Genomic DNA, 144,179 nt, shown 5'->3' on the forward strand with positions numbered 1-144,179 from the left:
ACCACTTTACCACTAGAGGATTTTGCTGTCTTACGTCTGGGCCACTTTTTGCGATTTTGGTAAAAAAAAAAAATCACAATAAGCATATTTTGATTGGTTTGCACAAAAGTTATTGTGCTTACTAACAAAGGGAAAGATTTCTGTAATTTTTGGTGATTTTTTTTAACGCGTAATGGCGGCGATCTGTGATTTTTTTTGCGGGACTGAGACATTGCGGCGGACAGATCGGACCCTTGACTGACATTTTTGGGGGTACCAGTGACATTACTGCAGTAATCAGTGCTATATATATGCACTGTTACTGTAAAAATGACACTGGCAGGGAAGGGGTTAATTTTATTGGAGAGGGAGGGGTTAATGTATGCCTGGTGCTTACTAACGTGTGTGGGGGGAGGTGACTGTGTGACACAAGAGCAGATCGAGGGTTCAACTATGCTGAACACTGCAATCTGACCCTGCCTGTCACTTAGGAGATCCGCCCGCCTGTGTTTACACAGGCGGGCGGATCTCCACACTCGATTCCCCGACGATCGGTGAAGAGCGGCGGCGATCGCCGATGCTCCTTCCCTGGCCCGACTCCCGCTGTGACTGAACACAGCGGGAGCGAGCCTCCGGCGGCGCGCGCGCGCCGCCGAGAAAGGGGAGTGTCTGGCGACGTAAGTTTACGTTGCCAGACGATAACGAACCACTTTGCCGCAGTAGGCTCAACGTGAGCAGACGGCAAGTGGTTAAAGCTTACCAGATGGCGTTTCTCCCCCTCCCCATTTTCACCTGGTCATCCTGCCAGTAACAGAATTCCTTTGTCTTCATGTTTACAATACGGAGGGAGCCATAATTGTTGCACAGGTTGAACTTCAAACATGCCTTCCTTTCTTACTTGGAGGATTGATGAGACTAGCAGTTTACACAATACAGAGAAGGTTCTTTGTGCTTCTGCACTGCACTTCTGACAAGTATCAACAGGTATATTCTGCTACTTGTAACTGATGAAAAGTGACAACTAATGCAGCCATCACAACCAAGGACTGATCAACTGCAGGATGAGGTAGACGTCATTCGGGCCTAGGCTGAAATGGTGGCAGTGGCAAAGCTTAACCACTTAAGCCCCGGAAGATTTTACCCCCTTCCTGACCAGGGGTTTTTTTGCAATTATTTACTGCGTGACTTTAACAGACAATTGCGCGGTCGTGCGACGCTGTACCTAAATGAATTTCACGTCCTTTTTTTCCCACAAACAGAGCTTTCTTTTGGTGGTATTTGATCACCTGTGCGATTTTTTGATCACGCGCTATAAACAAAAAAAAAAAGAGCGTAATTTTTGCAAAAATAATATTTTTCACTTTTTTTTTATATGAAATTCCCCCAAAAAAAATGTAAAAATCAAAATTTTTTAACATTTTCGGCCAATTTGTTTTACGCTACCTATGTTTGGTATAAAAAAAAAAAAAAAAAAAATCGCAAAAAGCGTATTTTGATTGGTTTGCGCAAAAGTTATCGCGTTTGCTAACAAAGGGAAAGATTTTTGTCATTTTTTGTGTTTTTTTTTTTTAACGAGTAATGGCGGCGATTTTTTTGCGGTACTGCGACATCGCAGCGGACAGATTGGACCCTTGACTGACATTTCTGGGGGTACCAGTGACATTACTGCAGTAATCAGTGCTATATATATATGCACTGTTACTGCAAAAATGACACTGGCAGGGAAGGGGTTAACAGTATTGGACAGGGAGGGGTTAAGTGTGTCCTAGGGGCGTGCTTCTAACTGTAGTGGGACATGGCTATTGGTGTAAAAACAAAGATCAACAGTTCTACATAGTAGAACTGTCTGATCTTCACTTTTACACAGGAGAACTGACAGGCGGCTTGTTTACATAAGCCGCTCTATCTTTCTCCCGCTGTACCGGCGATCGTAGTGTGACCGGCGGACATTGGGTCCGCCAGTCACACTCCCGTACTCCTCCGTGAACGAGCCGAGGTGGGCGCGCGGTCGCCCGCTATTGGCTCTAGAAGGAGTGACAGGCGAGCGACGTAGACATACGTCACTCTGCCTGGCCGGGGCTGACTGCCGCAGTAAATATACTGTGAGCAGTCGGCAAGCGGTTAAAAAAAAAAATACTGTAATTCTGCACGAGGTGGTGGAAGTGAGGGTGCAAAAGCAGAACCCCAACTCCCTTTTGGGTTACAGTGATTCTAAAGTCTAATGATCTACCTTAAAGCAGAATTTATCAGCTAGGGTCCCTCCAGAGGTTGCAAGGTGTTCCTTTAGCAATAGGTAGTTTCTGCCTCTCAGAGAAGTTCTCACTGACACCATTGATCTTTTTAGCCATCTTTAATGGGGTAATTCTTCCCAAAGACCACAAGTGTAAGGAGCATTCTTCCCACTGACCATCACACTAACGTATCATGGGATGTAGATAGGGAACCCCTTCTAAAAGTTACTATGAGCCCAGAAAGTTATTTCAAAGGTTGAGAAAGACTGCCTTCCTGCATTATGGTAACAAAAAAAATAAAGTTTAGGTAGCAGTATGCCCCCCCCCCACCTCACCCCCTCTTACTCACCTCACTTGATCTCTTCTCTCACCTTCCTGGCCTCACAGGTTTTGCTTAGGCAGTGGGATCCATGGTCAGTCAAATCTTGTAATAAGGAGCACGGCTATGCCATGCTGTCTGTGTCTATAGAGGCAGGCAGTTCAGCTCAGGATTGAGCATGCAGGTGTGCACCTATAGTAAGAGGCTTGCTATGACGGCACACTCAGAAGTGGAGAAGCCAAGAGCACTAGTCGGGGGCCTCAGAAGAGAAGGTTTTGGGCCACTTTTGCTAAATTACTCAACCACTCCCAGTCGCCGATTTATACAACAGGAAGGCAAATTATTTTGCAGTCAATGATAAGAAGCAGGAGGCAAATTAGACTCCTTGAGATACACAGAACGAGGCAGAAGAGAAATCTAAATTTCCAATATGTTTTTTTTTTTTCTTTGCACTTTTTTAACCACTTAAGCCCCGGAAGATTTTACCCCCTTCCTGACCAGGGGGTATTTTGCGATTCGGCACTGCGTGACTTTAACGGACAATTGCGCGGTCGTGCGACGCTGTACCTAAACGAATTTGACGTCCTTTTTTTCCCACAAACAGAGCTTTCTTTTGGTGGTATTTGATCACCTGTGCGATTTTTTGATCACGCGCTATAAACAAAAAAAGAGCGTCAAGTTTGCAAAAATAACAATATTTTTCACATTTTTTTATATGAAATTCCCCCCCAAAAAAAAGTAAAAATCAAAATTTTTTAAAATTTTCGGGCAATTTGTTTTATGCTACATATGTTTGGTAAAAAAAAAAAAATCGCAAAAAGCGTATTTTGATTGGTTTGCGCAAAAGTTATCGCGTTTACTAACAAAGGGAAAGATTTTTGTCATTTTTGTTGTTTTTTTTTTAACGCGTAATGGCGGCGATCTGCGATTTTTTTTGCGGTACTGCGACATTGGGGCGGACAGATCGGACCCTTGACTGACATTTGTGACACTTTTGGGGTTACCAGTGACATATCTACAGTAATCAGTGCTATACATATGCACTGTTACTGTAAAAATACACTGGTTGTGAAGGGGTTAACTTTATTTGGAAGGGAGGGGCTGTGTGTATCCCTAGGGGTGTGCTTTCTACTGTGATTGGCTGTGGCTTGAGCTGTAAGGACACTGATCAACGGATCTACATACTAGATCCGTTTTATCAGTGTCTTTACAGCGAGGAGAATGACAGGCAGCTTGTTTACACAAGCTGCCTGACATTCTCCCTCTCCACCGCCGATCGCCGAGTGACCGGCGGACATCGGGTCCGCTGGTCACACGCGCGCGGGGGGGGGGGGGGGTCTGTGACCACGCGGGAGCGGGAGCGCGCCTCCGGGGGCGCGCGCTCGCTCCCTAGACCCTCACAAGCTAGTGACGTAGCCCTACGTCACTTTGCCTGTGAGGGGCTGACTGCCGACGTAGATCGGCGTTAGGCAGTCGGCAAGTGGTTAAATGGATAACGAAACACATTAAAATTTGTATATTCAAACAAACAAATAAAAAGTGACCAAATAAGAAAAAAAAAAAATAAAATCATGGTTAGAGTTGACATACACTTTATGTTTCAGGCCTGTGCAAAACTGTCTCAGCTGGCTGAACGGAATTATAGGGTTAGGGGGTTCAACTTCAAACATCCAAAAAGAAAGTTTTGCAAACGGCGGGGGATCCTGATTTGCTGCTAAATTCCTTGATCCATGTTCACTAGAAGCGAATCCTGGTTTTCCCTTCTCATTTTTTCCTTCCCCATCTTGTTTTGGAGAACCGAGCCACTACGGGAGCCGCATCCAGAGGCATCACAGATAAACTGCAGTCCCTGGACCAGCTGGTCCGCCAGCTCAGCAAAGACAGGGGGGGGGGGGGGGAGCTACTCCTCCTCCAGGTCATGGCGTAAAAGCCTAGCCCACTCGGTCAGAGTCTGCCACAATCAGGCAATGGTGAAAATCAGCCTCAGTGCCGAACCAGCCAGGGTGTACAAATTGCAGGCAACACCCTCTGCCTCCCTGTCAGCCTGGTCCTTAAAGGCTGGAGACTTCAATCGGAATCATGGCTGCCTTTGTTTATTCTGGAAATCCGTGGGTCCACCACCAGTGGAACAGTCCACTTCTTAAGTAGAGATTCCTCATAGGGGTTTCACCTAGCAACTTGCTTAGGGACCCCAAGGCGATGCTTTGTTCGTCTCCAGTCTTCAGTGACAATTCTGTAAAAATAGGAGGGCAAAAGGGAACTCCTTTGCCACTCTGGATGGCTTGCAAGTGCCAAAAGGGAACCTGCGCCTCCGTCACAGCCGCGTCCTCCGACTTTAAATCTCAAGCACAGCTACATACAATCAGTGCGTCCACCAGCACCTTTTCATGCGCAGTTGCAGAAGCATCATCCTCATTATCTGAGAAATCGGGGCGCGTACTTGCAGACCAAGCAGGGTAATCCACGTCCGCAGTGGTCGAATCAGATTCAGGATCTGAGGAGACCGAGATGAGGCAGTCGAAGGCGGGGGGGGGGGGGGGGGGAGGGGGGGCTTTATTCCAGCCCACCACCCCCACCCGGGGAACAAGTGATTTCAGAACCGCTGTCAGTGCATCGATGGATGGATGAGACCCGGAGGGCCCCTCAGCCCCAGAGAGGGGATCAGGCGGGGAGATGTGCTCCAAAGACTCCATGAGTCACCAAGGGGACCCCACAAAAAACACTGCTATAGGGACAACCCCCACCGCTCTGGCAGCACCACCCGGTTGCCAGTCACAGAGCACCAATTGATACTCGGCAGAGAGGGAGAGGGCTCCACCAGACTCACCACTCCGCAGAAACCAGGCACCACAGCCACCAGGAGAATCTCCACTGCACGAGCGGCGATCAGGAAATAAAAGGATTCAGGAGTCAGCACCAGGGGATGAGGAGGGCTCCCACCACTGAAATCGCCACCCCGAGGACTCCAGGAGGGATACCAGGCCTCAGGTACAGGCCCAGGCAGAATAGGGTGCCCTGGCAGAACCGCCCCAGCACAGCCAATAGTCTGGTTGCCGGCAGCGCACCCCCCGGCATAGTGCCCTGCCACCACCCCAGAAGGTGTACAAGACCACTGACACAGCCCCAACATAAGTGGAGGGGTGGGTAGGATGGGGGACAGATAAAGGGGGGAGCCTGGCGGGAAGGAGGGGAACTATGGGGGTCTAACTGTCCATGTCCACCCCAAAACCCTCCCGGAGGAGAGGGGGGACAGCTACTCACCATACCAGGAACCAGGCAGGCACCGTTCCAGACAGAACCCCTCGGCTTTAAAATGGGGGGCTGTCAGCCAGAAGGAACACTGCGACTCAGGCCGAGACCCCGGTCGTAAGAGATCTCGCAAGGCGTTGAGCTCGCAGGCCAGCCTCCATCCATAGTGGCCGACCTAGCGGAGCTGAGGTATGCGCACGCCCGCTGGCCAGACTTGGGTGACCACTGGATCTAGATTATCCAGCCCGTCGCCCAGTCTGACAGTTGATTGTAGATCTCACAGGAAAAATCCAGGAGAAAAATTCTATCTAAAGAAAAAATTGCCAGGACCAGATATCCCAGCAAGGAACTAGGTCCTTACTCCTGACTAGGCAGAAAAAAAAAAAAAAAAACTAAGTACCTATAGCAGAGAGAGGGAGTATACCCCCTGGGACTGCCCATAGGCGTAGTGAGACTTTTTTTGCCTAGTGTCCTACTCATGTAGGGGGCAGTATAACCCAATGGTTAAGAAGATCAGGAGCTGTGTCTGTCAATGAAAGAGAAATACAATTTTAAGTTAGTTCCAAGAACCCCAGAATTTTGACATTTCTTTCATACATGTTCATTTTTTTTTTTGCTAGAAAATTACTTGGAATCCCCAAATATTATTAATTCTCTGAAAGCAGGTGCCCTGGAGAATTAAATTACAATTGTTGAAATGTTTTATCTCGCACAATATTAGCAAAGCTGTTGATCAAACACAAACGTTTGTAAAAAAGTACACTTAAATGCATTTTAATGCACACACAGCATAATACCTTTCTTTTTTGTGTAAAATATGATGTTGCGTCAAGTAAGTAGATACCAAACATGTCAAAGATTTAAAATTTTGCACACCTCTGAAATGGTAAACTACGGTACCTAGAAAACTCCATAGGCGACGCTTTAAAAGCCTATACAGGTAGGTTACCGGTTTGTAGTTAAATGTGAGCTTTGGCACTAGAATGCTTGCTCTCTCCCTCTGAAGGTTGCGGCCATACCTCACATGTGGTGCAATCACTGTTTACATAGTGGAAGTGTGCAGGACCTGTGTGCGTTTGCATTTGTGCATGAGCACGGGGGTGCTTTATTTATTTTTAAATCAACCTTGTTATCACAAGGGATAAACTACATACTTTGTGATAGCTCAGGCACTGACAGGTACTCTTCATTGAAAGATCTATTAACCCCCCCCCCCTTATCCAGGCAGCTGAAAAAAAAAAAAAAAAAAGGTTGGTTTGAGCGTCTGTTTACCTGGCTGTTACTGGCTGGGGAATCAAAGAGCCGAGACCAGTATGACAAAATCTTCATCATTCCCTGCTTCATTTGTCACAGAGGAGTCCTCTGTGCTCAGCAAACCTGACTGCCTGCAGTGGTCCCAGGCTCCCCGTTGGGACAGGAGAGGCTTATGGCCCGAATACACGATAAGAAAATCGGCCGAAAATTTTCGTTCAGCGAGCGATCGGCCAATATTCTACTCGTTAATGCCCAGCCATCAATGAGCGACATCGATATTGTGAACGAAAAATACCGTTTGAAAAACCCGAAAAATTCTGTCGTCTCGTTTGCGAATGAACGATATTCTATACGTTGATGTTGAGGTCGTTCATTTGAAATCTGTATAACCTCATCATTCATGCCCAGAAATATTTTTCGATTCGACTGTTTCGATGGTCGGCGGGCAACGGTCAGCCGATATTCGGACTGTGTATGTTGGCAACGTTTTCGAACAACAAATACTTTTTCAAAAGTCGGTGGTCAAATGATCGGGCGATATTCTAATCGTGTATTCAGGCCATTAGAACGGCAGCAGGGTGTGGGAGGGGGGCTCAGGGCCATCTTTATTGATAGGACCCTGGGCAAACATTTTCTTGGGCCCTCACGAATCCACTTAACTATTTGCGGGCAGTGCAGGCTCAAGGGCGAAGCTGCCTTGGGCCCCCGAACAATGACTGGGCCCCGGGCAGCTGCTCCTTTTGCCCTCTGGTAAAGACGGCCCTGGGGGGGGCTGCTTGGATCACTTTAATCTGAAAGCCAGTCGCTGGCTGAAAAATGGTACTAGGATCTTGGCTTCAGCTGGTATACCCACGTTTCCTCCAGGACATGAAAAAAAATGTTTATATATGTATCCTGGATAGGAAGTCGTAAAACAACCCTGTGTGAAAAAGGGATGTACTATCAGGTTTCTCTTTCTAGCTTCCATTCTTACACAGATCTAAAGGTTAGCCTATTCTTTTCCACAGAATGCCATAGCTGAGTGGATATAAACCAGGACAAGGAAACCGCTCCCATAATGCAATAGTACTATCTGTGCAATTAATCAGCATAATGCAAAGCTAATACAGCCGGTAATTTTATTTAGTGATCATAAGAACTTCTCACATCCGATTTTTAGCTAGACTGGATTTTTACTTTAATAAGTCAATACACTTTGTGCTCTCTGATTGGTGGAGGCTGGGAGAAAAGTCCCTGGTGTACCGAGAGCCAGCTCAGTGACAGCTGCAGGATTCCAGGCCTGAGCTTACAAGCTCTTAGTGGAAGGACTTGGCGTCCTAGGGACTCCCGAGTGACACCCCAGCTGTGTAAGCGCCAGGATAGAAGGGGGAGGGGGGGAGCTGTGTCTAATTTTGGTCTCTGCTAAATATTGTCAATGCAGGACCCATTCCCTAACCTGTTCACTGCCCCCAGCGTGGCTTCAAACAGGCTGCTGCGTGTTCAGTACAGGTGGGAGGAGTTTAGCGAGCTGCGCTGACGACACTTCATAATTATGTGCGAACACATCAGACTCATCTTCTACTTAGTCACTATTAAGCATTCTGATGTTGTGATAAAGGCCACAACCTGAGCCTATTTATAAACTCCCACATCCCAGACCATGTCAGCTTTCTAAATGATATTCAGGGTCCCTGTAGTTAGTTAATTGGACAGGTGGTAGGAATAACACAAAGGGGTTGATTTACTAAAGGTAAAAAGGTTTATCTTTTTGCAAGGGAAGTTGCACTTTGCAAGTGACTTTGCCCCAGAGTTTAGTGAATGTGGTCAAAATTTCACATACCCAATCATGTGCAAGGAAAATAAAAACAAAACTTGCATTTGTGCTTGCATATGATTGGATGATGGAAAATCAGCAGAATTCCCCCTAATTTATTAACCACTTAAGGACCAGAAGGTTTTACCCCCTTAATGACCAGGCTATCTCTTGCCTTAATGACCAGGCTATCTCTTGCGATACGGCACTGCGTTACTTTAACTGACAACTGGTCGTGCCAACGCTGTACCCAAGTAAAATTGTTGTCCTTTTTTTCCCCCACAAATAGAGCTTTCTTTTGGTGGTATTTGATCACCTCTGCAAATTTTTTTTTTGATCTATTAACAAAAAAAAGGAGCAACAATTTCTGCTACAAACATTTACAATAAAAAAAATTAAAAAAATCAATTTTTTTTCACTATTTTATGCCAATATATGTTCCGTTACTTTTTTTGGTTAAAAAAAAAAATATCCCAGTAAGTGTACATTGATTGGTTTGCACACAAGTTATCGCATCTACAAAATTAGGGGAAATATTTATGTCATTTTTATTTTTTATTTAGTAGTAGTGGCGGCGATTTTTAGCGGGACTGTGACATTGCGGCCGACAGATTGGACACCTAACTGACATTTGTGATAAATTCAGTTTCTCTTTAACCACTTAAGCCCCGGAAGATTTTACCCCCTTCCTGACCAGGGCCTATTTTGCGATTCGGCACTGCGTGACTTTAACGGAAAATTGCGCGGTCGTGCGACGCTGTACCTAAAACGAATTTGACGTCCTTTTTTCCCCACAGAGCTTTCTTTTGGTGGTATTTGATCACCTGTGCGATTTTTATTTTTTGCGCTATAAACAAAAAAAGAGCGTCAATTTTGCAAAAATAACAATATTTTTCACATTTTTTTATATGAAATTCCCCCCCAAAAAAATGTAAAAATCAAAATTTAACATTTTAGGCCAATTTGTTTTATGCTACATATGTTTGTTAAAAAAAAAAAAGCATATTTTGATTGGTTTGAGCAAAAGTTATTGTGTTTACTAACAAAGGGATTACCAGTGACATTACTACAGTAATCAGTGCTATATATATGCACTGTTACAGCAAAATGACACTGGCAGGGAAGGGGTTAACTTTATTGGGGAAGGAGGGGTTAAGTGTGTCCCTAGGGGCATACTTCTAACTGTGATTGGACATGGCTACTGGTGTAGGAACAGTGATCAACGGTCCTACATAGTAGAACCGTATGATCACCATTCCTACACAGGGGAGAATGACAGGCGGCTTGTTTACATTAGCCGCCTGCCTTTCTCCCTTCACGGTGGACGATCCCGAGTGACCGGCGGACATCGGGTCCGCCGGTCACATGCACGGACTTCCCAGGGAACGAGCCGGGGCGGGCGCCTGCGCGCGCTCGCCTGCTATTGACTCACAAGTGACAGGCGAGTGATGTACCCATACGTCACTTTGCCTGGCCGGGGCTGACCGCAGCAGTATATGTACTTGCGGCGGTCGGCAACCGGTTAATTCATTGACGGACGCGCTGGCTTAGCCCACTCGGTCAGAGTTTGTGACACTAGGGCAATGGTAAATACCAGCCTCATTTCCGAACCAGCTAAGGTATACATAAAGCCGTCCACAGCCTCTGCCTTCCAGTCAGCCAGATCCTTAAAGGCCGGGGACGCTTCCACGGGAATCATGGTTACTTAATCTGGAAATCGGAGGGTCCACCACTGGTGGCACAGTCCACTTCCGAAGGAGGGACTCCTTATAGGGGTAATGCCTAGTAAAACGCTTATGAACCCCATGGGGACGCTTTGGTCGCCCCCACTCTTTTGCGACAATTCTGTCAAAATAGCCGTAGAAAGGAAACGCATTTGCTTCTCTAGGTGGCTTGTGAGTGCCAAAGGGTACCCGCGCCTCCATCGCAGCTCCAGCTGCGTCCTCCATCTTTAGGGGTTTGACGCAGATACAATCAGTGCATCTACCAGCGCCTTTTCGTATGCGGTTTGCAGACGTGAAGGAATCATTCTATCAGAGGATTCCAGGCGCGTGGTCGCAGACCCAGCAGGGTGACCCATGTCCGCGGCAGCGCAATCATATTCAGGATCTGATGAGACAGATGAAGCGGGGGGGGGGGGGGGGGGGGCGGTGCGCTTTTTGAAAGCCCGTCGCCCGCAAGCTGCCTCCACCTGGGACTCCAGGACCACCGTCCGTGCATGGATGGGTGGTCAGGACCCGGAGGTCATCGCAGCCTCAGAGAGGGGACCTGGTGGGGAAACGTGCTCCAAAGACTCCACGAGTCACCAGGGGGTCCCCACAAAAAGTGTAACATTGCTAAGGGACAACCCCCACTGCGCTGGCAGCACCCACCAGGTCACCAAGCACAAGGCATAGAGCGATCCTCAGGGAGAGGACCCCACCAGACTCACCACCTGCGGATACAGGCTCCTGCAATCACCAAAATCTGCACACACGTGTGGTGATCAGGAAGCTAAATGATCCAGGAGTCAGCACCAGGGGATAAGGAGAAGCTCCCACCGCCGAAATCGCCGCCCACGAAAATGGCGGCTCCGTGCTTTCAGCTCATCTGCATTGTTGGGTCTGGTGTCCTTCACCTTCCTCTTGACAATACCCCACAAATTCTTTATGGGGTTTAGGTCAGACGAGTTTGCTGGCCAATCAAGCACAGTGATACCATGATCATTAACCAGGCATTGGTACTTTTGTCAGTGTGGGCGGTGCCAAGTCCTGCTGGAAAATGAATTCAGCATCTTCATAAAGCTGGTCCGCAGAGGGAAGCACGAAGCATGAAGGATGCACAGCACATATAGCCTAACCGAGGATAAATTGTGTTTTTTTAGTCCAGGTAAAGCTGGAGAAAAGGCAGTGCTGGTATATTTTTCTTCTGAAGCCATTTACCTAGAGTTCAAATATAAAATCCAAATCGGGAACAACCTTACATTATTCTTTTCCTTACATGTTCAGGTAGAGATCCGATTGCTGCCATCCTAATTCGATGCACTTACCTGAAAGAAGCATGCCTGCCAAGAAAGTCTGAACTAATGTCCTGCATGTGGGTTTCTGGCCAGAGTCAGAAGGTAAAGACTTTGGGGAATAGGATGCCCATCAAATGCATGCAATATTTGAAAGAAGAATTTTTACTTGCCCCAACATCTACCATGCCTTTCCTTCCCGGGCAACATCAGAGAATCCCCCTTCTTTGGTATTTTAAGAATGTAAAGGAACAAGGAATGAATATTACAAACATTTTATTATTAATATATATTATTTTGGCAAAAAAAAAATTGTCACTCATAACAGCAGAATAGACAAACAGCCGCATTCTAGTGAGATACCCCGTACTAAGGCTCCCTGAAGTCATCTTGTGCATATGATTAAAGTGTATCTATAGTTTTGGATAGAGTAGGTAAGGGCCAGAGAGCCTCAGTTTTTTTTTTTTTTAATTTAGATTGTCCACGTCATTTTGGGGAGTTGTCTTCACACTTCCTGTTCCAGGAACACAACAGGAAGTGAAACGACATTGCCCCAAAGTGAGAGAAGTCTCTACTGGAAAATTTCCTCCACTCCTGTTCCTGTGGCGATTGAAAAATAAATGTAGATTTTGCATTACCCTGACAAGTCACCAGTCAAACAGAAAGGTAAAATTTTTCACAGCAGAGCCACGAACAGTAACAAACACCAGAATTCTAACCCTTTGCTGCTTCATTCATAACCAAGAAAACAAAAGGGCTACACTATAAGGATTCTCTGTCACAGAAAAAACAAAACTGCTTCAAACCCTTCTGTCACAGCCATATGCCATGTTCTCGCAAAGCTCCTACACTCATCGGTAGGGTCCGGCCCCACATATTCCTATTGGCTCTTAATTGCATTGGGCAGCCTAAATGGCCAAAAGGAATGTACAGTAGACCAAAAGCACCATTACAAAGTGGCAAAGCTCTGTCTGTCAGTGTGACTTGGCATTCAGCGATGACAGAAGGGTTTGGGAGGTACATATGCCCCTCTCTAGGTGTCTATTTTAAAACCACAGTGGTCTTTCAAACCCTTGTCACAGCCAAATACCAGGCGTCCTGACAGGCAAAACTCTAACACTTCCAGGTAGTGTCAAAGCTTAACACTAAGCCCTAACATTGATATTCGGCCAATAATTTTGAGGCCAATGGGAAAAAGTATTTGGTAGGAAAGGGCAAGCAAGCTTCAGTCCTATAGGGGTTGGGTTGAAGGGCTTTGGGTGTGTGTCACTGGCATCAGTCTGAAGTGCTTCTGAGATCACTCAAAATGAATTGACAGGTGCATTTGACCTGCTGCAAGCAGGCTCTGCATATCTGTAGACTTTCATAGGAATGAAAATCCCACTTGAATCCAACTAAAGCCCACAGACCCTTAGGAAGAGACAAGGCTTTGACTGTTTGAACAGCCAAGCATTCGGATGTGACAAAAGGACTTTGGAATTAGGGGGCTACTGCAGGTTTCTGTGCCTCTAGAACCCTACACACGTACCTGCAGCAGTTTTATTTATTTTACCCCATTAAAGAATCTCTTTAAGGTCCCTGCAGGTTGTGGAGGAGAACACCATGTAGGGGCGCACGTAACTCACTTCTGGGGTATTCAGTGCAATTACACAGGAGCAGAATTATTCAGGACTCTTCCTTTACATTGAGGTTCCAGGCACTTTTATTCTAAGCATGGAACAGTGTAGAAAAATATCTGTGTAATATTGGAGGGGTGCAGTTTCCTTCTCGCAGTATTGCATTTCTGTGTGGAGACACAGCGGTAAACCAGAACTTGATCCTGCTCCTCTTTTTTGAACCCAAGATCCACTGAGGTAGACTGTGTAGGTCAGAGGAGACGGGGCTGATGGCAGAGACCCTCATCACATGACCAAGGTGGACTCTGGCAAATTAGATAATGATTGGCATAACCGTGTTCTCTCTGGGAGCTCTGGCTGATGATGGTAAGATGAGGTCTTTAAGGGTACTGGCCTTTCCTCTGGAGAGATGTGTAATGAACTGCAATAAGGGAACAAAAAATGTATAAAAATTATACTCCTAAAGGAAATCTGTATATCCAATATACAACTGCACATTTAAAATAGGTTAGTAAAAGGCAATTTATTTATTTAAATAGGAAACATATTATACTTACCTGCACTGTGTAACAGTTTTGCACAGAATAGCCTCAATACTCCTCTTTTCGGGTATCCTGCCGGCGCTCTGGGCCCTCCCCCCTTCCTTCATAGCAAGCTGCTTGCTATGGGGGCACTTGTGCATGCTTGCTCCCGAGCCCCGCTCTGTGTCCATAAGACATAGAGGGTGGCTAATCTTCACCCCCTCCTCACTTGCTGTGACTGACAGCAACGGGAGCCAATGGCTCCTGCATCTCAGCCAATAACAAGGGAGAGACCCAGGAGAGCTGCTGCTCTCGTGCACATCATTGGATTGAGATATCGGGATTAGGTAAGCATTTGGGTGACTGAGGGAAATGCATACTGAAGATTTTTTTAATGCATGAAGGTAAAAAATCATTAGCCGGGGCGTGTCCTGGACATGGCGGAGTGAGGTCGCACTTCTTTAGAGCTCCCGCCGTTTCTCCCTGTCCACCACGTTTAGACTGCCAGATATTACCCCGGAATGAGCACAAGCCGTAGGAGAGGACCCAGGAAGCCTCTCCGTACATCACCCGGCGCGGAGCTACACAGATACTTCCCGGGGACCCGATCCTCGGCAGCCCGCACGGGACAGGCCCGGACGCGTGGGGCCTCCCCGGGACGCATGGCGTCGGCTCCGGCTTCCCCGGCTACTCCCCGGCTGGACTTGGGGTCTCCGCGCCTGCCGCCCGCTGCTCCCCCCTTGACTGCTGCCTTGCCGCTGGGAGATGCAGGTGACTTACGGGCACTGATCCAGGCCTTACCTACAAAAAGGGACTTTGAGGCCCTGGCCCTGAGACTTGAAGAGGCCCACGCCAGGGACATCCAGGAGGTTCGCTCGGAGGTCCGGGATCTTACTGACCGGGTGATCGAGGGGGAATCTTCGGTCCAATCGTTGGAGGCGAGGGTGGCCCTGCTGGAGACCGCTCGAGAGGTGCAGGCGCAACATGTCACCGACTTGCAGCTGCGCTTGGAGGAGATGGAGGACCGCAGCCGCAGAAACAACTTGCGGCTGCGTGGGTTGCCTGAGGCCACGGAGCGAGATTCGCTGCAGTCCACGGTCCACGCCATCTGTCACCGCCTGGTTCCGGACATCCCTCCCGCATCGTTGGAGTTTGACCGCGTACACCGAGCCCTGGGGCCCCGGTCCTCCGATGCCGATCGGCCGCGCGATGTTATCTGCCGGCTGCACCGCTACACGCACAAGGATGCCATCATCAGACAAGCCTGGGAGGCGGGTGAGGTCGACTTCGATGGAGCCAAGGTGAAGATCCTGCCGGACCTGTCGCGGGCCACCCTGCAGCGTAGAGCCCTGCTGAGGCCCCTTCTGGATCGTATTCGGCAGCTGGGCTGCACGTACCGCTGGGGCTTCCCCTTCGCCTTGACGATCCGTAAGGGCCAGACGTCGATGACACTACGCCACCCAGATGATCTGCAGGCGCTCTTTGCCTTCCTGGAGGTCCCCCCGTTTGAGATTCCCAATTGGCTGCAGCATCTCCCGGCCCCGGGACGCAGAGCGCCTTTTACACCCGGGCGGGAAAGAGGTCTTCCATCACGTACTCCGCGGGGTCGCCGCAGATTGATCCCTGAGCCGGCGACAGCGGTGAGGGAGGACTGATGCGTGCTGTTCCTGGACTGTTGAGCCTTCCCCTGAGGTGAGCCTTTATTCCTTTTTACCGGAGCCCCTGGGCTGGACCCCCTCACTTCCCCCTGCCCGACAGTTTTAACGCCCTGCATAGGTCGGATGGACTTTGGTGACTTTGCAGATGCCTTGTGGACATGAGCCCGCCTGTGCCCTCATTGCCCCTTGCTTATATCTCCACCGCTGGGGTCTCCCTCCGCTCCCTCACCGGCCCCCCTACATATTGTGACCGGGTCCCTTCCCTGGGGACTGTCTTTCATGAGGCTACGCTGTTCATGGACTGCCCCGCTGTTATCGGACTGCCCCGCTGTCTGCCCCCCCCGTCCTCCCGGACTTCTTGGACACGGTGGTCACCCCGCTTGCTGTTACCGATGCTGGTGTGGACCGTTGCTGTGAGGGCCTTGGTCCTTAGTCTGCTGCTTCTGAGCTTTGTGCTGCCCCGTGTTCGCCTGGCCCCCCCTAGTTGATCCTATCCCCAGTGACTTTGTGCTGTCCCGAGATCGCCTGGCCCCCCCTAGTTGACCCTATCCCCAGTGACTTTATGCGGTCCCGATATCTGATGGCTCCCCCTCGCCGGCCCTGCCCCCAGTGTCTTTACCATACGTGCTTTGCTCGGAGGGGGGCACGGGTTCTTTGGCTACCTCCGTGGGACTTGGATCTATTGCAGATACATGGTGGCGGGGTTTGGGGGAGGGGGGTTTTTGAAACGGGTCTGGACTTCACGTGCTCTCGGGCTGGGCGAGGTTACTTTTGCTGTGGTTGGGGGTGGGTGGGGGGCCGGGAGGTGGGGCTGGAGGGGGGGGGTTGGTGGGTGGGTGGTCCTGCCCTTCCGGATCTCGTTCCCTAAGCTGGATGGCGGGTTCTGCGGGGGGAGGGGGGCGGGGGGGGTCTCGGGGGGGTGTGCTGTGGGCGGAGGGTGGAGCTCTGATCTGATCTGATTTTGAAGGGGGGGGGGATTGGGATTGCGGGGGGTATGGCTCATGTATCTCTGGGTTGTTGTTGTTTGGCTTATATCTTGGGGGGGGCATATGATCAGCAGCCCCGCACCTCCGAGCCCACTATAATGGAGACGCCGGCCCTCTTTTGGGGGCAGGGCTTTTTTAGGGTTTGACCGGCGGGGGCCTTCCCCTCTGGCTCCGGTGGCTTGGAGAGTGTGGTTCTGTGCGATTGGCCCCCGGGCCCATTCGATGGCAGCTGTCCTTGCCCTTTCCTGGGGGTTTTTTCAGGGCGGAGGGTGGCTGTCGTGGGCTGTGCTCATTGCACTACAGTTCTGTTTAGAGTGTTTTACCTTTCTACTGTTTTTTGTGATTTTGCACTTTACTACTTGGCAGTCTTTTTCTTTTTTGTGTTGGGGCGGCGGGCGGAGGGGAGGGTTTACGTCCCCCTCTCCCGTGTGTCCCCTTTTCTGGTACGTATCAATGGATGGGGAGAGTTCTGGCTCATGGGCTCGTCTCTCCCGCTTCCGTTTTTAGTTCTCAGGTCTTCGTCCCCAATAGGCCTGCGTCCCTAGGTGTGACTCCGCCCTCTTAGAGGAGGGGTCTCGGGACGTCTTACAGTTTGTATCTTATCCACTACCACTTCTACGTATCCTCTCCTGTTCTCTGTCTTTTTCTTCTCCCCACTGTTCCCCCTGCCTTGCCCTACCGGCTCTTGTCCTTCTTCCACTTCTACCTGCTTCCCTCCTTCTTTCCCCCTTATCCCCCCTCCACCCCCCTTCTACCACAAGTCTCTGCTCGGGTCACCTACCCTATCTCTCTTATCCCCTGGTCCTCCCCCTTCTCTACTCCTGGGTCTCTTGTCCTTCCGTCTGGCCTCATGGATCCCGTGCGGGTGACCACGCTCAATGCCAGGGGGCTTAACGTGCCCGAGAAGCGGCGTGTCCTGTTGGGAGAGCTTAAGCGACTACGTGCAGACGTTGCTTTCATACAGGAGACGCACTTTAGGGAGGGTGCGTTCCCCCTCCTGCAGAACAGGTTCTACCCATGCGTATATCATGCCCCTAATGCCGAGGCCAAGTCTCGAGGGGTTTCCATTATGATTTCTAACCGGCTCCCTTGGACCTTGCGGGCCCGTAAGGTGGACCCTCGGGGCAGGTTTCTGTTCCTGAAGGGACTCCTGGGCGAGGTCAAGGTCACACTTGCCACGATTTACGCCCCTAATGTTCATCAGGAGGTTTTCCTCCGCAGGTCGCTGAAGTCCTTATTGGATTTCGCGGAGGGCAAACTCATCCTGGGCGGAGATTGCAATATCCCGCTGGATCCTCGCTTAGACACCTCAACGGGCCTCTCGTCGGTCCCTAGGGGTACGCGCAGACAGATCCATACCCTGCTGCACGACCTTCAACTAGTTGACGTGTGGCGGATTCTTCACGCTGGTGAGAGAGATTACTCGTATTTCTCCGCGCCACACCAGGTTTACTCACGCATTGACCTATTCCTCCTTCCGCACAGACTGCTTCAGTCGGTCGTGGGGGTGGAGCTGGGCACTATTACCTGGTCGGACCATGCCCCGGTGACCCTGACGGTCAACCTCAGTGGCACGAACAGGGTTGCAGACTGGCACTGGAGACTGAACGAGAGCCTTCTGCAAGTGCCGGAGGTGCTTGCTGACGTCACTCAAACTCTGCGAATGTATTCTCAGACGAATGTGGAACCGGACAGCGACCCAAGTGTGCTGTGGGAAGCGCATAAGGCGGTGATCCGGGGGGTCCTCATCCGCCATGGGGCGCGCCTCAAGAGGGAGAGGGAAGCTACACTGACAGACCTATTGGCGAAGGTGGCGAGTCTGGAGGCTCGTCACAAGAGGGATCTTGACCCTGTGCTGGGAACGGAACTGACGCGCCTCAGGGATCAGATTGCTGACCTTCTGCGCTATCGGGCCAAGGCGGCGATCCAGCGCGGTGGAAAGATTAGCTATGAATCTGGGGACAAGTGCGGCAAGGTGCTGGCTCGGTCCCTCCGAGAGCGACAGGCTGTGTCGTACGTCCCCCATCTGATCGATGCTACTGGCTCTAGGGTGCACCTGCCTGCGGACATAGCACAGTGCTTCGGGACTTTCTACGCTACTCTTTATGGCTTACCTCAGCAGCCGTCCCGCCTGCTCCCGCTCTCCTCTTATTTGGATGAGATTTCCCTGCCGCAACTCTCCTCTTCGGACAGAGAGGCACTGGACTCCCCTTTCACTCAAGAAGAATTGGTGGCGGTCATATCCTCGGCGAAAAAGGGCAAGGCGCCTGGACCGGACGGCTTTACAGTCGCCTACTACCAGACACTTCATCCCTTGTTGGCGCCCCACCTGTTACGGCTTTTTAACGCGGTGGGACGCACCTGTGAGTTCCGTGAGGAAACGTTGAGTGCTCACATCTCGGTCATTCCCAAAGAAGGGAAGGACCCCTCGGCGTGCGGCAGCTACCGCCCGATCTCGCTGCTCAATGCGGACTTGAAGTTTTTCACAAAACTTCTTGCCCTCCGCCTCCAGTCCTTTTTGCCGAGCCTGATTCACTGGGACCAAGTGGGCTTTGTTCCCACCCGTGAGGCGAGGGACAACACGACCAAAGTCATTGACCTGATCCATCGGGCCCGTGTTAGCCACACGCCTTCTATTTTTCTAAGTACCGACGCCGAGAAGGCATTCGATAGGGTTAGTTGGCCCTACATGTTCGAGGTCCTGCGCCGTTTCGGCATTGGTCAGCAGATGATGGCCTGGATTCGGGGGGTCTATACCAATCCGGGGGCGAGGGTAAAGGCAAACGGGATCCTTTCGGATCCGATCCGCATCTTCAACGGTACCCGTCAGGGTTGTCCCCTTTCACCCTTGCTATTTGCCCTCTCCCTTGAGCCCTTCCTGGCCCGGGTGCGCGCAAACCCGAACATCTCCGGGATACGGGTTGGAACCTCCACTTGCAAGGTATCCGCCTACGCGGATGACCTCCTCTTCTCACTCGCCCAACCCTTGATTTCGTTGCCCTGTCTCCTGAAGGAATTTGAGACGTACGGGGCCTTGTCCAACTTGAAAATCAATTTTTCCAAGTCAGAGATCATGGGGGTGGCCCTGCCACCGGATCTACGGGATTTGTTAGCCAAAGACTTTCCATTCCGCTGGGCCTCGGAGGGACTCCGGTACTTGGGCACCTGGCTCTCCCCGGATCCGGCGGATTTGTTCAGATTGAACTTCCCGCCTCTCCTTTCGATGATTCGCTCTCTGCTCGACACATGGTCTAAGGGTCTCCACTCGTGGTTTGGCCGGTGCAACATCTTGAAAATGTCAGTCCTACCGAAACTCCTCTACTTATTTCAGACACTCCCGGTTCACATCCCGGCGTCCTTCTTCGGCAAGGTCGACTCCGCCTTCACGCGTTTTGTCTGGGCCGGTAAGAGGCCCCGATTGGCCCGCAGACTCCTGGTCCTTCCCAAGAGGCACGGCGGTGTTGCCCTCCCCGATGTCCGCCGCTATTATCAGGCGGCACATCTGGCACGGTGGGTGGACTGGGCAAGACACGCCGACCTGAAACAGTGGGTGAGTCTGGAGGCCTCCTTGTTTCCATTATGTCTGTCCAGGGCTCCCCTGATTCTGAAGGACCTCCCGGCCGAAGTTAGACGACATCCCACCTTGGGCCCGACTCTTCGGTCGTGTGCCGTGGTGGTGGCCTCCAGGGGTCTGGTGAACAGTCACTCCCAGCTGTTCCCGGTGTTGGGAAACCCGCGGTTCCCCCCGGGCTGCGCAGGGGATAGATTTGCTACACTACTGGCGGAGGGAGTCTTCCAGGTCTCCCACTTCAGGGAGGGCCACGAGTGGATGTCTCTCTCCCAGCTGACGTCGATGACGGGACGCTATCGCTTGACTCGGTGGCAGGCGTTACAACTTCTGCACTTTCTGCGGGAACTGGGGCCCCCGACGCGGTTCGGGGGGGACCTTACCTCGTTGGAACATCTACTGGTAACTGCGGGAGCTCTGCCCCATGCCCTCTCCCAGATGTATGAACTTCTCTCCGTGCCGCCGGAGGGCTTTGTCCTCCCGGGCATTTCCAAATGGGAAAGAGAGCTTCAGAAGACATTTACTGAATCGGAGAGGCGCAACATTATCAGGTTTTCTCTCAAGTCATCAATCTGCACCCGCATCCAGGAATGCAACTACAAAGTTCTCATGCACTGGTACTATACTCCAGACAAACTGTGCCGCATCTTCCCAGAGGCGACGGATAGGTGTTGGCGTTGTCTACAGGACAGGGGCACCCTATACCACGTTTTCTGGAACTGCCCCTTGGTACGGGGTTTCTGGTCGGAGGTCCGTAGGATCTCCCAGCTGATGACGGAACGCACCATCCCAGATGATCCGGCCTTTTTCCTGCTGCACTGCACTGGCATTGCCCCTAAGCGCTATAAGCGCTCAGTACTTCGCCACCTGGCGGATGCGGCTAAATCCTGTGTAGCCCTCTGCTGGAGGAGCACGTCCCCTCCTACGATCCCTCTCTGGCTGCGTAGAGTCAAATGGCTTAATGAATTAGAGGATCTGGTCCTTACGGCTCAGGGCAGGAGGGAGCAATACTCCAAAACCTGGGCTTGCTGGAATTCTTTTATCATGTCTGCGGAGGGCTTGGCCCTGGGCGGGGATGCAGGTCCGCCCGCGGACTGACCGGTGCGGTGGTCACCCGCGCGGGACGTCTCTACCCGTTTCCTACAGGCCGCGCTTCCTCCTCCTCCTCCTTTACCACCACCCTCTACTACATCTGTTTACTACTCCATTCTCTCCTCTGCTCCTCTGTCCCCTCCCACCCCTTCGTGAGCCCCCTCCCTCCTGTCTCCCCCCCCCTTGTCCCACCCGCCTCCCCTATCTGACCTGGGTTTTACTTAAGCGTCTCTGTCTGGTACTTATGAAGTGGTTACCCCTATTGCATAAGTGTGCATTACTCCTTTTTTCTTTTTATGTGTCACTTACCTTGTGGTCGGCCATCATGGGACTTATAGTTATACCAGTTTACACCAAGTCATTGTTGTGGAGCTCTACTTATGTATGTGTGTTTTGATGATGTGATTGTTGATGTTAACCTCTGATCCTTCATGTAACCTACATATTGGACTTGTGTTCTAATGCATACTTTGTATGATGGTTATATTACATTTGATCAATAAAAGAAATTTGAAAAAAAAAAAAAAAAAAAATCATTAGCCTTTAGAACCACTTTAACATTTTTTTTTTTTTTGATTTGCATTTTGTTTGATATTTCGTATACATATTTGCAACCAATAGTATGAGCTCCACTTTATATATCAAACAGTGAAGCTAGCAGCCTCAGTACTTTAAGGTTATCTAGTAGACACGACATAAGAAAGAGTATGCTTAACCAGAGCTGGACCGATAGGATTAATGACCAGGCCATTTTTTGCGATTCGGCACTGCGGTATTTTAATGGACAACTACGTGGTCGCGCTACGCTGTACCCAAATAAAATAGATGTCCTTTTTTTTCCACAAATAGAGCTTTCTTTTGGTGGTATTTGATCACCTCTGATTTTTATTTTTTGCGCTATAAAAAAAAAAAAAAAAAAAAAAAAAAAAAAAAAAAAAGAGCGACAATTCTGAAAAAAAAAAAAAATTATATATATATATATATATATATATATATATATATATATATATATATATATATATATATATATATATATATATATATATATATATATATATATATATATATATATATATATACACACACACACACACACACACACACTTCACATTCTGCTATAGAACATTCCCAATTTTTTTTTTTTAAATCTATTTTTTCATCATTTTAGGCCAATTTGTTTTCTGCTACAAATTTTTGGTGCAAAAAAAAAAAACATATTTTGATTGGTTTGCGCAACTGTTATCACGTCTACAAACTAGGGGAAAGATTTAGGTCATTTTTATTAGTAATGGCGGTGATGTGCGATAACCCAAGCATGAACCTTGGGTTATGCTGCTCTCCATAGGAGTAGGACTAGGCAGAAACAAATTTGACTCCGCCCCTAGGGCAGTCCTAGGGGGGTATACTTCCCACTTCCTGCTATAGGACTTCAGTTTTAACAAGCAGTGTCAAAAGAATACATAACCCAAATCAGAAGGGTGGGTGCTGTGTCCATCAATGAACATCAAAGAAAAGGATTTTACGGTAAGGGTCCTTTCACACGGTCCGCATTCGCAGACGGACTCGTAAAATGGCAATAGCACGAGCAGCCGTTCCTTCAGAGCGCATGCGCCAGTGACGTCACTGGCTGCATGCAAAGTAAATATCTCCTAAACGGTGCAAGTTTAGGAGATATTTACAGTACCTATAGGTAAGCCTTATCATAGGCTTACCTATAGGTAGAACTTGCAGAGGAGGGTTTACTTCCTCTTTAAGCTTTTGAGAATAAAACCTGGAAGCAGAATGGTTACTATGTAGAGCTGCACTAGTTTAAGTAAATCCCCACCACTAACGTATATTTTGCATTGGGTAGTTGTTTCTTTGTTAACTTGTAACTTAGGCATACAGATATTGAGCTGATTTTTATGCACTCATACCAAACGGAGCATGTCCTTTCACTATGCTTGCCTCCTGGCAGAGGCAAATGATCATTAGTCTGTAGAGCACTGAGTGCCGGTTCACATATGTGCAGCTGCGGAGATCGCATGTAATTCGGAACGCACTGCTCCTTCATTAAATGCGATCGGAGGTGCGGATGCGAATTCAGCCATACACTTTGTATGGCTGAAATACGCACTGCACCCTCACAAAAGACGCACAGGACCCTTTTTTCCAGCCGCATCAGGATCGGATCGCACAGTGGTTCACACTTGTGCGATCCGATCCTGTGCGAACTGTCAGATCGCACTGCGATATGCGATCAAACTGGGGGTGTCGTTAACATTTAATTGACACCCCCTGCGTATCGCATATGGCAGTGTGAACTGCCAGAGGTGCGTTTGCGATGCGGGAACAGGCTGCAAATTCGCAGCCTTCCCGCATCGCACAAGTGTGAACCGGGACTGATGGTTTTAATGTTGTACAATATGAATGAGAAACCACTATATTTTTCTTTGTACTGGAGATGTTTTTCCACTAATGTGTGGATCCAACAGCATCGACCATGTTAAATGCTACGTTCACATCTAGGCGTTGCTATTTTACAGGCATTTTTGGAGCATTTTTTTGTGCAGGCATTTTTAGGTTGACAAGTGACCAATGAAAAAAAAAAAAAAAACGCCTATAACCTGCCAAAGAAGAAGCTCATGTACTTTGAGAGATGGGAGTTTTGCTTAAGGCGACAGAGTGCTCAGATGTGAACAAGGGCCATTGAAAGGAATGGGATTTGTCCTGCTGGGCATTTTTAGCTGAGGCTTCGAGCAGAAAATCCCCCCAAAAATGCCTAGAAGTGAACAGAGCCATACTGTTCAGAAAGGGTTGCGTTTGTAACAAAAAGGTACCATTTTAAAAAGAAATACTTTTTGATCAGGGAAAAAAAAAGGAACCTGTACTTTGCCTATTAAGAGCACACAGGCATTTCACTACAGAACTCCTAGAGAGTTAGAGATGGACTCACCTGGGTGCCAAAATGTCCCCTCTGTGAAAGCCATTCAGATGGACCACGCTGTGACCAGATTTCTGTAATGACATATAAACAATTGACCACATGACCATAGAGTCACACATATGGGTGGTGTATACACAGTGGTAAATTACACTCCCCTCCCACCTCCTCCAATTCCTAAACAAAATGGGGGTGGGATATAATATGTGAATTGATTACATTCACTAAGAAACTCACAAAAATGCTTAGTTTTAAAATAAATCAGTTTTAAATATATCTAATGTGATTGCTAATACATGTAAAGTAAAAAAAGAGCTCTGGATGCAGATGCCATCTGAACAAAATGAAAGCTAGTGGTAATCATCTCTGACTTCTAGAACTCTCCCCCTACACTATATAAAAAAAGTACACATTAGATTTTCAATAAAGATTTATTGGGAACTGGAAAACAGTTACAGTAAAACCTTGGATTGCGAGCATAATTCGTTCCGGAACCATGCTTGTAATCCAAAGCACTCTGCTATGAAAGCGAATTTCCCCATAAGAAATAATGTAAAGTCACATTAGTTCCACAACCATTTACAGGTGGTCCCCAGGTTACAAACATCTGACTTACAAACGACTCCTACTTACAAATGGAGGGAGACAACAGGAAGTGAGGAGAAATCTACCCCTAGGAAGGGAAATTCACTCCCATAAAAGTTCTCATGGGAAAAAGGTGTCTCCACTGAAGCTTTATCACTAATCCTTGTTTCCACAAGAACCCAAAATTTTCAAAATAGTTGTCAAAGGGACAGAAAGTGAGGTGAAATCTTCTGAACAGGGGCACAGACAGCAAGACAAATGGTACAGGGGTGTTAACCCTTCCCTATGCTATCAAAAAAATAAAAAAAAATTGAAAATTATTCTTTTGGCAGGAGCTAAACTTAAAAAATGTACCTGTTTCGACATGCAAACAATTCAACTTAAGGACAATCCTACAGACCTTAACCTGTTTTTAACCCGGGGACCGCCTGTATTTAGAAGTCCTTCAGTTTATAGTCCATATAAAAAGATTATAGCAATGTGATAGGCTGTGTAATCCTAAATTGCCCATCCACAAATGGCGCCTCCAGAAAGGGATTAGAAGCAAAATCCAGCAGGAGCTCCAGAGTATAAAAGAGAAGAGAGGCGCCTCTAAGTGTAGCAATATGGTTACATTAATGAAGGTTCAACATTTAGCAACTCACATGGTTGACGATAAAAGAAGCACATCTAAGAAAGTAGGCATCTGAGGTAAAGCTGTCCACATTGACCGTTCTCCTCACCACTGGGAGTCTGCAGTAGTGACCGGAAAGACTACCCTGTAGTAGAGCGATCTGAAAGCGAGGCTTGAATCGCTTGTGGAGCGCAGTGTAGAAGGGATGACGTTGATGGCGGTGCAGAGGACAGTCCATGTGGACAGCTTTCCCCCACCGGATGCCTGCATACATAGATGTGCCCGTTTCAACCATCAACCATGTGAGTTGCTAAATGTTGTACCTTCAATAAACATAACCATATTTCTACACTTAGAGTCCATTCACACTGCTCCGACTTGGACCGCGACTTGTCAGCCTGACAAGTCGCGGTCCGTCCCACTCCCATTGTGCGGTACAGGACCGGTTCTAATAGGGGCGTCACAAGTCGCTCCGACTTAGAAAAAGGGTCCTGTACTACTTTGGGGCGACCTCGGAGCGACTTGCATAGACATTCATTTTATGAAGTCCGTGCAATTCGCGCCGAAGTCGCGGTGTACGAGACCTCATAGGTCGCCCCCGAAGTCGGATCGCCATAGTGTGAACCGACGCTTAGAGGTGCACTCTTCTTTCATAATCAGTTGTGACGTGACGCTACTTGTGTATCAAGTCAAAAGTGCTCTCAGACCAAGTTACCCCCAACCCAAGGTTTTACTTTATTTGATATTTATAATCTAATTTGAATTGCTCTTCTGAAACTTTTTTTTTAGTGATGTGATCGGCACAGCAAAAATACCTGCAAACTTTTATGAATGCATAACATAACTAGCAAAAGTTTATATTACGCTGCGGTAAAGTGAAGAAAAGTCAGAAAATGAATTCCTGCTAGATCACTTCAGGCTCACCCCTTTTGCAGATATAGCTTTGTAAAACATTAACAATAAAAACGTCTATACACTGTTTAAAATCCAGTAATACACTGTCTCACCCTGTTCTGCACATGCTCAGTTGCTCTCATTTTTTTTTAGGCACTACTGAATCTGTAGAGCTTAATCTGCAAAATTAAACCCACCTACACTTTACAGCCAAGGAAGCTGCTTCCGTTTGATCTGCAACTGCCATAGTGCTGCACATGTGATCAGTTAGAACACCAGCCATTTGATGGTTTGACAGTTTGGTTGAGGACACAAGCTAATGTGACAGTTCGCATTCCCAGTATTCCAGGAACTAATGTTTTTTTTTTTTTTAAACCATTAAATCAATGGGTTTAGTTCCGGTTTATGATTTACTGCTGTTCAGGAGCTCTGGGCTTCAGCAAAATGGCAGCTTCCAGCAACAAGAAACAGAAGCGACGTTGGAGGCAATTTACAGCACACACTCATGTTAGTGGCATAATTATTAAAAGTGTTATTAAACCCAGGAGCCTGCATTCACTATATCTGCTCTCCCAACGTACACAAAAGATGGAATAGCAAATATTTTAGTAAATATAAACTGCTAAACACGTTTTCCCATCAGCAGTGTATAGCAGTCTTGTGACTTCTATCTGTGTCTGGTTAAAGCTTGTAGGAGGAGTTTTCATTCTGCTCTGACTGTCCTATGAAGCTGTTGGACCCCTGACCCTCTGTCTGGACATTGCTGATTGGCCCTGTACTGATTACATGCACCCTTCAAGAAAAAAAAAATGCTCTAGCAATACCCACCAAACTGAGCATGTGCAGAGTGACTCCAAAAGCTCTGTCTTATCAGGAGATTGATTGGGGACAGTGGAAGGAGAAGAGGGGGGGGGGGGGATCAGAGAAGACTGAACCAAACATTTTTTACACAATGCAATCCTTGGGTTCCACAGTGAGTATAACAAGCATGCTTTACTGCATATACACACTGATTTTACTGTTGTGGGTTTAGTAACATTTTAATGTGGAATGTATGTTCTTTGCTTTTTTTTATCAAGTTGTTATGGATAAAGATCTGCTTTAAGAACAGTCTCAAAGCGCTAACGATTCATTTAAACTTCCCAGTTATAACATAGTCTGTGTTTCCATACATCGGCTCCCGTTGCAAGAACAGATCTGTGCATGGTTGGTGCCGTTTTAAACTGGAGTCATTTCTCCAACCACCCAATTCAATCTTCCTGGCCAGTTCTGAGCCTGACTGGGGATGGAGCATCATTCTTAGTACTTACAATTCGATACATCAGGCCTAAAATGAAATCCAGTACCCACAATACGGGACTCACCAATGGGGAGTGAGGAAGTAGAGCAGTCCCCGTGTGAAAATTCATCATGCAAAGACTTCTCAGCAGGTCACGTCCTGGGTAAGAATAAAGTAATGTTACCAACCATGAGAATATTAAAGGCCCAACAAAGTCTCTCCTCAATGTCTCCCTATGGAGAAATGGCTCCTGGTCACATTTCCTCCTCTGTTTAGTACACAGAAATTGAGAGGTGACGTGCTTACGTCACGCTTACTTTTATGGGTAGCTATGATTGTACAGCATCCAGTTGCAACCCACCCCCCAGCAACGGATTTGTAGCTAAGCCTATGGGTGCTCTACGTAGCACACCACGGTGCACCACATGCCCAACATGTCTGCCTTCCCATAAAGTCATAGGAATAGTAGTTTGTATTCCCTCAAGGAAACGTGTTTGATGTCAATGCGACACTTGCCTAGAAGCTCACCTGGGGCCCGGACATAGTAAACGTTACTCAACGAGCAGATGATATGAAAACCTGAATTATTGAAAATGGCCAGAATTGTAAAAACTTTGTGCATAGGGAAAAGGGGTACTAAGAGTCCAAAGTGGACAGGATCCTGGAGTTCAGCTTTAAAAAAAGAGTCCACTTTTGCTGAGAAACAAAACATTTGGAAGTATCTCACCAAAAAAGGAGATTTTTGTTGCAGTGGATGCCCAAAATCTGACATGTATCTTAGTGCAGACTTCTGGAAAAATCAGTGAGCCAATCACAAAAGCAGGAAATGACATTTCTGGGGGGTGTACAGAAGGACTCCAGGTTGCCATAATGCACTTTACAAAAAATGACAGCACTGCAGATTGAAAAGGAAAGGTTACGTTTAATAACATTCAATTACAATAGAACTAAATTATATATTATATATGCTAAATTGTTTTTGCTATTTTTTCCCCAGAAAAGTGGAGTTACCATTTAACTACAGGTTTATTTAGAAAAGGTTTATTGCAATACTGTGTACTTCACAATGGAAACATGCCTAAACCAGTCTGCTTCTGTTTAGTACAAACGCATATACTGGTGTTTGCCAGTTTGCACACACCTTCATAGAAACAGACTAGTGATCGACCGATATCGTTTTTTCTTTGCCAATACCGATATTTTGGCCAATGCATATCAGTCGAGATTTTTGTACATTTAAGGCTACGTTCACATGTTCGCGTAGTGGACCACGGGCAGAATCGCGGTGATTCTGCCCGCGGTCCACTACGCTAACATGTGAACGTAGCCTTAAATGTACAAAAATATCGACCGATACGGAAATCATTGTAAATCGCGGGACGCATGTGCGTTGCCGTTGATTTGCAATGGCACCCCAAACACTGTGCGAAGTTGCCACGATTTCCGCCTGCCGAATCGCGGTAACATCGCGCAAACAAAATTGCGGGTCGTATGACGTCCCAAAGAAGCTTTTGTACCTTCTTTGGGGCGTCATGCGACCCGCGATTTTGTTTGCGTGATGTTACCGTGATTTAGCAGGCGGAAATCGCGGCAACATCGCACAGAGTTTGGGGTGCCATTGCAAATCAACGGCAACGCACATGCGTCCCACGATTTGCAATGATTTCCGGATCGCGGGCAGAATTGCGGTGTTCTGCCGGCGATCCGCTACGCCAACATGTGAACGTAGCCTAAAAACTTTTTTTTTTTTTGATAGGTACTTTTGTGGAGGCCCCAAACCCCTCCTCTGCACTTAAAAGCATTCAAAACGCCAAGTTTGGCTGTTTTGAATAGTGTCATTTTTTTTAATCCGGCACCAGACAGTACCCAGAACATCCCCTCCCGCTCCTTGTAATGACAGCCGAGCGACTTCTCAGCCGCATCGGTTGTCATTACAAGACAGTCGACCGTCGGATATGGGCGCCGGTACCGGAGTGATGCCTCTAGCTGCAGGCATCACTTCGGTACACGCACTTTCCCGAAATATCCACAATATCGGTAACCTCCGGGGCCGATTCCGGGGCCCTCGATACATCGGCTTTGCCGATAATCGGTCGATCACTACTACAGACTGCTTTGACCAAAGTGCTGCAACAAGCTTTATCGTCCCAACATTCACAATTTATACAAGACACCCCATTGCTGCAATTAATGAGCAGCCACTCACCCCTCTCTCGGTCGTTGTAGAACTTTTGCTCCCACTGGTTTGTGAGGATATTGAAATAACGCTGTTGTTCGAAAAAGCGCAAATACCGCGAAGAGATGGGGGAGGGGAAGACACGTTCAAACTGACCACAACGAGAAAGCTCATCCTCTGTCTCTGCCAGAATCCGCACATCCTCTGGGGTCAGCTGGTCCAGTACCGTGGCATACAGATCCTACAAGATATGCACAAGCGGTTTATAACCATGTGTAATACTTTAAAAAAAAAAAAAAAAAAAAAAAAAAAAACAACATCAAGCAATAAAAGGAGTTAAACAAAATAAAATGCAGCAATATTTTTATCCACCAGTGTAATATGTAAAAGGTTTAATACATTTCTAGAGGGAAGCAATCACCAAACTAGGCTGAAAAATGGGATTTTTGACTTATCGTAAAATCCATTTCTCTGCTGTTCATTGACAGACACCGCTCCTGATTCTTCTTAACAATTGGGTTATACTGCCCCCTACAGGAGTAGGACACCAAGCAGGAAAAAGCTGGACTACGCCTATGAGCAGTCCCAGGGGGTATACACCCACACCCAGCTATAGGCACTCAGTTTGGTTACAAGCAGTGTCAAAACAAAGCCAACTCCACAGAGCGGTGGGTGCTGTGTCCATCAATGAACATCAGTAAAATGGAGTCCAGGTACCCCATACAGCCATCCTGTGCTAAAGCAACAATGCTAGCACCGAGGCCAACACTTTGTGAGGAGCGGAAGACCAAAAGGTAAAATGCCACAAACTGATAATTCTCTTCACCCACGGAAAAGTAGAGAAAGCGCTGGTGACCGGCACATATTGGAATGTGAAGGTAGGCGTCCTTGATGTCGACAGAAGCAAGAAAATCCCCCAGATGTAGGGACGCCACTACAATGCGAATTGACTCCATTCTAAACTTTTGTACCCGCACAAAGCAGTTTAGCGCCTTGAGTTCCAGAATTGGATGTACCTTGCCTTCCTTCCTGGGAACTGTAAACAGGTTTGAGTAAAACCCCTGAAAACATCCTGAAGCTGGAACCGGGACAATCACCCCATGAGGTAACAAGTCTTGCACTGCTCTAAAGTGACCTCGTAAGCAATCTGAGGACAAGTGCAGGTTGGAAGGAAAAAACCTTTCTGCAGGAAAAGACCGAAACTGGATCTTGTAGCCGGAACAAATGACTTAGTGGACCCACTTGACCTGTACCAGAGCAGTCCACAGATCTGAAAATCAGCGAAGATGTTCCCCCACCCTAGATACTGGTGAGGGTGTCCCTTCATGCAGGAGAAGCCTTGTGAGCAGGTCTAAAATAGCCCCTCGTGGCTTGCCAGATCAGGTCCTCTTGGAACCTCCTGCGGAAGAAGAGTACTCTTCCCCCTGTGAGACCCTTAATGTCATCCAAGGAAGTTCCAAACAGGCGATCCCCCAAAGGGGAGAGGAGATAAGGCCTTAGAAGTCTGGTCCACAGACCAGCATTGTCAGCCAGATTAGACACTGAAGGACCACTGGTAAATACCGGCATAAGTCAAACCAGCCATAGTGAAACATATGTCGGGCCAGAGCTCTCCAATCAACCAGATCTTAAGGGCCAAGGACTCCTCAACCGGAATTAAGGTAGCTTCATTTATCCTGGAAACTGGCGAGTCCACTACAGATGGCACCGTCCACTTTTTAAGCAGGGAATCCTTATAAGGATACCGCATAGAAAAACGCTTAGGGACCACAAGAGTGCGTTTTGGACAACCCCACTGTTATGCGACAATGTTGTCAAAGTAAGCGGGAAAGGGGAACAGCCCCGCCAGTGGAGGACCTGTGGTGCCAAAAGGGACCGGTGCCTCCGACGCAGCATCTCCGCCACGTTTACAATTTCACGCTCTGACACAATCAGTGCATCCACCAGCGCCTTTTCATGCATGGCTAGAGGAGCAGATGAAAACATCCTCACTGTTTGGGCACTCTGGGTGCGTGGACGCAGACCCAGTTTGGTGACTCGCGTCCGCTGTGGCCGAAACGGTTACAGGGTCTGGAGGACAGGTGAGGGCGGTGGACGCTATATACAAAGGTCACCTGGAAAAACAGAACAATCAGGGAGGGACGCTGACCCAGGGTCCACAAATGAAACACCTACTGGACCCCGCAAAAAACAAGGGGGTCGCCCCAAGAGCCCCTCCACAGAGGCCCGCACAATAGGAAATAGCCCCCTTAAACCGCCGTAACGTGGATGCAAAGGCAGGGTATCCTGATCGTCCCGCAGCGCTAAAAGGGGTAGGTGCCCTCCACAATAATGGCGGCACGGTTGCCATCAAAAATTTAACGCCCCCACCGGGCCACCCCTTCTAAAGGGAGGTGCCAAACTGGCCCCATGGCCTAGCAGGCCGCAAGCTGCGGCCTCAATTTATGTGGAGGCACAGCCGCAAGTGCACTCATCCCAGCCAGGCTCATTGAAGTCTATGGGACAAGTCGGATCACAAGTCGCCTCAAAGTAGTACAGGACCCTTTTCAGAAGTCGGAGCGACTTCAGTCGTGCCAATTAAGACGGCACTCATTGATTAACATTGCTTTTTCTATGTCAAGCGACTTGGGGCGACTTGAGGGCACACAAGTGGCGCCAGTGTGAATGGGCTCTCAACCTCCAGATTTGTCCTGTTTAGCGTTATTATTATCGAAAGTGAAAGTAAAAGTAAAATAAAATCCCACATTTTGGGTTGACACTAGAACAGGAATAGAGCAAGAATTTCCGGTAACCTTAGCGACATACCAAGATTCCCATACTTTAGAGGGACTTCTCACTTCCTGTTTGGCTATGGAACAGGAAGTGAAGGGAAATATCACAACCAGAGCACAGATAGGAATAAAAAAAAAAAAAAAATTTTAATGATTTTGTTATAAGTGCAAATATGTTATCCATGCCTCAGCCAGCCCTGGGTCAGGCATTCCCTGAATCGACTTCGGCCCCTTTTCCTATACTGGACTGCTCGTGGATCTAGGACACTGCTTCAGGTAGTGTTCATTCCATTATATTTCCCATTTTAGTTCATGATTTTATATTAGTATATTATTATAACCCATATTCTCATTTTTAGACATACAATTTACATTCAAGCTCCTGATGAATGGACGGAGGTCCATTAAAAAGTGTTGAGCCTACAAATACTCAGATGTTTCATATTGAATTGTGATATATTTAAAGATTGTGTGCATACAGAGATCTGATGTCTTATTGTAATTCATTATATTCTTGAGTGATCCAGGTTTGGTCCTAGAAATATTGTATTTATTTTGGATTCAATATGTATCATTGTGTGACGGTGTTCACCGTCACTGGAATTTAAGGACAGATGGGTGATGGTTTGGATTGCTTTTTATTTGTCAGCCAGGTCTCCATGTAGAAATATTGAGATTTGTTCCCATTTGCCATGAGGTCTCTGACCAGGGAGTACAACTCCTAATATGGTCATTCCAGGAAGTTCAATGAGGAGACTGACTGTCTAACAATTTTGCTTTTGTCTGAGGTGGCTTTCCATTCACCTATTGTCAGGTGTGCTAATGAACTCACCTGTTGTCTGCTAAGGGATGTATTGACACTCAGAGTAATGTGTATTGGGGGCTCGTTATGGAACCATTGTTCTGTGTATGGCTATTGTGTACATTGATGGTCCCCTGGGGGGCTTCTGTCTCATTACACATAACAGTCCTTCTACTCAAGCTATCTGACCAATCCCTGCTGACTCATTTTCGAGTCCTCATTTGCATGGCTAAGGAGGACCTGAAGGAGAACGGCATGTACTGTGCAATTGACCAATGGGAAAGCGGTTGTTGGGGGCAGGATGTTCCAAATTCTGTATAAAAGTGTGCTTCCAATAAATGGTCTTCCTGTTTGAACTTACATACAGCCTGCTTGGTGTTTGATCTAATGGATTCCGAACGGCACATAGCTGTAGTTCGGATCCCGGAGCCTTGGTTGACCGAACCATCAGACGTTGCGATCTGCAAGCTGACTGACTAGAAACAGAGGAGTGTCGGGAGAGCGGAAGCGAGCGAGCAAGGGTCTCGTTACATGTTGTATCTACTGTGTACTTTATCTCTGGATGTGCCTATGTAACATTGTTCTTATATTACATGTATTTAATAAATTCTCATGTCCAGTTGACCTCAATTAAAGTCCCATACTCCTTTTGTGGTTTTTATATATGCAAATAAACCCTGTTGATCTTGTCATGTCAAAAATTCAAAGCTGTCCTGTTCACATTTCCTGTGTTGTTATCTTAAAGTATCTATTCAGCCCACCCAGTTCTTATCTGGGGACTACAAGTCAATTAGTTCCCATGCTTAGAAGATGAAGACAGGGATAGACTGAGTAGTACAAATTTTTCTTTTTTTAAATGTGCCCTGACATAAGCTTTAATGATAGCAAACTCCAAACAACCAGTTTGACAGCAAAAGTTAAAAATCAAAAGCTGACCCCCACCTTGTCTGGCAACTTCTGGCTAAGGTAATGTGCCCGCTTCATCTTTTCTTCATTCAGAATCTCCACGGAGCACCCGCGGTCCTTCCCACTGGAGCACACACTGACAAGACAAAGGAAGACTTCATTTTTCTACTAAAAAAACATGGCTATTAGCTGAGCTGGCCTGTGCTTCCATCCATCCATACAGAGGGGAATTTTACTATAATCAAGACTGGAGCAGTTTTGCATGGCAACCAATCATCCGATCCGTTGCAGGGGAGGCAGGAGAGGTGAAGACAGCCCTGGGTCCTGGCTGTGTCAGTTGCTTCTGGCACTTCCTGCTATCCTAGCGGTGTCTCAGCTTCTCCCTCGTCAGATCCGGCGTAAATGGGGCGGTGCTAGCGTTCGGGGCATGCGTTCCCCTCCGTCAGGCGTTGCCTGGTGACCACAGGGAGCTGCAAGTTAAATAGCTAAGGCGGGAGCCGACGTCAGCGTCATGATGACGGGGGAGCGGCTCAGATGTTGGACACAGCGGGACTTGTGTACAAGGGAGGAGGCGGTGCTATGGGAGATAAAGGGTTTTGTGCGTAGCAGAGCAGCTACCTCACTGCGATATAAATGAAAGTCATCCCTTGAGCCAGCTATATAGCAGCAAGGTAGCTGCTCTGCTACGCACGAAACCCTTTATCTACCATAGCACCGCCTCCTCCCTTGTACACAAGTCCCGCTGTGTCCCATGCCAGCGTCTGAGCCGCTCCCCCATCACCAATAGCTGGCGTCGGCTTCCGCCTTAGCTATTCAACTTGTAGCTCCCTGTGGTCACCAAGCAAAGCCTGACGAAGGGGCACGCTTACCCCGAATGCTAGCACAGCCCCGTTTCCCCTAGATCTGATGAGGGAGAAGCTGAGGCACCTGCTAGGATACCAGGAAGTGCCAGAAGCCACTGACACAGCCAGGACCCAGGGCTATCTTCACCTCTCCTGCCTTCCCTGCAGAGGAACGGATGATCTTTGTTGTAAAGCCTGTTTCCCACTTACCCATGTGAGTGCAATACCATTTTATGTTAATAAAGGACTGCTTTTAATACTACACTTTGGTGGCACCGCTCTGTTGTTCTTTTTTTTTTGCTTGTCTGCCATTCACAGAGTCCCCTTCTAGCTCTGGTAGAGCCGGCAGCCACCCAGCCATCCACCTACACAAGACATTAAACTATGGACTGTGTATCAACATACACCAAAAACATTTTAAAACATTTGCTTTTATGAGTGTTCATTCTATACTGTAGGTTTAATAGCGCTGGTCTATAATCTGTTTCTGTGGGAACAATATACTACAGGGGGGCAAGGAGGGAACAGTACTGGGAACTGTGGCAGTTTTCGCCATGCTGAGTAGCTCAGGAAGTTGCTGGATCATATCTCGCGTGCTTATTCCTACCACGTGATATCACACACGGGCACCTGGGATAGACAGGAGAGGAGGGCCGGCTGGGATCAGCATAGGACAGCGAGGGAAGTGGTTTTCCTTTACGCTCTGCAGCCTGACCATTCTGAGGGGATGCAATCTACGTTCACCGGCTTGTGATGAACAGGTAGATTGTGACGGAACCCATGGGGACCTAGGAACCCACGTAGCGCAACCCATGGGGACCTAGGAAAGCTAGGGTTCTGCGGAACCCAGGTTGAGAAACAATGATCTAGATTAAGGTATTTGAAAAGGAAAATAGAAAGGAATGGGTCCCTGGTGTAACCCCTTTAGACACGAAGGCAAGACATGGGAAGCGATACATAGACCAGGGGTATAGCCCTTTAAGGGTGGAGCAACTTTATAACTGTATATACCCAGAGTTCTCTTATGTCCCACCAGCAACCAATAAGAGGAAAACCAAAATAGAATGCTTACATAAAGCTTTACTGACTAGTTTTCTGCTGTCTTACCTGGTAGGAGAGCTGCCAGAGCCAACATTACTGGTGTCCTCTTTATTGGGGAGGAGGAATCCGGCCAGATTGAGGAGATCTTTGATCATCTGGCCTTTAATGTTCACATCCAGAGGTGAATTAGAGTGCAGACTGAGGACAAGAAAAGTCATTGTGAATCTTCTCATTTATAGTGAAGCTTACCCAAAGACACACAAACCAAAAACACATTTGTGCCTATAAAAAGCAAATTCCAGACAAACATCAAGTATGGTTATGGGTCCAATTCTTGTGTAAAGCCTTCCCAGTAAAGTGGAGGTGTGATGGTCAGATGCCACCAATCTTTAGGCATATTGTGTATCAGCAATTCCAAATAACACAATTTCTTTGTGGGGAAAAAAAAAGTATTACCTGCTCTGAAGAAAATAAAAAAAAAAAAAAAAAACACCTTCTTTGAACTGTTCTATTACTTATAGCCAAGGCCAAGATGACACAGCATTTGTTGGCATTTACCATTACAATTTGCAAAGAGTCTATTGCTTAAACTAATGTGAGCAATGAGAGAACACCGGCAGGGAGAAAAGCCCTCATATTTAATGATTTAAACAGGTCTGCAGCTCGATGAGAGATCAAGTCTACACAAAGTGAGAAATTCCCTCCTAGACAGTCATCACCAGAATGGATGTCCCCAATGAAAGACTTACCATCACCCTTTGTTCTGGTGCCAACTTTAAAAATCCTATACTAACTTTCTGACTCAATGACAATGGTTGCCAGGACAAATAGAGAAGATGACTCTATCTAGTAAGGACCTAGACTTAAAAAAATAAATACACACACACATATTTTATATATATATATATATATATATATATATATATATATATATATATATATATATATATATATATATATATATATATATATATATATATATATGTATGTATGTATGTATGTATGTATGTATGTATGTATGTATGTATGTATATGTATATCTCTCTATATCTCTCTTTTGTGCCGATGAGTCCTATGTTGCCTGCTCGGCTATGTTTGGCCTTGGGGACTTGTTTTCTGCTGTTCCCACCCCTCATTTTATGGCACTGCTTTGGAACGTCCCTACCGATATGAATCAGAGAGAACTGCGTCTGTCAATGAATGATAGAAAAAACTGGATTTTTGGCTTACCGTAAAAATCCTTTTCTCTTAAGCTCATTGACGGACGCAGTTCACTCCGATTCATATCAGTAGGGTAATACTGCCCCCTACAGGAGTAGGACACTAGGCAGAAAAAAGTTCTGGCTACACCTATGGGCAGTCCCGGAGGGTACACCCTCTCTCTTTCTGCATAGGATGCCAGTTTTGTATCAAAGCAGTGTCAAAAAAGTAACACCAACCCAACTCAAAATAGAGGGGCGGGTACTGCATCCGTCAATGAACTTAAGAGAAAAAGGATTTTACGGTAAGTCAAAAATCCAGTTTTCTCTATCATTCATTGACAGACGCAGTTCTCTCATTCATATCAGTAGGGACGTTCCAAAGCAGTGCCATAAAATGAGGGGTGGGAACAGCAGAAAAGAACAAGTACCCAAGGCCAAACATAGCCGACCAGGCAACATAGGACTCATCAGCACAAAAGATGAGGCCCACTTGAAAACAAACAGTAAACACCCTCAAGGAAGGCCAAAAGCCCTCCAAACAGCAGCCAGCAAAAAACCTTGCGGCCGAAAATCAACATATAGGGAGAACGACAGGATAATGTCGCCAGTGCCGAAACCTGCACGCAGAGTGACGGCAACCAAGAAGGCCACCTTCTGTAAGAAGGTAGGCAGGAGATACCCTCAAATACTCGCAAACAGAGGGTCTAAAAGAACCGACTGCACCAAATCAAGGTCCCCAGTGGGCAACAGAGGTCGGGCAGCCAACGGCCTTCGGAAGAAATTTGCCAAAACCGAAACCCGACCCTTGACAGTGCTCAAGGCCAACTTGTGATCAACTCCCCATTGAAGGAAACCAAGATCCGGGCCACCGAGTAAGAGGGAGGGGGAGCCCAAGCAATATACTACTGTCTCGTATGATGAACAGAAATCACCCTAGAAGTTGTTTCCCATGCTTCAAGCAGGGTGTGAATCACCCGTGACTGTGGCGGCTGAGCCACTCTCAGACTCCGGGACATCAGATGAGGCAGGGGTAGGCGGAGAAACGTCTCAGCGCACCTACCATCTTCACCCGAGCTCAAATGCTTCCCGAACTGCAGAAAAGGCATCGATGGACAGTGGAGATCTGGAAGGTCCTGCGGCCTCCATGAAGGGGTCAGGTGGGAACAAATGGCCTGCAGATTCCATACTGAACCTGAGGAACCCGCCAGCAACTTTAAAAAAGAAAAAAAAATTGCGGCTCCACAGCGCTACAGCAACCCCCGGAGGTCAGGCGAGCGCTAACAGACCCCCACAGAGAGGGAGAGACCACCCTCATGACACACTGTTCCTCCAGGCACTCCCACCGGCCTCCACAGCAAAAAATCTAAAGCAAAATGGCCGAAAGCGGGTGTACCTAGATGGCCACCACCCTAGAAGCAGACAGGGGGCTACAACAAAATGGCGGCCCCGCGCGGGAATCGGGACCCACAGGGGGACCCCCCCAAACGCCCATCCACACCATAAGAACCCACCAAGGACCCCCCTGCAGGATCGGTTGAGCGCCGCGGACAGCGCACTCCCCCGGCCCCCCATGTGGCCTGCACACTAGGCCCCAGCCTCAGGTAGGCACAAACAGTCCCCCACGTAGGAGGGGGGGAGGCAAGGGGGGTGCTGGAGAGGAGGGGGGGGGTCACAACAGGACAGAGGGAACCCTGGAGTGGGAGGGTCCGACCATCCCAGAGAGGGCCCACATCCACCCCAAAATCCACCGGGGGGGAACGTTTACTCACCATACCGGGAACACAGGCGGGCACCATCTCATGATAGGACCCCACGCCACTGGAGTAGGGGAGCTGTTGGCCAAATAGGAACACTGCGACATTCGCCTAGACCCTGTCGTGTGTCCTGGCGAGACGTTTAAATCGCGGGGCCAGTCTCCTTCGAGCGGGACTATGTCGCGGCCGACCTAGCGCAGAGCTAAGGCCTGCACGTGCTCAATGGCCAGATTAGGGTGACCACTGGATATGGGGGTCCAGTCTGTTGCCCAGCCTGGCAAAATTGCTAGATGATCTCACAGAAAAAATGATCCGGAGAAATAATGACTAGCTAAAAAAAAAAAAATCTACATTAAAAAAAAAAAAATTACTTTTATGCCAGGACCAAAGATCCCAGCAAGGAACTAGGTCCTTACTCCTGACTAGGCAGATTAAAACTGGCATCCTATGCAGGAAGAGAGAGGGTGTATCCTCCGAGACATAGGTGTAGCCAGAACTTTTTTCTGCCTAGTGTCCTACTCCTGTAGTGGGCAGTATTACCCTACTGATATGAATCAGAGAGAACTGTGTCCATCAATGAACAATAAAGAGGGGGCGCCCTGCAAAAACTGAATTTTTGTAAAATCTTACCTGTAAAATTCCTTTCTCTGAGTCCTCCGACAGTCGCCGCCTCTTCATATTAGTCACTAATGGGGTTATTGACCTTTGCTCCGTAGGAGTGGCTAGGCAACAGAATATATTAATATCAAAGCTTTTAGCATATCCTACCCCCAGGGGGTGGTCCCCTCAGTCAATACCTCCTTGCTTCCTGCATACCAACTCAGTTTCAGTAGAATAGCAGTAGAGTATACAAACAAACCCCAAAAGAGGGGTGGGGGCGGCGACTGTCGGAGGACTCAGAGAAAGGAATTTTACAGGTAAGATTTTACAAAAATTCAGTTTTCTCTTACGTCCTCCGGGGACGTCCCAAAGCAGTGTAGACATGAGGGGTGGGAAAACAGCAGCCGCGCCTAAAGCAACGCAATACCCACATCAGAGAAAGGAACCTTACCAAAGTAAGAGAACCAACTGGGCAACAGGAAAACGTGCTCAACAGGAGCAACAACCCAGGAAAAAACAAGTAACTCAGGGGTAAAAACACCCCAACAGCCAAGGGCCCAAATAAGGGACCCTAAGGCACCGCCGCACTAAGGACTTTACGGCCAAAAGAAGCATCTGCCGATGCCTGAACATCCACTTTGTAAAATTTGGAGAAGGTGTGAACGGACGACCAAGTCGCCGCCTTACACACCTGGGCCACAGAAGCCCGATGATGACAGGCCCAAGACGTACTCAGAGATCTGGTAGAGTGCGCCTTCACAGGCACGGGAGGAACCTTCCCCCTCAAAGCATAGGCCTGTTCAATGGTCTGTATGATCCATTTGGCGATGGTAGAAGCTGACGCCGCCATGCCCTTCCGAGGTCCCTCAGGAAGGACAAAGAGAATCCGACTTGCGAAAGGATTTAGTCAATGACAGGTAAACCCTGATCGCCCTAACAACATCCAGGGAATGTAAAGCCACCTCCTTCGGATGCTTAGGCTTCGCGCAAAGCGAAGGCAAGACAATGTCCTCATTGAGGTGAAATTCAGAAATTCTCTTTGGAAGAAAAGATGGGTTAGGTCGCAAGACCACCTTATCCAAGTGAATCTCCAAATACGGAGACTTGCAGGACAGGGCCGCCAGCTCCGACACCCTGCGAGCCGAAGTAATCGCCACTAAGAAGGCAACCTTCTTGGACAACAAAGACAACGAGATCTCCCTGATATTTTCAAAAGGAGCATGTTGCAACACGGACAGAACAAGGTTCAAATCCCATGGAGGCAAAGGCTCCCTCCTAGGAGGGACCAAATGTCGCACCCCTTGAACAAAGGTGCTAACCAAAGAGTTAGACGCCACAGGACGTTGAAAAAGAACGGCCAGCGCAGAAATCTGATCCTTAATCGTGGCCAACGCCAAACGCTGGTCCACGCCCGTTTGAAGGAAAGCCAACACTCTCGACACCAAGTATGAGCGAGGGGAATACCCCCTGGACTCACACCAGGCAAAATACGCCTTCCAAGTACGGTAGTAAATCTTCCCTGAAGAGGCCTTCCTGGCCTTGATCAAAGTGGGAATGACCTCAGGGGAGAGACCCCTATCCTTCAAGACCTGGCTTTCAACAGCCAGGCCGTTAAAGCCAGCGACTGTAAAGCAGGATGGAATATCGGTCCTTGAGACAAAAGGTCTGCTCGAAGAGGCAGATGCCACGGAGCGTCGACCGCTAGATTCACGAGGTCTGCGTACCAAGACCGGCGAGGCCAGTCCGGCACCACCAGAATCACCGTTTTCGGTTCCGAGGCCAACCTGCGAAGGAACCTGGACAGCAGCTGAATCGGTGGAAAGGCATACATCAGACGATACTGATGCCAGGGCGTCACTAACGCGTCCGAGGCGTCTGCCCAAGGATCGCGCGTCCTTGCCACGAACCTTTCCACCTTGTGATTTAGACGAGACGCGAACAGGTCCACATCTGGGGACCCCCACTTTGCGCACAACATCTGGAAGACATCCGGATGAAGGGACCATTCCCCCTGGTCCAGGGTCTGGCGGCTTAGATAATCCGCCTGCCAGTTTTCCACCCCCGGAATGTGAACTGCAGAGAACGCCAGGACGTGCGTCTCGGCCCAAGACAGAATGTCGGCTACTTCCCGAGCCGCCCGGGCACTCCTGGTGCCCCCTTGGTGGTTGATGTAGGCCACCGCTGTGGCATTGTCTGTCTGCACCCGAACTGGACGGCCCTGAAGCCTGTCCGTCCAACGCAGAAGACAGAGATTTATCGCTCGCAATTCCAGAATGTTGATCGGAAGGGAGGATTCCTCCTCCGACCAAGTTCCCTGGGCGGACAAAACGCCCAGAACACCACCCCACCACGACAAGGGACGAAAGGACTTGCCCCCCGACACCGCCGGGGACTGGAGCCACCACAAAAGACCCCTTTGGGTGTGGCGGCCAAACAAAATCCGCAGATCCAGAGATTGCGGACGCCCATCCCACACGGCCAGGACCTCCGCCTGAAGCTCTAGTGTGTGAAACTGGGCGAAGGGAATCGCCTCGAAGGCCGAAACCATCAATCCCAGACACCTCATACACGTCCGGAGGGACGAGCACCGATTGTCCCTGAGGGACCTGACTTCGCACTGAAGTGTCCGAAGCTTGTCTTCCGGCAGGAAGACCTTCGCCTGAACAGAGTCCAGAATCATCCCCAGGTAGGGAAGACGAACCGACGGACACAACGTCGATTTCGGGAAAATTTATCGTCCAGCCGAATTCCTGCAGAGTCTGCATCGTGATGGACAGGTCGTTCACCAGACCCTGATTGGTCGCGGACCGAATCAGGATATCGTCCAGATACCCCAAGACAGAGATGCCCTGGGCTCTCAGTAAAGCCAGAACCGGCGCGAGCACCTTGGTGAAAACCCGCAGAGCCAAAGCGAGACCGAAGGGTAACGCCACAAATTGATAATGATCCTCCGCAATGGCAAACCGAAGGTACCTCTGGTGACCCTCGAAAATGGGGATATGTAGGTACGCATCCTTCAAGTCGATGGAGGCCATGAATTCCCCCGGAACCAGGGCAGCCACCACCGAGCGCAGGGATTCCATGCGAAACTTGCAAACCCGCACAAAGCGGTTCAGAGCTTTCAAGTCCAGAATCGGACGTACTTTGCCCTCCTTTCTGGGCACAGTGAACAGATTGGAATAGAATCCCCGAAATCTGTCCCGATGAGGCACCGGAACCACCACTCCCTGGGCCCGCACCGCCAGGTGCAGATCCTGTAAGCGCTCCGGAGTCAGCTGAAGGTTTGAGGGGAAAAACCTGCCCGCCGGCCGAGAGAGAAACTCGATCTTGTATCCAGATCGAACGATTTCCTGAACCCACCTGTCCCGAATGCGGTCCAGCCAGGGTTGAAGAAAACCGAGCAAACATCCCCCCACCCCAGAAACGGGTGCGGGCGCCCCTTCAGGCTGCATTGTTATGGGCAGCGGATCCGGACTGGCCGGACTTCTGCTTACCCGCCCACGGCTTCTTCTGGGAGCCTTGGCCTTTGAAGGGCTTGCCCTTATAGTGCGACCGAAAGGCACGAAAACCCTGAGAGGGCCTAAACGAAGCATTCTTCTTACCACGAACAAACTTATTCTTGTGAGATTGGGGTAAGAGAGTGCTCTTACCCCCAGAAATACCCTTTATCAGAGTATCCAAAGATTCGCCAAAAAAGGCGGGATCCTGCATAGGGCAAATTTGCCAGAGTCTTGCGAGAAGATTGGTCAACCGACCAACATTTCAACCATATCAGGCGACGGTTCGAGACCGCCACACTAGAAAGGCGCGCCGCCAAAGGGACTAAATCCAAGTCCGCATCACACAAAATACATGACACCCTGATGAATCTGATCCACCATAGCCAAAGTTGTCGGCGGGGCAGAGTCAGCCACCAGAGTGCGCTTGAGCACCTGCGTCCAATCCGCAATAGCCTGGGCTGCCATAATGGAAGCAAAAATAGGCTTCAGCATAGAGCCAGCAACCGTATAAGCATGACGGGCTAGAGATTCCAATCTCCTGTCCGTCGGGTCCCGGAACACCGGAGTATCCTCAGCAGGGATCGCAGTTGAGTTATTCAAAATCGCCACCGCGTGATCCACCTGAGGTGGTACACACCAACGCTCATCAGTAGCCGGTGTAAAGGGATAACGCAGCTTGAACCTACTCGGCACAGCAAAAGGCTTTAAATTGCGCCATTGCTCATCAACCGCGCGCTGAAATTCCGTAGAGCAAGGAAAAACCTGCGATGTTTTGCGTTTTCTCTGCGTCCCATAAGAGGACATCAAAGCAGGAGGACATGGTTCATCCTGCAAATGCAGCGTTTGCTTGATAGAAGCAACCAACTCATCCATGAGTGCAAGCTCTTCAGACGAGCCAGGGGGAGAATTATCAACCCCTTCCACCTCAGCCTCCCCGTCAGACCCCACAAGGTCCAGGGATGAGTGAGACCCTGAGAAGGGCACTCCAGCCATAGCAGCCCCATCGCCCTCTGAATCAGAGGAAATAGACACCCTGGGCCGTTTAGTGGATCGATCAGCCACCAGCATCTGCACCTGAGCAGCTAAGTTTGCCACAATAGTGGCCAGATCAGCCCCCTCGGGGGAAGCAGCAGCCCCTTGGCCCCCCACCAGGGTGGGAGGAAACTTGCAATCCTGAGAATCCATGCCCCAGCAAAATAATTAATAAAGGGTACTGCCCCTTTAAGATCGCGGCGAGCGCTGCCCACCGCACCCACTGAACACACTGACCCCCACAGGGATAAGAAACTGGGCAAGGAATACAGGAAAAAAGGAGATATAAAACCTGGAGAGCTCACACAGGCTGCTGCACCGATCGCTGTCCCAGAGGAAAAGGAAGTGATGCAAGACTGACCGCCCCTATGAAGCCTCTGCAAGGCTACACAAACATGGCCGCTCGGCTGAGGACAAAACCCTGGGCAAAGAGAACATGGCACTGACATGTGGGATCGATCGCCGCTCAAAATGGCGGCGTTTGGCGCCAAAAACGTGTGCAGTACCTAGCAGGACCTGCCACCATAATTTTTGCCCCAGAAAAATGGCGGATCGCCGCACAGCATGTCTAAAATCTTACTGCTTCATATGACACCCAGCAGAGCAGGAGAGCCCCCCCTCACAGCCCACACACAGGCAGCAAGTGCACACAGGAGCTGACAGGGAGCACAGCAGCCACACAGACATGCAGGGTCACACAGTCCCAGACTGACACCCAAAAAAGACAGGTCCCCACAGAGATACACTTACCAGTCCGGATGGCGTGGGGAGCCTGCTCCAGCGACCAAACCGCAGTACTGAGGATAGGGAGTGTCGCAAGCATGACGCAGTGGAGTTGCGGTGCGAAACCGCAATGGCGTCCAGTGAGGTAGCCACCTCACCGATAGCATCCCTGCAGCGAACAGGGATGGGTCGTTCAATGTGCCAGGGCAAAACCTAAGCTGAACGCTCGATGGCAGGCTGGGAAGCCCCTGGCCCTGAGCCCTGGGATCCAGGGTGGCCAGACTGAGACCCAGCTCCGCACGATCATCTTCATCAGAAGAACTAACTAATGCTGGAAATAAACAGCTAAGTAAAAGAAAGAAAAAACTTCAAATAAAATCAAAAAAGAGAAAAAAGTGGCTGAGACTAAGAGCCCCAGCACAGGAACAGCCTGCACTCCTGAGCTAGGCATATGAAACTGAGTTGGTATGCAGGAAGCAAGGAGGTATTGACTGAGGGGACCACCCCCTGGGGGTGGGATATGCTAAAAGCTTTGATATTAATATATTCTGTTGCCTAGCCACTCCTACGGAGCAAAGGTCAATAACCCCATTAGTGACGAATATGAAGGGGCGACCATCCCAAGGAAGGGCCAACATCCACCACAACAAGCCACCCGTGAAAGGAGGGGGGGGGGGAACACTACTTACCGCACCATGGAAACGAGGTGGGCACCACTCCAGGCAGACCACCGCACCATCTAGGAATGGGGGTGCTGCGGGTCAGAGGTTTGCTTTGAGTCAGGCCATGACCCGGCCTGAGCGTCCTTGTGAAACGTTTAACTCACTAGTCAGCCCCCAGTGGGGCTGTCCTGGCCGACCTAGCGCAGTGCTGAGATTGGATCGCACTCGCTGGCCGGACTGGGGGGAGACCGTAAGGATCTAGAATATCCAGTGTCGCCCAGTCCGGCAGTTGATTGTAGTTCTCACAGGAACAGAAAATAATAAAAAAAGGAGGAAAAAAAATCAGTTTAAAAGGGAAAAAATGCTAGGACCAGAGATCCCAGCAAGGAACTAGGTCCTTACTCCTTACTTAACTAGGCAGAAAAAAACTGAGTGCCTACAGCAGGAAGTGGGGAGTATACCCCCTGGGACTGCCCCATAGGCGTGGTCAAGTTTTTTCCTGCCTAGTGTCCTATTCCTGTAGGGGACAGCATAACCCAATGGTCAAGAAGATCTGGAGCTGTGTCGGTCAATGAACGAAAGAGAAACGGGTTTTAACCTTTCCCTACGCTATCCAAAACTGCAGAAAAAAACAAAAGATTTGCCTATAGTTACATTTTGCAGTTTCTAATTTTGTGCAATGACTAATGAAGAACTAGAAAAATGGTGGCTGAAAATTAAGACTATATAGAACATCATGAAGGAATAAGTACAATTAAAAAAATAACCCTATTGAAGATAAAGAAATGTTTTTGGCTCCCAAAACGTGTTGGCTGTTTTATGTGATCGAATTATAAACAATTACATTTATCTCATACACTCATCTTTTTTTGTTTTGGAGCGCCTTTCTATATTTCTATGGCTTGAGTGACTTCCAGGTAACCCAGCAATGTTGTATGACAGCGACCCAACCAAAGCTACTAAGCTTGTTTGAAGGTTTCCTTTTGCTTAATCTCATTAATACGTTTTAAAGTCCCAGCACCCTTCTAATATGCCTTTCAGAAGGCCATGTCACAGATGCCTTCATATACAGAGTTAGTCTATTTGCCCAAACAGCATTTCTGGGATGGCTGTCATAGCTCAGTAAGCCTATAGATGATATCAGGGACTATGGGGTGAAGACTATAGGATATTTTTATTGCTTAACATTTACATGTACTGACAGACAGCTGGGCCAAGAAAGACAACTCAATGCAAGTTCAGTGGAGGGACTCTGAAGACTTCAGAGGACAAAAAAGGTCAATAATACAAGAGAACAATGCTGGGGTTGGGAGACTGCGGCACATAAGGGTCTAGCAGGTGTTCTGTTAAAGAAAAGCCAATCAACACTGCACCCTATCAATCATTCAGACTTTTTTTTTATCAATGTGTGAACTTGTAAAGACACAGTGCTGTACTTCAATAGGAATGACTTCTCAGAAGATAAATTAAATGTCAAAGTACAGGAATTTCCCCAGCAATTAGTGGGTATTTGATGCTGGACCTTTTAGATCATGAACTCATATCCTAGCAGTAAACATTATGCAGCCTGAACAAATCAGAAACCCCAGTAATTTGGCTGTGAGATAGAGGCCTAAAAAAATTGCAAACGTCTGAGATCAGGTATTGATGCGACTGTGCAGAGTGTAAAGCACTACATAAATTATTGGTGCTATAGAAATGCCTGTAATAAATGAATTAAAAAAAAAAAAAATGAAATAAAAACAGTCAGCTATTGCAACCTCTCAGTTTTAAATCATATGGCATAGCTGACACTATTGGGTTGATTTACTAAGCCCTCGTTCACATTGGAGCGATTTTTCAGGTCAAATCACATAACAGGTCGCAGCCTATTGCCGGCAATGGCACAGATTTGCAAAAGTAGTTCCTGCTCTACTTTTGCCATTTTCAGGTGCGACTTCTGGATCAGGGTTTCTCAACCAGTGTCCCATGGAATCGTAGGGTTCCTCAAGAAGGTTGCTAGGGGTTTCTTAAGCAAATTCTGCCTCTCGGTTAAGCTCCCACTGACATCATTAATCTTTAACTATATGTAAGAGCCTAGAGGATAATGCTTTCCAATGACCACCAGTGTAAGGAGCATTCTTCCCACTTCCCTCTGTGTTAAAAAAAACGTTGAGAAAGGCTGCTCTGGACTATTGCTCCACCATAACAAAGAATCAAAAATATCTGTGTGAACCGCTCAGGCTGTATGGGAATAAAGTCCTGTGCCCACCACTGGGAGTGCTGGCCAAGAAGGGCTTGTCTATGCTCCAGGCAACGGTAGAGTGTGATTAGGTGTCCCAGGAGTCTCACATCAAGTCAAAACCTTCTGTATGATAGTGAATGGCAGTCTCAGCCTGGACCCCAGCGACGCCCCCAAAGCTCAATTGGGTTGAGATCAGGTGATTGACTCAGCCATTGCAGAATTTTCCACTTTTTCTTCAAAAGCTCCTGGGTTGCTTTTGCGGTGTGTTTTGGACCATTGTCCATCTGTACCGTGAAGCACCGTTCAATCAACTTTGCTGCATTTGGCTGAATCTGGGCTGACAGTATATCTCTAAACACTGCAGAATTCATCCAGCTGCTTCTGTCACATCTATTAACACCAATGACCCAGTGCCACTGGAAGCCATGCATGCCCATCCCATCACACTGCCTCAACAATGTTTTACAGATGACGTTGTGTGCTTTGTATCCTGAGTTGTTCCAAGCTTTCTCCACACTTTTTTCTTCCCATCATTATGGCACAGAATATTCTTGGTTTCATCCGTCCCAACGAATGCTTTTGCAGAACTGGTCTGGCTTTTTAGATGTTTTTTGGCAAAGTCTTATCTGGATTTTCTATTCTTCAGGCTTATGAGAATGGTTTGCACCTTGTTGTGAGCCCTCTGTATTTTCTCTCGTGAAGTCTTCTCTTGATTGCAGACTTTGACAATGATACGCCCACCTCCTGGAGAGTGTCCGTCACTTGTCTGAATGTTGTGAATGGGTTTTTCTTTACCATAGAGAGGATCCTGGGATCACCCACCACTGTTGTCTCATGTGTCTCATCTGTATTTTATATTTATGTTCAACCCCTTGAATTTAAGCTGAAACTCTGCACTTCAAATCAATTTGGATCATTTCATTTCAATTTTATTTTGGTTGCGTGCAGAGCCAAAAGTATGAAAATTGTGTCGTCGTTCAAATATATTTGGACCTTTGTTGGTTATACGGGTTCCTAAAAGGGACATACACCTTAATTTAAAGGATAAGCACACCTGTTTTTTCCATTTTGATCTATTTGTTAGGTTTGTACTCACCTCGTGCAGCTGTCAATATTGATCTAAGCGCGGTTTTATACAAATCTATTGGGTTTATCAACATTATTTCTTGTTCTGTGGATGGTGCAAGTGCTTTCCTATTTCTCCTAAGGATTCCAGTTTTGATATAAAAAGGAGCCATGTGCAGTAGCCCTGAAAGCCTTCGCAAACATCAGCGGAGGAGGACGTGAGAGAGATACTATGGGCACATTCTCCATTCACAAGCAAATCACTGAGCCACAATATGAATTTTAGTGCCATGGGGAAAGAGTCTGAGATGGAAATAGTTGCAACTGATTAGATATGGGCGCAGGGTTTGAAAAGGCCTCTGGGCAGGTGAGAAATACTCGACACCAGAGGCAGAAGAGAGGAGGTAGTAAAGGCCATATCTATTTTGGACACACGGTAATGGGAATCTGAGTGACATGAAAAACTGCTGCCATTCAGATGCTTCCCCCCTCCACATATTCACCAACCCATACCCATGTATCCAGTTTGTAAATCCACCCTAAGGCCTACTTGAACCACCAAAGTGGTTCTTTGCTGCGTCAAGAGGTCCATCTGCCAAATGCAAAGCCAAAAGGGTTTTTCTTTTTGAAGAAGTCCAAATCAAGAGGAGGGGGCACAAATATTTACCGGAGCTAAAAATATTCCCACAAGCAACAATTGGATTTGTGAAAGATGGCTTTCCTTTCATAATCTTGCAAGGTTTAGCTTGGATCATCATGCTAGATTGGACTCCTTTATCTCAAGAACGCTTTTTCACTTCAGTAAAGGATACCCTGTGTTTTTGGACCGGAGCAGAAAATTCCACATAAATGACAAAATAGATTCCCAATAAACTGGAGTTCCCCTTTAGGTGGGCTGCACTAAGAAAAGTGACTGTCTTTTTTGTAATTATGGGTCTACTCTAGGTGAAGCCCCTGGCGGTGGATGTCTGGGAGGAGTACGATGGCTCAAATGCAGGCGATACATTTAGATCAGGCAATGTCATGCAGCCATTTCACAAGAGAAACCCATGAAATGTAAATTATTGCAACAAAACCCATTTTCAAGGTTTTCCAATTTAAATTAAATGGCAGCTAATTCTTTAGTGGAGTCCCTAGAGTAGGCAGTCAGGAGAGATGAAGTATCTTCTAGAGTACCAATTCGCTCTTCTACAGCCACTGTACATTACTCTTAGGGTGTTAAAGCCTTGTTTAAGGAGCGAGAAATTTGTATGGATTCCATCTGTGTTGTCAGAGAGGCTTTAAAGTCTGATTGTGTCCATTTGGATAAGTGTAGGCTCTGGCTGTACATTTGCCTTGCTTACCTCTGTCTGAAGCAAATGTTTAGTGGAGTCTGCAAGCTGTTCATGCTGTACAGGAGAGAGTTCTCTGCCTATGAATCTGCTGACAAAGTGTGCTGTAGCAAGAAAGTCCCATGGGGTCCAAGTGACCTCAGCTTGAATACAGCCACTGGGCTGCCACCACCTTGCCACAAATTTTCAGCTAAGGATTACGGCTTCATCTGGCCAATTTTCACCATGGCACCACCTCTGAAGGTTGCCCATGGTCAGAGGGTGCTGTGCAGCTAAAAATCAGTGAGCCAACACTGCAGACTGGACTGAAGGATGTCGTGGAGTCAGTAAGGCTATAGATCTAGCATCCTGTAGTACACCATCAGGCCACTCCCCCTTTTTATGGTCACTTTTACTGGAAAGGGCTGCTACTCTCTCCCCAAAATGAATTAGAGAAAAAACAGTCAATGTTTGGGGCTTCCTTTGTGCAGCTCAACATTACCTGGGTGAGATATTCACTTCTAGAACCCAAGGTTTTAGATTCTCATCTAGCATAATGTCAAAGCCAAAGAGCTCATGACAGCTGCGTGGGTTCTGGGCATACATCTTCACAAGGCTGTTCACGTATGGCTCAGACCTAAGAAAAGACATAAAGTTTATTACTATTTGCCGATTAGTAAATAGAATACCATTACAAAAAATTTCCCCCCAGACTTATGTTACAGAATTACATTTTACTTAGGACCCAACTAAACTTTTAAATCAGCTAAAAAGCTGTGCATGCAAACAAAAAAAGTTAGTTGAAAAGTCTGAATTTGTTTTAAATTTAAAAAGAACATCCTGTCCCCTACAAGTATGGTGCAGAGGTGAACTGTGGCTGGTTTTTACCAAAAAGAACTAAGATTTTCCACAGCCTTTGTTTTATTGCACAAAGCTTAGTTAGTGGATTGAAGACACAAGTTCAAGAAAACTCCAAAGCATTTCAAATCAGGAGGGGCAGCACTAGTAATTCTCTATTCATACCCACGTAACAGAATGCATGTGCTGCACAGCAGGGAAGCACATTGAGACTAAAGCCCATTTAAAAGGTTAAGTTTACTTTTCTAAAAAAAATAAAATGCACAACTTTATGCAGGTAAAAAATGTGCGTTTATTATTTTTCTTAATGCAGCCTGTAAGGTGTTGCACTGCGATCTGCTGATCAGTGCCAGGATCCTGCAGGCTTTCAGTCCCCTTTCTGCCCCTACAATATGGGCAAGCAGTTATTGAATGGCAGGAAGAATCAATGGATTAACGAGAGTGCTCACCAGCGCCCTCACAGTTCATTGAGAACTACAGGCAGTTGACCACGGCGGCCAACAGTACTTGTAATTCATTCATGCACAGAAATCTGAATGCCGTTTTCAACCACTTGCCTACTGGGCACAATGACCCCCTTCCTGTCAAGCCAATTTTCAGCTTTCAGTGTGGTCACACTTTGAATGACAACTGGTCATGCAAAAATATGTCTGCATATGAAATTATTATAGTTTTATTTCACACAAATATAGCTTTCTTTTGGTGGCATTTAATCACCACTGGGTTTTTAAATTTTTGGCTAAAAAAAAAAAAAACAGACCACAAATTTTGAAAAAAATAAAAAAAAAACAAAAATAAACCACAACACGTTTTTCTTCTTTTCAGTTTCTGTTATAAAATTTTGCAAATAGGTAATTTTTCTCCTGATGTGCGCTGATAATGCTGCACTGATGGGCACTAGTAGGCAGCACTGGTTGCCACTGAATTGATAATCAGGACACTGCCGGTAAATGGCTCTCTTCTCTCACACTGACAGCGTGAGGAAAGGAATGCCGATAACCGGCAAGTGTGTTTACTTAGTGATCAGCGGTGATTGGACACAGCCCATCATGTGGTAAAGATCTGCTGTTATTGGCTCTTTATCCTGATCGGCGATGTGCTGTGTCTGATGGACACAGCTCACTACTGATAGCTACGCACCCCTGAGGGCACGCATGCGTGGCAAGAAGAGCTAGAGTGGTCCCACCCGGCTGTCATTTGACTATACAGGGGGCAGGATCTGGTTAAATTCTGACAGTGGGTGTGGGGAGAAGGTCCCCTGCCCGCTGTTACGGGGGGGGGATAAAGGAGGCAGGAGCTGAAACATTCTAAATATGAGTGGAACATGTTCCAAAGGTGAACTTCTCCTTTAACTTAGTTACATAGTAGTTGAGGTTGAAGACGATAGTCCATCCAGTTCAACCTGTGTAGGTGTGTGTGTGGACGTAATTATTTCACATACCCCTAAATGTTTTGATCCTTGAGATGTACGTCCAAGAGTCTTTTAAAAATAGCCATACTCCCCGCAGTTACTACCACTTGTGGTAGAGAATTCCACAATCTTGTAGCCCTTACTGTAAGAAAACCCCCTGCGTAGCCTAAGGTTAAATCTTTTCTCTTCTAATCGCATTGTATGGCCTCGTGTCCACATGCATTCGTTGCAACTGAACAGTTTTTTTTTTTTTGCTGAGAACTTGAGGTATTTTGTTCATTTATTGATGATGAGACTACCAATAGTGTCTGGAGAACATTGTGTGGAGTCTCGTACGTTTGTTAAAAAACAGCCTCTCATCTTTTTACCCTTTGGGAACCCATGAAATACTTCTCAATTTTAGGGGAACAACTGCTTAAAAAACAATTTAGTGGAGGTTAGGGAAAAAAAAATGTCCTTTACATTGGTGGTAACTGGAAAGAAAGCCCCCTTATAGTGGTGGTCAGAATCCCACCTTCACAGGTAGAAAAATAGAATCATTGGCCACTGACTCAGCCAATTGATGCTGGGAATATGCAGGCACAATCAAATAGTAAGCCAATCATCCACAGTTCAAGGAATCCCTAGTAACCTGTGGAGAGCCCTAGGATTCCACAGAACTCTGAAGGAGAGGGGTTGGATTAGACACATAGTAATAGCATGTAACATATTAGCTGAGAGTAGCCCCTACAAGGGAAGTTTATGGCCCAGTTAGCTGTTATGGGTTACTGGATGTTCTTTATTACATAAAAGATCAGATAAATGATAGTGCCAGTAATGGATAACACCACTGGTAATACAAAGCGACAATCATTTATAAACATGGTATAGGATAGCCAATGATTACTGCATGCAATGAAACGAGGTGCAGCAAATGCTAGGTTTTCTAAACAAGGAAAACCCAGCAAATGTATCTTTTTAACCATTTGCCGCATAGATTTACTGTGACTGGACAGCAGCTGCAGGCTCAGTGCACCCTGCTAACCCGTGCTGTGGTTAGACGGGATTTTGTCAGCAGGTATCAGCCAATGATTTTTGGGTGAGACCAGCTGATTGGCTGTATCCAATCAAAGCACAGAGTCCTGTGTTTACATACAGCAGCAATTTGGCTGTTTCATCTCCCTGCAAAGCATCATCTTCTGACTTTTTATCAAGAATAATAAACTTCTACTGAATTGGCACTAACTTGTGGTGCTCTCATCTCTTTACACACAAAAAAAAAACTAGTAGTCAGGGGTGCACAAGCTGTGGCTCGTGGAGCCTTCCATTGTGGCCCGTGACCTCAAAACAGGGAAGAGCAAGCCCAGTGTCGGCAAGCCATTGATCGTGATCTGGGCTTGCCGACCTGCAATCTTAGAGCATCAGAGTGTGTCGAGCTGGCTCTTGCAGCGGAGTAAGCAGGCAACCACAGAGGGAGCAGGATCCAGCATAAGCTGATGCTTCCTCTGCAGCACCGGCTCGTGTCTATATGCCAGCAAACACTGGAAGAGGAATAGGTTGGTGTATTAAAAAAAAAAAAAACATGCTGTGGATTTGGTGTGCCTTCTGAAAGTGCACCACACCTGCAAGATAAAATAAAAGTCTTTGACAAAGCACAGATAACCCTCAGGTGCACTGCATCCGTGATGCAGGTAAACTGCAGCGCATCAGTGTAAATGCAGCCTTTTAGAGGGCTCAGGAAAGGGCTTGTTTACAATTGCGGTTTCAGGGGGCATTAAACCCCATAGTTGAGACATATTTCAACCACAACAGCCCAACCACTGGTGTAGCGCCAGGGGTTACAATGGTAACCCTGCCCCTTGCTCCAGGGGGCCTGTACTGCCTTCCTGTCACATTCTGTTTTACACTTGGACAGGAGAGGCAGCATTTACAGGAATGGATCCTCTCCATTTTCCTCCTGCAAACACTGAAAGTCGGCTTCTTCTCCTCCAACTACTGCCGGCATTCAGTAGCTGCAGGAGGAAAACGTACATTCAAAATAAAAAATTCAAAATTCGAAATTCTGAACCATTTCATTTCATTGTGGCTCATGATTAGCTACCAAATCACTTAAGTGGACACCGCTCTTCAAATGATTGAGCACCCTTGTAGTAAGCAAAAAGTTGGCCCAGGAACCCCAAAACTCACGCAATTATTGTCTTTATCACCATTTCTTTGATCTTCTCCCAGATCTTCTCACTGCAGAATCCCTTCTGGTTGAGGTAGGTCCACAATGCCTTGAGTGCCCTGCACAAAGAATGAGGTTATTATATCTGCTTTATTATTGTTCTAATAGAGCGGAAAAAAAAAAAAAAAAAAACTTAACGGAAAACAGCAACAAGTAATAGAGATGCATTGGAGTCAATCCAAAATCTAAACAACCAATCCTATTCTAGATCCCATAATCCTTCTGCAGGTTAGAAAAAAAGGCCAAATCACATGTATTTCTATGGCTGACAACAGTCTCTCAGCCAGAGTTCAGAGGGCTTCTTTAGAGGGGGCTAGGGGTTCCTTGTGCACTGAGAAAAGTAACCACTGACACCAGTTACCTTTTTAGCTATATTTAAAAGAAGTATGGGTTTAAATGTTTCTTCAGTATTATGCTTGCTGCATCTGTCCCCCAGCGCCTCTACACTGAGAACCGAGCGATTAAACACTGCTGACCGCTCGGTTCTCACAGCTCCATGAGCAGAGAGCTGCTGACTGTCAGTCAGCAGCTCTCCGCTCTGCCCCTTCCTTGCTTACTGGAGCGCTGGGCTGTGGAGAGAGCGGCCGGCTCAGGCTCTCAGCAGCTCGTTGAGAGGCTGAGCAGGGTGTCAGGCCAGGCACCTGGTCAATCCAGACTTCCATTGTTGCGATGACACGGTGCCTGGACTGACTTCTGTGACGTCAGCAGAGAGCGGACTTCAGCCCACTCTGCTGAAAATGGGTCACAGGAAGGCAAAACAAACTGCACTCCAGTGATCCATAGGAGATATACAGCCAAACAAGCTTTGGCTGTATATCTCCTTTAGGTGGAAATAATTCTCATTAACCACTAAAGCATGAAGCATTTTTCTCCCACTGGCCACTCATGTAATGGGGCTCTTCTTCCAATGGCCACCAATGTAAGGAGGTGCTTTTCCATCAACCAAAAATGTAAGTGGATCCTACTCTCACTGACCACCATTGTAAGAAGGTCTTCCTTCCACTGACCACAATGGAAGGGCACATATCTCCCACTGACCAACAATGTAATGATCCTTTTTTTCACTCACCACCACTGTAAAAAAAAAAAAAAAAGACACATTCCCACTGACCAGCAATGTAAGCTGGCTTTAATGTGCTGACCACCACTACAAATTTCATTGTTGGTTCCTTTTTTGGGTAATTATAATTCATAATTTAATTGGTTACTGAAACAATTTTTGTTGTATAGAACAGCCCTAGGTGTCAAATACAGGATTTCTTTGTCTTTTATATATCCTTATATGCACACAGCTTACCGTTCATGGTAAAGCACTGTGAGATGTAGATATAATTATTTGCAGGGGGGTCCATGTGACATTAAGATTACTTCAAGGGCTGCTATGTGGTAAAAAAGGGGAAAAAAGTTGAAACAAACCATGTTTTTCCTTTGTTTTCTTATGACTTTCTCTTACATATTTTATAAAATGTATATGTTTTTTTTTTTTTAATATATGAAAATTTCTTGCGCTACATGATTTTAGTTTTTCTACAAATATCAGTCCCACGTCTCACACCAGGGTACTATTTGTAATCCTGGACTCTGATCTGTACTTTCGGCCCCAAATCCAATTGCTGTCAAAAACTTCACCACCGTAACATCTCTAAAATTTGCTAGGAGGTGCACCAAAACGGAAATCTCCGTGCCGAAGCTGAAACTGCAGGGTGCACTAGGTGTATATATATATATATATATATATATATATATATATATATATATATATATATATATATATATATATATATATATATATATATATATATATATATATATATTTTTTTTTTTTTTTTAAAATATAATAAACTTTTTTTAAATATATAAATAAAATAGTATTCGATTCAACTTTTTAATTAATAAAATGCATTTAAATTAATAGGATTTTATGGTCGGCTATTATTGGCCCCTTTAGCGCACGAAAAGCTCAAGAAAAATGTATCCCTTTAAATTCTATGTATATCTCCACAATGGTCCGTTGCTGGATTTTTGGTCAAATAAAAAAACAGCACCAAAAATGCACCTCCCTGTTCAAATGCATTAAAATTGCAGCAAGAACGCATCAATAACACACCCGTGTTACGTTTGTGATGCGGTTTTTGAGTCACGTGACCTATGAAAAACACACTAGAAGCACCGTAAAATTGCGGCAATCTGCGTCATTAACGGCAAAATGGCAATAACACCAGTTTCGCCCGATGTGTTTCAGCTGCATCTCTAAAATGTGCCCCTTTTTAGAGGATACGTTCACTTTTCTAAACATGTTACACCCATATAGAGGGTGTAACATGTCCAGCATCAGACCCCTCTGCCCCCAATCTCTCCTCTCCGTGTGACAGTGACTGGGGATCTTCTCCCCGCACTCGCTGTCACAATTCAAAGATCGCGGCCGTTCGGGGTTCCGCCCACGCTGCCACGTAATTGATTCACAGGGATCTGTGAATCAATGAACTACAAGTACAGACAGCATTGCAGATGTTGGCTTGATGTTCCCATTGAATTACCAGGGCACTGTTGAGCACTCTAGGTATTACTTTGAGTTTCCTGTAATTCAGTAACTGCATGCCCTGCTGATCTGCTTATTGTGGGTGCAATGCTTTACAGGCTCTTAACTTGCAAAGAAATGTGCATGTATTATTTTTTTTGTCAAGGTGAACTTATCCTTTAAACTAAAGAAACCACCAAGCTACTCATTCACTCCTTTGTTATGTATCCCCTTAACCGCTTGCCGACCGCCGCACGACTATTTACTGCGATGGTCAGCACCTCACAGGCAAAGCGACGTAGGGCTACGTCGCTAGCCTGTGAGGCTCTAGGGAGCGAGCGCACGCCGCCGGAGCAGCGGCACAGCGAACCAATCACATGTGCAGGCACGCGTGATTGATTCGCTGTGCCGCTGTTCACGGCGCTCACCGCTCAGTCAGGAGAACTAGCTCCAGGGCAGACTGAACATGTCAGGGGACCGATGTCAGGCTGTGTTCTTCTACTCACTGCGAGTCCCAACTTCTCTGCCTTCCACACTGTCTTAACCTGTGATACTTCCCTACACCATCGCATGTTCCGGCGATGTGACTATCGCTCCCATCGCGATGTCGATGTAAAAACAGAATATCGTTCAGCCCTATATAATACTATCTGCAGCGCTATCACTAAAGAAGGAGCCATTTGACTCTAAAATGTGTTGGATACCTTATAAGTGATCTCTGCATGTATAACAACAAACATACTGTACAAACATACTGTATTTTGTATCTACTTTATTTGAACTTTTAATGTTACTTATATATCACATTTTAAGGACGTAAGATAAAGTGTATGCATGTTAAGATAAACAATCACTTTTAGAGCCTTTAAAATCACACTGAATGGGGGAATTTAACACAATCTGCAATAGGTCTCATCCCCGTCAACATTTTTCTCTTGGTGTCAGGAAAACTATCAGTCGTGATTCATGCCGATATAGAGGAAAGAGGCAGCAGACAGAAATTACATTTAGTGCTCTGGATTGAGACAAGTACACACTATAAAGAGATATGCTTTGTTCATATTTCATGTCTGAGGTTTACAGCCACTTTAAGACATTGTAATTTCACCCAGAGCAAAGCGCAACTCCCCACAGGCATGTATACTTAAGCTGGCCATATATTAGTAGATTTGCAAATCACCGCTAGAAGAAGTTTCATAAACTAAAATTTAGATGCAGTCCCTTAGAATTTTCTTGTCACTGCAGTCAAAAAACGTCATTTTGACTTCACTAATAATAAGACAATCATACTAACAATCCTAACAGATAATTTTCAACTGAAATTCAACTAGTGTATGGCCAGCCTTTGAAGCTTAGACAGGAGAGAACTCTAAGGAAATCAATGTTTGCTCTTAGGTTGGACTGAAAGGCCCCTGATATCCACTTTAATTTGTTCACACAGAAAATGCACGACATAAATATGACCCCGGGCTCTGGATCAACTCAACGTACCATTTATGTCCTTGGCAGGCTGTCTCATCTGTGTTGGCCTTGTAGTCTACATTTTTCTTATTGACGCTGTAGTTAGTTAAGTGCATGAACTTGTTGCTCAAACTTTTTAAGGAAGATGAATACCTGGGAAGACAGATAGTATAAAAAAGACAAATAATACAGAGAACTGTGGAGATATGTCTTGGTTAGGTCATGTAATAACCTGTAAGTGTCAGAATAAAGAACAATCTTATAGAAGAATGGCCCCAAGTCCCCGACTGGTTCTCATCCCATTTATGAACATTAAAAAGAAAGCCCAGCCCCCTGAAGTCATACAATGCAAATGTAGCATTCACTATAAAAATAAATATGCCTTTACAGAAATACTTGGCTGGGAAAGAGAAAAATAGAAAAAAGGTATGAAACTTCCTCAATAGCGGCCACTTGATCAGCACAGAATGTAAAAGAAAAAAAAAAAAAAAAAAAAAAAAAAAAAAAAGAGACCTACTTGCAGCTGGCAAACCGCACCAAGCCGTCGGTAAACAGGTACACTCTCAGGGGGTCATAGGACGTCACGTAAACATAAATCCTCAAGTCAAACTTGCTGCCACTAATGAGGTAGGGTTTGTGCAGGTACCTGACAAAATACAATGAAGAACGAATATGCAAATCGGTGATTGTCAACTTACAAGGTATAGGTGACCCTAAATGTGGCACTGGATACAGAGAAGCATATATAGCTATTACATGTGATGTTACACAAGACTGTCAAACTGAAGATTTACTAATATAAGTGGTCAGAGTAGGAGACAGTCAGAGACTAGGCACATGTTGTATGAAACTGCAAGAAACGATTATTATTAAAGGCTACTTTGCAAATCAATGCTCCAACTACCAACTGCTGGAGCCCGAGCAATGCACTTCAAACACCACCAAGGGCCACATGTGATCATTGTGCTGCAGGTTGGGTACCAAGGATGTAAATCATTTAAATTGACTATATTCGAACAGACTGCAGACCAGTCTAATGAGCTGCTGTTGCTCCAAATCTCTTCCAGGATCTGCTAGACAAGTACAGAAGAATCTTACTGGTGATTGTGGGCAGCACACATGACCCTTACCACTTGCCGACCGCCCTATAGCACATTTACTGCTACAGGGCCGCTGCGCTGCAAAGGATCACGTATATGTACCTGATCCTGCACTTCTGGGTATCGGGCGCGAGTGCGTTCTGCCGGGACATAGTGGGAGCTGATCAGCGAGTTCTGCGAACCCCATTTCCGCTGGCATCGGCTGATCGTTCTATGTAAACAAGGCATATAGCCATTCTGTCAGTACAGAAGGCATGAATCCTGTGTTCCTGTAAAGCAGGGACACCAATCCATATCTTCCACTACACTGAAACACCAGCTAGGCACACAGGTTACCCTTTGATCAGGCCTAGATGTTAACACCTTCCCAGCCAAAGTCATTAGTACAGTGACAGTGCATATTTTTAGTACTAAGAACTATAATGTCACTGGTCCCCCAAAAAAGTGTCAGGAGTCTAATTTGTATGCCGCAATATCACGGTCCTGCTATAAGTCGCTAAACGCCGCCATTACTAGTAAAACAATTCTATAAAATGTATCCCATAGTTTGTAGACGCTATAGCTTTTGCTCAAACCAATCAATATAAGCTTATTGGAAAATATTTTTTACAAAAATATGTACATATACAAATACATATTGTCCTAAATTTATGAAGAAATTAGATTTGTTACTGAATGTGTTTTATAGCAGAAAGAAAACAAATTATATATATATATATATATATATATATATATATATATATATATATATATATATATATATATATATATATATATATATATATATATATATATATATAATTTTTTTTTTTTTTTTTTTTTTTTTATTGTTTAAAGTGCAAAAATGTTAAAAAATAAAACCCAGAGGTGATCAAATACCTCCAAAAGAGAGCCCTACTTGTGAAAAAAAAGGGACATACATTTTATTTGGGTACAGCATCGCACGGCTGTGCAATTGTCAGTTAAAGTAACGCAGTGCCGTATCTTAAAAAAAAAAAAAAAAAAATGGCCTTGTCATGAAGGTGGGTAAATATTCCCCACTGCAAGGGATCTTTTTTTTCTGCCTGAAGTTGGGCTTTGAAAGCTTATTCAATAAAGGCAGTGCAAATAGTACTAAGGGAGTGTCTGGTAGTCGGGATACAAGTCAGCAATGTATTTCCTACCTTTGTACCAGCAGTGGCCTTTTCTTAGGAAGCTGGCTCCACCTGTGTATAACCTGGATCCCCATTCCTCTGGCCGACGCTGGCTGAGAAGAAAAGATACATCAAATTTAAAATACAGATCTACAGAATATATGAACAATCCAGTGCTTATTGTCAGCCTAAGAGCTGCTGAAGTCATTAGGATCAAAGGGATTTGATTCCCCCCAACTGTAAGGGCTCTTTCAGACGGCCACTCCGCTGTTCTTGTCCGCTGCGGGACTTTTTTTTTTTTCACGGAGCGGATGACATTTGTGTCATCCGCTCCGTATGCCCGCATATCATCCCATCCATTTGCGGATGATATGCGGACATAATGTAAGTCTATGGGGATTGCGGATGTCCGTGGATGACACCGCTGACATCCGATTTTCCTTCCTTTCCGTTTTTTGAACGGAACAAAAATAGGGTTCGGTTCCGTTCCAAAAAACGGAACAGAACTGAAAGGAAGAAAATCGGATGTCAGCGGATGGTATTCTGCTGTCATCCGCAATGCCATAGACTTACATTATGTCCGTATATCATCCTCAAAAAAATAGGATGATTTGCGGACAAGCGGAGCAGCCGTGTGAAAGAGCCCTTAGGCTTACAGTACACCTGTTTGCAGAGACACCGAAAGATGCCCCTGCCTTTGTCTGGGGAAAAAAAAAAAAAAAAAAAAATCAACGTTATATTCACAGACATGTATCAATCAGCACTTGTAGCTTTAAAATAAAACCCATATTTAACCACTTTCTGCCCGCGCTATAGCCGAAAGATGGCTACAACTTAAGCCCCGTACACATGTACCGATTGTCGGCCGTAAATATTCGGCCGCCGAACGATCGGCCGATTGTCAGTTTGTTAGTATGATGCTTCCGACAACCGACAGCGACTTTTCGGCCGAACAGAATCGGGTGTGCAGGCTATAAGATTTTTGTTGGCCGTCACCAGAACGGCCGATTGTTCGCCAGTCAGTACAGAATTCGGCCGACAAACAGCAGATTAGCAAGACTAGGCATGCTCAGAGAAGAAAAAACACACGGAAAGTTAACCATCACATGACATCACTTCTGCAGTCGGCGGTTGTTGGCTGACAAAATTCGTGTGCAGTCTTTTACACTTTTCAGCCGACACGACAGCACCGGACAAAAGACGGCTGATCGTTCGGCCGACATTCGGTACGTGTGTACGGGGCTTTAGGCTTCCAGTGTCAGGGAAGGGGGGGGGGGGGGGGGGGGGAGAGTGTGCTCTGTGATCGTCAAGTCCTTCGAACTCCGCTGAACACAGAACAGGGTAAAGGGCCAATCACAGCAGCCCACCAATGAAAGCAGATCATAAAAGTAAACAGAAGCCAGTTATCAGCTTTCTCTTTTCTCAAGATCAGCGTGAGGAGAAAAGAATAAAGCTGGTGCTTCTGTTACAGGGACATCGGTCTCACTCTGTGCCAACCAGTGCCGCCAATCAGCCCCCGCCATCCAGTGTTCACCAGTGCCGCCAATCAGCGTCCGCCAACCAGCGCCCCCAACCAGTGCCGCCAATCAGCCCCCGCCATCCAGTGTTCACCAGTGCCGCCAATCAGCGTCCGCCAACCAGTGTCGCCAATCAGTGCCACCTATCAGAGCCCATCAGTGCACATCAGTGAAGGAGAGAAATTACCTGTTTGCAAAATTTTATATCAAACTAGGGAAAATTTTTTTTTTTTTTTCTTCAAAATGTGTTTTTTTTTTTGTTTCTTTAGCAAAAAAACTCAGTGATGATTAAATACTACCAAAAGAAAGCTCCATTTGTGGTGAAAAAATAAAAATTATGTTTGGGTACAACATTGCATGACCGTGCAATTGTCATTCAAACAGAGCGCTGAAAGCTGAAAATTGGCCTGGACAGGAAGGGGTAAAAGTGCCCAGTAAGCAAGTGGTTAATAAAAAAATAAATAAAAAGAAAGTTCCAAAAAGGAACATTTTGGCTCCATTTACATTAGCGAGTCTCCAAAGTTGCACGATTCTCAGTGAGACTTTTGGTGCGATTTGATCCGACTTTACATTCTTTGGATCAAAGACTCACCAAAGTAGTGCAGGCACCTTTTCTAAATCCCAAACATTTGAACGGGTGCCACTGAAAATAACAGGGAGCGACTTGTCATGCGACTTTGAAGTCCAAAGTCGCATGACAAGTGTGAATGGAGCCTTCAAAGCCATACAAATAGATCAGCTGGGATACAAAACGGTGGGTAATGGCAAGACCAGATTGTGCTTGTGGAGCTGATCACCCAATTTCATATCCAAGTTGATGCATTTATATGAGTGTGAAATGCTCTTTTTTTTTTTTAATAAAGATGGATTTTAGTACAATGTTACAGAGGTGCTGATCAATACTTGGCCTGTAGTCATACAAGTAGTGAAACATACTTTGATCATGCACTTTATCTACTGCAGGTGGGGCTGTAGGTCTGTGTTTTGCTGTAAAAAGTTATATTCATGAACTTCAAAAAATGTATAAACCGTATACCTTAACATGACAAAAGTGTTAAAGATGAATGCCAGATGTGCAAATATTATTGAATCATATTGTTATTTGAACTGTGAATTGTTGTGTATTTCCTCCAGATCTGTGCAGTAAGAGCCGGTTCACGCTGGGGCGACTCAAAGTCGCCCCGACTTTGAAGCCGCCCGTGCAGCACGACTTCATCGCGGCTTGCAAACGACTTCTCTAAAAGAAGTCAATGCAAGCTGCTCCGAAGTCGCCCCCAAGTAGTACAGGAACCTTTTTCTAAGTCAGAGCGACTTGAGTCGTCGCTCCGATTAGAACGGTTCCATTGCACAGAATGGAGCGCTACTTGTCAGTGTGAACCGGCTCTAATCCAGGGTGAAACTTTACCTCTGTGCAACCGCTTCCTGTAATAAAGACTTCTCTCAGCCTCCTCCTGTAGTTTTCTGAAGGCAGCTTTGAAATTATGTCATCACCCTACATTTACAAGGTAATATCTGGGTTCACAAAGTGGATTTATATTCTTTGTGGTTATTGAGGAATACATAGAGCTGTATGTATGAGTGAGTCTTCTCTCCTAGCCAGATTGATTTACAGCAGGAATAAACCTAAAAGCAAGCATTATATTGCAGCTGTCCAATCCTTAGATGTGATGGCTGCATTGGTTTCCTTTTTTAGGATTTATTTTTTCTCTAGTGAATCAGCCAGCAACTCTGCTGTTTTTTTTTTTTTAGAAGCACAAGCTGTTCAGCAGAATATATCAGTTTACATGGATGAGACCATTCATTTACCGCTGGCAAGCATGCTTACAATGATTAGCTTTTATTTATTCATATAAAACCTTTATCCCAAAAGAAAAATTTGTTATTGTATTTAAATCAGTTAATACTCCCATCCCCCCAAATAAATAGTGCTGCTGTGTGCAGAGTCCAATCCTCCAAAGTAGTGCCTCACTAATACAGGAAGAGTGTTACTGGCCAGATCACCAGGTGAAAACAGAGAGAAAAAGCTAAAGAAAAGAAAATCAATGCAGCCACTACATCGAATGATTGGCAAGCTACAATATAGGACATTTTTGGTTTTGGGTTTAACAACTTTCTGCAAAATCACGTACCTGTACGTCATTCTGCTTCAAGTAGTTTTACTGGGGCGATATGCAGCTGCAGGCATCAATCCTGTACTATTTTCTTTAGAGTCATTGGTCGGCTTTCTTGTAATAACAAGTGATTTGGCCAAGCAGCTGCTCAGCTGTTATTTCAAGCATTGGGAGGGGATATCCTCCCCCCACACACACATTCCGCCGTTCTGCCCAGGATCTCCAGGAGACCCAAGCAACCAGCGGCACTTCCACTGGCTGGCCGGAGATCAGAACAAAGCCAAAATCCGCTTTGATTGGATCCCGGATGTAGTAACCTGGAAGCGACGTCACTTCTTGTTTACTGGAGTCTTAAAAGGCGCCATTTTAAAAGTGTTCAAATCTTGGCATTTTAAAAAATACTTTCAAGTGCAGAAAAGGGGTTTGGGGTATTATAGACCCCGATCTCTCCATAAAGAGTACCTATCACTGCCCATTACTGTCACAAGGTATGTTAAAAATTTCTTGTGAAAGCAATAAAGGTGATCAAAAAAATAAAAAGGGACAGTAAAAAGATAAATTTTTTTTCCCCAAACATATTGCGTCTGCGCAAATAGTGTGACATAAAAAATTGCAAACGACCACCATTTTATTCTCTAATGTCTATGCTAGAAAAAAAAAATAATGTTTGGGGGTTCCAAGTAACTTTTTAGCAAAAATACTGATTTTTTTTTCTCCTTGTAAGCAACAAATGTCAGAAAAAGTCCTGGTTTTTAAGTGGGTAATACTGCTATAAGGTTTTAGAAATGTTATTTTTGAACCTTCTAGATTTCTATGGACTAATACCTGAAGTGTTTTTAAAGTGGAGTTCCACCCATTTTTTAATAAATTGGATTACATAGATGTATGTATTCCCCTTTAAAACGACTTTTACCAATGGAAATTTTTTTTTTTTTGTTGCTAGTAAATACCTTATTTTCTGCTTTATTTATCCTCTTCTCACTTCCGGGTCCGGTCGGCGATTAAGTCATTCGGCGATTCGCAGTGTGTGCTGGGATGTATATCAGGGCATGAAATCTCGCATTATTACACAGGAGATGAGCGCTGTGCCCCGCCTCCGCCCCGCCTCCTCTCAGTGAGCTGTATGTATGTAGTGTATTGAGGCTGTGCTCCGCCCCGCCTCCTCTCAGTGAGCTTAGTGAGGATATAATGCTTTCAGTCCTCGCTCACTGAGAGGAGGCGGGGCGGAGCACGGCCTCAATACACTACATACATACAGCTCACTGAGAGGAGGCGGGGCAGAACACGCAGTACAGCTCATCTCCTGTGTAATAATGCGAGATGTCATGCCCTGATATACATCCCAGCACACGCTGCGAATCGCCGAATGACGTAATCGCCGACCGGACCCGGAAGTGAGAAGAGGATAAATAAAGCAGAAATTAAAAGGTATTTACTAGCAAAAAAAAAAAAACACTCTCCATTAGTAAAAGTCGTTTTAAAGGGGATTACATACATCTAAAGTGACTAAAATGGGTGGAACTCCACTTTGTTATATCTTGCTTGACTCAGAAAAAAAACTTAAAGTGATTCTAAAAGGCAGAAAGTTTACCTCAATGTATTCTCTGCATTAAGGAAAAAATCCTTCTGCATGCAGCTTCCTCGACCAGTCCCCCCCCCCCCTTAAACTTACCTGAGCCAGATCTTAAACCAGCTATGTGCACAAGAGCAGAGCCTTTCTCTGGGCCATGCCTCATTAGCTGTGACACAGACAGTGAGAAGGTAGGGGGGTGGGGCCAAGCCGTGCCCTGTGTCTTATGAACACACAGAGTGGGGTTCGGGAGTGAGTACGCACGAGTGCCCCCAAAGCAGGCGGCTTGCTATGGTGGGCACTCAGCGGGTGATCTGAGAAGAGAAGGATCAGGACTAGTCTGTGCAAAACCCCTGGTAAGTATACCAGGTTTGTTATTTTTAAAAAATTAGTTAGAACCTTTACAATGACTTTAATGAATAGAAGAGGAGATGCTAGAATAAATACATCACATCAGCAGAGGAGTTGAGTAAAAATTTGTCAATTTTGTCAAATTGACATCAAGTTAATTCCACCCTTTGTGCTTTCATAATATCTGGCACCATACCGGTTTAACGATCCATTTCTGCCGTGTTCCCCCCTCCTCCCAAGCTTTCTTCAACAGCTTGATATCCTGAGGAAGAACAAATGACTGCGGGAAGAAATTGAACTCTTTGCGCCCAAAGCGAGCCTGCATCTTTGACAAATTCCTCCAAAGGCGATCCTTCCGGCCAATCTGAAAGGACCCTGGGAAATGATTCAGCTGGAGAGAAAAAATAAATAAATAAAATAAAAAAAAAGGTTTTAAAAGATTACCGTCTAGTCTCAAAATTAGGCTCTCTCAACCTTTTGAAAAATGGGAGGAATCCCTGAAATCTTAACAGAACTCCTGCTAATATTACAAGAGACATTGGGATGAACAGCAAATTGTAGATCTAAGAATAAACAACAATATAACACCCAAGGCTGCTCTATACAACAATATATATTGGTTTGATAACATAACTAAAATTACAACCCCAATTCTTAAAAACAAAAAAATTGGGATGCTGTGTAAAATTTATGATTTTCAAATCTCAAACTCATTTTATTCACAATAGAAAACATATCAAATGTTTAAACTGAGAAAATGTACCATTTAAAAAAAAAAAAAAAAAAAACAGGTAATTTTGAAATTTATAGCAGTAACTAGTCCCAAAAAGGTTGGGACAGGGCAACAAAAACCTGGCAAAGTGGTACATTTTGCAACTTATTAGGTTAATTTGCAACAGTAACACAAATGGGTATCAAGAGTATCTTAGAGAGTCAGAGTGTCTCAGCAGTATAGATGGGCAGAGGTTTACCAATCTGTGAAAAGCTGCATCTAAAAATTATCAAACAATTTCAGAATAATGTTCCTCAACATAAAATTGCAAAGACTTTAAATACATCATCATGTATAGTACATATAAGCATCAAAAGATTCAGATAATTTGGAAAAATCTCTGCACAAGGGAGAAGGCCAAAACGAAATGTGATCTTCAGGGCCTCAGTCCCGGTTCACACGGTCACTACATTAAAGTGGATATCCCAGCACGACTTCTTTAATAAAAGTCAGTGAAAGTCATGCCAAAGTCGCACCAAAAGTAGTGCAGGAACCTTTTTCTAAGTCAGAGCGACTCCAGTCACTCCTATTAGAACGGTTTGATTGCACTTAACGGGGCGCAACTTTTTATTCAACTTGTCGCACCAGTGTGAACCAAGCCTTAGACAGCACTGCCATTAAAAACAAAAATGTCCAAATCGTGGTTTTCGGCACTGCTCCTGCATGATCCCGGGCTGAAATCACTATGACAAGCCTGAGTTCACACAGGAGCAGTGGGGAAACAATATGTTATTCGGACAGGAATCGCACCACATTCCTGTTCAAATTGTATGCTATTTTTTGCAGTGCGATTTGCGCCCATTCATTTTGTTTGGACACAAATTGCACCGCAAAGCAGGCGATAGGGAGGCGATATAACACCTCCTCACCAAATGCAGATCTGAAAGCGGGAAGCAAATGAGCACTAAAAAAGGTACTTTTCCACTACAAGTACCGGCTCAGGCTCCACTCGGCACTGCTTGGCCCAGCTCGGCTCAGTTTGCTTTTCCACTGCGTGGTACGAGTCGGCACCTTTCAGCACTGTATAGGCTCTACTCTGCTCGGTTTGCTTTTCCACTGTTGTAGTACTTAGTAGTAAGTGGGTGGGATTACAACAATTCTCTGACCAATCAGTAGCTAGTAGTGACAAACAATCAATGCTGCATGCAAAGGATTGTGGGATATGGTATCGGTACAGCCTGCTTGGAACCCCAACCGAGGTGGTACCGTTTAAGCGAGCCATACCATGTAGTGGAAAAGCGTCGCTGTACCAAACCGTTCTAACCCGTACCATGCGGTACCATGCAGTGGAAAAGCACAACATTCACAGTTTTCTCTTTTTGGTTTTAACAGCATTGTAAGAACATTACCTTCTGGTATTTTTGGATGCCCTTAAAGGCCGTAGACTTCATATGATGGCCCCAACAACCCAACCAGTCATGGTTCTCTACAGAAATATGATAACAAATAAAGGCAGTTATTAGTAAGTCAATAATCACTGGTAAGGTATAAGACTTCTAAACTGCAGGAAAGTACAGAACTACCTACAGGTGTGGATAGAATTTAATAAAAGATACAAGTTTGGTACTCACTTTTGGTAACACGGAAGTGGGACCGCGCAATAGCTTGTTTCACTATATTTGGTGTCACAGTGCTCATTTTCCACTTCAACAGTTTTCTCTGTGCCCAAGGCAGCAGTTCCACTGGAGAGACAAAGCAATGAGCAGTTTGTAATAATGACTTCTTCAAAGATATGTAAAACGCCAACAATTCATTTCAGTTATTTGATTAATTTTGGCATGTTGAACCAATAAAGAGGGTTTTGTTATATCCATTTGAGAAGTGCAAAAACAATTGCTGATCCTGCCAGAAATGTAGCGAGCTGACAAACTTCCTGTGATTTCTGCCTGTGCTGCACTCTTGGCAGTTACATTGTTCTGATGACTACAGAACTCCCTTTATGTTATGGAGAAGGGGAGAGTAGTAGTCCAGTTTCTGTTATCAATACAGTGCAGTACAGTGAGTGAGCACTGACACACAGGACGTTTATTACTAGCAGGATCACCAGATGGGAAAAAATAAAAAAAAAAATTAAAAAATATGGCTAACTGCATCTAATGACAAGTAACTTGTAATATATTAAAGTGGAACTTTACTCAAGAATTATACATTTATGTACATACTGGGATTTATTTACCAAAACTGAAGAGTGCAAACTCTAGGGGGCAGCGCTGCGTAGTAACCAATCAGCTTCCAGGTTTTCTTGTCAAAGCTTAAACCTAAACAAGCTAAAATTAGAAGCTGATTGGCTACCCGATTTTGCACTCTCCAGTTTTAGTAGATCAACCCAACTATGTCTCTTCGGGATTGAAGTTTCCTGCTTATATTCTTTTGCACGTACACTGAGCTGCGTATGCAGTCACGCTATGATTTTATCAGCCTTGGGCGACTAATCTGACCTTGTCCCTTTGGGTGTGCAAAGTTATCTACTAAAATAAGCATTTACTACAAGACAGAGAATTCTCAGAGCACTATGTTTTTTTCGTTTAAAGCAAGGTTGTACAATATGTGGCTATGAAGACTCACAACTAGAGGGATGCTGTGTTTGGTATAGAACCCGCGGCAGTGGCCGGCATAGACAAGCAGGGACCAGAATGGTCTAAAGGGATACCAGGGATGCCGTTTTTCTTGAATCTCCAGCGGCACATGAAAGGACTCCTGCTAGCTAGCACCAACCAAGTAAGTTCCACATGGCCAGATCTAGGGGGTGCTGAGGTGGGCTGAACCCGCTCACATTTCAGTTGCGCTCCCCCAAATCCACCCTGCCCTCAACCCCCCACACTGTGTGCCTAGCAGTCTCCCATCCCTGCACTGTATACATACAGCCCGAACACACAGCACATAGTTGAAATCTCATCATCTGCCTGACTTTTTCTGCTCATCAGCTAGCCTTAGGCCCCGTTCACACATTACGATTTTGAATGGTGGGCAGAATCGTCGCAATTCCAAATCACACATAGCACAACAAGGTGCTATTCACTCTTAAGGGCACCTCAAAACGAGGTGCGATTTTGCTGCAGTTGTTGCTCGACAGAATTGCGTGGCAAATCGCATTGCACAGAACTTGCCCAAAGGAGCAGGAGCTTGTTTTGGGCAACAGCTTCACGTGCTGTGTTTTTCTGCCTTTTACAGGAGATAAAAAGGCACTTGTTTAATAACAGTTCATACTTGCCCAGCTGCGAAAATAGTACAGCAAAAATATACTGTATAAATTGTCACGGTCATAATAAAGTCTATATGAAAACATGCTTATATATCTCTAGTGATAGTTTTCTAATGCAGACCCGACTTTAACCTTAGCGTCCTTTCACATGAACGATCCGATCCGCCTGTCGGTTTTTTAAGGCAGACCTGATCAGATCCTCCATGCATCCCTATGGGGAAGCGGATACATCTCCGCTGACACCTGCTGCTATCCGATCCCATCTGTGAAATCCGGACGGATGGAAACCCCATTTTCCATCCGTCCAGGGGATCGGATGAGAATGGACAGGCGGTCCGTTCTCATCCCATTCCCCCATAGAGGACAGCGGGGATCTGACAGCTCCATCTCCGCACACAGAGTGGGGACAGAGCTGCCATCCGCCTGCTCAGCGGGGATAGGCGGATCGATCCCCGCTGAGCAGAACGGAGTCCGCCGGCGGATGCGGACAGTGTGAAAGGACCCTTACACAATTAAATAGGTGTAACTCAAGCCCAATTGCCAAGAGATACAATAGGGTAATAAAAACGACTTGGGTACCAATGAAAACTGTGACACAGATATTGTATTACAAGACATTACAATCCCTAAAAAAAAGCGGTTTTGCAAAAGCAATTTTTAGGGAAAAAATATATCATTTTTTTAAAAATAGTTACCCCAATTTGTACACTGAACAAAATTATAAATGCAACACTTTCTTCCCCCCCCCCCCCCCCCCCATTTTTCATGAGCTGAACTCCAAGATCTAAGATTTTTTCTATGTACACAAAAGGCCGATTTCTCTCAAATCTTGTTCACAAATCTGTCTAAATCTGTGTTAGGCCCCTTTCACACAGTCTGTTTGTCATCCATCCGTTGATGGATGAAAAATGGACATCAATTCTTCTCTATGTAAAAACGGATGACAATGGATGATCATCCGTTACCATCCATTTTTAATCCGCTTCCGTCAATGTCTGTTTTTTGGACCGGATGAATGCCCTATTTTTCATCCATCAAAAAAATGGATCGGACGAAAAACGGATGTAAAAACGGACAAACTGTCCGTTTTTGCATTGGTAGTGGATGTAAAAAAAAAAACTGATACATTTTGATGTGACTGAACTGATGAACTGAACGGGCCTTATGTGGGAAAGGGCCCTTAGTGAGCACTTCTCCTTTGCGGAGATAATCCATGCACCTCACAGGTGTGGCATATCAAGATGCTGATTAGACAGCATGATTATTGCACAGGTGTGCCTTAGGCTGGCGACAACAAAAGGCCAAAATGTGCAGTTTTATCACACAGCACAATGCCACAGATGTCACAAGTTTTGAGGTAGCGTGCAATTGGCATGCTAACTGCAGAAATGTCCAGAGCTGTTGCCCGTGAATTGAATGTCCATTTCTCATCCAAAAGCTGTCTCCAAAAGGAGTTAGAGAATTTGGCAGTACATCCAACCGGCCTCACAACCGCAGACCACGTGTAACCACACCAGCCCATCAGACCTCAGACCATCAGACCTCCACATCCAGCATCTTCACCTCCAAGATTGTCTGAGACCGGCCACCCGGACAGCTGCTGCAACAATTGGTTTGCATAACCAAAGAATTTCTGCACAAACTGTCAGAAACCGTCTCAGGGAAGCTCATTTGCATGCTCGTCGTCCTCATCGTGGTCTCCACCTGACTGCATTTCGTCCTCGTGACCGACTTGAGTGGGCTAATGCTCACATTCGATGGCATCTGCCACTTTGGAGAGGTGTTATCGTCACGGATGAATCCCGGATTTCACTGTACAGGGTAGATGGCAGACCTCGTGTTTGGCGTCATGTGGGTGAGCGGTTTGCTGATGTCAGTCAGCGTTGTGGATGGAGTGGCCCATGGTATGGGCAGGCGTATGTTATGGACAATGAACACAGGTGCATTTTATTGATGGCATTTTGAATGCACAGAGATACCGTGACGAGTTCCTGAGTCCCATTGCTGTGCCATTCATCCATGACCATCACCTCATGTTGCAGCATGGTAATGCATGGTCCCACATTTCAAGGATCTATACACAATTCCTGGAAGCTAAAAACATCCCAGTTCTTGCATGGTCAGCATACTCACCGGACATGTCACCCATTGAGCATGTTTGGGATGCTCTGGATCAGCGTATACGACAGTGTTTCCAGGTCCTGCCAATATCCAGCAACTTCGCACAGACATTGAAGAGGAGTGGACCAACATTCCACAGGCCACACACAAACTGATCAACTCTATGTGAAGGAGAAGTGTTGCACTGCGTGAGGCAAAATGGTGGTCACACCAGATACTGACTGGTTTTCGGACCCCTCCGGATCCCCCCCAATACAGTAAAACTGCACATTTTAGAGTGGCCTTTTATTGTGGCCAGCCTAAGGCACACCTGTGCAATAATCATGCTGTCTAATCAGCATCCTGATATGCCATACCTGTGAGGTGGATGGATTATCTCTGCAAAGGAGAAGTGCTCACTAAGGGCTCTTTCAGACGGCCGCTCCTCTGTTCTTGTCCGCTGCGGGACTTTTTTTATTTTTTTTTTCATGGAGCGGATGACATTTGTGTCATCCGCTCCGTATGCCCGCATATCATCCCATCCGTTTACGAATGATATGCGGACATAATGTAAGTCTATGGGCATTGCAGATGTCAGCGGATGACACCGCTGACATCCGATTTTCCTTCCTTTCAGTTTTTTGAACGGAGGAAAAATAGGGTTCTGTTCCGTTCCAAAAAACGGAACAGAACTGAAAGGAAGGAAATCGGATGTCAGCGGATGGTATTCAGCTGACATCCGCAATGTCATAGACTTACATTATGTCCGCAAAAAAATAGGATGATTTGCGGACAAGCGGAGCGGGCGTGTGAAAGAGCCCTAACACAGATTTAGACAGATTTGTGAATAATTTTTTGAGAGAAATATGCCTTTTGTGTACATAGAAAAAGTCTTCGATCTTAGAGTTCATCTCATGAAAAATGGGGGCAAAAAACAAAAAAGTGTTGCATTGATAAATTTTGTTTCATGACAAATATGAAAGATGATGTTAAGCAGAGTAGATACCCAACATGTCATGTTAAAATTGCGCACACGCTTGTGAAATGGCAAAAAACTACGGTACTTAATCTCCATAGTTGACTCTTTGAACACCTTTTCAGGTTACCGGTTTAGAGTTAGAGGTGCTTTCGTCTTAGAATTATTGTTCTCGAACATTTGTGGTAATACCTCATATATGTGGTTCGAATACCGTTTACATATGCGTGTGCGACTTGCGTATGCGGTCGCTTCTGCGTGCAAGCACAAAGGGATTGGGGAGTTTACTTTTTTTATTTATTTTACATTTACACAGTCCGTTTGAATTTCTTTTTTTTTTGATCACTTTGATTCCTATTACAAGGAATGTAAACATCCCCTGTAATAGAAAAAGGATGACATGTCCTCTTTATGAAGAGATCTGGGGTAAAAAAAAAGGACCCAAATCTCTTCTTTACCTTTAAAAGCAAAAAGGTAAAAAGCGTCCACCCCCCCCCGCCCCCTCGGACCAGTTTCATGAGAAAGCCGACCGTCTGCTGAAAGAAACAGTACCTGTGTTACGGCTAATTTTTTGAGCCATAACCCCGGTAAACCACTAGCAGACGGCAACACATACATACATATTGTGGTCGGCAAGTGGTTAATTTTCAGTAATTTATTTTCAGTAATAATCATAAAATTAATGTGAAGTAAAACGACAGCCGACAAGAAGAAAGTTCTAAAAGGCATACATCACAGCAAAATGTATGTCATAACCCCCTGTTAGGGGGTTATGACAACCTCTGCCAAAACTCCGGGGGCGGAGTGAAATGCGTTGGACACGTGCCCTGGTTGGAGCCCAGGCTGAGACGGTCATACACCTCCTCACAGGGTTTTGCTGTGATGTGCGACTTTAAAGACTTTCTTTCACTACTGGATGGTTTGAGCTGGGACAAGCTCTGTCCGTGACAGCATTCCTAGTGGTTTGTCATGCAAGAAGACCTGGTGGAGCCTTGAGCAGCACCTGTAATTTTTGTTGTGGGTCACAGCCGAAAAGGGCAAAATGTTAAAAACAGTAGTATTCCAATGGACATCAACAGAAAAGGCTCTTTCCTTATGTTGGTTGCCAGTGGGAGTGGTGCCCCCTTACATTGTTGGCCAGTGGGAAGACCCCTTAACCTCCCTGGCGGTATGATTAGGTCAGGAATTTTGTACCAAAAGTGGTAACATTTTTTGCATGGAAATTTGGTGTTATGTATTGTAGGCCTACAATTCTTAGAAATTACTGACCTAAACCTGACCAAACAAGACTCTAGTAGACACAAAATCACAATATATATATATATACACACACACACACACACACACACACACACATATACATACACACATATATACACATATATACAGTAAAACTGGAGGCAAGGGCATTGGGGGGCAAACTAATGTCAATTTATTTTGTTTAGTAATGTAGTCCAATATGATTACAATATATCAGTGTGTTTTACTTTTTGAATTTGCCACCGGTTCCACCCCCTGCGACGCGACGCTTGCAGGGAACGGAAGCCAGGGCACAGAGCATCAGGCGGAAGATCCGGCCGCCGTACACTGCCGGAATACATCGCAGGATCCCGGGGATAAGGCAAGTAACCTCTTCCAGGATCCAGCGACTTCTCCCTGGTGGTACCCAGAGTGTGGCTCGGGGTTACCGCTAATGGCACTGAAATTCCACCCCGAGCCACACTCGGGAAAACCGCCAGGGAGGTTAATGGTGGTGACAGTAGTGCTCCCTTACATTGGTGGCCGATAGGTCCCTTTATACTTGTAAAGAAAGTAACCTTTACAGAAAGCTAAAAGGATCATTAGGGTCTTTGGTTACTTCTATCATATGCAGGGAACATTAGGCAAAAGGTCAATTTGCCACTGCTTACTACTCAAGGAATTTCAGGCAACCTTTTAAAAGGAACTCTAGGTTTCCACCAATGCCCAGTTGAGAATGGCTGTTCTAGATTCAATATGAGCATGAAAGCACTCATGACAAAAAAAAAAAAAAAAAAAAAAAATGGACATAAATGGGGGTGATTTCCTAAAACTGAAGCGTGCAAAAATCTGGTTCAGAACTCTGCAAAGAAATCCAATCAGCTTCCAAGTTTCTTTGCCAAAGCTTAACTGAACAAGCTGACGTTAGAAACTGACTGGTTACCAGGCACAGATGTACCAGATTCTGAGGGCTCCAGTTTTGGTAAAGCTCCCCCAAGGAGTATCAATACTGAGACATTCTGATCATCAGTAAATACGAACACATTTTTGCTGATATACAGGTTTCAAATTGTGTCATTTGGTTATAAAAACACCATCTGGGCAAAGATTTGTATTAGTTTGTCTTGAATTATGAATGTAACATGGTTCTCTGGAGGGCATCCTATTGTGAAAGTAACATGCACAAATCTTACCCTTTTCATCCTGAGTGCCAAAGTAAAGGGTCGAAGGCATGTTGGGGAACAGGCTAGGAGTCAAGGCGGGCTTCAGAATAAGGTCTCCATTTACAGGCGTCTCATCCATATTGTCAGCAGATAGCCTAAAAATAAAGATTTGCATTTAAAATGTTGTTACGAAAGACCAGCCCAATATGATCTGAATTGTACCACTCATACATTTAAATTTTCAATTACTTACGCACACATGTATACATACACACCAGACAAGATCAGGTGAAGTTTTTTTTTGCGACTGCTGAAAAATACATGTTAATCCTGCCAGGGTGTTAATATCTTCCAATGCACTGAACTAAAATCCCAAAGTTCCAAGGTCTGTCCTATGGACTACAGACCTACTTTGAAATGTAATTTCGAAAGATGTAGACTAATCAAGAGAGCAGCCTAGGGTGACAACGCTGCTCCTTCACAGATAAAGTACAGTAAGAGCGGTCACTGTGGGACAAGAAGTATGTTACTGGCAGGATCACCAAGTAAAAAAATAGAAGGATTAAAAAACCTTTAGGTAGACCCAAACACTTCTAATAAAATGGCCAGTTTTGTGGTGCAAGACCCAAAAAACGAACATTGTTAAACCATTTTATTTAAACAGCTATAAAAATATGCTTTTTATTGCCCAAAAATTAACCAAGCATGGTAATTCTGCCCCTTTCCACATGTGCAACTGCATACAGACACAGACGCAAGCACCCCAACAGAGCCCATACAACTACACTTTCCTGCATGCCTACCATATTGTCTTAAAGTGTAAATTCACCTTTTCAGAAAAAAAAAAAAAAAAAAAAAAAAAAAACTACCCTCTACACCTTTCCTCAACACACTTACCACCGTAGACGATTAGCTTTCTCTGCCAACACAGCCAATGCAGGGTTCTGGGTATTTGAAAGCTGCAGTTTTCTTCCAGGATGGATCAGAGCGATTCTGATTGGTCACCTGCTGCCACGTGACTCGGAATCGTTCTGATCCATTCCACTGTCCCTAGAAAAAGAAGAATGTGGCTTTTGAATCCCCAGACCTTTGCAGCCACTGCATAGGCAGTAAAAGCTAAACATCCACGGAGGTAATTATAGCAGACACTGGAGGGGGTGGGAAGACCGTGTAGGGCATTCGTTAACCTTTGAATTTTTTTTATGAAAAGGTGAACCTAAAAAACTTTAAAGGCCAAGTTCACTATATATATATATATATATATATTATATACACACACACAATATATATATATATATATATATACACACACATACATACACACACACACACACACAATATATATGTGCTCTTTCCACAGCTTCCTGGATTCCCTGCATGCTTTGCAGCTTCCCCTTCCCCCCCCCCCATTTTATTTTCAATTTTTAAGGACTACATATTCCATAAAAATGCAATCAGTGATTCCTGTACTGACTTCACGATATTCCTCCTATCAGCACCTCTGCATTTCAGGAAGCACGCTCTGTGAAATGTATGAGACAGCGGTACCACTCACAGGGCATAGTGAATAAGTGTCACTGAAATTAAGGAAACAAATGTGAGCGGATCGTCACAAAATCATTTTGATAGGTTAAAAAGACTGCCAGGCTCCTGAGGAAACGGATTTATTCCATAAAACGTGTCGGGCCACATAAGACTAGCATCTGTCTGAACTACTACTATAAAATGTTGTTTTGAAACCAATGGATTCATTGTATCTATTTTATGATACGTTGTTTGGCATAATAGCATGTTTTTATATGTAACTATCTACAATAAACGAAATATATATAATTTTTTTTACTCTGTAGCCTGTAAGGCAATCAGCATATGGCAGGTGCAATAACCAGGGTCCCGCAGACTCTCAGCACACTGTCTGCACGTACCTCGTAGTCACAGGTAGTTACTGAATGGCACAAAGAATCAATGGACTACTATATCGCTCACCAGCGTCCACTGAGAACTACAACTTGCTGGCCGCAGCAGCCAACAGAATTTGTAGTCCTTTCCTTCACAGAACTGTGGAGACCCACATAGCATCGCGGTTTTTAAAAAAAATGTGACAGCGGGCGTGGGGAGAGGATTCCCAGCCTGCTGTCACAGGGAGGGGAGGGAAAGGCGGCAGGAGCAGGTTATGCGTTTAATCCTAAATACAGGAGGAACATATAAGATGTTCCAAAGATGAACTTACGTGCACAGTGGCGTACCGAGGGGTAGGCCAGAACGGCGCCCGCCAGGGGTGCAGGCCGAGGGGGGGCGCAAAAACATTGGCAGAGTAGCAGTGAATTACCGCTCCTCAGTTCAGTCTGCGCCCCCCCCAGCTCCAAACCTTCTGTGTGTGTCCAGACAGTCAGTGTCCGAGCTCCGTGCGATAGGCGGCTCCCCTCCTCACAGGGCTCCGCCTCCGCCAACATGACATCATCAATCCGCTCCTCTAGGCAGCTCCAGGCAGTTCAGCGTTGGATGGATGTACTGCAGAGACGGAAGGCCTGGCTGGCCTCTCAGGTGCCAGAAGAACTAGAAGAAATCTGTTAAAATGAAATTCTCCCTGTCACCCCCCCCCCCCTCATTCCCCTTTAGCCACCTTCACTCCCCGTCACCCCATTCCCCCTCACTCCCTGTCACCCCATTCCCCCTCACTCCCTGTCACCCCATTCCCCCTCACTCCCTGTCACCCCCCCCCCTCAAATTAGAAGAGCGGCAGTGAGATTTTAAAGCAGTGCAAGTGCTGTGAAGACATTAGTAAGGAACAATTAAAAAAAAATGTAAGGTTTACATACAGTGCCTTGAAAAAGTATTCATACCCTTTGAAATTTTCCACATTTTGTCAGGTTACAACCAAAAATTTCAATTTATTTTATTGGGATTTTATGATAGACCAACACAAAGTGGCACATAATTGTGAAGTGGAAGGAAATGATAAATGGTTTTCATTTTCTTTACAAATAAATAAGTGTGGCGTGCATTTGTATTCACCCCCCCTTACTCTGATATCCCAAGCTTTGAACATCTCATGGAGCACTGCTCAATCCAACATCCAAAAATGGAAAGAGTATGGCACAACTGCAAACCCACCAAGGCATGGCCGTCCTCCTAAACGGACAGGCCAGGCAAGGAGAGCATTCATCAGAGAAGCAGTAAAGAGGCCCATGGTAACTCTGGAGGAGCTGCAGAGATCCACAGCTCAGGTGGGAGAATCTATCCATAGAACCACTATTAGTCGTGCACTCAACAAATCTGGCCTTTTTGGGAGAGTGGCAAGAAAAAAGCCATAAAAAGTCATAAGAAGTCCTGTTTGAAGTTTGCAAGAAGCCATGTGGGGGACACAGCAAACATGTGGAAGAAGGTGCTCTGGTCAGATGAGACCAAAAATGAACTTTTTGACCTAAAAGCAAAAACGCTATGTGTGGCAGAAAACTAACACTGCACGTCACCCTGAACACACCATCCCCACCGTGAAAAATGGTGGTGGCAGCATCATGTTTTGGGGATGGTTTTCTTCAGCAGGGACAGGGAAGCTGGTCAGTTAATGGAAGGATGGATGGAGCCAAATACAGGGCAATCTTAGAAGAAAACCTGTTAGTCTGCAAAAGACCTGAGACTGGGGCAGAGGTTCACCTTCCAGCAGCACAACGACCCGAAACATACAGCCAGAGCTACAATGGAATGGTTTACATCAAAGCATATTCATGTGGTAGAATGGCCCAGTCAAAGTCCAGACCTAAATCCAATTGAGAATCTGTGGCAAGACCTGAAAATTGCTGTTCACAGACGCTCTCCATCCAATCTGACAGAGCTTGAGATATTTTGCAAAGAAGAATGTGCAAACATTTCACTCTAGGTGTGAAAAGCTGGTAGAAACATCCCCAAAAAGACTTGCAGCTGTAATTGAAGAGAAAGGTGGTGGTTCTACAAAGTATTGACTCAGGGGGGCAGAATACAAATGCACGCCACACTTTTCACATATTTGTAAAAAATTTTGAAAACCATTTATCATTTTACTTCCACTTAATTATGGGCCACTTTGTGTTGGCCTATCACATAAAATCCCAATAAAAATTCAAGTTAGACTTACCGGTAACTTGTTTTCCAATAGTCTTTCAGGACAGCACCTTAGAGAGATGGCTCCTCCCTCTCCTCATCAGGAAACACCCCATCCACCAGATTTTAAAAGGAGGCTTCTCCCACCATTCATCAGTTTGTAGAAGAGTACCTCCGGCCCATGCTGGAACACATAAACAGATATGGTTAATCACAGCAATACATTTTATACAATAGGGCGGGATCCTCCTGCTGTCCTGAAAGACTATTGGAAAACAAGTTACCGGTAAGTCTAACTTGAAATTTCCCTAAAACGTCTTTCAGGACAGCACCTTAGAGAGGATTATCGAGACTTACTCAATTTAGGGAGGGACCACAGCTTGCAGGACCTTTCTGCCAAAAGCCTGATCTTCAGCTGCCAAAAGGTCCAACCTATAGTGTCTTGCAAATGTAAAGTAGCTTGACCACGTAGCCGCTTTGCAGATCTGATCTGGAGTGGCACCAGCTTTCTCTGCCCATGTAGTGGCTAACGCTCTAGTAGAGTGAGCTCTGATCCCCTGTGGGGGAGACAATTTCATTTGGGAGTAAGCCTCTGAAATAGCGGATCTGAGCCATCTGGCTATTGATCCTTTTGATGCCTGGCGACCTTTTTTGTTGCCAGAGAAAAGAACAAAAAGAGAGTTTGATGATCTAAACTCTTTAGTAACCTCCAAGTAGTGTATAAGAACCCTTCTTACATCTAGGTAGTGAAAGCTTTCTTCCTTATCTCCTGATGGATTAGGGCAGAAGGTAGGTAACACAATTTCTTGTGAGCGGTTTCTCGTTGAAGCTACTTTTGGGAGAAACCCTGGATCCGTCTTGAGAATTATCCTGTCTGGATATATGGACAAGAAAGGTTCGATAGCTGATAAAGCATGTAATTCACTGATTCTTCTTGCTGATGTTATTGCCACCAAGAAGACCGTCTTGAGGGTAAGGTTTTTTAGTGTAACCGTTTCTAGTGGTTCAAAAGGTTCCTTTGTGAAGGCCTGAAGGACCACCGACAAGTCCCATTTGGGGAAGCTTCTGACAGGCACTGGTCTGGAGCGGGTAAGGGCCCTGAAGAATCTGATGATTAAAGATTCTGAAGAAATGGGCCTTTCCAAGAATACCCCCAGGGCTGTAACTTGTACCTTGAGGGTACTTACTGCCAAACCTTTTCCTGCGCCCTCCTGTAGGAACTCCAAAATTGAAGTAATACTGTTCAATTTTTGATCTTTCGATTCACACCAGGTATTATATGTCTTCCAAACTTTTGCATATATATTCCTTGTGACTTTTTTCCTACTGGAAAGTAGAGTAGCAATTAATGCGTCTGAAAATCCTTTCCTTTTCAGCAGTTGCTCCTCAGATACCAGGCGGTGAGCTTTAGCTTTTCCACTTCTGGATGATAGACTGGACCTTGAAGCAGTAGGTCTTGACGAAGAGGGAGCTGAAAAGCAGGTTTGACTGATAGTTGAAGGACAGTCGAAAACCAAACCCTTTTGGGCCAATAAGGTGTGATCAGGATCACTGAGGCTCTTTCCATTTGGATTTTTCTCAATACCAACGGAATGAGCTGGAAGGGGGGGAAGGCATACCCCAACCTGAACCTCCAGGGATGTGCCAGGGAATCTACTCCCAGAGAGTTGTCGTTTCTGTGGAGTGAGAAGTAAAGTGGAAGTTTTGCATTTTCTTTCGTTGCAAACAGATCCACCTCTGGCTTTCCCCAAGTCTTGGTTATCAACCTGAAGACTTCTGGGTTCAAGCTCCATTCTGCTTCTCGGATCTTCTGCCTGCTTAAATAATCCGCCACACTGTTTAGTGTACCTTTTAGGTGGATTGCTGACAAGGAAAGTAACTGCCTTTCCGCCCATTGCAGAATTTCCGTTGCCAAAAGCTGTAGGGTTTTGCTTCTTGTGCCCCCTTGCTTGTTTAGATATGCCACTGTAGTGGCGTTGTCTGAAAGGACTTGAACATGAGTCCCCTGAGGATTTTGAGAGAAGGCAGTTAGGGCTAGGCCGACTGCCTTTAATTCCTTCCAATTTGAGGATTTTCTTGTCTCGGTCTGAGACCAAACCCCCTGTGCCAGGTTTTGGTTCCAGTGGGCTCCCCACCCCCACCTGCTGGCATCCGTTGTTAACCTCTGGTCTGCCGGGAAGGACCAGGCCAAACCCTGAGACAAGGTTATCCGATTTCTCCACCACCAAAGGGACCTCTTGACCTTGGTGGGGATTTTTACCTTTAAGTCCAAAGTCTCTGGATTGTGATCCCAGATTCTGAGGAGGAAATATTGGAGTGGTCGAAAATGCAGCCTTGCCCATTGGACAGCTGGAATTGACGCAGTCAGGTTTCCAAGGACTGACATGATCTCTCTGATCGACCACCACTGATTTGTTTGTAGCCTTGCTACCAAATTCTGTATTTTGACCTGTTTGTCTTCTGGTAGGAAGATTCTTTGTTCCACAGAGCATAACTGAAACCCTAGGAACTGAACCCGCTGAGCCGGTGTGAGATTCGATTTCTTGATGTTCACTATCCATCCCAGAGCTTCTAGATGACCTCTTGCCTTGTGCAGGTCCTCTTGAAGTTTTTCCTTTGACGGGGCAAAGAAAAGCAGGTCGTCCAGGTAAGGCACCACAGAGATTCCCTGAAGGCGGAGGGGAGCTAGACACTCTGCCATTACCTTCGTAAAAATACGAGGGGAGGATGATAGCCCGAAAGGGAGTGCTTTGAATTGGATATGGAGCATTTCCTTTCCCAGATTTACTGCCAACCTTAGGAATCTCTGTGAGTGAGGGGCAATAGGGATATGTAGGTAAGCATCCCTTAAGTCGATTGATGCCATGAAGCATCCTTTTGTTAACAGGGTTCTGACTGTAAGAATTGAGTCCATTCGAAACTTTTTGTACAGAACTGACCTGTTTAATGGTTTCAGATTCAGTATAAGACGAAAATCCCCCGATGGTTTCTTTATCAAAAATATGTGGGAATAAAATCCCTGATGTTGTTCCTCCACTGGAACTGGACAGACAACTCCCTGTCGCCTCAGGTCCTTTAACAGGTCCATCATAGCCAGGGCTTTTTCTGCATCTCTTGGGAGGTTTGTGACAAAGAACCTTTCGGGTGGCGTCTCTGAAAACTCTATGTTGTAGCCTTGGGACAGCATACCCAGAATGTATTGATTTTCTGTTATGGCTGCCCAATAGGGGAGGAATTCCCTCAATCTTCCTCCCACCGGCAATGTCTTGTCATTGTGTTTTGTTGGTTGACACAGGAGGATGGAAGAGAACACCTCCTTTCCCTTTGGGTTTTTGTGTCGACCAGTTTCTTCTCTTCTCCTGGGGTCTGCTATTTTGCTGAGCTTTTTGAGGTTGAAAAAGCTTCTTTGCTGCCTGTTTCTTCTTCACAGGAAAAGACTTCTTTTTGTCTGCTGTTCTATCTAGAACAGAGTCTAGCCCAGGCCCGAATAGTAGATCCCCTTGAAAAGGAAGTCCACACAGCTTATTTTTAGAAGCTGTATCTCCAGGCCATGTCTTTAACCAAAGAGCCCTTCTGGCTGAGTTGGATAAAGCTGCAGATCTTGCTGTCATCTTCACTGACTCTGCTGAAGCGTCGGCAATGAAGGCTATGGCCGTGGAGAGCGTGGAAAAGGAATCCAAAATTTCCTGTTTAGGTGAGTCTGCTGTGATGTGTGCTTTTAGCTGGCTAAGCCAGTATTCCAAATTCCTGGACACACAGGTTACTGCCATGGCAGGTTTCAGACTCCCCATGATGGATTGCCAGGATCTCTTAAGTTGCTGGTCCATCTTCTTATCCATGGGATCCCTCAGTATTCCCATGTCTTCAAATGCTAGGTCTGTTGACCTAGAAACCTGGGAGAAGGCTGCATCAATCTTTGGCATCTTATTCCAGGGAGCTCCTGGGTCCTCATCAAAAGGAAATCGCCTTTTAAAGGCTTTAGGGAAGAAGGTTTTCTTTTCCGGATCAGTCCACTCATGTTTAATTGCATCTGAGATGGTCTGATGCACTGGGAAGATACGGCCCTTAGGCTCTTCCAAGCCTGCATACATTTTGTCATGTAGGGACAGTTCCTTCTTTTCCTCCTCTAGACCCAGGGTGATGTAAACTGCCCTCAGGAGACCATCCACTTGCTCTAAGGATAGTTTGTATTTAGTGGGCCTGCTTTGTGCCCCTCCCTCCTCTTCTTCCTCTGAATCCTCCTTGGAATGTGAGGGGGAATTATCTCCTTGGGTGGAAGGAACCCCTTCTGTCCCCACCGAAGGAAGCAATTGTGAACCCTGAGAGGACAGTGAGGCTGATGGCTGACTCAGGGCAGGGTCCTGTAGGGATGACCGAAAAGATTGGATGGTAGCATCCAATTCCTTCCTCACAGATGCGACTAAATCGCCACAAACTGTAGATGCTTCTTCCTTTACTAGTGCATCAATACATCCCTGGCAAAGTGTCTTTTTCCAACTTTCCGACAACTTTGCTTTGCATGAAGGACACTTTCTCTTGAAAACAGTTTCAGAGCTTTTAGCCTGGAAGACATGAATGGGAAAACATACACATGCTTCTTAAAAGTCAGCCTGATTCTCAGGGCCACCAAAGGTGCACAGAAAGACATTTAAAGGGAAGTCCCATGTGCCCTGACAGGCCCCCAGCCACCGGGGGGAAAGAAAAAAGGGATGGAGAGAGACCCCACAGTAAGATAGGCCATATAAAGATACCCCTTACCTGGGCCTTACTGGTGCCTGTGCCTGTCCCACTCGCTGAAGAAGCTTCCATCGCTTGGCAGCGGTATCACCCGTGGCTTCGGTACCGGTTCCGGAGACCAAAGCGCACCTGCACTGGACCGGATCCGGAATAAGGCACCAGCTTGCTCCTCCCTTCTTCCTCTGCGTCCGGCGGAAATGACGCCATACGCCCCCTGCAGAACGCTGCCCTTTCCGGAACCTCACTTCCGGTCCGGACGAGCGTCACTCGATCCGGAGAAATGGCGGCAAATTTGAAAAAAAGGCGGCGGACTTAAGAAAAAAACGTTCCGCTCCTCCAAGATGCCTTCCCAGGGCTGTGCTCTGCGGGGTCTTGACTCAGCCTAGAGCACTGAAGAGGAAGAAGGAGCCCATGCACTGCAGTCGGTCGCGTGAATGGGAGAAGCAATCGTCTCCAAAAAAGGGTAGGTGGACGTAGGAAGCCCGGTCTCTCAGGATAGCACCTTAAGAGCCCAGCTCCCCACAGAGGTGTTCCTCGGCCGGAGGAAACACAAAAACTGATGAATGGTGGGAGAAGCCTCCTTTTAAAATCTGGTGGATGGGGTGTTTCCTGATGAGGAGAGGGAGGGGCCATCTCTCTAAGGTGCTGTCCTGAAAGACGTTTTAGGGAAATACATGTTTTTGGTTGCAACATGACAAAAAGTGGAAAATTTCTAGGGGGTATGAATACTTGAAGGCACTGTACACTTTATTGCAGCCACCACGTTGGCAAGCTGCAATATACTCAATTTTTGAGGGGTTTGGCTACACTACACAGCACTGCCAGCAGAAACAATAGAAAAGGTTTATAGTTCTTCCAAATTTATTTAGGTTTTTGGTAAAGTATAGTCACAATAAGTCACATAGGATGAAACAGAAGCATAATGACAATATGTAAAACATACCTGAGTGAGTCGGACATCGATGTAACAGAGGACACTTGGATAACAGAAAGGTCATCAGGATCTGAATTAGAACACAGACAATATGAGAAAAACAGGAGAAGATGCTGGGACAGTCAGTTATTTCTTAACATATACCAACCTTCTTCATCCTCTTCTTCATCCTGGCTGTCATCTAGACCTTCGGGAAGCTCCTCTTCGGCACAGTCAGGTTCACAGTTTGGCACAAGAAGGCTACAATGAAAAACAGAGCTCAGAATAAAGAATGTCAATCAAATGTGATTAGTGCATGAAGCCAAATGAAAGCTAAACTCCAGGCAAGCTAAGCATACAGATGGGATACATATTTGGAAGCCCTTTTACCTCTGAAAAAGATTTGTATATCTGTCCAATCGGGGGGGGGGGGGGGGGATGGAGAGAAGAGGCCTGACTTTAGTCTGCTGTAATTAAATACAGATTTACCCTTACAGATCTTGTCTCTGCAATTGGATGGCACACGGAGAAGCAGCACACTTATGAGCTCACCTCCGTCACTCTGCTCTCCCTCTCTTCTATCAGCAAGCTTGTTAGGGCATGGGCACTACAGAACAACCAATTGGCTTCTTGTGCTGCTTCTTCTCTTAATCTAAGCTCTGTAGTAGTATGGTCATAAGCTCAACCTGCTTGTTTAACACAGTCCTCCTTGGCTGTACAAGTATTTAGGACAAGATCCTCCAAACCTTCTAAACAAAAGGGCCAGTTTACTGCCCTTCAGACTATAAGGTGGCCAGACTGTGGCTACTGGGAGTGGAAAATGTCTTGCGTTTGGTGGTCAGTGAGATTACAGATTAGAGCAAGCAAAGGGCTGCAGTGGGGGCAACAGTGCCCCATCGTTGGTGCCAGTGGGGGCAACAGTGCCCCATCGTTGGTGCCAGTGGGGGCAACAGTGCCCCATCGTTGGTGCCAGTGGGGGCAACAGTGCCCCATCGTTGGTGCCAGTGGGGGCAACAGTGCCCCATCGTTGGTGCCAGTGGGGGCAACAGTGCCCCATCGTTGGTGCCAGTGGGGGCAACAGTGCCCCATCGTTGGGATCAGTGGGGGCAACAGTGCCCCATCGTTGGGATCAGTGGGAGGAATAGTGCCCCATCTTTGGGATCAGTGGGGTCAACAGTGCCCCATCATTGGGATCAGTGGGGGCAACAGTGCCCCATCATTGGGATCAGTGGGGGCAACAGTGCCCCATCATTGGGATCAGTGGGGGCAACAGTGCCCCATCATTGGGATCAGTGGGAGGAATAATGCCCCATCATAAATGTCAGTGGGAGGAATAGTGCCCCATCATTGGGATCAGTGGGAGAAATATTGCCCCATCATTGGGATCAGTGGGAGAAATAGTGCCCCATCATTGGGATCAGTGGGAGAAATAGTGCCCCATCATTGGGATCAGTGGGAGGAATAGTGCCCCATCATTGGGATCAGCGGGAGGAATAGTGCCCCATCATTGGGATCAGCGGGAGGAATAGTGCCCCATCATTGGGATCAGCGGGAGGAATAGTGCCCCATCATTGGGATCAGCGGGAGGAATAGTGCCCCATCATTGGGATCAGCGGGAGGAATAGTGCCCCATCATTGGGATCAGCGGGAGGAATAGTGCCCCATCATTGGGATCAGCGGGAGGAATAGTGCCCCATCATTGGGATCAGCGGGAGGAATAGTGCCCCATCATTGGGACCAGCGGGAGGAATAGTGCCCCATCATTGGGACCAGCGGGAGGAATAGTGCCCCATCATTGGGACCAGCGGGAGGAATAGTGCCCCATCATTGGGACCAGCGGGAGGAATAGTGCCTCATATCAATTGGAGGAATAGTGCCTCATATCAGTTAGTGGAACTGTGCCCCAGGGGCCAGATAGGAGCAAGCAAAAGGCCGCATCCACTTTTGAGACCAACGATTTAGAAAATGGAAAGATAAAAATAGAAATCCTTACACTGGACTAAACACCCAACACCATGAAAAAAAAAATAAAATACGGTGCAACTTACTCTTGCTCACTTGCTGCAGAATCTGGTTGGTCACCAATGTCTTTCACACAAGCTCTATTAAGATGAATGGTTGAAATTTGAGAGGCCATTACAGTTATGTTCTCTCGCTGTGCCGTTTCCCCAGTAACAGGAGGTTGGGGTTCACTTGTTATACTAGAAGTCTCAGTAGTTTGATATGAGGTACCAAGATTATTAGAGTCAGTTTCCACAGCAATCAAATGGTTGCTGTTTAGTTTGGTGCAGACGTTGGCACTGCAAAGACTACCACTGTCGTCATTAAGGCTATGACCATCAGATATCAGGTTGCAAGGCAATGTGTTACTTGGAAGGCCTGGATGGAAGGCAGGAGAAGATTTTTCATCACAGCTAGTAAATGCCTCTTCCTTTTGGTCGACTGCTTTAGGTGAAATGTCAAAATGTCTTCCAGTCAATCGTCTTACAGCCTCCGTAAGTTGGACCCCTTTGTAAGGAACATTGGTAACGTTCTGTATTGGATACGTAGCATCCTCTGTTGTGGCTGCCCCTTGAATACTGAAGGAAACATCCCCTGTGCGTATACTATTGTGGGTTAATGTTGGAACCCCACTACTGGGCAAGACAGCCTCACCATTATGCCAGGAAGCAGACTTTGCTCCAACATGTGGAGAAGTTTTGTTCTTTCTATTGTCCCCCTGTGGAGGACAAGGCACTTTAGCACTGGTAGGACATAGGAAAGAGTTCATAATTAGGGTCGGCCTGGAAGCATCTGAAGAAAGTTTTGGCGATAGCGATACACTGGTAGGTCTTCGGATACCAACTTCAGTGAGCTCCCCCGCTGCACTGGGCAGAGGAAACTGATCTATCAATGAGGAGGTCATGGCACCAGCAGTTCTGAGAGATTTAGGAAAAGGCCTTACTGTAGACGCGTACCTCTGCTCTTCTGCTTTTGTTCTTAAAGAAGGAGATTCAGTTCTACTGTAAGGTCTCTGGTGAATCAACGGTCTATGGAAGATCAAAGTTCTTTCAAGAGTTTCAAAGTATTTCGGCGCAGTCCTTGGAGGAGTTGGTGTTATAGACAATGCCTTCTTACTTGGTTCAGAAAAACAAGCACTGGGAACCATACAGTGAACATATTGACGATTGTAGCCAAAATTAGCATTCTTCTTCTTCTCCAAATTCCAGATAGGCAGGACCTGTGTAGTTACGTGAATATTTTTGGGTGGTTTGGGTTTCTCCAGCTGACAACGGGTCAGCTTTGGGATACAGTCACATTTAAATTCTGCATCATTCACCTGAGCCCCAACAGATGCCATTAATGGCCATATCACTATATCTTAGTCCAACATTTAAAACATCTTCATCAATGCCACATGGCTAAATATCCTGACCGACGGACACTTGGGCCTAAAAGGGAAGAGAAAATAAATAAATAAATATAAAAAAGCATGAATATGGTTATTATATAGTGTATGCAAACCCCAACAACGACCTTTGCATATTTAAAAACCGACCAAAAAATAGCAAATGTGATAAAAAAAAATAAAAAAAAACAAAAAAAAAAAAACACAACTGTATCTGTTCAATGGGTGCAACAAATAATGAATAAAAACTGTTGATCCTGCCCAAAAAAAAAAGGAGCTGATAATTTTCTTTGCTTTCTGCCATTTCTGACTGTTAATACTGTATTTTCTGGCGTATAAGACGACCCCCCTAATTTTCAAGTTAAACATAGGTTTTGGGCAATACTCGCCGTATAAGACTACCCCCCTTCCGAAGCAAGGCAACACCTTTCAAAAACATCAGATTTCTCATAGATCTCCAAGGTACCCCAAGTACTGCAATACATGTAATCTCTTATAATATCTCCAAGGTACCCTAAGTATTACCAGTAGATGTAATCTCAAGATGCTGGCTGTGCGAAATCCTGTACCGGTATACCGTATGTACCGTAGCTTCGGCTACATACAGTATACCGCGCTGAGCCAATCACAGTGAGCGATATATTCTATTATTGAATGCAAAGCCTGCTCGGATTGGCAGAGTCAGAGAGGCGGGTTGATGTTACTCCGCCAATCCGAGCAGGCTTTGCATTCAATAATAGAATACATCGCTCTCCCTGATTGGCTCAGCGCGGTACACTGTATGTAGCCGAAGCTACGGTACATCCGGTATACCGGTACAGGATTCTCACACAGCCAGCGTCTTGAGAGATTACATCTACCGGTAATACTTCTACTTAGGTTACCTTGGAGATATTATACTCGGCGTATAAGACGACCCCCCATTTTTGGGGGATTTTTTTGAGGTTCAAAAGTAGTCTTATACGCCAGAAAATACAGTAATTCCCATATTTCTCTGTAGACTACAGAACACCCATCACCAATGTTATAGAGATGAGGAAAGAAAAAGTTGTTCTGTAACCATAATACACTTCCTGCCCTAGGATGACCACACTGCTCCTCCATAGACAGTACAGTGAGGGAGCGTAGTCACCCTAGGACAAGAACTACGATACTGGCAAGTGAAAATTAAAGAAAAAAAGCAAAAACTGATGCAGCCAGCACATCGTATGACTGTTATTGGGTTTAGATACTTTTTTGCCTTGTAAACAAGTGCTTTAAAGGAATAAACCAATAAATATTTTTATAAAGCACTGCCTGGATCAGTTCTGGTTAGTCCCGGGTCACACTTGTGCGATGCGGGAAGGCTGCGAATTCGCAACCTGTTCCCACATCGCAAACGCACCTCTGGCAGTTCACACTGCTATATGCGATACGCAGGGGGTGACAATTAAATGTTAACGACACCTCCAGTTTGATCGCATATCGCAGTGCGATCTGACAGTTCGCACAGGATCGGATCGCACAAGTGTGAACCACTGTGCGATCCGATCCTGATGCGGCTGGAAAAAAGGGTCATGTGCGTGTTTGGTGCGGATACAGTGCGAATTCAGCCATACAAAGTGTATGGCTGAATTTGCATCCGCACATCCGATCGCATGTAATGAAGGAGCAGTGCGCTCCGATAATACATGCGATCAGCGCACTCGCAATAATGTGAACCGGCCCTTAAAACAAATTATTGTTGGGCAAACATGGGATTAATTTACTAAAGCAGGAGTCTACAGAATCTGGTGCAGCTGTGCATGGTAACCAATCAGCTTCTAACTTCAGATTGTTCAATTAGGCCCCTTTCACACATGCGGTCCATTTGTCTGTTTTTCATCCATCCGTTGACGGATGAAAAACGGACATCAATGTATCTCTATGTAAAAACGTAGGACAACGGATGATCATCGGTTAACATCCGTTTTCCTCCACTGCGGTCAATGTCCGTTTTTTGGAACGGATGAATGCCCTATTTTTCATCCGTCAAAAAAACGATCGGACGAAAAACGGATGACAACGGACTGTTTTACATCTGTTTTTGAAATGGTAGTGGATGTAAAAAAACTGATACATTTTGACGTGACTGAACGGACCGTATGTGTGAAAGGGGCCTTAGGGAACTTTCACACGGTCCGCCTCCATAGGCGGATCTGTGCTGCTCAGCGGGGATCGATCCGTCGATCCCCGCTGAGCCGGCGGATGACAGCTCCGTCTCCGCTTGCAGGGCGGAGAGGGAGGTGTCACAGCCCCCGCTGCTCTCTATGGGGGGGGATCGGATGAGAACGGACCGCCTGTCCGCTCTCATCCGATCCGATCCCTGAAAGGATGGAAAAATAGGGTTTCCATCCGTCCGGATTTTACGGACAGGATCGGATGCGGATGGCAGTGGGTGTCAGCAGAGATGTCTCTGCTGACATCCGCTGCCCCATAGAGCTGCATGGAGGATCCGATCAGATCCGCCTAAAAAACTGACAGGCGGATCTGATCGGATCGTCCGTGTGAAAGAGCCCTTAAAGCGGAGTTCCACCCAAAAGTGGAACTTCCGCTTTAGGGAGTCCTGACCCCCTGACATGCCACATTTGGCATGTCTTTTTTTTGGGGGGGGGGGGGGGGGAGCGGGTACCTAGTTTTGACAGGTACCCGCTCCCACTTCCGCTCGGAGCGCCGCGGCGCCCTGAACGGAAGTTCTCCTCTCCCCCTCCCTCCCTGCAATCTTCTGGGACACGTTAGAGGTTCCAGAAGATTGCCGGCCAATCACAGCGTGCAGCGCGACTCGCGCATGCGCAGTGGGTACCCGGCTGTGAAGCCGCAAACTGTCACAGCCGGGTGCCCACAGCAGTGATGCCGGCGCCGAGGGAGAGGATCGAGGCTTCGGGCGGCCGCATCGCTGGACCGTTGGACAGGTGAGTGAATGGCTGGAACTCCGCTTTAAGCTTTAGGCCCCTTTCACACATGCTGTCCGTTTGTCCGCTTTTCATCCATCTGTTGACGGATGAAAAAACGGACATCAATGTATCTCTATGTAAAAACGGACGACAACGGATGATCATCAGTTAACATCCATTTTCATCCACTTCCGTCAATGTCCGTTTTTTTGAACAGATGAATGCCCTATTTTTCATCCGTCAAAAAAACGGACGACAACTGACGAAAAACAGACGACAACTGACGAAAAACAGACGACAACTGACGAAAAACAGACGACAACTGACGAAAAACAGACGACAACTGACGAAAAACAGACGACAACTGACGAAAAACAGACGACAACTGACGAAAACCAGACGACAACTGACGAAAACCAGACGACAACTGACGAAAACCAGACGACAACTGACGAAAAACAGACGACAACTGACGAAAAACAGACGACAACTGACGAAAAACAGACGACAACTGACGAAAAACAGACGACAACTGACGAAAAACAGACGACAACTGACGAAAAACAGACGACAACTGACGAAAAACAGACGACAACTGATGAAAAACAGACGACAACTGATGAAAAACAGACGACAACTGATGAAAAACGGATAAAAAATTGATGAAAAATGGATGGACAACTGACACATTTTGACGTGACTGAACGGACCGGACCGTATGTGTGAAAAGGGCCTTATCAAAAAAAAAAAAACTGGAAGCCGAATGGTTTCTATGAAGAGCTGCACCAGATTTTGCAAAGCCCCATTTTAGTAAATCAACCCCATGAATTCCCCTTCTGTCTAGGCACCCTTACAAATAGTGTTGGCTTTAACTTACTTTTAAATGAATCGGAGGTACAGCACAGTTGACGACAGTTCGATACTGTCCAGGACTTAATCATCTGCACAGTATCTGATACTTGGCAGGCAAAGTGCTGTAAACCAAGTCATAAGCCAATTAGCCCAGCAACCTGTAGAGCTTACACCAAGCAACGCTCAGAGCAGTATTAATTAAGCCTTTCCTCCACTGTTCTCTTAAGATATTTATGAGGATGCATTTCCTAAAGACAGATTAAATGCCGGAAAGGCGCTAGCTTGAGAATAGGATTTCAGCACTCATTAGCTTTTAAAAACCCTCATAAGCAAGAGAGACGCGTGAGAGGCTCCCAAGTACAAAATAATTTAAAAAGTGTGAAAAGAGACCAAGGCAAGGCTACTTTCAAATAAGGACGCCCCTAACCCCGACTCACATACAAATACAAAATTCAGAAATCAACATATGATCACAATGTCAACAAAGTGGTTATGAATGAATTTAATAAAATAAAATGTGTTTCCTATAGAGCGAATCTCTGATTTGCCCACAGCTATCAAATGGTAATTGGGCCAATCACAGCACTCTGTACCATGTGATTAGCTTTAGACAATCGCAGACCACTAGTAATCACAGCTGTTATGAATGCAACCCAAATATGACAGTTCAAAAGATTGCTTCAACATTTTAACAGCAATCAAAAATCTAAAAAAAAAAAAAAAAAATCCCTGATCCAGAGTATTCGTGTTACTATGGTGACCATGAACTAGGGATCGACGGATTATCGGTGGGGCCAATAATCTGAGGCGCTTTTTTTTTTTTTTTTATTATCGGTATCGGTCACAAACTTGCCGATATCACTGATATTTCTTCAAGTGGTTGTACTGGAATGATGCCTGCAGCTAGGAGGCATCTCCCCAGTACCGTTGTTCAGTGCCAACAGTTGGCTGTCTTGGAATGACAAGCGATGCGGCTGAGCAGCCGCTCAATTGTCATTACAAGGAGCGGGAGCAGGAGGGGACGTTCCCCCCCCCCCCGCCTTCTGCGGCTCCCCCACCAGGAGGAATCCGAGTGACCAGCCGGCACGTCCGCTGACTGGCTGAAGACCCAAACAAAACTGCATTCAGCTCTGGTCTTCGATGTAAAAACCCAGAAGCAATGTCATGACATCTTCCGGGTACTGGAGCCTAACGCCTCGTACACGTGATCAGATAATCGGATGACTTATTGTTCGCATTTTGTTGCATTGTACTAGTATCAAATTCAACAATGTGTACTAAAAAACGTATGATTTTTTTCGTAAGTTTCTGGAAAAGCTTCCTGGTGACGCAGATACGCATCGGATAGTACAAAACAAAAACAATGGCAGCCAGGCTTTTCGTGTTTATGATCATGCATGGTCTTTGGCTATGTTATCGGACACCAACTGTACTGATTGACGTTCGCTAGGCTATTGTGTGACAAAAGTCTTCTTGTTTGTCCCTTCGAATTTTGTTGGACAAAATGTCGTGATCGGCTGGCGAAAGCTGAGTACCAACGATCACATTAGCGTGTGATCGATTTGAAAGCAATTTTTTTCGTACGATTATCCGATCGTGTGTACGAGGCATTAAAGTGGAGTTCCACCCATTTTAGTAACTTTAGATCCATGTAATCCCCTTTAAAACTACTTTTACCAATGGAAAGTTTTTTTTTTTGCTAGTAAATACCTTATTTTCTTCTTTATTCATCCTCTCCTCACTTCCGGGTCCGGCCGCCGATTCGCAGGGGGTGCTGGGATGTATCTCATGGCATGAAATCTCGCATTATTATTATTACACAGGAGTCCTAAGGTGTAGTGTTTGTATTGAGGACGTGCTCTGCCCCGCCTCCTCTCAGTGAGCAAGGACTGAAAGCATTATATCCTCACTGAGCTAACTGAGAGGAGGCGGGGCGGAGGCAGGGCAGAGCACGGCCTCAATCCAATACATACAGTACAGCTCACTGAGAGGAGGCGGGGCGGAGGCGGGGCAGAGCACGGCCTCAATACAAACACTACACTTTAGGACTCCTGTGTAATAATGCCAGCACCCCCTGCGAATCGCCGAATGACGTAATCGCTGATCGGCGGCCGGACCCAGAAGTGAGGGGAGGATGAAAAAATAAGAAAATAAGGTATTTACTAGCAAAAAAAAAAAAAAAAAAAGTTTCCATTTGTAAAAGTAGTTTTAAAGGGGATTACATAGATCTATGTAATCCAAGTTATTAAAAATGGGTGGAACTCCACTTTAAGGGCACCAGATTTAAAAAAAAAAAAAAAAAAAAACTACAGCATTCAAAACAGCCAAACTTGCCGTTTTTAATGCTTTTAAGTGCAGAGGGGTTAGAGGTCTTTTAGACCCCCAGATCCCACCATAATGAGTACCTGTCACTGAATATTACTGTCACAAGAGAAGCCTGAAGGGTGGCCAGAAAAATTGGTATCGGCCCTGAAAAACTGATATCGGTCGATCCCTACCCTGAAATTAATTTATTTTTTATTATTATTTTCAAAAAAATTGCAACTTCAAAAAAAACTCACCATGCCTCTTACTAAATACCTCACATTGTCTACATTCCACAAATATAATTGGAGGGAAGGGATAATTGGAGGGAATTTTGTACTGTCCTGGCATTTTTAGAGGCCTCAAGAAATGACATAGGCTGTCAGTAGTACAGTACATCAGGATTGATCAGTTTTCAAATATATACCATAGTTTGTAGAAGCTATACCTTTCACATAAACCAATTAATATACACTTATTGGGATTTTTTTTTTTTTTTTTACCAGACATGTAACGGAATACATTTTGACCTCAGAGACCCGAGCGACGCGGTGCGGTGGGATGGGAGACCCAAGCGAGCTGCAGAAGACTGCGGGGTGGATGGGGACGTCACCCCCCCCCCCGTAATGACAAACAAGCGGCTGTTCAGCTGCATTGGTTGTCATTACAATAAAGCCGGCCGTCGGCCCTAACCGACGGTTCCTGGATGATGCCTCTTGCTGCAGGCATCACTCCAGTACGATCACTTAACCGCTTGCCGACCGCCGCATGACGATTTACGTCGGCAGTCAGCCCCTCACAGGCAAAACGCCGTAGGGCTACGTCGCTAGCCTGTGAGGGTTTAGGGAGAGAGCGCGCGCTCCCGCACGTGTGCCGGGCGGGCACTCGCGATCTTCCGTTACACCGGAAGAAAGGCAGGCGGCTAATGTAAACAAAGCCGCCTGTCAGTTCTCCTGTTTAAGAATGAAGATCAAACGGTTCTGCTATGTAGGACCGTTGATCTCTGTTCTTACACTAGTAGCCACAGCCAATCACAGTTAGAATCAGGCCCCTAGGGACACACTTAACCCCTCCCTCTCCAATAAAGTTAACTCCTTCATTGCCAGTGTCATTATTACAGTAACAGTGCATATGCATAGCACTGATTACTGTAGTAATGTCACTGGTAACCCCAAAAGTGTCAAAAATGTCAGTCAAGGGTTCGATCTGTCTGCCGCAATCCCGCAAAAAAAAAAAAAAAAAAAAAAAATTGCAGATCGCCGCCATTACTCGTTAAAAAAAAAAACAAACGACAAAAATCTTTCCCTTGGTTCATAAAACGCAATAACTTTTGCGCAAGCCAATCAAAATACGCTTTTTGCAATTTTTTTTAACCAAACAGGTAGGAGAAAACAAATTGGCCTAAAATGTTAAATAATTTTGATTTTTACATTTTTTTGGGGGGGAATTTCATATAAAAAATGTGAAAAATATTGTTATTTTTGCAAAATTGACGCACTTTTTTTGTTTATAGTGCATGATAAAAAAAATAAAAAATAAAAAATTGCACAGGTGATCAAATACCACCAAAAGAAAGCTCTGTTTGTGGGAAAAAAAAAAGGACGTCAAATTCGTTTAGGTACAGCGTCCTACGACCGCGCAATTGTCTGTTAAAGTCACGCAGTGCCGAATCGCAAAATAGGCCCTGGACAGGAAGGGGGTAAAATCTTCCGGGGCTTAAGTGGTTAAAGAAATATTGGCAAGTTTTGTGGCCGGTACCGATACTTCAAAAAAGTGATCATCGGCCCCACCGATAATCGGTCGATCTCTTATATAGTCTTAGATACAACGGCCCTTTGAGAGCAACAATAACGCTCATGCGGCCCGTGATAAAAAGATAAAAAAAAAAAAGGGAGTTTGACTCCCCTGATATAGGTGGTCTACAAAGCTCTGGCTCCAGGCTTTGGTATTCAGTTCCCTGCATTGCTAGTAAATATAAAGTTGTAATTGTTAAGAAGCAGCAGGTGTACATGTTACAGACAAATACACTTTTTTTTTAATGCAGATGCAAAAAAACAACAACAGCAAAAAAAAAAAAAAGAACAGCAAGCGCTGCATGAAACTGAGACAAGCAGCTCTGACTCAGCACAATCTATTCTCACAACCGATGGCTCCCGTCCAGCATACGTGCGTGTGTTATTTTCAGAGCCTGACACCAGGCGGGCTCCAGCGACATTCCGCTCATCCTTCTAACCAGCTGCCATTACATAGCTTTGTGTCTTTAGAGGAAAAAGTAAATAGTGTGTGGATTAAAGATTTAAAACAGCTTAGGTTTTACTATGGAACCCTCCAGGTTTATGGGTTGGCACACCGGCTGCTGAGGGCCCCTCTGCCACATTGAACAGCTGAGACATGTGCTGGAGAATCTGGAGGAAGGGACAGCTGGAAGTGAAAGCTTGCTAAGACACAGACAGTGGGAACAATGGCTGGCAACAATTAAAGGAACTTTTACATTGAACTGTAAAGTAATTGATGTTATTTTTATACTAGCTCGCAGGTGAGCATCAGTATTTCAGCCAAGGGCAGTAATACCACTCAGTGACTGCATGAAACCAGCTACAATAAAGTGAATGGAAAGGTAAAATTTAAAAAAAAAAAAACACAAGACATGGTTATACTTACCCACTCTGTACAATGGTTTTGCACAGAGCAGCCCTGATTCTCTTTCCAGATCCTCCACATGCCCCTATAGCAAGTCATTTGCTATGGGGGCAGTCATACAGACTTGCTCTATGTGTCGATTGACACACACACTGCAGCCCAGCCCCTGTGATTGACAGCAGCAGGAGCCAATGAGTTTAATAACAATTTAATTAAAAAGTTGAATACAAATTCTATAAATAAATAAAAATATATAAATACATAGATAAAAAAAATTATATATATATATATAGAAACACACAAAAAAAGGAGAAAGCGGCACTCACTGGTCTTGAAAGGTGAACAGACAATGACGGTTTACACAAGCTCGCTTTCCTCAGGACCTGTGAGTGCCGCTCTCTTTGGTTTATATGCGCTGTCCGATGTGTGGTGGAAATCATTGGATAACATAATGTGTGTGTATATATATATATATATACATATATACACACACACACACACACACACCTATATTGCCTACAGTCAAGCATGGTGGTGGGAGTGTCATGGTCTGGGGCTGCATGAGAGCTGCCGGCACTGGGGAGCTACAGGTCATTGAGGGAACCATGAATGGCAACATGTACTGTGACATACTGAAGCAGATCATGATCCCCTCTCTTCGGAGACTGGGCCATGGGGCAGTATTCCAACATGATAACGACCCCAAACACACCTCCAAGAGGACCACTGCCTTGCTAAAGAAGCTGAGGGTAAAGGTGATGGACTGACCAAGCATGTCTCCAGACCTAAACCCTATTGAGCATCTGTTGGGCATCCTCAAACGGAAGGTGGAGGAGCGCAAGGTCTCTAACATCCACCAGCTCTGTGATGTCGTCATGGAGGAGTGGAAGAGGACTCCAGTGGTAACCTGTGAAGCTCTGGTGAACTCCATGCCCAAGAGGGTTAAAGCAGTGCTGGAAAATAATGGTGGCCACACAAAATATTGACACTTTGGACCCATATTGGACATTTTCACTTTTGTTGCCAGCGGTTTAGACATTAATGGCTGTGTGTTGAATTATTTTGAGGGGGCAGCAAATTTACACTGTTATACAAGCTGTACACTCACTACTTTACATTGTAGCAAAGTGTCATTTCTTCAGTGTTGTCACATGAAAAGATAATAAAATATTTACATAAATGTGAGGGGTGTATTTACTTTTGTGAAATATATATATACATATACACACACACACACACACTTTCTTTAAAAACAGTCCATTTTTGGTTTCGGTGCACCACTAAAATTATTGAAAAACAAACCAGAATAAAATAATAAAAAAAAAAAAATTATGAAAAAAATATGGAGGGGTAAAATCCCCAATATCTATTTCCTTCTTTTCCAGGCAGCCATTTTGATAGGATAGTTTCACACACCCTTCTTAACTGAGGTGACAATGTACAGAAATCCCTCCCAATGTACAGAAACACAGAACCCGGTTATCTTATGTGATATTTACACTGCGTATCAATGCGGTACAACAAGCACAGACATGCATTCTGTAGCGGCGGGTCATGTGACACGGCAGAAAGAGGCTGAATAAGGGGGATCAGTTCTACCATTATAAAGATGTATTAGGAGTTTCTGCATACCAGTCCGACCCACCTACTAAATGTATACTGACCACTGGTTTTCACTGGAAAAAAAAAAACGCACTGTAAACCGGCTGTTCATGTTTGTGAAGACAGGAGATCAACATACGTCTACATGATGAATACTACGGCTTCATTTAACTGAACAAGAGCTCCATTCTGTTACAGGGGCCTTAGTGGCTGCATGCTGAAATCAGTCCAATGTTATTGTATAAAAGCTTATGAAAGAAATACTAGGGAGGTGTCGCTCACAGGAGCCAATCAGATTACCTTCAGCATTAACAAATGTGGCTCAAACATGCAGTTTTAAGGCAGTCCCTTGTAGACCCCCCCCCCCCTCCTGGGAAAGGGGCCTCCATCAGAAGATTTGCCCTCACCTCTTTTTCTGGAGACAACTCTAAAATTATGAATTTCTCCTCACTTTTTCAGCAACAAAACTCAAACGGTACAAAAAGATGATGAATCTCCCAAAACGGGATGGCAACAAATGACAGAGCTTCCAACCTTTCACTATTCCAAAACTCTGCACACAAGTCATCCATTGTATTTAAGTGGGGTACACACTAGTAGAAAATCTGCCGAAAATTCCCGTCCGAGGTAAAAATCGTACAATTTTCAGCTAGTGTGTACACAACTTTCAGCAGCCGATGCCGACATTTTGAACGAAAAAAAAAAAAAAAAAAAAACAAGGGACAAACACCAACATTTTTATTGTCCGTTCCCAGATGACCAATTTTCGTTTATTGAGTATGCCGTACGTCTGTGAAAAATCTAGGGATGCACCGAAATTTCGGCCACCGAAATTATCGGCCGAAAATGACCTGACACTGGGCGGGGGGGAGCGGCCGCTATTAGCTGTAACTATGTGAGCGCTTCACTTCTCTAACAGGCATGTATCTCCGCTGACAGGGAAGTGGAAGCTCTTACATAGTTACAGCTAATAGCGGCCGCTCCCCCCGCCCGGTGTCAGGTCAGTTCTGTTCTCATTCACACATAGTCGTGCTGAGCTGACAGGGAAGGATCACATTAGTTCTATCTATATCGGCCGCTGGCCCCGCCTGGTATGTCCATTCATAATGCACAGATCGTCATTAAGAGGCGGTGCCGCTGGCCAGAGGCGGGACTTTTGAATGAAGGACACCCGAGGAGGGGGGACGCTGAGGCAGCTTACCAATGGTATTTGTATTATGAAGCATGAGGGGTTAACCACTTAAGCCCCGGAAGATTTTACCCCCATTCCGACCAGGGGGTATTTTGCGATTCGGCACTGCGTGATTTTAACGGACAATTGCGCGGTCGTGCGACGCTGTACCTAAACGAATTTGGCGTCCTTTTTTTCCCACAAACAGAGCTTTCTTTTGGTGGTATTTGATCACCTGTGCGATTTTTTGATCACGCGCTATAAACAAAAAAAGAGCGTCAATTTTGCAAAAATAACAATATTTTTCACATTTTTTTATATGAAATTCCCCCCCAAAAAAAATGTAAAAATCAAAATTTTTTAACATTTTCAGCCAATTTGTTTTATGCTACCTATGTTTGGTAAAAAAAAAAAAAAAAATCGCAAAAAGCATATTTTGATTGGTTTGCGCAAAAGTTATCGCGTTTACTAACAAAGGGAAAGATTTTTGTCACTTTTGTTGTTTTTTTTTTTAACGCGTAATGGCGGCGATCTGCGATTTTTTTTTGCGGTACTGCGACATTGCGGCGGACAGATCGGACCCTTGACTGACATTTTTGACACTTTTGGGGTTACCAGTGACATTTCTACAGTAATCAGTGCTATATATATGCACTGTTACTGTAAAAATACACTGGTAGTGAAGGGGTTAACTTTATTTGGGAGGGAGGGGCTGTGTGTGTCCCTAGGGGCGTGCTTTCTACTGTGATTGGCTGTGGCTTCAGCTGTAAGGACACTGATCAACGGATCTACATAGTAGATCCATGTGATCAGTGTCTTTGCAGCGAGGAGAATGACAGGTCGCTTGTTTACACAAGCTGCCTGACATTCTCCCTATCCCCCGCCGATCGCCGAGTGGCCGGCGGACATCGGGTCCGCTGGTCACACGCGCGGGGGGGGGGGGTCCGTGACCACGCGGGAGCGCGCCTCTGGGGGCGCGCGCTCGCTCCCTAGACCCTCACAAGCAAACAACGTAGCCCTACGTTAGTTTGCCTGTGAGGGGCTGACCGCCGACGTAGATAGTCGTGCGGCGGTCGGCAAGTGGTTAATGGATTGTCACTGCAGGTCACTCATCTATTAGTTATCGACCAGTGGCAGGTAATTAACCCCTTTGTGCTGCATTAGTGCAACCAGTGTCAGTGTTAATTAACACTGGTTGCACTGATACTGGTTGCACTAATGCAGCACTAATGGGTTAATTACCTGCCACTGGTCGATAACTAATAGATGAGTGACCTGCAGTGACAATACATAAAACCCTCATGCTTCATAATACAAATACCATTGGTAATTAAATTAACCTCTTGCCAACCCATCACAGTACATATACTGTGACAGGGTGGCAGCGACAGGTGTACGTCACTACCTGTTTTTGGTGTATGCCCCTGTTCTATCCATTTAAAAATTTTTGGGGGGAAAAAGTCATTTTCGGTTTTCGGCCAAGGGCATCCCGCATTTTCAGTTTCGGCCCAAAATTTTCATTTCGGTGCATCCCTAGAAAGACTGCGCATGATCTGAAGTTGCTGACCCGGAAGTCTAGGAACAAATTTCCCAAAAAAAAAAAAAAAAAAAAAAAAAAATCGGATGAGAAATTTCGTGAACATATATGCACTGTCAACTAAAAACGGTTATGAACGCTGAGCAAGAGAGAAAAATTGGAGGATATTTCGTCTGATTTATATTTTTTGTGTACAGGCCTTTAGAGCCCATTCAGACTAGCGCGACTACTTGTCAGCCTGACAAGACGCGCTCGGTCGCGGTCCATTGAGTAGTACAGGACCCGTTCTAATAGAAGCGACACAAGTCGCTCCGACTTAGAAAAAGGGTTCTGTACTACTTTGGGGGGACCTCGGAGCGACTTATTTATTTTATTTATTTCAGGTACTTATATAGCGCTGTCAATTTACGCAGCGCTTTACATATACATTACAGATTCACATCAGTTCCTGCCCTCAAGGAGCTTACAATCTAAGGTGACTTGCATAGACTTCCATTATGTGAAGTCTCTGCAAGTCGCGCCAAAGTCACGGTGCACGCGACTTCACAGGTCGCCCCCCCGAAGTCGTGTCGCGCTAGTCTGAATGGGCTCTTAGACTTTCATTGTTTTGACTGCTATGACAACCCTCAGATTTATTTTTAACACATGCATTTGCTGTGCTTTCCAATACCAGTACTGCACACTCTATTCTAGGAGACACATTACTAACACACCTCTTATGTTACAGATTTTTGCGCTTATTTTTTAAAAAATTTTTAGTCGATTTTTGTGCACTGTTTCCCCCCCCCCCCCCCAAAAAAAAAAAAAAAAAAAACACACAACTTTGTACACAAACGCATACATGCATTTTACAAATTTACATACTGTCACACCGAGTTTTCTCTGTACAACTAAACCAGCTGTGAACTGTACTGCACCATGGACTGAAATTGGAGTCAGATTTATGACAGAAGGCAACACAATCTGCTCAGTCACATGGGTTGCAAAAAAACAACAAACAATTGGACAAAAACAGAAATAAAAAGATAAAAACAAGACCAGAACCTCCATTGACAGTTGGGACTATATACACATACACATATATATATATATATATATATATATATATATATATATATATATATATATATATATATATATATATATATATATATATATATATATATATATATATATATATATATACATACACATACAATTTTTTTTTATTAATACACACATATATATCTAATGTATGTTTGCATTAAACAAAATATATAATATAATTTTTTTTTTTAATACATAATAAAAATTATAATATATATATATATATATATATATATATATACACACACACTTATTTATTATGTATTAAAAAAAAAATTATATTATATATTTTTTTTAATGCACACATACATTATATAGCTATGTATATGTATTAATAAAAAAAAATTGTGTAATTATATATATATATTTTATACATACATACATATACATACACACACACACACTCACTCAGGCAGATACACTTTTATCAAGAGGTTAACAGTTACTAAAAAACCAAGATACGTATAGCTGTGAAGAAAATTCCTGGTTAGCCTTACCAGTAACAGTATTTCCAAGAATCTCCCACAACAGCAACATGAGAAAAGATTGGTTCCTCTCTCTACAGAAAACACAACAAAACTATAAAGGAAAAACCCTCCCCACCACCCTCATCTCTCAGTTGACATGAAAGCCGACTACCTCCACCAGTGCATGAGGGGGAAGAAAATATTAAAAATAACCACATAAAGATGGGAAGTAAACTTGCTGTGCTGGAAAATTCTTAGAAATACTGTTACCAATAACACAAACTGGGAATTTCGCCAATCATCTTCCAGGACAGCAACATGAGAGGAGAAGCGAGTATTGAAAAAGCCCACCACATGGTAGGACTATTACCTGTAGATCTTTGTCTGCCGATTGCTAGGTCTTGTTACGAGAGAACCCCTACTCTAAACTGATTGGACCCAGAGGCTGCTCTGCAGATTTTCTCTACTATTGCCTTCACTGTTTTCTGCCCATGACCTGGTAGACTATAGCTTTAAATGATTGACATACTTGTGAATCGTCTTATAAACCAATTACCGTATTTATCGGCGTATAACACGCGCCGGTGTAGAATACGCACCTAAATTTTAGGGCAGAAATTTCAGGAAAAAAGCTGAAATTGAAAATAAACAGCTTTAAACTCAGAACATTTTTTTTTTAAAATTAAATGTAGTCTTACCAGTGCCCACAAATGCAGCCTCGCCAGTGCAGTGCCCATACATGCAGCCTCGCCATCGCCAGTGCCCATACATGCAGCCTTCGCCAGTGCCCATACATGCAGCCTTCGCCATCGCCAGTGCCCATAATTGCAGCCATCGCCAGTGCCCATAATTGCAGCCATCGCCAGTGCCCATACATGCAGCCTTCGCCAGTGCCCATACATGCAGCCTTTGCCAGTGCCCATACATGCAGCCTTTGCCAGTGCCCATACATGCAGCCTTTGCCAGTGCCCATACATGCAGCCTTTGCCAGTGCCCATACATGCAGCCTTTGCCAGTGCCCATACATGCAGCCTCGCCAGCGCCACTATACACATCACTTTTAAAAAAATCCAGAGGGCAGCGCCGAGAGGTAGAAGAGGACGGGCAGCGCCGAGAAGGAAGGATGCGCTCTCATCAGAAGTCCTGGCGCCTATGATTGACGGCGGCCCCGCCCCCTTCTACCTCACGGCGCTGCTTTCTGGACATTTTTTTTTTTACATCGGCGTATAACATGCACAGCTACTTTTTCCTCCATTTTTAGGAGGAAAAAGTGCGTGTTATACGCCGATAAATACGGTATATCAATTTTTTTCCCCAAAAAAATCTGGCAGTTGGGCTCAACTACGGCTTGTAAGGGTTCCTGGCCTAGGCTACAGAAATAGAAGCTTGGCAGTAATGAAAGGAAGTCTTCTTTGCCACCATAGAAGGGCTGGACTAGGAGGATTAGGCTTCTCCTGCTGGGGTAGGAGAGAATGCTTATCCTCAGTGGCATTGTTGATGGGGGTGTCCAACGAAGCTCCAAAACAGACATTGTCCCTTGAAGAGCATGTGTAGTAAACGCTTTCTGAATGCCTACTCCAAAACCATTCTCAACACGTTAACAGACAGGAGATGCATAAGGCGCGGGAGAAATCTAATTTTATCTGCCCAGAAGTTCAAGGCTGTTGGCAAGAACTCTAATGCCTCGTACACACGCAACGATTATCGGCCGACTTTTGTCCAGTGTTGTTGTGTTGGTTGGAATGTGCTCTAGACTGCACACGAATTTTATCGGCCAACAAAAATCTACTTCAGAAGTGATGTCATGTGCTGGTTTACTTTCCGTGTGTTTTTTCTTCTCTGAGCATGCCCAGTCTTGCTCATCAGATTTTTGTCTGCCGAAATCTGTACTGACTGGCGGAAAATCGGCCGTTCTGGTGACGACCAACAAAAATTTTATAGCCTGCACACCAGATTTTTTTCGGCCGAAAAGTCGGAGTGGGTTGTCAAAAGCATCATACTAACAAGCCGAAAATCGGCCATTTGGACGTTGGCCGAAAATTCACGGCCAATAATCGATGCGTGTGTACGGGGCATCAGGCTCGGTTCACACTACGTCGTTCCGACTTAGGGGGCGACCTGTGAAGTTGCTTGCACTGCAACTTCGGCGCGACTTGCACGGACTTCATAAAATGAATGTCTATGCAAGTCGCCTCCAGGTCGCCCCAAAGTAGTACAGGACCCTTTTTCTAAGTCGGAGGGACTTGTGTCCCTCCTATTAGAACAGCTCCTGTACCGCACAATGGGAGCGTGATGGACCGCGACTTGTCAGGCTGACAAGTCGCGGTCCAAGTCGGACCAGTGTGTATGCGGTCTGAGGGCCTCATGTACACTGCTGCTGATAAACGGACATTTAGGGCTCTTTCACACGGGTGTTCCGTATGTCCGTTTTTCATCCCATCCGTTTGCGGATGAAAAACGGACATAATGTATCTCTATGTAAATACGGATGTCATCGGATGATCATCCGTTTGTCAGTTCAGTTCAGTTTTTTTGAACGGAGGAGAACCCTATTTTTTCTTCCTTTCAAAAAACGGAACTGAAGCAAAAACGGATGTCAGTGGTGTCATCCGCAGACATCCGTATTTACATAGACATGCATTATGTCAGTTTTTCATCCGCAAACGGATGGGATGAAAAACGGACATACGGACCGGATGACACAAGTGTCATCCGTGTCCGTTACAAATAAAAAAAAAAAAAGGAACGCCCGTGTGAAAGAGCCCTTAGGCATTTTCTTTTTTCAACAGCCCCTTAAAGTGGAGTTCCGCCGCTCCCTCCAAAAATTAAAAGTCAGCAGCTACACACACTGTACACATACTGTAGCTGCTGACTTTCAATATTAGGACACTTACCTGTCCTGGAGTCCAGCGATGTCGGCACCGCAGCTGATGTTTCCGTCGGCTGCTGCCATCGCCATTGCTGGTAAGTTAACCGGGCAGTGAAGCCTTGCGGCTTCACGGGCGGGTCCCTACTGCGCATGCACGAAGCATTCCTATTGGCTCGGCGGCGGAGGAGGGGGCCGAACTTCCGAGGGACTGCACCGCACCCTGGAAGTGGGGAAGACTACCTGTCAAAAATAGGTACCCGTTCCCCCACCCCCCTGAAAGGTGCCAAATGTGGCACTGGGGGGGGGGGGGGGTGACAAAAGAGCAGAAGTTCCACTTTTGGGTGGAACTCCGCTTTAACTCTCCTCTATGTTATCTTATCTGTTCATGTACAGTTTAGTGGCATTTTTTTTTATTTTAAAAAGCAAAAAAATGCATTCAGATGGACGTTTGGCACTTGAAGCGCCAAACGCATCTAAACGCAGTAACTCGCATTTAAAAGCATTTCTTTGATAAGTGTTTTCAATATGGATACATTTCGTACCATTTCACAATGTAAAAACGCTTCTAAACACAAACGCGACATGTAAACGGATGTTTTTAACCGTTGGTTACTAGCTGTCAAATTCCAGTGTTCAGGAGAGGTTTTAGAACATCCCGTGTACACGAAGCCTTAGGGGCTGATTTACTAAAACCAGATAGAAACATAGAATGTGTCGGCAGATAAGAACCATTTGGCCCATCTAGTCTGCCCAATATATCTGAATCCTATGAATAGTCCCTGGCCCTATCTTATATGAAGGATAGCCTTATGCCTATCCCATGCATGCTTAAACTGCTTCACTGTATTTGCAGCTACCACTTCTGCAGGAAGGTTATTCCATGCATCCACTACTCTCTCAGTAAAGTAATACTTCCTCATATTACTTTTAAACCTTTGCCCCTCTAATTTAAAACTGTGTCCTCTTGTGGTAGTTTTTCTTCTTTTAAATATGCTCTCCTCCTTTACCGAGTTGATTCCCTTTATGTATTTAAAAGTTTCTATCATATCCCCTCTGTCTCTTCTTTCTTCCAAGCTATACATGTTAAGGTCCTTTAACCTTTCCTGGTAAGTTTTTTCCTGCAATCCATGTACTAGTTTAGTAGCTCTTCTCTGAACTCTCTCTAGAGTATCTATATCCTTCTGGAGATATGGCCTCCAGTACTGCGCACAATACTCCAAGTGAGGTCTCACCAGTGTTCTGTACAGCGGCATAAGCACTTCTCTCTTTCTACTGCTTATACCTCTCCCTATACATCCAAGCATTCTGCTGGCATTTTGTGCTGCTCTATTACATTGTCTAGATCATGCAAAATCTGGTGCAGCTCTGCTTAGAAACCAATCAGCTTCCAGGCTTAAGCCTACGTTCCCATTTCACATGTCAAATCAGAGCCAATTTTCAGCAATGGCGCTGTCCGAATCACTGAGACGCCCCACAGATTCCCAAAAGGAATTTCTGTACTACTTTTGGCGACTTCAGGGGGGGAAAACCTGCACAGATTGGGAGGGGGGGGGCGAGAGAAGACAGACACTGCGGACATCAAGGTGGGGGGGGGGAAGACACTGCGGACATCAAGGTGGTGGGGGGGGGGGGGAAGAGACACTGCGGACATCAAGGTGGTGGTGGGGGGGGAGAGACACTGTGGACATCAAGGTGGGGGGGGGAGACACTGCGGACATCAAGGTGGTGGGGGGGGGGGGGAAGAGACACTGCGGACATCAAGGTGGTGGTGGGGGGGGGGGAAGAGACACTGTGGACATCAAGGTGGTGGGGGGGGGGGGGGAGGACAGACACTGAGGACATCAAGGTGGGGGGGCAACAGACAGCGAGGTGGGGGGGGAGACGCTGCGGACATCAAGGTGGTGGGGGGGGAGACGCTGCGGACATCAAGGTGGTGGGGGGGAGACGCTGCGGACATCAAGGTGGTGGGGGGGGGAGACGCTGCGGACATCAAGGTGGGGGGGGGGGGAAGACAGGCACCGAGGTGGGGGGGAGACACTGCGGACATCAAGGTGGGGGGGGAGACACTGCGGACATCAAGGTGGGGGGGGAGACACTGCGGACATCAAGGTGGGGGGGAGAGACACTGCGGACATCAAGGTGGGGGGGAGAGACACTGCGGACATCAAGGTGGGGGGGGGGGGGGAAGAGACACTGCGGACATCAAGGTGGGGGGGGGGGGGGAAGAGACACTGCGGACATCAAGGTGGGGGGGGGGGGGGGAAGAGACACTGCGGACATCAAGGTGGGGGGGGAGAGACACTGCGGACATCAAGGTGGGGGGGGGAGAGACACTGCGGACATCAAGATGGGGGGGGAGAGACACTGCGGACATCAAGGTGGGGGGGGGAGAGACACTGCGGACATCAAGGTGGGGGGGGGGGGGGAGACACTGCGGACATCAAGGTGGGGGGGGGGGAGAGACACTGCGGACATCAAGGTGGGGGGGACGGGGAGACACTGCGGACATCAAGGTGGGGGGGACGGGGAGACACTGCGGACATCAAGGTGGGGGGGACGGGGAGACACTGCGGACATCAAGGTGGGGGGGGGGAGACAGACACCGAGGTGGGGGGGGACACTGCGGACATCAAGGTGGTGGGGGGGGGGGGGAGAGACACTGCGGACATCAAGGTGGGGGGGGGGGGGGGGAGAGACACTGCGGACATCAAGGTGGTGGGGGTGAGAGACACTGCGGACATCAAGGTGGGGGGGGGGGGGAGAGACACTGCGGACATCAAGGTGGGGGGGGGGGGGAGAGACACTGCAGACATCAAGGTGGGGGGGGGGGGGGAGAGACACTGCGGACATCAAGGTGGGGGGGGGGGGGGAGAGACACTGCGGACATCAAGGTGGGGGGGACGGGGAGACAGACACCGAGGTGGGGGGGGGCGGGGAGACAGACACCGAGGTGGGGGGGGCGGGGAGACAGACACCGAGGTGGGGGGGGACGGGGAGACAGACACCGAGGTGGGGGGGGACGGGGAGACAGACACCGAGGTGGGGGGGGACGGGGAGACAGACACCGAGGTGGGGGGGGACGGGGAGACAGACACCGAGGTGGGGGGGGACGGGGAGACAGACACCGAGGTGGGGGGGGACGGGGAGACAGACACCGAGGTGGGGGGGGACGGGGAGACAGACACCGAGGTGGGGGGGGACGGGGAGACAGACACCGAGGTGGGGGGGGACGGGGAGACAGACACCGAGGTGGGGGGGGACGGGGAGACAGACACCGAGGTGGGGGGGGACGGGGGAGACAGACACCGAGGTGGGGGGGGACGGGGAGACAGACACCGAGGTGGGGGGGGGACGGGGAGACAGACACCGAGGTGGGGGGGGGACGGGGAGACAGACACCGAGGTGGGGGGGGGGAGACACTGCGGACATCAAGGTGGGGGGGGAGAGACACTGCGGACATCAAGGTGGGGGGGGAGAGACACTGCGGACATCAAGGTGGGGGGGGGAGAGACACTGCGGACATCAAGGTGGTGGGGGGGGGAAGACATCAAGGTGGTGGGGGGGGAAGACATCAAGGTGGGGGGGGGAAGACATCAAGGTGGGGGGGGGGGGGAAGACATCAAGGTGGGGGGGGGGGAAGACATCAAGGTGGGGGGGGGGGGAAGACATCAAGGTGGGGGGGGGGGGGGAAGACATCAAGGTGGGGGGGGGGGGGGAAGACATCAAGGTGGGGGGGGGGGGGGAAGACATCAAGGTGGGGGGGGGAAGACATCAAGGTGGGGGGGGGGGGAGACATCAAGGTGGGGGGGGGGGGAGACATCAATGTGGGGGGGGGGGGGGAGACATCAATGTGGGGGGGGGGGGAGACATCAATGTGGGGGGGGGGGGAGACATCGAGGTGGGGGGGGGGAGACATCAAGGTGGGGGGGGGGGGGAGACATCAAGGTGGGGGGGGGGGGGAGACATCAAGGTGGGGGGAAGACATCAAGGTGGGGGGGGGGAAGACATCAAGGTGGGGGGGGGGGGGAAACATCAAGGAGGGGGGGGGGGGAAGACATCAAGGAGGGGGGAGACATCAAGGAGGGGGGAGACATCAAGGAGGGGGGAGACATCAAGGAGGGGGGAGACATCAAGGAGGGGGGAGGGGGGAGACATCAAGGAGGGGGGAGACATCAAGGTGGGGGGGGGGGAAGACATCAAGGTGGGGGGGGGGGGAAGACATCAAGGTGGGGGGGGAAGACATCAAGGTGGGGGGGGGGGAAGACATCAAGGTGGGGGGGGGGGGAAGACATCAAGGTGGGGGGGGGGGGAAGACATCAAGGTGGGGGGGGGGGGAAGACATCAAGGTGGGGGGGGGGGGAAGACATCAAGGTGGGGGGGGAAGACATCAAGGTGGGGGGGGGGGGGAAGACATCAAGGTGGGGGGGGGGGGAAGACATCAAGGTGGGGGGGGGGGGAAGACATCAAGGTGGGGGGGGGGGAAGACATCAAGGTTGGGGGGGGGGGGGAGACATCAAGGTTGGGGGGGGGGGGGGGAGACATCAAGGTGGGGGGGGGGGGTCACTGAGCTGGGAGGTGGCAAACTCCATAGTGAGGGGACAGTGGGGAACATACTGGAAAGAAAAGTGGGATACACTGGAAAGGGGGGGGCATATTTTCTGGGAGAGGGGCTGTGGGGGTACAGGGGGGTATCAGGAAGGGGGGGCAGTTTACTAGGGTACAGTCCGAAGGACAGGATTAGTCACAGAGATATAAAAGAGGAATATAGTGGAGAGAAGAGGAAGACATTCCCCGAGGTGACCCCCTCAGTCATGTGTCACTCACCCGCTCTCCCGGCACTTCAGCTCCAGAGGCCTGGCCTCCTCTCACAGCCCGCCGCTCCCGGGCTTGGCGGCCTCGGCTCCCCTAGCAACCACAGCAGCTTAGAGGCGCGTCTTCTGACGTCACTTCCTATCTCTCCCTGTACCGACCAACCAGAGCCGAGCTCAGCCTTGTGAGGGGCGGGGCCTGTCAGCCGTGAAGCGCTGAGAGGCAGCCATCTTGCTACCCCCGTCAGCAGGGGGCGCATCCTGGCGCTGAGCCCTGGCAGCAATGGTTGGCGGCGGCCATGTTGGTACTCCCTGCTGCATCTTATTGGATAGGAGATGAAGTTGCCGGATACGCGCGCTGCAGCCTCGGCCACGTGGAGGACACGTTCTGTCTGCGGGAGAATAGTGAGTGTTGACTGATTTGTGGTTCCTGCAGGAAAAGGATATGAGGGGGCCACGGGGATCATCATAGCTGACAACACGTGTGTGTGCTGCCTGCAGGCTGATTGTGGTGTCACTCTGACAGGCAGACCTGGGGCAGCTTCTAGGAGGGGGTGGCGGACTCCACCCTCTCTCCTCCTTCCAATGGTAGCCTGATGTGCCCCCCCCCCCTTTTATTCTCTAGTGATCACATGGGAGGGGAGGCGGTAAAATAGAAGGGACATTATTCTGAAAATACAAAGAAAAGGGCGCACCAGCCTAGCGCATTATCCTCAGCGAGTTTATTTGGATAAAATTTAAAATCAGCTACTCACAAACAATCCTGAAATTTAGGCACATCAATTCCATACACCTACCTCCTGCCAGAGGATCAACGTCTTTACTGGAAGCAGAGGGCTGACGCGTTTCGAGGCCGTGCCTCTTCCTCAGAGCCTGATGCTGATATGATCCCTGTAACTGGAGTCAGCCATCAGGCAGGTCCAATTCAGTGGTCATGCTATCAGACAAGTATTTTATTGGTTGGATATTCAGGAAAAAAAACTAAATGACACAATATATACCAGAATGTAATCTATAAAATCATGATTACACGGGGTTGTCACATACACCCCCCCCCCCCCCCCCCATGACATCTTACAATGTGGTAGGATTTTACTGCGGACATATAAACGCTTCAACCCCGGAAGGATTTACCCCCTTAATGACCAGGCCCTTTTTATTGCGATTCAGCGGGTGATAACCCCATTTTCTCCACCCGGGAGAGGTAACAGGAAGGAAAACTCTTCCCCGGCTGTCTCGTATGCAAAGGTGGATACAGCGAAAAGTGGCGCTAGAATATGGGTACGATTACCCCTATGCTCCAAGAGAGGTAATGCTACTAATTGAAAAGTAGAGAGACTTCTGGTGTGATGAGGTCATATGGGACATTCCTAAGCCATATAGAGACTCACCAGAAGGGGCACTAAAGGAAAGAGTGCAGAGTGACCACAGCGTGCCCCCATCAATGCAGAGTGACCACAGCGTGCCCCCATCAATGCAGAGTGACCACAGCGTGCCCCCATCAATGCAGAGTGACCACTGCGTGCCCCCTTCAATGCAGAGTGACCACAGCGTGCCCCCATCAATGCAGAGTGACCACAGCGTGCCCCCTTCAATGCAGAGTGACCACAGCGTGCCCCCTTCAATGCAGAGTGAGCACAGCGTGCCCCCTTCAATGCAGAGTGAGCACAGCGTGCCCCCTTCAATGCAGAGTGAGCACAGCGTGCCCCCATCAATGCAGAGTGACCACTGCGTGCCCCCTTCAATGCAGAGTGACCACAGCGTGCCCCCTTCAATGCAGAGTGACCACAGCGTGCCCCCTTCAATGCAGAGTGACCACAGCGTGCCCCCTTCAATGCAGAGTGACCACAGCGTGCCCCCTTCAATGCAGAGTGACCACAGCGTGCCCTCTTCAATGCAGAGTGACCACAGCGTGCCCTCTTCAATGCAGAGTGACCACAGCGTGCCCCCATCAATGCAGAGTGACCACAGCGTGCCCCCATCAATGCAGAGTGACCACAGCGTGCCCCCATCAATGCAGAGTGACCACTGCATGCCCCCTTCAATGCAGAGTGACCACAGCGTGCCCCCTTCAATGCAGAGTGACCACAGCGTGCCCCCCTTCAATGCAGAGTGACCACAGCGTGCCCCCTTCAATGCAGAGTGACCACAGCGTGCCCCCTTCAATGCAGAGTGACCACAGCGTGCCCCCTTCAATGCAGAGTGACCACAGCGTGCCCCTTTAATGCAGAGTGACCACAGCGTGCCCCCTTCAATGCAGAGTGACCAGCATGCAGAGTGACCACAGCATGCCCCCATCAGTACAGAGAGACCAGTGCACTTACCTGATGCAGCGGCGGCTTCTCCTCAGTCCTCCGCATCAACCGAGTCCTCCTCCTCCTCCTTGGCCAATGGCAAAGGTTCGCCTTTCGGCCAATCAGGAGACGGGTCTCGGACCCGCTTCCTGATTGGCCAGGAGGAGGATCCGTGTGACAATAGTGAATATTCATTCGCTATTGTCACACAATGGGTGGGCTCAGGGCGCACTGCTCTGCACCCCGGGTCCACCCTTTTCTGAAGCCTATTAGAGCCTCTGGCTCTAATCACGTGCTTCAGAAGAAAAAAAAAACCCATTGAACTCCATATGTCCAGTGCCCCGCATGTACGTCCATGCGCCCCCAACACGCCGGCCGCCACTATAATCCCCACACCATCGCTGTTCCAGCGATGTGACTAATGCGCACGCTCGCAACACGATGTCGATGTAAAAATCGAATATCGTTCAGCCCTAATTGACAGGGTGGAAGTCCACCGCCAAGATGAATCAGGCCAGGCTTCGTCTGTGAGAGTAAAAGACGAGCAAGGTGCTTATGTCTGGGTTCCTCATCCCGATTACTACTGTTAAGTTCAAATGTTAAGTTTGAGCCTTGAAATAATCTACGCCAATCAGGTTTGCATTAGTCTCCATATGTTTACTTCAGAGTATCACACCATATAGCGGGTCCACATCTTCAAACAGATATGTGACCCAGATTACATTGGTTACAGAGCTTTTATAGTACATAAATGGGCACAAGCCCAAGTTACAGATTACACAAGATTTCACAATACAGTCTAGGCGGATGACAATACATTCCTTGTGGAAAATCCCAATTACACATCGGGTCATCTTAACCCAGCAAGGGCGTAGTGACAGGTTAGTCTGACAATTAAAAAAGATTGAATATGTTAGGGAAAATAACATTTTACGGTAATAAGGGGCTTGTTTTCATAAACATCTCTTTCTGGGAATCTTATCATATCTTTGGCAGAACATTTCATACCATCTGGAACACAACTGGGACACAGCTATTAAATACCAACTAGAGTTCTAAACATTTAGAAGAATATATTCTTTAGTATATTAAAGGGGACTCTTTGACTATATAACGATATATAATGATAGGCTCTTCATATATTTTCATATCTTGACACTACATTTAAAGGGAAAAAGTGTGTTCTTTTCAAAAACTTTCAAACTGTGAGATCATGGCCGGCTGGCCATCACAACTGACCAAAAGGACTGTGTAAAGAAAAAAATGTAATGCTGAATTTTACAAGTTTCCTGTTAAGGATGTTCAAGTTCATTTGCAGACTTCTTGGGCCATCGGGCCAGGGTCAAGGAGAATGTTTGCTATGCCAGATCCCTTGGGCCACCGGGCCAGGATCTATTTGTGAATTACAAATACTGTGTGAGAAACTTTCCACAGTTCAAGCAAAGAGAAGAAACAGATGACTAATGCAAAGTTCAAGTGTATGTCCAGGAACTTTGGTGAGGGGTGCCCTGAGAGACCCCTGTTGCTTCTTCCCTGACTCAGCAGGACTGCAGGCCACCCAGGCTTCAGTGGCTTGTCCTGTTTCCTTACAAGAAGTACTCTGAGAAACAGCCAGGAGGCGCTGTGTCTTACTTCAAAGAAAGGACTCTGCATAGTTAGCCAGTGTTAGGGCACAGACTTCTCACCCGGAAGAAGTGGACCCGGCGAGTCAAGAGTCTGGTCAGCAGAGGTAGTCTGGGAAGGGAGTGAGACGGTCGCCCTGAGTAGGAGGGTCTTCTAACTCAACTGTACAGACAGTTAGTCTTGTATTTTCTTAAATGTATGCAGTTGACTAACTTTTCTTTCCATTTCTCTATAGGTGGGCTCATCTTAGAGATAGTCAGTAAGGGAGTGAGAATTGTGTTTGCTTAAAATCCCCACCAAGCAAGTTTGTTTGGTGGGGGGTGCATCATTTTCATGCACCTAAAACCATTTGTATAATTTGTACAGCAGAGAAACGTATAACTATATTTTTTTCACATAATTTATTTGTACATTCGTTCTTTCCATTTTCCCCCTTTCCAGGTTTGTGGGATACTCCTGAGTTTTTGGCTGAAGTTTTTGATCGGAGGCGGCTGCCTCAGAGTCAATGGGGACATGACTCAAGTTTGGTGTGGGGTGGATGTAGCACCCTACAAGGTAGGTGCTAGGTTAAGTATAGTAGGCCTTGTCTGCTTATCAGCAGGGCCATGATTTTTCAGCTGGGCTGTCATGGTTCTCAGGTATGGCTGTTGAGGCGGTGGAGGAAACCCGGCCAATGGCACACCTAGGCTTGTTTCTACCCCAGAAAGGCAGATTCTGCCACACAGCATTCTGGGAGTGGGTATAAGTTTGAGGGGAGCACATGACGCAGCGTCTTTGGCGGGAAGCAGAGTCGCAGGAGGAAGAGTACGGCTGTCTTTCTTGTCAAGAGGAATCGGGTGTCCCAGACGGCTAGCCTGAGGGGACAGGGGGCTGAGCTGAGCTGCAGAGAGGATACGGTGTGCTGAAGACCAGCGGAGCTGAGAGGGGCCGAGTTTCAGGAAAGCATTCCCACTCGTGAGTTCTGCAAACTGCCCCTGGGGGTCTGCCTAGTGAGAGGGGACCACTCCGGAGAAGGTCAGAGGGATCTCAGTGTTTCCCAGTTCTCAGTGTTTAAGTGCTGCCTCCCCTATTCCACAGGTTAGTGCACTCATAGTTTTACACATTTTGAAACCTCATTTTGCTGCCCCCTTGGCTCTGCCCCTGACTCCACCTCCTTTGCCCCCCCTTGAAAACCATTAGACCAGTTTTACATGTATATGTATATGTACAGTGCCTTGCGAAAGTATTCGGTCCCCTTGAACTTTGCGACCTTTTGCCACATTTCAGGCTTCAAACATAAAGATATAAAACTATAATTTTTTGCGAAGAATCAACAACAAGTGGGACACAATCATGAAGTGGAACGGAATTTATTGGATATTTCAAACTTTGTTAACAAATAAAAAAACTGAAAAATTGGGCGTGCAAAATTATTCAGCCCCTTTACTTTCAGTGCAGCAAACTCTCTCCAGAAGTTCAGTGAGGATCTCTGAATGATCCAATGTTGACCTAAATGACTAATGATGATAAATAGAATCCACCTGTGTGTAATCAAGTCTCAGTATAAATGCACCTGCACTGTGATAGTCTCAGAGGTCCGTTTAAAGCGCAGAGAGCATCATGAAGAAGAAGGAACACACCAGGCAGGTCCGAGATACTGTTGTGGAGAAGTTTACATCCGGATTTGGATACAAAAAGATTTCCCAAGCTTTAAACATCCCAAGGAGCACTGTGCAAGCGATAATATTGAAATGGAAGGAGTATCAGACCACTGCAAATCTACGAAGACCTGGCCGTCCCTCTAAACTTTCAGCTCATACAAGGAGAAGACTGATCAGAGATGCAGCCAAGAGGCCCATGATCACTCTGGATGAACTGCAGAGATCTACAGCTGAGGTGGGAGACTCTGTCCATAGGACAACAATCAGTCGTATACTGCACAAATCTGGCCTTTATGGAAGAGTGGCAAGAAGAAAGCCATTTCTTAAAGATATCCATAAAAAGTGTCGTTTAAAGTTTGCCACAAGCCACCTGAGAGACACACCAAACATGTGGAAGAAGGTGCTTTGGTCAGATTAAACCAAAATCGAACTTGTTGGCAACAATGCAAAACGTTATGTTTGGCGTAAAAGCAACACAGCTCATCACCCTGAACACACCATCCCCACTGTCAAACATGGTGGTGGCAGCATCATGGTTTGGGCCTGCTTTTCTTCAGCAGGGACAGGGAAGATGATTAAAATTGATGGGAAGATGGATGGAGCCAAATACAGGACCATTCTGGAAGAAAACCTGATGGAGTCTGCAAAAGACCTGAGCCTGGGACGGAGATTTGTCTTCCAACAAGACAATGATCCAAAACATAAAGCAAAATCTACAATGGAATGGTTCACAAATAAACATATCCAGGTGTTAGAATGACCAAGTCAAAGTCCAGACCTGAATCCAATCGAGAATCTGTGGAAAGAACTGAAAACTGTTCACAAACGCTCTCCATCCAACCTCACTGAGCTCGAGCTGTTTTGCAAGGAGCAATGGGCAAAAATTTCAGTCTCTCAATGTGCAAAACTAATAGAGACATACCCCAAGCGACTTACATCTGTAATCGCAGCAAAAGGTGGCGCTACAAAGTATTAACTTAAGGGGGCTGAATAATTTTGCACACCCAATTTTTCAGCTTTTTATTTGTTAAAGTTTGAAATATCCAATAAATTTCGTCCCACTTGTTGATTCTTCAAAAAAAATTACAGTTTTATATCTTTGTTTGAAGCCTAAAATGTGGCAAAAGGTCGCAACGTTCAAGGGGGCCGAACACTTTCGCAAGGCACTGTATATGAAAACCAGTATATTTATAATAAGAAGGAAACAAGGGATGAAGAAAAGGAGGCATAGTATGATGAAGGAAGTCAAGCAAGGCATGAAGATGGAGGCTCAGGCATCATGCCATGCCTCCTTCATCATGCCTTGTCTCCTTCTTCATGCCATGCCTCCTGTAATGGTGTCGAGCGTTAGGACACCATGTCAGCTTCACGGCATCCATTTTGTTTAGTGACCCAGGCTCCTTGAGCGAAAGTAGCCCCCACCTTTGCAGATTCAAGCAGGAATGGTGTCTCCAAGAACACAGCATGAGGTCATAAAGCAGATCTTATGTCAGAACAGATGTCCACAAAAGGCTGTGTGGAATTTCCCCAGCCAAGTTGTAATTAAAAAGTAACACTTAAATCTCACAAATCCATATCCAAGTCCTAGCTTTTTACCTGAACCTGACACATTGACAAAAAGTAGATATTTGGATGCTAGATAAAATACTGATCGAATTAAGATCAAACTTGATCACTGTCCTTGCTAGGGGAGACAAGCTAGCGATCAGATGCCTTACAGGTCAGAGGTTTTTCCGAGATATCCCGTGTTTAGTATCTGTGAATAGTAGATTCAATACCGTACCATAAGATATCAGTTTCAAGCTTGTATCCACTCATATACTCATATAAGATATGAGTTCTGGTAAAATCTGTCTAAACAAGAGGTGTCTTAGCATTTGGTGAGCCTCCAAGGGCCACCCAGGGCCACAGTATTCATTGGTCAAGTACTTCTGGTGACACCCCCTGGGGGGTCAGAGAAAAGAGAGAGAGCTGATGGAGCTCTCCGTCCTCATTCTACCATCCAAGCAATAACATGGCTTAAGAGAAGGGCCGATCGCATGTTCAGTTTCTGGAACTCTGATAATACCAGGACTTTTTAAATGCAAGTATATTCACTCTTTATCTTCATATTTCTAAACTGCTGTATTGTGTCTCTATTTTTTTGTAACCCATTTTTCTGTAAATATTTTTATTTGCACCAATCTTAACCTTTCTTATAATTAAACCTTATTTTGAAAAGTGTTAATTTTGTCTCTAAGCTCTTAAACGCAAACTGACCCAAAGAACCTGCCTCCTGAGAGCGCTACTGTTTAGGATAAATCATGTGGATACTGTTTAGGATAAATCATTTGGACACTCCTGTCTGAGGTGACAGTGTGTGTTACAGATGATTATTCTAAAGTCATAATTGGTATTTGTAAAATCACGAGCGTCCGCTGGGCTCATTCAAACGTAGCGGTGGTGGCAGAGAAAGGGTTAATCGTTTAACCCAGTGGCAATCGCTCTCAGTCTGCTGGCATCTAGATTGTGGTCCCTCAAGCTGGACAATTTGTGTGCCGGGTGCAGCTGAGAGTGGCATTGTTACGCAAGTGACGGCAGGGTGTGAGATTGCCTGGTCTTGGGTCACGAGTTGGATGAGAAGGCCAGGGGTCTGATACCCGCCACCGTCGCATATCCTTCTTCATTCCTTGTCTCCTTCTTTATCCGCATAGCATGAAGGAGACAAGGCATGATGAAGAAAGAGGCATGGCATGAAGAAGGGACAAGGCATGATGGAGAAGGAGGCATGGTATGAACAGGTGGCTTGGCTACCTAGGTAGAGGTGTTGAAGGGTACAGGGTGACCCATCTTGGGTTACCTGTGTGTTGTTCACGTCTGCCCACAATCACGTGCTGGTCTCATTCCCACCTCTCATCAGCATGTGGAAGGATTCCAGGCAGGGGACTCACGCGACACCTGCAGGTCGCTTCATGACTCCTCCTGTCACAGAGGGAGTGCAATATGTGACAGGAGGAGCCGAACCAAAAGCACAGGCGCCACCCAGTTCTTCTCACTGACAGAGTTCTTCACTGACAGCTGACAAGTGCAGCCGGGATATCGGGCTGCGCTTGTGGGTGTCAGTGAGCTGCCCGCAGGCATTATGCAGGAGGCTCCCGAGCCGCGCAGGAGACTTGGGATGCCTGGAAACCGATGCCAGTGTGCCTTAGGCAGCTGCCTAGTTTGCCTTACTGGTGGCCCCGGCCCTGACTATGACCCTAGGAAAACCATCCCTTCAGTCAAGCACAGAGGTGGAAACATTATGCTTTGGGGCTGCTTCTCTGCTAAAAGGTACAGGTCGACTTTTCCGCATTGAGGGGCCAGTGGATGGGGTCATGTATTGTAAAATATTGGATGAGAGCCTTTTTCCCTTAGCCAGAACACTGAAGATGGGTTACAGCATGACAATGACCCAAAACATACCACCAAGGCAACAAAGGAGTGGTTCAAGAAGAAGCACATTAAGGTCTTAGAGTGGCCTAACCAGTCTCCAGACCTTAATCCTATAAAAAAATCCTATAAAAAAATGTATACAGGGAGCTTGAAACTTTGACTTGCCAAGAGATAGCCAAGAAACCTTAAGGACTTGTAGAAGATCTGTAAAAAAGAGTGGACCAAAATCCCTCCTGAGATGTGTGCAAACCTGGTCACCAACCACAAGAAACATCTTACCTCTTTGCTTGCCAACAAGAGTTTCTCCACCAAGCACTAAGTTTTGTATCATGGGGTTTTTTCTGGATTTTTGGTTGATATTCTGTCTCTATCATTTAAAATACACTTAATTTAAAAATTATAGACCCTTCATTTCTTTGTAAGTGGGCAAACTTACAAAATCTGCAGGGGATCAAATAATAATTATATACACACTGCTCAAACAAATGAAAGGAACACTTTGAAAACACATCAGATCTCAATGGGGAAAAATATCATGCTGCATATCTATACTGATATGCACTGAGTAATGTGTTAGGAAGGAAAGAATGCCACATTGCTTGATGGAAATGAAAATTATTAACTGGTTGCTCGGGTCTCCCGGTGGGACAGGAGACCCGGGCGAGCTGCGGGAGGGGGGGACGTCCACTCCCACTCATTGTGATGACAATCAAGAGGCTGCTCAGCCACATTGGTTGTCATTAGAAGAAAGCCTACCGTCTGCTCGAAAAAACGGTACCGGGGTGATGCCTGTAGCTGCAAACATCACTCCGGTACAACCACTTGAAGCAACATTGGTCATATCGGCAAGTTTGTGGCCGATACCGATACATCAAAAAAAGTAAATATCGGCCCCATCGATAATCTGTCGATCCCTAACCAGCACTGAGATACTTTGTTCATAAATAAGATTGTATTTTAATCAATCAGATTATCAGAACAATTAGTATATTATTTTGATACAGGATTTATATGGCACCAACAGTTTATGCAGAGCTTCACAACATGAGGGCCGACAGTACTTTTAAAATTACAGTTTAATACAGTAGGAATCAGAGAGCCCTGCTCGTTACAACTTACAATCTAAGATACAGTGCCTTGCGAAAGCATTCGGCCGCCTTGAACTTTGCAACCTTTTTCCACATTTCAGGCTTCAAACATAAAGATATAAAACTGAAAAATTATTCAGCCCCTTTACTTTCAGTGCAGCAAACTCTCTACAGAAGTTAAGTGAGGATCTCTGAATGATCCAATGTTGACCTAAATGACTAATGATGATAAATAGAATCCACCTGTGTGTAATCAAGTCTCAGTATAAATGCACCTGCACTGTGATAGTCTCAGAGGTCCGTTTTAAAGCGCAGAGAGCATCGTGAAGAACAAGGAACACACCAGGCAGGTCCGAGATACTGTTGTGGAGAAGTTTAAAGCCGGATTTGGATACAAAAAGATTTCCCAAGCTTTAAACATCCCAAGGAGCACTGTGCAAGCGATAATATTGAAATGGAAGGAGTATCAGACCACTGCAAATCTACGAAGACCTGGCCGTCCCTCTAAACTTTTAGCTCATACAAGGAGAAGACTGATCAGAGATGCAGCCAAGAGGCCCATGATCACTCTGGATGAACTGCAGAGATCTACAGCTGAGGTGGGAGACTCTGTCCATAGGACAACAATCAGTCGTATACTGCACAAATCTGGCCTTTATGCAAGAGTGGCAAAAAGAAAGCCATTTCTTAAAGGTAGCCATAAAAAGTGTTGTTTAAAGTTTGCCACAAGCCACCTGGGAGACACACCAAACATGTGGAAGAAGGTGCTCTGGTCAGATTAAACCAAAATCGAACTTTTTGGCAACAATGCAAAACGTTATGTTTGGCGTAAAAGCAACACAGCTCATCACCCTGAACACACCATCCCCACTGTCAAACATGGTGGTGGCAGCATCATGGTTTGGGCCTGCTTTTCTTCAGCAGGGACAGGGAAGATGGTTAAAATTGATGGGAAGATGGATGGAGCCAAATACAGGACCATTCTGGAAGAAAACCTGATGGAGTCTGCAAAAGACCTGAGACTGGGACGGAGATTTGTCTTCCAACAAGACAATGATCCAAAACATAAAGCAAAATCTACAATGGAATGGTTCACAAATAAACACATCCAGGTGTTAGAATGGCCAAGTCAAAGTCCAGACCTGAATCCAATTGAGAATATGTGGAAAGAACTGAAAACTGCTGTTCACAAACGCTCTCCATCCAACCTCACTGAGCTCGAGCTGTTTTGCAAGGAGGAATGGGCAAAAATTTAAGTTTCTCGATGTGCAAAACTGATAGAGACATACCCCAAGCGACTTACATCTGTAATCGCAGCAAAAGGTGGCGCTACAAAGTATTAACTTAAGGGGGCTGAATAATTTTGCAATTTTTCAGTTTATTTGTTAAAAAAGTTTGAAATATCCAATAAATTTCGTTCCACTTCATGATTGTGTCCCACTTGTTGTTGATTCTTTATAGAAAATTACAGTTTTATATCTTTGTTTGAAGCCTGAAATGTGGCAAAAGGTCAAAGTTCAAGGGGGCCGAATATTTTCGCAAGGCACTGTATCAATAACTTACAATCATAAATTAGCAACTTATCTTAACATCTTAAAGCGAACCTTCACCCTAAATCAACTTTGTTTTTTCCCTGCCCTCCTCTTCCCTCCCTCTCTCACATTTGGATATAAATGTTATTTTTTTTTATACTTTGAAGTGGTTCTAAACTCTTAAGGTCTTTTACCTTAATTTATTCTATTCATAAAGTTAAAAAATCTTCTTTGCTGCAGGATCCCCCCAGCACCCCCTTATACTTCCCTAAGCCCGATCCAGATCTCACCACTGTCTCCCTCCTCACTGGGCAGGTTGCTGTGGGAGCATTCCTGTTTGTTCTTCTAGAGGGCAGAGGGGAGAGCCAGAGAGCTTGCAGACGAGACGCTGAGTGAGCGTGGTGTGGGAGCATACTGCTGTCTTTGTGGTGAGACTGGGACCGTGACACCCCCCCTTACCGGCGGGTGACAGAGAGAGGCGGCGGAAGAGGCATTGGGTATGGGCTGAGGACCAAGCACCACACTGAGAGTAGGAAAGGAGGCAGGCATGAGAGAGACAGTGGGGACTGTGAGTTGACAGCGGATAGGGGAGACAGCAAGTGCCTTGCTGATCAACTTATCGACTGATCGAAAGAGCCGGTGGGGACCCAACAGGGGAGACCCAAGGGCAGAACTGATTGGTAGAGGCGGCAGGGGGCTCCAGGGGTGATAGGTCGGGGACAGGACAGGGGAAGTGGTAGGCACAGGACCGGAAGGAGACAGGCTAACAGGGGGAGGCTGCAGGAATTGACAAGCAGATCGGGGCGGCTGAGGAGGAGGACTGGGAGTACCTTTAGTGACTGGGAGTACCTTAGTGACTGGGAGTACCTTAGTGACTGGGAGTACCTTAGTGACTGGGAGTACCTTTGTGACTGGGAGCACCTTAGTGACTGGGAGCACCTTTGTGACTGGGAGCACCTTAGTCACTGGGAGTACCTTTGTGACTGGGAGTACTTTAATACTGGGCGCTGAGATTGATGCGGGGTGCTGAGTGGGACGCGGGGTGCTGAGAGTGACGCCGAGAGGGACGCGTGGTGCCGAGAGAACGCGGGGTGCCGAGAGGGATGCGGAGTACCAGTGTAGAGAAGGGTGGAGACATGGAGGCACAGGAGCCAGAGGTAGGCAGCTGGGTGACAGATAGGCGGGGTAGAGGGAAGAGCGCTAGGGAGGCCAGTCCTGAGTTGGTACACCCCAACAAATATGCCAAATTGCATGATGTTGGGTATAGAAGCTCAGGAGTGGCAGTGCAGGAGCAGGCTCCCTCCCCTAGCTGCCAGGGTAGTGACTGCTCCGGTAAGGAGGGGGGCAGAGATGCAGTAAAGTTTAGACAGGTATTGGTAGTAGGGGACTCAATTATTAGGAGGACAGAGAGGGCAATCTTTCAAAAAGACCGTGGTTGCCAAACAGCATGTTGTTCACAGGATGCTCGGGTTCGGCACATCATGGATCAGGTGGACAGATTATTGGGCTGGGCTGGGGAGGACCCAGCAGTCATGGTGCACGTAGGCACCAATGACAAAGTAAGAGGAAGGTAAAGAGTCATAAAAAATGATTTCAGGGGATTAGGGAATAAATTGAGGAGAGGGGCATCCAAGGTGGTTTTCACTGAAATACTACCTGTGCCTCGAGCCATACCAGAGAGGCAGCCAGAGCTTAGGGAACTGAACAAGTGTAGGAAGGAGGGGTTCAGGTTCCTGGAGAACTGGGCTGACTTCTCAGTCAGTTACTGGCTCTTTAGTAAGGGCAGGTTGCACCTTAATGGGGATGGTACAGCTCTCATGGGAAGAAAGATGGCCACAAAGTTGGAGGGGCTTTTAAAATAGGTGTTGGGGGAGGGTTCAAAGGTAGTGACAGTCAGCATTGAGCAAAGGACAGAGGGTAATATGGGAATTAGTAGTGATAATATAACCATAACGTCAAATCCCAGGGTGAATGAGTAGTCAAATCAAAAACAAAGCATGAGCAAGTCTAAAGAGAAGTCAATATCCACTCTTACAACACTGAAAGGAGCATACACAAATGCCTGGAGCCTAGCTAAAAAAAATAGAGGAACTGAAACTGCTATTACACGAGGAGAGCTTAGACTTTGTGTGAAAAACAGAAACTGTGTTTGACAGCTCACACGACTGGTTGGCAAATCTACAAGGGTATTCTTTCTATAGGAAGGACAGGGAAGGTAAAAGAGGAGGAGGGGTACATCTCTATATCAGGGAGGAGTGACATTGTGAATGGGACGAGGAGGAAGGTGGAATCCGTGTGGGTTGAACTCTATGGGTAAGAAGTGGAAAATGAATAGTGGGGGGCATGTTATAGGCACCCAATCTAACGGAGGAGGAGGAGCTGGACCTTCTATCACATTTAGGAATGGCGGGGAAATGTCATCATAATGGGGGACTTCAATTATCCCGATATTGACTGGGCAGAGGGGACAGCTCACTAATTAAAGGCCAGTCATTTCATAGAAGGAAACACAGGCGCCACTCTAAGTGCAGTAACTTGAAATTTTATTAGGATAAGGCCACTGGAATGTGGGGTACTCACAAAAGTGATGAATAAACAAGCACATAAAGACACTCCGGTAAGGATCAGGATGGCCAGAGCGGTAACGGTAGACAGGCTGTAGCGGTGACCGCCGCACTTCCTCGTCCCGGAGACACTCAGATGCCGGTCTGTCATCACTTCCGTGATTGCATCATGGCGCCGGCGACGCATTCTCGGAGCATGTGCTCCTTCCTCACGAGGAAGTGCGGGGGTCACCGCTACAGCCTGTCTACCGTTACTGCTCTGGCCATCCTGATCCTTACCGGAGTGTCTTTATGTGCTTGTTTATTCATCACTTTTGTGAGTACCCCACATTCCAGTGGCCTTATCCTAATAAAATTTCAAGTTACTGCACTTAGAGTGGCGCCTGTGTTTCCTTCTAGTTGGCTCCAAGAAAATCTTCTACTTGTCACTAGAGCTGCCTCAGGAGTGCACCTTGGAATTTTTATGGACCTTCCCATGGACCTTGTTATATATGGACTTATATATTGTCCTTTTCATTGACAAATTATTTACTCTGGTCAATGTGTGTCCAGTATTGCTGGTATAGTCCCTGGTGATACTTTCATTCCCCGTTGTGCGCCAGCTGTTAATTTTTGGTCCGTCATTTCATGAATGTCTTACAGGACAACTTCATGTCTCAGTTGGTGGATTCTCCTACTAGAAAGAATGCATTGCTAGATTTATTAATTATGATCGATCCAAATCTGATCTCAGCAATACGGGACAACTTGGGATCTAGCAATCACAGGATGATCACATTTATCGTAAATTATAGGAAAAGGAGGCACAAGGGGAGCACAAGAACTCTAAATTTCAAAAGAGCAAATTTTTTTAAACTGTGCTCAATACTACAGGACATCAATTGTGACCTAACCCTAGAAACATTGAACATGGAGGAAAAATGGGAATGCTTTAGGAACATATTAAACAAACAAAGGTATCACACAATGCATTCTAATAGGAAATAAATATGGAAGAGCCAAGGTCAAACCTGGGTGGCTAAACCATAAAGTAAAAACTCTTATTAGAGAAAACATTTGTATTGTCAGCTTTCCAACAATACAAGGAATATAACAAAAAATGTAAGTACCAAATCAGGCGGCTAAAAAAGACTACGAGAAACACATAGCAGAGGAGAGTAAAAAAAATCCCAAGGAGTTCTTTAGATATATTAACAGTAAAAATGCAAGGTCAGAGCAGGTTGCACACATAAAACACGATGAAGGGAGGATGGTTACAGATGACACAGTGAAGGCAACTGTACTAAATTATTTCTTTTCCTCAGTTTTTACACAAGGAAAAGGAGGGGTATACTGACAGTATTGTTAGCAGCACATCACAGGACGTACTGCTGTGGCTAACAGAGGCTGGATTCAAAACCTGATGAGCTTACACAAATAAATCCCCAGAACCAGATGGCTTACACCTGAGAGTCCTCAAAGAACTCAGTTGGGTTATAGCTAAACCATTGTTCCTAATCTTTGCGGACAGCATACTTACAGGAACTGTACCAATTTACTGGAGAAAAGCAAATGTGGTACAAACATTTAAAAAGAGCAGAGACAAATTCAGGGGAACTACAGGCCAGTCATCTAGATCAATAGTAGGTGAATTATTGGAGGGGATGATAAGAGACTATATCAAAGAATTTGCTGAGGAAAAAAATATCAGTAGTATTCAGCATGGGTTTACAAAGGGATGTTCTTGCCAGACCAATCTGTTAACATTCTACGAGGATGTGAGTTGTGATCTAGATAGGGTGAGGCCTGTGGATGTGGTGCATCTGGATTTTCCAAAGGCATTCGATATAGTTCCCCATAAACACCTAATTTACAAGCTAAGGTCTGCAGGCATCGGCCATAAGGTTTGTTCTTGGATAGAAAACTAGTTACAGGGGCGCGTCCAAAGGGTGGTGATAACGTGTACTTGTGACTGGTCTGGGATGGTAAGTGGGGTACCACAAGGTTCTGTCCTGGGACCAATTCTGTTTAATTTAGTCATAAATTATATAGAGGACAGGATTAATAGCTCAATCTCAGGTTTTTGCTGACGACACAATAATAGGCAGAACAATAACTTCACATCAGGATATAGAAATCTTACAGAATGACCTGAACAAAATAATGGAGTGGGCAACTACATGGCAAATGTGGAGAAATGTAGGGTAATGCACTTGGGGGATAGAAACATAAACGCAAACTACTCACTGGGGGGGGGGGGATCTCTGGGGGGAATCAAGAATGGAGAAAGATCTGGGGGTCCTAGTGGAATACAGACTGAGAAATAGCTTGCAATGTCAAGCTGCACCTGCCAAAGCCGGCAGAATATTGGCATGCATAAAAAAGAGGATATACTCCAGAGATAAAACTATAATCCTGCAACTTTACAAAACTCTGGTCTGGCCATATTTGGAGTATTCTGTCCAGTTCTGGTCACCAATCCTCAGAAGGGGTGTGCTGGAGCTGGAGAGAGTCCAAAGAAGGGCAACAAAATTAATTAGGGGATTGGAGGACCTTAATTACGAGGAGCGACTACAAGCGCTAAATTTATTCTTGCTGGAGAAGAGACGCTTGAGAGGGGACATGATAGCAATTTAAAAATACCTCAATGGTGATCCCAGCATAGGAAAAAAATATTCAATGGCCGGGAGTGTAAGAGGACATGTGGCCACACAATGAGATTGGAGGAGAAGCGGTTTAACTTTAAGCTGCGTAGGGGGTTTTTCACTGTGAGGGCTGTAATAATGTGGAACTTTCTTCCACAATTGGTGGTATCAGCGGGGAGTATTGATACTTTTTAAAAGACTCTTGGAACCTGCATCTCAAAGAACACAATATTCAGGGATATGGGAAATTAATATCGACACTGACACACACACACCTACACAGGTTGAACTGGATGGACTATTGTCTTTATTCAATCTTAACTACTATGTAACTATATGTAACTAATTAATAGCAGCGGGAGCCATTGGCTGCTACTGCTTCTGTCAATTAAGTTCTGTGATGAGGGAGTGGGGAGTGAGGCCAAACCACCCGGTCTATGTCATAGACACAGACCAGAGAGCTTGGGAGCGAGATCGCACGAGTCCCCCATAGTAAGCAGCTTGCTATACGGGCACTCGCAGAAGAGGATGAGCAAGGCGCGCCGGCGCAGGACCCCAGAAGAAAAGGATCGGGGCTGCTCTGTGCAAAACCACTACACAGAGCAGGTAAGTATAACATGTCTAATATTTTAAGAAAAAAGGAAAAACAACAAAGGTTTAAAGTGATTGTAAAGTTTTTTTTTTTTTTTTTTTTTAAGAACAAAAATGGTATACTTACCTATTCTGTGCAGTTGGCTTTGCACAGGGCAGCCTGGATCCGCCTCTTCTCAGGTCCCTCTTTGCTGCTCCTGACCCCTCCCTCCTGTCGAATGCCCCCACAGCAAGCAGCTTGCGATGGGACACCCGAGCCAAGCTGCAGCTCCATGTGTCCATTCAGACATGGAGCTGCGATTCGCAACCACCCCGTCTCTCTCCTGATTGGTTAACTGGCTTTGATTGACAGTGGAGTAGCGGCTGTGTCTCAGCCAATCAGGAGGGAGAGTACTGTGCGGCCGAGGGACTCTTGGACTCCGCTGGATTGAGATGGGGCTCAGGTAAGTATTAGGGGGTGCTGGGGAGGCTGCTACTGCCAGAATGCTTATTATCTTAATGCATGGAATGCATTAGGATGAAAAACCTTCTGACTTTACAACTCCTTTAATTTCACTTTGATAGATTTGTTTGTGCTGAAGTGCATCAATTCCACAGCCTCCACATCTAAGAACTGCTACACTGTAACATATTACATTTATAGATACATTGTTACTGCCGCCCTCTTCAGGTGCGCACAATCACCTTCCTTTTACTCTCCTGATACTCCATTCGCCGCCAGAGTATATCCACAACAAGGCCCCCCCCCCCTCCCCCAATCCAGAGAAGCCCACACCTCAATTGCAAAACAGTTATTGCAGCCAGTGGCGTAGCGTGGGTTGTCAGCACCCGGGGCAAGGCAAGTAATTTGCGCCCCCTACACAAACCTACCCCCCCCCCCATACACTGACACCTACACTGACCCCCCTTCACTTACCCCCACTACACTGACACATACACTGACCCCTACACTGACTCCCCCTTGCATTTCTATACACTAACCCCCCCATACAATAACACCCCCTACACTGACACCTATACAGACCCCCTACACTGACCCCCCATACACTGACAGCTACACTGACACCTATACTGACCCCCTTACATTCCCACATACACTGACCCCCAATACACTGACCCCCTACACTGACTCCCCCCTACATTTCCACATACACTGACCCCCCTACCCTGACCCCTACACTAATAGCTATACTGACCCCCCTACACTGACCTCCCCCATACACTGACACCTATACTGACCCCCCTACACTGACCGCCACATACACTGACACCTATACTGACCCCCCTACACTGACCGCCACCAGTGTTGCCAACCCTCCGGAGGGAAATTTACTGGCAGAACGTCCAAAATTTACGGATGGCACCAATTTTTTACTGACATGGCAAAAATGTACATAAACAGGCTGTTTTCAGTGCTAAACCGTGCAAATATCAATACTTAAACTATAAACATGTAGATAGCGCTATTAGCAATGTGTTTAAGTTAAACAAAAGTCAAAAAACCATATTTCTCCATTTACATGAAGGTCAGATTAATATAATCCAGCCAGCACAGCGTTCCCCCATATATCAGAGTGTTCAGGATTTCCCTTACAGTGTAACTCTGACATAAAGAGGAATGCTGCAGATCTTGATTTAAGCAGGAACTCTGATTTAAGTGGGTGCTCTGGTGACCAGAAACCGCCTTATATCAGAGTCCACTGCATTCCCCTTTACATCAGAGTTCCCTTTTACATCAGGGTCCGCAGAGTTCCCCCTTCGCACTGTAAGGGGAGAATACTGCAGACTCTGATGTAGAGAGGAATATCAGGAACTCTGATAGGGGGGTGGGGGGGAGTCTGGTGACCAGAGACCACCTTCCACAGATTAATTACACTAAGGTAAGGGGGGGGGATTCCCTGCTATAAGGGGGAAACCTTTACATCAGTTCCCCCTTACATTATTGTATTCACCCAGCCCTTACATCAGTGACCCCCCCTTAGACAGCCTGGCAGCGCTGTCACTTACCTGAGGGTGGTCAGAGGCTGCGGAAATGATACGGGAGGTGGTCAGATGCTGTGGACATCATACCGGAGGAGGTCAGAGACTGCGGACGTTCTACAGGAGATGGTCAGAGGCTGCGCGGACATGGTACAGGAGGTATTGAGAGGCTGCAGACACCCCCCATTCCCCCCAACAGTAGTGTCCTAATCTGCCCCACTTCACCCTCCACATCAGTGTCCACCTCTGCCACCTTTTAAATCACCCTCCCACAGCAGAGTCCTCCTCTGCCCACCTTCATATACCCTCTACAGCACTGTCCTTCTGTGCCCCCTTCAGACCCCATAGTACTGTCCTTCTGTGACCCCTCCAGCCCCCATAGTACTGTCCTTCTGTGACCCCTTCAGACCCCATAGTACTGTCCTTCTGTGTCCCCTTCAGCCCCCATAGTACTGTCCTTCTGTGTCCCCTTCAGCCCCCATATTACTGTCCTTCTGTGTCCCCTTCAGCCCCCATAGTACTGTCCTTCTGTGCCCCCTTCAGCCCCCATAGTACTGTCCTTCTGTGCCCCCTTCAGCCCCCATAGTACTGTCCTTCTGTGCCCCCTTCAGCCCCCATAGTACTGTCCTTCTGTGCCCCCTTCAGCCCCCATAGTACTGTCCTTCTGTGCCCCCTTCAGCCCCCATAGTACTGTCCTTCTGTGCCCCCTTCAGCCCCCATAGTACTGTCCTGTGCCCCCTTCAGACCCCATAGTACTGTCCTGTGCCCCCTTCAGACCTCATAGTACTGTCCTGTGCCCCCTTCAGACCCCATAGTACTGTCCTGTGCCCCCTTCAGACCCCATAGTACTGTCCTGTGCCCCCTTCAGACCCCATAGTACTGTCCTGTGCCCCCTTCAGACCCCATAGTACTGTCCTGTGCCCCCTTCAGACCCCATAGTACTGTCCTGTGCCCCCTTCAGACCCCATAGTACTGTCCTGTGTCCCCTTCAACGCCATAGTACTGTCCTTCTGTGTTCCCTTCAGCCCCCATAGTACTGTCCTTCTGTGTCCCCTTCAGCCCCCATAGTACTGTCCTTCTGTGTCTCCTTCAGCCCCCATAGTACTGTCCTTCTGTGTCCCCTTCAGCCCCCATAGTACTGTCCTTCTGTGCCCCCTTCAGCCCCCATAGTACTGTCCTTCTGTGCCCCCTTCAGACCCCATAGTACTGTCCTGTGCCCCCTTCAGACCCCATAGTACTGTCCTGTGCCCCCTTCAGACCCCATAGTACTGTCCTGTGCCCCCTTCAGACCCCAAAGTACTGTCCTGTGTCCCCTTCAGACCTCACAGTACTGTCCTGTGCCCCCTTCAGACCCCAAAGTACTGTCCTGTGCCCCCTTCAGACCTCACAGTACTGTCCTGTGCCCCCTTCAGACCCCATAGTACTGTCCTGTGCCCCCTTTAGTCCCCACAGGCACTGTCCTCTGCCCCCTTCAGACCCCCATAGTGCTGTCCTTCTGTGCCCCCTTCAGCCCCCATAGTACTGTCCTTCTGTGTCTCCTTCAGCCCCCATAGTACTGTCCTTCTGTGTCCCCTTCAGCCCCCATAGTACTGTCCTTCTGTGCCCCCTTCAGCCCCCATAGTACTGTCCTTCTGTGCCCCCTTCAGACCCCATAGTACTGTCCTGTGCCCCCTTCAGACCCCATAGTACTGTCCTGTGCCCCCTTCAGACCCCATAGTACTGTCCTGTGCCCCCTTCAGACCCCATAGTACTGTCCTGTGCCCCCTTCAGACCCCAAAGTACTGTCCTGTGTCCCCTTCAGACCTCACAGTACTGTCCTGTGCCCCCTTCAGACCCCAAAGTACTGTCCTGTGCCCCCTTCAGACCTCACAGTACTGTCCTGTGCCCCCTTCAGACCCCATAGTACTGTCCTGTGCCCCCTTTAGTCCCCACAGGCACTGTCCTCTGCCCCCTTCAGACCCCCATAGTGCTGTCCTTCTGTGCCCCCTTCAGACCTCATAGTACTGTCCTGTGCCCCCTTCAGACCCCATAGTACTGTCCTGTGCCCCCTTCAGACCCCATAGTACTGTCCTGTGCCCCCTTTAGTCCCCACAGGCACTGTCCTCTGCCCCCTTCAGACCCCCATAGTACTGTCCTGTGCCCCCTTCAGACCCCATAGTACTGTCCTGTGCCCCCTTCAGACCCCATAGTACTGTCCTGTGCCCCCTTTAGTCCCCACAGGCACTGTCCTCTGCCCCCTTCAGACCCCCATAGTACTGTCCTGTGCCCCCTTCAGACCCCATAGTACTGTCCTGTGCCCCCTTTAGTCCCCACAGGCACTGTCCTCTGCCCCCTTCAGACCCCCATAGTACTGTCCTGTGCCCCCTTTAGTCCCCACAGGCACTGTCCTCTGCCATCTTCTTTAATGAGTGTCCTCCTGTCCTCCACTTCTCTAGCCACAGCGCCAGTGCAGTGCCCAGTAAAGCCAATGCTTCTCTCACCGTGGAAGGAAGCTGCTATCTAGCAATGGGGCGATCCTGACGGTCCTGACCTGGCTTACAGAGATGTAAAAGCTGCATCCTCCCGAGTCCCGCCTCTTGCCGACGCCGCGTGTGTGTGGCTGTGTGCAGTGAACCGCGTCCGGTATCCTCCTCCCGCCCGGCACCATTTTAAATTTTTACGACGGCTCCCGAGTCCCGCCTCCCGTCCCATGCGGCATGACATCACCAGTGGGTGGCGGCAGACTCAAGATCGGATGACTCGTCGAGTCAGACTCGATGATTTCCGGAACTGCGCATGCGCAGTTCTAATCTGAGCCCGAAGCAGCCATTTTTACTGGCACTTACTGACTCCTACGGGCATTTACGGGCAGCCTTAAAGTGCCCTGATTTTACGGGCTGTCCGTAAAAATACGGACGGTTGGCAACACTGACCGCCACATACACTGACACCTATACTGACCCCCCTACACTGACCGCCACATACACTGACACCTATACTGACCCCCCTACATTTCCACATACACTGACCCCCCCTACACTGATCCCCCCCATACACTGACACCTACGCTGACCCCCCTACACTGACACACCCTCCTCTACACTGACCCCCCCATACACTGACACCTACACTGATCCCCCCCCCCCGTACACTGACAGCTACACTGACACCTATACTGACCCCCTTACATTCCCACATACACTGACCCCCCCATACACTGACCCCTACACTAATAGCTATACTGACCCCCCCATACACTGACACCTATACTGACCCACCTATACTGACCCCCCCATACAATGACACCTATACTGATCCCCTACACTGACTGCCACATACACTGACACCCCTACATTTCCACATGCACTGACCCCCTACACTGATCCCCCCCATACACTGACACCTACACTGACCCCTACACTGACACCTATAGTGACCCCCCTACACTGACACACCCTCCTCTACACTGACCCCCCCCATACACTGACACCTACACTGACCCCCCCCGTACACTGACAGCTACACTGACACCTATACTGACCTCCTTACATTCCCACATACACTGACCCCCCCATACACTGACCCCTACACTGACTCCCCCCTACATTTCCAGATACACTGACCCCCACACTAATAGCTATACTGACCCCCCCCATACACTGACACCTATACTGACCCCCCTACACTGACCTCCCCCATACACTGACGCCTATACTGACCCCCCTACACTGATCCCTATACTGACCCCCCCATACACTGACGCCTATACTGACCCCCCTACACTAATCCCTATACTGACCCCCCTACATTTCCACATACACTGACCCCCCCCTACACTGACACCTACACTGACACCTATGCTGACCCCCCTACACTGACACACCCTCCTCTACACTGACCCCCCCCCATACACTGACACCTACACTGACACCTATGCTGACCCCCCTACACTGACACACCCTCCTCTACACTGACCCCCCCCCCATACACTGACACCTACACTGACCCCCCCCCCCTCCCATGTTCACTTCACCTACACTGACACCTATACTGACCCCCCTACATTTCCACATACACTGACCCCCCCCTACACTGACACCTACACTGACCCCCCCCCTCCCTCCCTTCCATGTCCACTTCCCCTACACTGACACCTATGCTGACCCACCTATACTGACCCCCCCATACAATGACACCTATACTGATCCCCCTACACTGACTGCCACATACACTGACACCCCTACATTTCCACATGCACTGACCCCCTACACTGATCCCCCCCATACACTGACACCTACACTGACCCCTACACTGACACCTATAGTGACCCCCCTACACTGACACACCCTCCTCTACACTGACCCCCCCCCATACACTGACACCTACACTGACCCCCCCCCCGTACACTGACAGCTACACTGACACCTATACTGACCCCCTTACATTCCCACATACACTGACCCCCCCCATACACTGACCCCTACACTGACTCCCCCCTACATTTCCAGATACACTGACCCCCACACTAATAGCTATACTGACCCCCCCCCCCCCCATACACTGACACCTATACTGACCCCCCTACACTGACCTCCCCCATACACTGACGCCTATACTGACCCCCCTACACTGATCCCTATACTGACCCCCCCATACACTGACGCCTATACTGACCTCCCCCATACACTGACGCCTATACTGACCCCCCTACACTGATCCCTATACTGACCCCCCTACATTTCCACATACACTGACCCCCCCCTACACTGACACCTACACTGACACCTATGCTGACCCCCCTACACTGACACACCCTCCTCTACACTGACCCCCCCCATACACTGACACCTACACTGACACCTATGCTGACCCCCCTACACTGACACACCCTCCTCTACACTGACCCCCCCCATACACTGACACCTACACTGACCCCCCCCCCTCCCATGTTCACTTCACCTACACTGACACCTATACTGACCCCCCTACATTTCCACATACACTGACCCCCCCCCTACACTGACACCTACACTGACCCCCCCCCTCCCTCCCTTCCATGTCCACTTCCCCTACACTGACACCTATGCTGACCCCCCCCACTTCCCTGGACCCTGGGGGCAGGCAAGACATCACTTACCTTGTTCTGTGCCAATACACTGGCGACTCGAGGAGGGGAGAGACAGCATGTCGGTGGCCGGCCGGACAGCAGGGGGAGACTCCGGAAGCGGTGCTGCACATGCACCGAGCCACAGACAGACTGGCATCTTCATCCACGACCAGCCCCGCCCCCTGGCCGCATGACACCTTCAGCGGTCCGCCGCTCGTCTTGCACAAAGCAGCGGCCACTGAGCCAAGAGGTGGAGTGCGGGCGGGCAACTTCAGAATAAAGGGACACTTTGATCCCGCCGATTGCGGGCGTGGGATGCGCCCCCCTAAATTTTGCGCCCGGTGCCAGTGGCCCCCACTGCACCCCCCACGCTACGCCACTGATTGCAGCAGTCGGGCAAGGACCAAGTCTTTAGGAGCTAGGCCAGGAACCGCCAACCACCCACCCCATATCCTGTCAAATTCCTTATATTTTAAATAGGCAATGCTTTAATAGCCCCCTTTAGGTCATCATTCTAGTGTTATGGAGGAGGTCTGGTGCTGGACATATTGCTCTCACTCTGGTGTGTGTGGCGATATGTAACGTGTATCGCAATGGACATTTTCATGCGTAGGCACCCCTGACACATGCATTCATGTTTGTATATGTGGAAAACTGACAGCCGGACTGGGAAGTGACGTCAAACACATTGCATTCCGAGTCAGCAACATGAAGGGAAAGAGAGAGGATGTGAGTCCGCTCAGCTCCCTCTCCTCTACCCCGCGGCACCCTCCATCTCGGCCCCGGGCTCGCAAATGGGCAAGTGGAGCCTGGGATACATGGTGGGGGCACGCATTAACGGGGAGTGTGGATTGGGTAGCAATGCAGCCACCGGAATGCTTTCACCTGACAGGCAGGAGTCAGCTTGTCAGATTTCCACACAATCCCCGTTGACTGCAGTCACCAGTAATGTGTGTAAAACTAAAACCCCACACTGTCAGGTCCGTATGACGCATTGACCTGGCAGCAAAAAGGGTTAAAGCTCAAATTAACCTTTGAATTAAATCAGCTAAATACTGTGCATTCCAGGTGCATCATGACAAAAAGATGATCAGTGTATTGCAGTTTAAAAAACAGCCACAGCCTGCCAGCAGCTGCAGAGTGGGGTCCTTGCTCTCTGTGTGGAAGCAGTGATCTCTCTGCAGAGGTCCAACAAACGCCCTGCTGGGTCTGAGCTATAGCAGTGCAATCAAAAAAGCTCATGCTCCCTGATGAAATGGAGAGCTCTCGCATTGATGCTTCAAGGATCAAGTCAAGCCTATGCAGAGACTGCTGCTTCCCCATAGACAGCAAGGGGCCTTCCTTGCAGCATGCTGGCAGGGCAGAGGCTTTTCTACTTGGGCTGTGGCTGGTTTTTAAAGATAACTTGTATGGCTTTACACGTCTTACGTTTTTATGTATGTGGTTTGTACTCAGCTGATTTGAAAAAAAATTGAGCCTGTGGTGTGCCTATAGAGTTTAATCTGTCAGTAGCAAACAAATGTAATCAGTTGTGTAGTAGAAGCCACAAAAGAATAATATATAGAGCGACAGCTGTCCGTTATGTTTAGTTGTGTTCAGAAAAGAAAAGAAAATCCGACACGCACCAATTCTTCCAATTCATGGCAGTGTGTTGATGTGCATTGTGGTGCACTGCAACGCATATGTGTTGGAAGTGCCTTGGGTCAATGTCCTGGGGTATCATTGACAAGGAATAGCACTGCAACACATTACTGCGTGTAACATGTGAACTCGCATTGCAATACCACACAAAAGTGTGATTCGGTGCTTAATTATCGCAGCTTACAGAACATTTCAATACACAGAATCCTTCAGAACACTGACCAGCCAGTCAGCAAAATAAAAAAGTCTAAATTGTTTGAAAAGTTTGTGTTCAGTTTATGTTGGATACATTTGCAAATACATGTGAAGCCGCACTGCCACGTCAAGGCACCTCTCTACAGTGCGGTCCCTAGTTTAATAAAAACAGAGGTTTTGGTAGCATATATTTGCATTTATGCATCAAACATAGTGGGTCAAAAACAGGCATAAAAAAAATACCGGCCTCCAACCTCCCCTTATAGCCGGTCCAACACACGCCTAAAAATTATAGACACTTTGTGTCAGGGCTGCTGATAGGGCAGTACAACCGTCCCTGTTGTACCGGGCCCGGGCAGCATCACAGTTAATTTCTGCATATTAAAAAAAAAATAGGTTTCTCTTACGTCCTCTGACAGTCGCAGCCCGTTCAGATGTTCTTCACTATTGGGTAATGGCGCACTCTGCAGGAGCAGGCTAGGTATTGAAAACTTGACAAAAAAGAGTTAAAAAAAGACACACCTTTAGTGGGCTGTCCCTCTCGACATTACCCTCAGCCATTCAGTGCTGCTCTTCAGTTTCTTGCTGCCTAGCGTTAGGAGTAGGACTAGGTTCCCTGCTGGGACTCCTGTCTCAGTTTTTCATTTTCTTTGCAAAATGTTTTTATTTTATTTTTCCAACTCGCTATCGCTAGTTAGTCAGGGGGATCCTCCTGGAGGACTACAAGCGACAGCCAGGCTGGGCCACGACTGGATAATCTAGATCGTTATGGTGTCCCAGCCTGACCAGCGAGCGTGTGCAGGTTATTGGTCTGCCCAGGCCTCGCCACGACTGTGCCCCGACAGATGGGGACAAGCCTGCGGAGAGATTTTTCTTTGCCCGGAACGACTCAACTTTGGAACGCCCTGTGTTGCAGTGTCCCCCCTCGGCTGACGGCACCCCCACTCAGGGTGGGAGGTGGTTCGTATCAGAGTGGAGCCCGCGGTCCGTAGTATGGTGAGTGATGCTACCCCTGTGTCCCTGGGACAGTCATCTGAGGGGGGGGTTATTTGGGCCCACTCCATGGGGATGTCAGAACATGCGGTCTCTGTAGTATCATCCCGGCCGGTCTGGATGGTCCCTGCCCCCTTTGGGGGGTGCTCTGTGGTAAATGCTGCATGGGGGGGGGGTGTGGGGGCATTTTTCCTTGTCCCTCCCTGGTGGATTCCCGCAGTGGCCAGTTCCTGGGTTCCTGACATTTTGGCGCCATTTGTTTTGGCCGCCATTTTGGATGAGGGCAGCCTGGCTGACTCTTTGTGTGGGCAGCAGCCATTTTTTCCTGTGTTTAGCGCTGGTTCCGACGCCATCTTGGATGTGGGCAGCCGCCTAGTAAGGGCGGCGGCCATTTTGCCTGTGCTTTTTTCCCCGTTGACTTATATTGGCATCCATTTTTGTGTGGCTCAGGGCACTGTCGGACTCTAGTGATGTCACTTCCTTCATCCATCTTCAGTTACTGCAGGGGCGAGTGTTTTCACTTCATATGTCTCTGTCATTTGGGGATTTTTAATGCATTTTGGGTGTTTTTTTCCAAAAATCCACTGCCCCCTCAGTTTATGAATGTAAAGGGGAACTCCGGCGGTGGTTGCGGAATAGCGGTGTGGACCGCAAACTCGCCGATTTAAAGGGCCAGTGGCCCTTTTTTTTTGTATTACTGGCAAAATGAGTCCTATGTTAACCTTTTCACCGCTAATCTATTTTTTGTGCTTCCGGAACATGCGGAGCACTGTACGGTTAAGTACTGGCCGGTGCCCTCTTAGTCATCTACTTCAGAGCCTGCTGTGGTTGCCACGGACAGCGTCCCTCTGAGGGGTTCCAGTCCGCACACTTAGTAGGGGAGGTGGAGGGAACGTGCTTTAGTTGCTTATTTGCTCTGTCAGAAAAATTCTCAAATTTCAATTTTGCATGATGAGCCCACCCAGTCAGGTTAGCGGGTTTCCTTCGGGTCCCGCACAGCTCAGAAGTCGGGTCAGGTTTCCCCCTGTACCGAGGAGTTTCACAACATTGTGAACTTACAGTGGCGCCGCGTTAAGCTCACGCTGGTGCCTAAGCGGTTTTCAGCGCCGCTATCCTTTTGCAGATGGTGTCACCTGGGGTAGACCTCACTGTTTTCGGATTGAATAACTCCATGGTGGTGCTGTGGAGGACTCCCCGGTGTTTAATGACCCGATGGATGGGCGTGTGGAGTCTTTTTCCAGCCGTATTTATTTGGTGGCGGGCTCACCCCTCATGCCTGTGTTCGCTTCCGTGCTGGTTTCACAGATACGGAATGGGATTAATGTGCTTATACGCAACTTGGTGGCGGAGTCGGTCTCTCTGACCCTTTTTACCCTGGTGGAAAGTATGGCCTGAGCCATGGTGTTCCTGTGTGAGGCGGCCTTGGACGAGGCTCCTCTGGTCGCAAGGTTATCCGTGGTACGCTCCGCCGCATGGTTTGGGTTGAAGAGCTGGTCGGCCGACCATGCCTCCAAACGGATTGTGTATGATATCCCTTACTGGGGGAATGACTTCTTGGGGACCCCCTGGTTGGGTTTGTCCGTGGTCTCACAGGGGGTATGAGTACCCTCCTGCCCCGAGCCGCAAAGGGTTAATCACCCAGCGCGCAGCTGGGCCCTTCCTTCAAGGCTTATCTGGGGCCCCTTCGTGCCTCAGGGGCGCAGGACGAAGGACAATCCTTCAAGGCCTCTGGCGGTGACTAGTAGTCCTGGTCTGGTGAGCCCACGACAGGTCAGTCCGGTGCTGGGGCCCAGTCTTCTTCCGCCTGCCGGGACACCCTCACCCGTTTCCGAGGTGGGGGAACGTCTGTGTCTTGTTCAGGAACCCGGGTTGTCCCAAATTCAGGACAAGGGGGTTCACGAACTGATTCGTTCAGGATACAAGATCAAGTTTCGATCTCGCCCCTCAGACAGGTTCTTTCCATCAAATATCCGTCTGTCTCTTGATCGTTTATGATCTCTCAAGGGGCTGTGCAAGATCTTCTTGCCCAAAGAGTTGTTATACCAGTCCCTCAGCAGGACAGGTTTCACGGGTTCTATTCCAACCTGTTCACGGTGCCCAGAAGGAGGGCAAAGTGCGTCTGATTCTGGACCTCAAGTCTCTGAACCGCTTTGCGCGGGTGCAGAAGTTCCAGATGGAATCCATCCGGTCGGTGGTGGCGTCTTTAAATCAAGGAGATTTTCTGGTCTCCATCGACTTAAAGGATGCGTATCTGCACATCCCTGTTTACAAGGGTCATCAACGATTTCTCCATTTCACATCAGGATATAGAAATCTTACAGAATGACCTAAACAAAATAATGGAGTGGGTAACTACATGGCAAATGTGGAGAAATGTAGGGTAATGCACTTGGGGGATAAAAACATAAACGCAAACTACTCACTGGGGGGGGGGGGGAATCTCTGGGGGAATCAAGGTTGGATTAAGATCTGGCGGTGCTAGTGGAAGAAAGACTGAGCAATAGCTTGCAATGTCAAGCTGCAGCTGCCAAAGCCAGCAGAATATTAGCATGCATAAAAAAGAGGATATATTCCAGAGATAAAACTATAATCCTGCAAATTTACAATACTCTGGTCCAGCCACATCTGGAGTATTCTGTCCAGTTCTGTTCACCAATCCTCACAAAGGATGTGCTGGAGCTGGAGAGAGTCCAAAGAAGGGCAATAAAATTAATTAGGGGATTGAAGGACCTTAATTACGAGGAGTGACTACAAGCACTAAATTTATTCTTGCTGGAGAAGAGATGCTTGAGAGGGGACATGATAGCAATTTAAAAAATACCTCAATGGTGATCCCAGCATAGGAAAAAAACTATTCAATGGCAGGGAGTGTAAGAGGACAGGTGGCCACACAATGAGATTGGAGGAGAAGCGGTTTAACCTTAAGCTGCGTAGGGGGTTTTTCACTGTCAGGGCTGTAAGAATGTGGAACTCTCTTCCACAATTGGTGGTATCAGCGGGGAGTATTAATACTTTTAAAAGACTCTTGGACGCGCATCTCAAAGAACACAATATTCAGGGATATGGGAAATGATTATTGACACTGACACACTAACACCTACACAGGTTGAACTGGATGGACTATTGTCTTTATTCAACCGTAACTACTATGTAACTATATGTAACTAATTAATAGCAGCGGGAGCCATTGGCTGCTGCTGCTTCTGTCAATTAAGTTCTGTAATGAGGGATTGGGGGGTGAGGCCAAACCACCCGGTCTATGTCAATAGACACAGACCAGACAGCTTGGGAACGAGATTGCACGAGTCCCCCATAGCAAGCAGCTTGCTATAAGGGCACTCGCATAAGAATAAGAGGAGGAGCAAGGAGCGCCGGCGGGGACCCCAGAATAAAAGGATCGGGGCTGCTTTGTGCAAAACCACTACACAGAGCAGGTAAGTATAACCTGTCTAATATTGTAAGAAAAAAAAAGAAAAACAACAAAGGTTTTTTGTGATTGTAAAGTTGTTGTTTTTTTTTTTTTTAATAAATATGTTATACTTACTTATTCTGTGCAGTGGTTTTGCACAGGGCAGCCCGGATCCTCCTCTTCTCAGGTCCCTCTTCGCTGCTCCTGGCTCCTCCCTCCTGTCGAATGCCCCCACAGCAAGCAGCTTGCGATGGGGCACCCGAGTCAAGCTGCAGCTCCATGTGTCTATTCAGACATGGAGCTGCGATTCGGAACCACCCCGTCTCTCTCCTGATTGGCTAACTGGCTTTGATTGACAGTGGCGTGAGCCAATGGCGCAGCGGCTGTGTCTCAGCCAATCAGGGGGGAGAGTACTGTGCGGCCGAGGGACTTTTGGACTCCGCTGGATTGAGATGGGGCTCAGGTAAGTATTAGGGGGTGCTGGTGAGGCTGCTACTGCCAGATGGCTTATTATCTTAATGCATAGAATGCATTTGGATGAAAAACCTTCTGACTTTATAACTCCTTAAATGTCACTTTGATAGATTTTTTTTGTGCTGCAGTGCATCAATTCCACAGCCTCCACATCTAAGAACTGCTACATTGTAACATATTAAATTTTTAGATACATTGTTACTGCCGCCTTCTTCAGGTGCACACACTCACCTTCCTTTTACTCTCATGACACTCCATTCACCCGTTTGCTGCCAGAGCTGTCTTTGCACACATTTAAAGCCTCCTTTTTTTGCCCAATGATTACATAAAGCTCCCAAAACAATATATGTTTTCTAAAAGAACATACCTGGGCCTAGAGAATAAAATAGTGGTAGTTCCAATTTTTTATTTCGCACAATAATACCATCAAGGTCTAGGAAACAGAAATTTTCGGTAAAAAAATACACAAATGTAAATTTAGGGCGCACAAACAAAATAAATTACCCAATTTTTGGGTAAAATTTAAAAGATGAAGCTGCACTGAGTAAACAGAAACCCAACACGTCACACCTTACATATGCACGAGCCTGTGAAGTAGCCACAAATTTAAATTCCTTATATTTTAAATGGGCAATTCTTTAATAGCCCCCCTATAGGTCATCATTCTAGTGTTATGGAGGAGGTCTGGTGCTGGACATATCGCTCTCACTGGTGTGCATGGCGATATGTAACATGTGTATCGCAATGGACATTTTCATGCGTAGGCACCCCTGACACGCGCATTCATGTTTGTATATGTGGAAAACTGACAGCCGGACTGGGAAGTGGCGTCAAACACATTGCTTTCCGAGTCAGCAACATGATGGGAAAGAGAGAGGATGTGAGTCCGCTCAGCTCCCTCTCCTCTACCCCGCGGCACCCTCCATGTCGGTCGCACATTAATGGGGGAGTGTGGATCGGGTGGCAGTGCAGCCACCGGAATGCTTTCACCTGACAGGCAGGAGTCAGCTTGTCAGATCTCCACACAAACCCCGAGGGCTGCTGTTAGAAATCGCGGGGCCCCATACAGACTACCTGGCAGGGCCCCCCAAGAAAATATTAAAGATATATTTAGCTAAAATTACAACAAAATCACTATTAGCAGACACAAATATAGCATAACTCGCATAATTCCTGCTAAATCTAAAAAAAAACTATGTTAAATAAAAAAGATGAGATGAGAAAAATACAGTATACAGGCTGGGCAAGTTGGAGCTCAGTGATCAGAGAGAGAGAAACAAAGTTACAATTTACAAATAAACTCCTGAGCAGAGATAAGTGCTGGGAGGGGGGCCCACACAAGGGAGGGGGATTGGTGAGGGATGACTGTCTCTTTCTCAACAGATAAAAGCTGATAGCAGGGAGAGGGACAGATCAGATTCAGGTGCTGGAGGAAGATTTCTGTATTTGTTGTCCATCACTAATCCCCCTCTCTGTGTGGGCCCCCCTGTGTGCTCGGGCCCCCTACAAGAGGGCTGGTGGTCCCCCCTTATCAGCGGCCCTGGCCACCAGTAATGTGTGTAAAACCCCACACTGTCAGGTCCGTATGATGCATTGACCGGGCAGCAAAAGGGTTAAAGCTCAAATGAACCTTTGGTTTAAATCAGCTAAATACTGTGCATTCCAGGTGCATCATGACAAAAAGATGATCGGTGTATTACTGTTTGAAAAACAGCCACAGCCTGCCAGCAGCTGCAGAGTGGGGTCCTTGCTCTCTGTGTGGAAGCAGTGATCTCTCTGCAGAGGTCCAACACACGCCCTGTTGCATCTGAGCTAT

The 144,179-nt window shown here is 46.8% G+C and overlaps 1 protein-coding gene across 1 annotated transcript; it reads right to left on the reverse strand.

The window, feature by feature from the left end:
- Positions 1–13,144: 13,144 nt before the first annotated feature.
- TTLL4 (tubulin tyrosine ligase like 4) lies at positions 13,145–111,370 on the reverse strand. The gene is made up of 19 exons (XM_082260120.1): positions 111,235–111,370; positions 87,631–89,013; positions 85,752–85,843; positions 85,613–85,673; positions 75,883–76,007; positions 68,744–68,854; positions 68,522–68,598; positions 66,597–66,791; positions 60,882–60,964; positions 59,136–59,264; positions 58,649–58,771; positions 54,600–54,698; positions 50,667–50,801; positions 36,159–36,290; positions 34,246–34,345; positions 29,761–29,971; positions 27,640–27,713; positions 24,196–24,257; positions 13,145–13,856 (listed from the first exon to the last, which is right to left on the reverse strand). Exons 2-19 carry the CDS (start codon positions 88,920–88,922, stop codon positions 13,721–13,723), a joined length of 3,237 nt encoding a protein of 1,078 aa, XP_082116246.1. The 5' UTR covers positions 88,923–89,013; positions 111,235–111,370; the 3' UTR covers positions 13,145–13,720.
- Between the last annotated feature and the right edge of the window lie 32,809 nt (positions 111,371–144,179).

The sequence above is a fragment of the Pelophylax lessonae genome (genome assembly GCF_965119305.1).
Source record: "Pelophylax lessonae genome assembly, chromosome: 6".
NCBI lineage: Eukaryota > Metazoa > Chordata > Amphibia > Anura > Ranidae > Pelophylax > Pelophylax lessonae.

What these genes read in the sequence shown, in the direction of transcription:
- TTLL4 (XM_082260120.1), bottom strand. Translation starts at nt 88,922, where the DNA reads ATGGCATCTGTTGGGGCTCAGGTGAATGATGCAGAATTTAAATGTGAC. An exon ending in TCTGGCAGCTCTCCTACCAG is followed by an intron (nt 34,346 to 36,158) that starts GTAAGACAGCAG and finishes TTGTCTTGTCAG; the next exon opens with TGTGTGCTCCAGTGGGAAGG. An exon ending in CTACAACGACCGAGAGAGGG is followed by an intron (nt 27,714 to 29,760) that starts GTGAGTGGCTGC and finishes ATTCTTACCCAG; the next exon opens with GACGTGACCTGCTGAGAAGT.